The sequence below is a fragment of the Bufo bufo genome, chromosome 6 (assembly GCF_905171765.1).
Source record: "Bufo bufo chromosome 6, aBufBuf1.1, whole genome shotgun sequence".
Classification (NCBI taxonomy): Eukaryota; Metazoa; Chordata; class Amphibia; order Anura; family Bufonidae; genus Bufo; species Bufo bufo.
Genome location: NC_053394.1, coordinates 70,542,854 through 70,687,032, shown reverse-complemented (window position 1 = coordinate 70,687,032; position 144,179 = coordinate 70,542,854). Strand labels below are relative to the sequence as shown.

Here is a 144,179-nt window from a genome sequence, read left to right as displayed (position 1 = left end):
TCAGTTATAAAGTCCATCGAGATATGGGACCAGGGTCTACTGGGAATGGGTAGGGGTCGTAGGTTACCAGCAGGGCGAGTCCTAGGTGTCTTGGACCTGGCACAAACCTCACAGGCTGACACATAGGACTTGACATCCCTAGTTAGAGTGGGCCACCAATAAGATCTAGAAACCAGATCCTTAGTGCCCTCAACACCCGGATGTCCACAAAAGGCAGAATTGTGACACTCACCCAACAGCTGGAGACGAAATTGTACGGGAACAAACAACTTATCTGTTGGGGTGGATACCGGTGCCAGATGTTGTTCCGACCTAATGCGAGCCGAGATATCCTGGGTAAGAGCTGCTAAGAAGATTTTTGCTGGTAGGATGGATTCAGGTGGTACCTCAGTAGGTTGAAAAGCCTGGAAGCTCCGAGATAATGCGTCCGCCTTCACATTTTTACTTCCCGGCCTAAACGTGATGGAAAAATCAAAACGAGTAAAAAACAGAGCCCATCTGGCTTGACGGGGATTCAACCTCTTAGCAGACTCGAGAAACATAAGGTTTTTATGGTCAGTGACAACAGTTACACAATGCCTTGCCCCCTCCAGAAAATGCCTCCACTCCTGAAATGCCCATTTAATGGCCAGCAGCTCCCTATTCCCTATGTCGTAGTTTCTCTCCGTGGGAGAGAATTTCCTGGAGAAGAAGGCACATGGTCTCAGATTAGTGAGGCTGGCAGGACCTTGTGAAAGGACTGCTCCTGCGCCGTCCTCGGACGCATCCACCTCCACAATAAAAGGTTTCTCCTGATCAGGCTGGATTAGAATGGGAGCGCTACTGAATGCCTTTTTTAATTTTTCAAATGAAGAAATGGCCTCAGTAGACCAATTCTCCAAATCCGCCCCTTTCTTAGTAAGGTCGGTCAACGGTTTAGCAATTACGGAAAAATTCATAATAAATTTACGATAGTAATTGGCGAAACCTAAGAACCGTTGTAAGGCCTTTAAGGATGAAGGTCTTACCCATTCCTTAATTGCTAGTACCTTACCAGGATCCATCTTGAAGGCGTGAGGAGTCAGAACATGCCCTAGAAACAGAATCTCCTGCACACCAAAGACACATTTCTCTTGTTTAGCGGATAGCTGATTCTCCCTCAACACCTCTAATACTTGTCTAACATGAGACACATGGGATTCGAAGTCAGGAGAGAATATCAAAATGTCGTCAAGATAGACAATAACAAATTTACCTAAGAATTCCCTAAGAATGTCATTCATGAAATTTTGGAACACAGCTGGGGCATTGCTGAGTCCAAAAGGCATCACCTGATATTCAAAGTGTCCTACCGGAGTATTGAACGCCGTCTTCCATTCGTCTCCCTCCTTTATTCGGATTAGATTGTATGCCCCTTTCAGGTCAATTTTGGAAAACCAGGTTGCCCCCAGGACCTGGTTAAATAAATCCGGAATCAATGGGAGGGAGTATCTATTCTGGACAGTGATTTTATTTAATCTCCGGTAATCGATACATGGCCTAAGACCACCATCTTTTTTCTTAACGAAGAAAAACCCCGCCCCCATAGGAGAGACAGAAGGTCTAATATGCCCTTTACCAAGGCTCTCCTTAATATAATCTTCCATGGCCTTGCGTTCGGGCATAGAAAGATTATAAATTCGTCCTTTAGGAAACTTGGCCCCCTCTACTAGCTCTATGGTACAATCATAAGGTCTATGGGGGGGGTAGAACCTCTGGGGTTGGTGATGAGAATACATCAGAATATTCTCTAACAACAGAGGGTAAAGTATCAGACTTTACTGAGACCCCAGCCTGTACCACGGACAGGCACGAGTCACACTTAGGCCCCCATCTCACCAACTCCCCATTGGACCAATCTATAGTGGGGTTATGTAGTCGGAGCCAAGGCAACCCTAGTACCACCTCAGCAGGTAGGTTCTCCAGGACTAGAAGCGAACATCTCTCTGAGTGGCACACACCCACGGTTAGAGAAATCTCCGAGGTACATAAGCTCACCGTACCACCAATAAGAGGAGTAGCATCAATAGCCATGACATGGATAGGAGTTGGTAAGGCAAACATAGGAATACCCAATCTAACAGCATATGGGTACCGAAAGCTTACATTTAGAAAATTCAGGGTGTACCTGGTCTTTAGGTTGCCTTGCCTTAGGAGACTTGACAGAGAGGACCTTCTTAGGACACTGGTTGATCCAATGGTCAGAATCTCCACAGTAAAAGCATTCTCCACGTCTGCGGCGAAGATTCCCTCGGGTCATGCCAACCTGCATGGGTTCCTCGGTGGTGACCTCAGCATTGTCTCTGGGATAGGCCTCTGGCTGGACCACCATCTGGGAAGAGAACTGTTGTTCCTGTCGTCTCTCTCTAACCCGTCGGTCAAGTCGGACAACAAGGGTCATCATCTCCTCTAAGGTCTCTGGAAGTTGATAACTGACCAGAAGATCCTTTAATTTATCAGACAGACCTGACCTGAACTGACTCTTCAGGGCTGGTTCGTTCCATCCTGAGGGGACACACCACCTTCTGAATTGGGTGCAATAATCCTCCGCTGGTAAATTGCCCTGAACCAGTGCCTTTAGAGCCGTCTCGGCTACTAGAGCCCTGTCTGGTTCATCATAGAGGGTACCTAGGGCCTGAAAGAACCCCTCCACAGAATATAAACAACTGGCGCCAGCAGGTAAAGAGAACGCCCAGTCCTGGGGATCACCCTGTAATCGGGAAATGATAATGCCCACGCGTTGACTCTCGGGGCCAGAGGACACGGGGCGCAAACGGAAGTAAAGTTTGCAACTCTCCTTAAAAGAGAGAAACTTCTTCCGGTCTCCAGAAAAGGTTTCTGGGAGCTTAATCTGGGGCTCAAAATGCGGACTGGAGGCCTGAGGAGTGGAAGAGCCTTGCCCTAACTCAAAAGAGCTGAGTTTTTCCCATAACTCCTGCACCATCTGCGTCAGATTAGAGACATAGTCAGTCAGGGTCACCAGAGGATTCATAATACAGTGGTTATTGGGCCTGTTAATCTGTAACGGTTGCGTACACACACACACAGGGGGGAGGGAAGTGACCACTGCGCTCCACCCTTACCCCTGGCCCTGCCTACTTGCCTCGCGAGTCCTAATGACAGGGGACAACTGGACGGCAATCCCTAACTTGGAGTAAGTGCAGGGATGACAGACAGACAAACAACAGGACGTGAACGGACCGAGTCAATACCAGGAAAGCTGCAAAGTACAAATGGAGCAAGCAGAGAATTGTCAGGAGAAGCCGGGGTCATAAATACCAGGAGAGCAGAGAAGTACAAGAGGAGTCCTAAGAGAGTAGTCAGGTGGGAGCCGAGGTCACAATACCAGGACGGATGCGCAGTACAGGAGGATCAGGTAAGTATTCAGCAGTCCAACAAATACCAGGAACCTAGAAATTAACAGGCAACCTGTAGCCAGCAGGCTGCCTGTATTTATAGTGGGGAGTGAGGGTCATGTGACGTGGCCAGCGTCACATGACCGACAGACCAACCAGTCGAGCACCGAGTGATCAGCTCGGCGCTCAAGGCACACTTAGGAGCAAGGAGCCACCCAGCTAGTAAAGCCGCCCTGGGAATGAGGTCAAACACAGAACCTCATTCCAAAAGCTAAGCAACAGTTCTGCGGGCAATGGGGGACCGAGTGCACCTTCGGAACCCCGTGACACCCCCTTTTGCCTTCAGAACTGCCTTAATTCTACGTGGCATTGATTCCACAAGGTGCTGATAGCATTCTTTAGAAATGTTGGCCCATATTGATAGGATAGCATCTTGCAGTTGATGGAGATTTGAGGGATGCACATCCAGGGCACGAAGCTCCCGTTCCACCACATCCCAAAGATGCTCTATTGGGTTGAGATCTGGTGACTGTGGGGGCCATTTTAGTACAGTGAACTCATTGTCATGTCCAATTTGAAATGATTCGAGCTTTGTGACATGGTGCATTATCCTGCTGGAAGTAGCCATCAAAGGATGGGTACATGGTGGTCATGAAGGGATGGACATGGTCAGAAACAATGCTCAGGTAGCCCGTGGCATTTAAACAATGCCCAATTGGCACTAAGGGGCCTAAAGTGTGCCCTGAAAACATCCCCCACACCATTACACCACCACCACCAGCCTGCACAGTGGTAACAAGGCATGATGGATACATGTTCTCATTCTGTTTACGCCAAATTCGGACTCTACCATTTGAATGTCTCAACAGAAATCGAGACTCATTAGACCAGGCAACATTTTTCCAGTCTTCAACAGTCCAATTTTGGTGAGCTTGTGCAAATTGTAGCCTCTTTTTCCTATTTGTAGTGGAGATGAGTGGTACCCGGTGGGGTCTTCTGCTGTTGTAGCCCATCCGCCTCAAGGTTGTGCGTGTTGTGGCTTCACAAATGCTTTGCTGCATACCTCGGTTGTAACGAGTGGTTATTTCAGTCAACGTTGCTCTTCTATCAGCTTGAATCAGTCGGCCCATTCTCCTCTGACCTCTAGCATCAACAAGGCATTTTTGCCCACAGGACTGCCGCATACTGGATGTTGTTCCTTTTTCACACCATTCTTTGTAAACCCTAGAAATGGTTGTGCGTGAAAATCCCAGTAACTGAGCAGATTGTGAAATACTCAGACCGGCCCGTCTGGCACCAACAACCATGCCACGCTCAAAATTGCTTAAATCACCTTTCTTTCCCATTCTGACATTCAGTTTGGAGTTCAGGAGATTGTCTTGACCAGGACCACCCCCCTAAATGCATTGAAGCAACTGCCATGTGATTGGTTGACCAGATAATTGCATTAATGAGAAATAGAACAGGTGTTCCTAATAATTCTTTAGGTGAGTGTATATTTAGAATATATAATATATTATAATATATGTAAATACATTATGGCTAAAAACATCAGTAGTTCCCACATATTATGCATTCATATATATCAGAAATATGATTTTATATATATATATATACACTGCGTGCAGAATTATTAGGCAAATGAGTATTTTGACCACATCATCCTCTTTATGCATGTTGTCTTACTCCAAGCTGTATAGGCTCGAAAGCCTACTACCAATTAAGCATATTAGGTGATGTGCATCTCTGTAATGAGAAGGGGTGTGGTCTAATGACATCAACACCCTATATCAGGTGTGCATAATTATTAGGCAACTTCCTTTCCTTTGGCAAAATGGGTCAAAAGAAGGACTTGACAGGCTCAGAAAAGTCAAAAATAGTGAGATATCTTGCAGAGGGATGCAGCACTCTTAAAATTGCAAAGCTTCTGAAGCGTGATCATCGAACAATCAAGCGTTTCATTCAAAATAGTCAACAGGGTCGCAAGAAGCGTGTGGAAAAACCAAGGCGCAAAATAACTGCCCATGAACTGAGAAAAGTCAAGCGTGCAGCTGCCAAGATGCCACTTGCCACCAGTTTGGCCATATTTCAGAGCTGCAACATCACTGGAGTGCCCAAAAGCACAAGGTGGGCAATACTCAGAGACATGGCCAAGGTAAGAAAGGCTGAAAGACGACCACCACTGAACAAGACACACAAGCTGAAACGTCAAGACTGGGCCAAGAAATATCTCAAGACTGATTTTTCTAAGGTTTTTTTGGACTGATGAAATGAGAGTGAGTCTTGATGGGTCAGATGGATGGGCCCGTGGCTGGATTGGTAAAGGGCAGAGAGCTCCAGTCCGACTCAGACGCCAGCAAGGTGGAGGTGGAGTACTGGTTTGGGCTGGTATCATCAAAGATGAGCTTGTGGGGCCTTTTCGGGTTGAGGATGGAGTCAAGCTCAACTCCCAGTCCTACTGCCAGTTTCTGGAAGACACCTTCTTCAAGCAGTGGTACAGGAAGAAGTCTGCATCCTTCAAGAAAAACATGATTTTCATGCAGGACAATGCTCCATCACACGCGTCCAAGTACTCCACAGCGTGGCTGGCAAGAAAGGGTATAAAAGAAGAAAATCTAATGACATGGCCTCCTTGTTCACCTGATCTGAACCCCATTGAGAACCTGTGGTCCATCATCAAATGTGAGATTTACAAGGAGGGAAAACAGTACACCTCTCTGAACAGTGTCTGGGAGGCTGTGGTTGCTGCTGCACGCAATGTTGATGATGAACAGATCAAAACACTGACAGAATCCATGGATGGCAGGCTTTTGAGTGTCCTTGCAAAGAAAGGTGGCCATATTGGTCACTGATTTGTTTTTGTTTTGTTTTTGAATGTCAGAAATGTATATTTGTGAATGTTGAGATGTTATATTGGTTTCACTGGTAAAAATAAATAATTGAAATGGGTATATATTTGTTTTTTGTTAAGTTGCCTAATAATTATGCACAGTAATAGTCACCTGCACACACAGATATCCCCCTAAAATAGCTAAAACTAAAAACAAACTAAAAACTACTTCCAAAAATATTCAGCTTTGATATTAATGAGTTTTTTGGGTTCATTGAGAACATGGTTGTTGTTCAATAATAAAATTAATCCTCAAAAATACAACTTGCCTAATAATTCTGCACTCCCTGTATATATATATACAGTCCTGATCAAAAGTTTAAGACCACTTGAAAAATGGCAAAAAATCATATTTAGCATGGCTGGATCTTAACAAGGTTCCAAGTAGAGCTTCAACATGCAACAAGAAGAAATGGGAGTGAGACAAAACATTTTTTGAGCATTCAATTTAATGAAAACAACGAATAAACTGAAACAGGCTGTTTTTCAGCTGATCAAAAGTTTAGGACCACATGCCTTTAAAAGGCCAAATCTGTGCAAAGATGTGGATTCATTGTAATTTTCTGTCAGGTAGTCACACGTTGTGATGGCAAAGGCAAAAAAAACTCTCCCTTTTTGAACGTGGTCGGGTTGTTGAACTGCATAAGCAGGGTCTCTAACAGCGCGCCATCGCTGATGAGGTGGGACGCAGTAAGACAGTCAGTCATTTGGAATTTCTTAAATGATCCTGAGGGTTATGGAACAAAAAAGTCAAGTGGAAGACCCAAAAAAATGTCCTCAGCACTGAGCCAGAGGATCCAATTGGCTGTCCGTCAAGACACTGGACGATCCTCGACCCAAATTAAGGCCGTTACTGGTGCTGACTGCAGCCCCATAACCATCATACGGCATCTGAGACTGGAGGGCTTCAAAAACAAAAAACGTCTTCAAAGACATCGTCTCCTTGAACGCCACAGAACTGCTCGTTTGGACTTTGCAAGAGAGCACCAAATATGGGACATTCAAAGGTGGAAGAAAGTTTTATTCTCTGATGAGAAAAAATTTAACCTTTATGGTCTTGATGGTTTCCAACGTTACTGGCATGACAAGCAGATCCCACCTAAGATGTTTTCTACGTGCCACAGTGGAGGGGGCGCCATAATGGTCTGGGGTGCTTTTTCCTTCAGTGGAACAATGGAGCTTCAGGAAGTGCAGGGGCGTCAAACGGCCGCTGGCTATGTCCAGATGTTGCAGAGAGCATTCCTCATGACCCGAGGGCCCTTGACTGTGTGGTAACGACTGGGTTTTTCAACAGGACAACACTACAGTACACAATGCCCGCAGGACAAGGGACTTCTTCCAGGAGAATAGCATCACTCTTTTGGCCCATCCTGGGTGTTCCCCTGATCCAAATCCAATTGAGAACCTTTGGGGATGGATGGCAAGGGAAGTTTACAAAAATCGACAACAGGGGGGGCGGAGCTAGCGCCGGACTGTGATGGCTGCATAGTCAGGAGCTCTCCGTACTAAATCCTACACAGCACCAGCTAACGCAAGCAGACAGATGTGACAATGGTCAAGATTGGTCACCCCAGGGCCGGAGATAACCCTAGTGCCATCAAACCTCCAAATAGCAGTGGAGATATGGACAAATTCATAAAAAAAGCTGTCGCCACTGTTGCGGCCAGAGAAACTAAGATGGCGCCGACTCCATCTCATAAGGTGAGCGAACGCTCCACTGAAGTCTCCGAGGGAGAGAGTGATACAGAGGACTCTCATTGCAAAACGGCTCTCCCGATTACTCGCCGCTTCCTAAAGCAATAGCTCAGCAAGGCTATGGAGCCGATTTTGAGCGAATTAACAGCCCTTCGCCACGATGTTCATCAGATAGGAGACAGGGTTGTAGCCCTGGAAACTCGCCAAGCTGCGGTCCTGGATTACCAGTCAGCAACCGCTACCTTCTTACAGAAATGTCGCACCTACCTGAACGATCTCCATAATGCTTTGGAGGATCAGGAGAATAGAGGGCGCAGAAACAACTTGCGCTTTAGGGGAATACCAGAATCTGTCTTGGCATAGGACATCCCTGCGGTTGTAACGGCGATCTGCAGCTCCGTTCTGGGCCCAGAACAACAGACGGAAATAATCGTGGAACGGGCACACAGGGCTTTGAGACCTAAGACCAAACCGTTAGAGCCGTCTAGAGATATCATCTGTAGGTTCCTCAATTATCAGGTCAAGACAGCAGTGCTGGAGGCCGCAAGAAACCTTACAGATCTGACGTATGAACAGGCCCCTATATCCATCTACCAAGACCTGGCTCCCTCTACCTTAAAGAAACGAAGGAATCTGAAGCCCTTGACCGACTGGCTCAGAGCTAGGAAGACACCATACCGATGGACTTTCCCATTTGGAATCTCCTTCTTCTATGAGGCGCGCCATCTCACCATTACTTCGTTCGCCGATTTAAACTGAGTGTACGATCATCTCCAGATAGCTCCGTTGGAGATTGAAAATTGGGAACTATACCAGGACTTGACGGATCTACCTGAAGTACCGAAGATCTCACCCTTTGAGCCACCGCGCACTCCGAAGTCTCAGAGGTTCAAGCGGAGGACCGCACAGATGACGCCGTAGAACCTGGTTTTAATGCTGTAACCTGAGCGTCAGAAATGATCTGACAATGAAAAAATGTAATAAAAATAATTTTACAAGAAAAAAATGCAAAAATTTAATAAAAAGAATTTTACAAGAAATGATCTGACAACTTACGAACTCCCCTCCTTATCTTTTCTGCGTCTTTCCTTTCTCCCACTATTCATCTAAACCATCTGTACTCCATCGATTCTTCATAGATGGTTGCTACCCACCCTCGCTCACCTTACCCTGTTATTCCTCATATACCCCTCCTTCCATTAATAATTTTCTATCACTCTGTCGATATGCCTCACTGTTGAGGCTTCCTCTAGTGCTGTGAGGGTCACAATAGGGTTGATAAACCATTTCCCCCCTTGCGATCCTTACTTTAACTTTCAGAATGACCCATGTTAATGGGTTTCAAAAGTTTATTTTTACAAGTTTTTTTTGTTTGCTTTATGTTTAAGGTACTGGTCTTCTCCATTCCTATGCAAATGACAACACTAAGAACACCCCTGGCTCCTACCTCGTTACGGATGATCTATCATTTGCGTCTTACAATGTTAAGGGATTTAACTCCCCTTTTAAGAGGAGCCAGGTCTTCACATTGCTACGCAAATCTGGAGCCAGTGTCCTTCTCCTCCAGGAAACACACTTCAAATTTAATCACTATCCTAACTTATCCTTCTCCAACTACCCCCAGTGGTATCATTGTGGAGGTGATTCTGCTGGATCTGGGGGGGTGAGCATTGGATTCCAGAGGAAGGTTCCTTTTAAGTACATCTCCCACCTACAAGATTCAGAAGGGAAATACCTATTAGTCAAAGGTTCTATTGGCCCTCAAACTTATACAATAATTAACTTATACGCTCCTAATATAAGACAACATGTATGGTTTTCAAAAATCTTTCCCATCATAGAATCTTTTGCTGAAGGCTTGAAAGTTGTAGGAGGTGACCTGAATGCCACTTTAAACCCTCAGCTTGACTCATCAACCCGTAAATCAGCTTTAACCCACAGAAATTTACGTCTCATAAGAGAAGGTTTTTGGAACTTGCACCTTATTGACATATGGCGCACATTAAACCCTGACACGATTGACTACACGTTCTACTCCCACCCCCACAAAACATATCATCGCTTGGATTAACTTTTTGTGTCCAAGGAGCATCTCCAGCTATGTCACGGGTCAAAAATAGAATCCATCCTCTTATCAGACCATACCCCTATCTTCCTCTCGATCTCTGCACCCGTCCCCAGCCCAAATACATTTAAATGGCGCTTAAATGAGTCCCTGTTAGACAACTAAAATATCAAAGAAAAGATTTCGGAGCTCCTCAAGGAATATTTCTCCCTAAATAAACAGCCAGAGATATCAGATCAATCCCTTTGGGATGCCCATAAACCCTACATCAGAGGACACTTCATAAGCCTCGGAGCCATTTAAAAAAAAGAAAGGAACAAAAAGATCAACTCCTTAAGCAGTAGGATATACTCTTTAGAATCCTCACATAAACACTCTCTTTCAGAGTTACAGTTTATGGAATTATCAAACCTTAAAGCAGAACTGAAGTCCCTTTTGCAACACTCTACAGCCAAATACAGGTCCTTCTAAAAAAATTAGCATATTGTGATAAAGTTCATTATTTTCTGTAATGTACTGATAAACATTAGACTTTCATATATTTTAGATTCATTACACACAACTGAAGTAGTTCAAGCCTTTTCTTGTTTTAATATTGATGATTTTGGCATACAGGTCATAAAAAAACCAAAATTCCTATCTAAAAAAAAAGCATATTTCATCCGACCAATAAAAGAAAAGTGTTTTTAATACAAAAAAAGTCAACCTTCAAATAATTAAGTTCAGTTATGCACTCAATACTTGGTCGGGAATCCTTTTGCAGAAATGACTGCTTCAATGCGGCGTGGCATGGAGGCAATCAGCCTGTGGCACTGCTGAGGTGTTATGGAGGCCCAGGATGCTTCGATAGCGGCCTTAAGCTCATCCAGAGTGTTGGGTCTTGCGTCTCTCAACTTTCTCTTCCCAATATCCCACAGATTCTCTATGGGGTTCAGGTCAGGAGAGTTGGCAGGCCAATTGAGCACAGTAATACCATGGTCAGTAAACCATTTACCAGTGGTTTTGGCACTGTGAGCCGGTGCCACGTCGTGCTGAAAAATGAAATCTTCATCTCCATAAAGCTTTTCAGCAGATGGAAGCATGAAGTGCTCCAAAATCTCCTGATAGCTAGCTGCATTGACCCTGCCCTTGATAAAACACTGTGGACAATCACTGACTGTGGGTACTTGACACTGGACTTCAGGCATTTCGGCATTTCCCTCTCCCCAGTCTTCCTCCAGACTCTGGCACCTTGATTTCCGAATGACATGCAAAATTTGCTTTCATCCGAAAAAAGTACTTTGGACCACTGAGCAACAGTCCAGTGCTGCTTCTCTGTAGCCCAGGTCAGGCGCTTCTGCCGCTGTTTCTGGTTCAAAAGTGGCTTGACCTGGGGAATGCGGCACCTGTAGCCCATTTCCTGCACACGCCTGTACACGGTGGCTCTGGATGTTTCTACTCCAGACTCAGTCCACTGCTTCCGCAGGTCCCCCAAGGTCTGGAATCGGTCCTTCTCCACAATCTTCCTCAGGGTTCGGTCACCTCTTCTCGTTGTGCAGCGTTTTCTGCCACACTTTTTCCTTCCCACAGACTTCCCACTAGGTGGCTTGATACAGCACTCTGGGAACAGCCTATTCGTTCAGAAATTTCTTTCTGTGTCTTACCCTCTTGCTTGAGGGTGTCAATGATGGCCTTCTGGACAGCAGTCAGGTCGGCAGTCTTACCCATGATTGCGGTTTTGAGTAATGAACCAGGCTGGGAGTTTTTAAAAGCCTCAGGAATCTTTTGCAGGGGTTTAGAGTTAATCGGGAATCCTTTTGCAGAAATGACTGCTTCAATGCGGCGTGGCATGGAGGCAATCAGCCTGTGGCACTGCTGAGGTGTTATGGAGGCCCAGGATGCTTCGATAGCGGCCTTAAGCTCATCCAGAGTGTTGGGTCTTGCGTCTCTCAACTTTCTCTTCCCAATATCCCACAGATTCTCTATGGGGTTCAGGTCAGGAGAGTTGGCAGGCCAATTGAGCACAGTAATACCATGGTCAGTAAACCATTTACCAGTGGTTTTGGCACTGTGAGCCGGTGCCACGTCGTGCTGAAAAATGAAATCTTCATCTCCATAAAGCTTTTCAGCAGATGGAAGCATGAAGTGCTCCAAAATCTCCTGATAGCTAGCTGCATTGACCCTGCCCTTGATAAAACACTGTGGACAATCACTGACTGTGGGTACTTGACACTGGACTTCAGGCATTTCGGCATTTCCCTCTCCCCAGTCTTCCTCCAGACTCTGGCACCTTGATTTCCGAATGACATGCAAAATTTGCTTTCATCCGAAAAAAGTACTTTGGACCACTGAGCAACAGTCCAGTGCTGCTTCTCTGTAGCCCAGGTCAGGCGCTTCTGCCGCTGTTTCTGGTTCAAAAGTGGCTTGACCTGGGGAATGCGGCACCTGTAGCCCATTTCCTGCACACGCCTGTACACGGTGGCTCTGGATGTTTCTACTCCAGACTCAGTCCACTGCTTCCGCAGGTCCCCCAAGGTCTGGAATCGGTCCTTCTCCACAATCTTCCTCAGGGTTCGGTCACCTCTTCTCGTTGTGCAGCGTTTTCTGCCACACTTTTTCCTTCCCACAGACTTCCCACTAGGTGGCTTGATACAGCACTCTGGGAACAGCCTATTCGTTCAGAAATTTCTTTCTGTGTCTTACCCTCTTGCTTGAGGGTGTCAATGATGGCCTTCTGGACAGCAGTCAGGTCGGCAGTCTTACCCATGATTGCGGTTTTGAGTAATGAACCAGGCTGGGAGTTTTTAAAAGCCTCAGGAATCTTTTGCAGGGGTTTAGAGTTAATTAGTTGATTCAGATGATTAGGTTAATAGCTCGTTTAGAGAACCTTTTCATGATATGCTAATTTTTTGAGATAGGAATTTGGGGTTTTCATGAGCTGTATGCCAAAATCATCAATATTAAAACAAGAAAAGGCTTGAACTACTTCAGTTGTGTGTAATGAATCTAAAATATATGAAAGTCTAATGTTTATCAGTACATTACAGAAAATAATGAACTTTATCACAATATGCTAATTTTTTTAGAAGGACCTGTATTTCCTGAATTCGCAACACAAATTCTTTGCGCACGGAGACAAAGCGTCTAAGTTTGTGATGCGTAGGGTTAGGAACAGAAGATCAACAAATTATATTCATCAATTAGATTCCCCCCAGGGTAACCCCCTTTATTCCTCAAAACTAATAGGTACTCAATTCCGTACATTCTATGAATCATTATACAACCTTCCACCAACACTAAACCCAGAAGCCCACTCATCTCTCCTAGCGTCATTCCTGGATTCAATTACATTACCAAATATCTCACCCAGCCAAAAACTTAAACTGGCATCCCAGTTTACGCTAGAAGAATTGACTACGGCCTTAAAACAATCCCCTCATGGCAAAAGTCCAGGTCCGGATGGACTACCAGTATACTATTATAAAACCTACCAACAAATTGTCCTACCTCATCTGCTCTCAGTTTGTAACCTGGCTTTACAGGGGAAGTAACTTTCCAGAGATATGACGATGGCTCACATAACCCTGATTCCCAAGGAAGGGAAAAATCCCAAACAATGTGCAAGTTATAGGCCCATCTCACTCCTTAACATAGACCTCAAATTATTAGCAAAAATGCTAGCGAACCGCCTTGCAGCCCTTCTCCCCTCGCTGGTGCATGGGGATCAGGTAGGCTTTGTCAGAGGAAGAGAAGGCAGGGACAATACGTCCAGGGTCCTAAACGTAATATACCATTCTAACTTCCGCTCTAAACCATTGCTCCTTTTGAGTACAGATGCGGAAAAAGCATTCGATAGAATCAATTGGACATACCTGAAGCAAATCCTATTTGGGTTTGGCCTGCCTGATCCCTATGTACAGGCCACCTTCGCAATGTACGCTCAAGCATCAGCCTCAGTATTAATCAATGGGGACCTATCTGATACATTTCGCATACAGAATGGCACCCGTCAGGGATGTCCCCTTTCCCCCCTGCTATTCGTCCTAGCTCTGGAATCTCTTCTTATCAAGCTGAGAGCAGATCCGGAAATCCAGAGAGTGGTGCTGGGAGGTCACGACCACAAGATTGCAGCTTTTGCTGATGATATTATGATCATGACCTCTAATCCGAAGAATTCACTTCCTATAATTCAAAAGTATATTGATACCTATGGCCTTCTATCCAATTTTAAAATTAATAAACAAAAATCCCTAGTTATATGTATAAAGATATCTCAGCATACCCAACAAAGCCTTAAGAAAAACTCTCCATTTGATTGGTCATCTCCTTATTTAACCTATTTAGGAATCAAAATAAGCCCCAACCCATCTGAACTTTTTGCACTTAACTACTCACCCTTATTGCAATCCATCACAGCTGACATAAATAGACTGGACATTCCTACCATATCTTGGTTTGGACGCAAAAACCTATTAATGTCACTGATATTACCTCGCCTTATTTACCTTCAACAAGTCTTGCCTATCAATATCCCTAAATCTTATTATGACTCCCTCAAGAAACTATTCAGATCGTTCATTTGGAACCAAAAGAAACCAAGATTATCTTACTCCTTACTCTCACACCCTAAACACACAGGAGGAATAGCCTTACCAGACCCTGAGCTATACGGTAGGGCAGTTCTGTTATCCAGAGCAGTTGAATGGCTTAGAACCCATAACCCCAAATCCTGGGTGGCGATGGAACAGGAACTAGTAAACAGACCTCTTCGCTCACTGTTATTAGGGAATGCTAGTATAACTAACATCCCTTCATCTCCCTTTCCAATTATCCAAGCCACCCTCAACGCATGGAAAGGACTTCAGTCCACTCATTGTGCAATACCCTTCCCCTCACCAATTCTCTCAGTGAGAGATATTCTGGGAACAGCTCTCCCTGTAATAAGCGATTGCACTCCGCGTGACGTAAGGGAATCGACCATATCTATCTTCTCACTTTTTAAACCTGAAGGTTCTATACTATCCATTAAAGAGATCCAGACAATACTCACCCCACACAAACAGTTCCTACCTGCCATATCCTACATACACTCATATATCTCGCAATATATATCTAGTAGTGATTGGTCTCGACCATTAGTTTGATTTGAATCACTTATAACTAACCCTAACCCCCCAAAAAGGCTAATCTCACAATTTTATAAAAAACTGAACAATCCCTCTATGCTCATTAGACATTGGGAAAAAGATCTAGGCCGAGACTTTCCATTATATACTTTACCAGATATACTCTTATCTCCTCATAGGTCATCCCGCTGTTTACGTATACAGGAGAACGGTTACAAAATCTTAACTAGGTGGTACAAAACGCCAGATGTAACCTCTCTGTATGCGGATACAGCTACAGATAAATGTTGGAGATGCTTGAAAGATAAAGGAACGTTCCTTCATATATGGTGGATGTGCCCTATAATCAATAAATAGTGGAAAGAAATCTTTGATGTAAGCAACCAAATTTGTCACACTAAAGTACAGTTGTCCCCTCTGATGGCATTACTTAATCTAGATGGCCATATAGAGCCACCCTCTCCTCCCTTCCTTTTCAAACAGCTACTGATAGCAGCCCGCCTCCTAGTGCCAAAATATTGGTTATCAACTTCACCCCCCCCCCCCCCCCCCCCTTGAACAATGGAAATAAAAAATTGACCAATTGTACAGATTTGAAGAACTTTCCTCCTGGGAAGCCCGCAACCATAACAAATTCCAAAAGCAATGGCGTTTATGGCACGAATTTAGACACCCTGATTAATATATAGAGAAACTCACATCACCTCTGATAGCTGGGATGACCTATAAATTTACTCTGTTGCATTTTACAATGTCGGATGTATAAACAACGCGTAACCAGGAACACAATTATATTGAACCACTGTATATGCCTTCTTATGTCATTAGTGTTTATTTTAGTATGGAATGAATCATATAATGTACAACTTCAACGTCATGCTTCACGTTCAAGATACCAATGTATGTACCTTGTTACGTTAAAAATTTCGAATAAAAAAAAAAAAAAAAAAAAAAAATGGACAACAGTTCCAGACAGTAGATGGCCTTCGTGCAGCCGTCTTCACCACTTGGATAAATGTTCCCACTCACCTCATGGAAACGCTTGCATCAAGCATGCCGAAACAAATTTTTGAAGTGATAAACAATAACGGCGGAGCTACTTATTACTGAGTTCATGTTTGGAAGTTGGATTTCTGTTTTGGGGAGGTCTAGTTTTTTTTTGGAGGTGTGGTCCTAAACTTTTGATCAGCTGAAAAACAGCCTGTTTCAGTTTACTCGTTGTTTTCATTAAATTGAATGCTCAAAAAATGTTTTGTCTCACTTCCATTTCTTCTTGTTGCATGTTGAAGCTCTACTTGGAACCGTGTTAAGATCCAGCCATGCTAAATATGATTTTTTGCCATTTTTCAAGTGGTCTTAAACTGGGTAATTACTGGGTAATTCAAGTTTTTTTCTTCTTTTACTTTTTGGAGTGCTGCCCTTTTTGTTACTTATATATATATATATATATACACTGCTCAAACAAATAAAGGGAACACTTAAACAACACAATGTAACTCCAAGTCAATCACACTTCTGTGAAATCAAACTGTCCACTTAGAAAGCAACACTGAGTGACAATCAATTTCACATGCTGTTGTGCAAATAGGATAGACAACAGGTGGAAATTATAGGCAATTAGCAAGACACCCCCAATAAAGGAGTGGGTCTGCAGGTGGTGACCACAGACCACTTTTCAGTTCCTATGCTTCTTGGCTGATGTTTTGGTCACTTTTGAATGCTGGCAGTGCTTTCACTCTAGTGGTAGCATGAGACGGAGTCTACAACCCACACAAGTGGCTCAGGTAGTGCAGCTTATCCATGATGGCACATCAATGCGAGCTATGGCAATAAGGTTTGCTGTGTCTGTCCGCGTAGTGTCCAGAGCATGGAGGCGCTACCAGGAGACAGGCTAGTACATCAGGAGACGTGGAGGAGGCCGTAGGAGGGCAACAACCCAGCAGCAGGACCGCTACCTCCGCCTTTGTGCAAGGAGGAACAGGAGGAGCACTGCCAGAGCCCTGCAAATTGACCTCCAGCAGGCCACAAATGTGCATGTGTCTGCTCAAACAGTCAGTAACAGACTCCATGAGGGTGATATGAGGGCCCGACGTCCACAGGTGGGGGTTGTGCTTACAGCCCAACACCGTGCAGGACGTTTGGCATTGGCCAGAGAACACCAAGATTGGCAAATTCGCCACTGGCACCCTGTGCTCTTCACAGATGAAAGCAGGTTCACACTGAGCACATGTAACAGACGTGACAGAGTCTTGAGATGCCGTGGAGAACGTTCTGCTGCCTGCAACATCCTCCAGCATGACCGGTTTGGCATTGGGTCATTAATGGTGTGGGGTGGCATTCCTTTGGAGGGCCGCACAGCCCTCCATGTGCTCGCTAGAGGTAGCCTGACTGCCATTAGGTACCGAGATAAGATCCTCAGACCCCTTGTCAGACCATATGCTGGTGCGGTTGGCCCTGGGTTCCTCCTAATGCAAGACAATGCTAGACCTCATGTGGCTGTAGTGTGTCAGCAGTTCCTGCAAGATGAAGGCATTGATGCTATGGACTGGCCCGCCCGTTCCCCAGACTTGAATCCAATTGAGCACATCTGGGACATCATGTCTCGCTCTATCCACCAACGTCACGTTGCACCATAGACTGTCCAGGAGTTGGCAGATGCTTTAGTCCAGGTCTGGGAGAAGATCTCTCAGGAGACCGTCCGCCACCTCATCAGGAGCATGCACAGGCGTTGTAGGGAGGTCATACAGGCACGTGGAGGCCACACACACTACTGAGCCTCATTTTGACTTGTTTTAAGGACATTACATCAAAGTTGGATCAGCCTGTAGTGTGTTTTTCCACTTTAATTTTGAGTATGATTCCAAATCCAGACCTCCATGGGTTGAAAAATTAGATTTCCATTTTTTTATTTTTGTGTGATTTTGTTGTCAGCACATTCAACTACCGTATATACTCGAGTATAAGCCGACCCGAATATAAGCCGAGGCCCCTAATTTTACCCCAAAAAAATGGGCAAAATTATTGACTCGAGTATAAGACTAGGGTGGGAAATGCAGCTATAATGCAGAGTGTATGTGTATATAATGCACACACTCTACATTATATACACACATCTGCAAGAGGGTGACTCAGATTGATGGGAGTCTGACTCTGACTCCCTGTATTTAATGCAGAGTGTGTGCATTATATACACACACACACTCTGCATTAAATACAGGGAGTCAGACTCCCATCAACTGGGCATTTATTTATTTTAATTTTTTTATATTTATCAGTTGTTTTTTTTTTGTTTTTTTTGTTCCCCCCCTCCCTACTTCATACTTGGCCAGGGAGGGGGGGGGCTGTCCAGGGGGAGGGGGGGGGATGTCCAGGGGGAGGGGGGCTGTCCAGGGGGAGGGGAGGCTGTGCAGGGGCCGGTACTTACTGCCGGTGTAAATCTCGCGGTCTGCTCCCAGTGTAAATCTCGCGGCCCGCGTGTCTCGCGAGATTTACACTGGGAGCTTAACAGAGGTGCCGCGCGGACGTGCTGGGAGCTGACCGGAGCAGCTGTAAAGGTAAGTAACAGCTTCTCCGGCCCCCAACATGTCATGGTCTGTATTATGGCAATAATACAGACCTAGACTCGAGTATAAGACGAGGGGGCTTTTTGAGCACAAAAATATGTGCCAAAAAACTTGTCTTATACTCGAGTATATACGGTATGTAAAGAACAAAGTATTTCAGAAGAATATTTAATTAACTCAGATCTAGGATGTGTTATTTTTGTGTTCCCTTTATTTTTTTTAGCAGTGTATATATATATATATATATATATATACATACAGTACAGACCAAAAGTTTGGACACACCTTCTCATTCAAAGAGTTTTCTTTATTTTCATGACTATGAAGGCATCAAAACTATTAATTAACACATGTGGAATTATAAACATAACAAACAAGTGTGAAACAACTGAAAATATGTCATATTCTAGGTTCTTCAAAGTAGCCACCTTTTGCTTTGATTACTGCTTTGCACACTCTTGGCATTCTCTTGATGAGCTTCAAGAGGTAGTCCTCTGAAATGGTCTTCCAACAGTCTTGAAGGAGTTCCCAGAGATGCTTAGCACTTGTTGGCCCTTTTGCCTTCACTCTGCGGTCCAGCTCACCCCAAACCATCTCGATTGGGTTCAGGTCCGGTGACTGTGGAGGCCAGGTCGTCTGGCGCAGCACCCTATAACTCTCCTTCATAGTCAAATAGCCCTTACTTTCAAAGTTTTCCCAATTTTTCAGCTGACTAACTGACCTTCATTTCTTAAAGTAATAATGGCCACTCATTTTTCTTTACTTAGCTGCTTTTTTCTTGCCATAATACAAATTCTAACAGTCTATTCAGTAGGACTATCAGCTGTGTATCCACCTGACTTCTCCTCAACGCCACTGATGGTCCCAACCCCATTTATAAGGCAAGAAATCCCACTTATTAAACCTGACAGGGCACACCTGTGAAGTGAAAACCATTTCAGGGGTCTACCTTTTGAAGCTCATCAAGAGAATGCCAAGAGTGTGCAAAGCAGTAATCAAAGCAAAAGGTGGCTACTTTGAAGAACCTAGAATATGACATATTTTCAGTTGTTTCACACTTGTTTGTTATGTATATAATTCCACATGTGTTAATTCATAGTTTTGATGCCTTCATAGTCATGAAAATAAAGAAAACTCTTTGAATGAGAAGGTGTGTCCAAACTTTTGGTCTGTACTGTATATATATAAAAGAGAAGGGAAAACAAACAGCAGCACTCTATAGGTATGCCAGGTGCAAATTCCACAATAGTTCCCGGACCAAGAACAGTAAGCTAGAAATGATGAAAAGAGGGCAGCACTCCGGCACTTTGGTGCTCGATCAACACTAGTTGGCATATATTTACAGTGGGCAATATGATTTACTTATTTTCAGGGGGTATAATGCTAGCACTTATGCTCAAGGGGTGCTATATGTAGCAGTATTGTTTTGGGGAGCCTAGTATGTGGCAGCATTACATTAAGGGGCACACTGTGTGGCCCTATGGGAAGTTTATCTTTGTATAGAAGGTCAGAATGTGCAAAATGAGGAGCTAAAAACATCTAGGTAGCAAAATCTTAGATATAAGTTGTGGATTGGAGAAGTCATCACAGCGGTCTGGGCCAAATGGAGAGGAACTAGAAGGATAATAACTAATATGAGAAGGTGCTAACTGTGAATCGCTGGATTTATGTTTTTCATTCTGCTTCTGACTGTGTCTGATCAGTGCTGCATCTGCTCATAAGGTCTACACCGCAGTAATGGGTGGTACAATTTTTACAACGCTACAATATACCCTAGCATTTTTCAGGTCATACTGGGAAGTGTAATTTAACATGGTTAGAACTTAGATCGTAAAGGCAGGTTTAGACGGGCCAATAGAGTGGCCGATTGTCGGGAAGGAAGCGTTCCTTCGTGACAGTCGGCTGCTCGCTCAGTGAAGGAGAAAGCTATATTTACATGCAGTGAGCTCCTTCACAGTATGAGGATGAGGGATCACTGTAGAGATCCCTTGTCCTCATACAGAATCATTGTTTCTGGGCAGCAGATCGCTCTTTAGACAGCAGGATCTGCTGCTCAGAAACTATGACTGGTGGTGTTACATCAGGAGAGCAAGTGCCATGGTTGTGTGTCATGAACTGTGCAGAATTCCTATCATCTCTTCCCCTATGCAGAATGAGGGCTGTAACTGTGTCCACCATCCCCTGCGGAGACTCTGCCCAACAACAGGTTAACAGCTGTTTACCTGTAAAGCCTTATAAGCGCAATGGAATGTGATAATGTCATGTGACCTGCCATGAGAGAGGGGGGACTTGAAACTGTTGTTATCCCTCACATCTTGGGGAAGGGGATATGAAAACTGTTGTTTTACCTCAATAAATCAGTTTATGTTCTGAGTTCACATGAACCAGAGGTGTGTGGTGTCTTCTCTGAGGGAAAGGGGACATTAGGATCGCATGGTTCTGGATGTTCGAATGGCATGATCTTGGGACAGTACGGAGCTACTCATTTGGGTTATAAGGGCCCCGTTACAGGTGGTGCCTGCACGAACGACAGGATCGCCTGATGAACGACCGTTTTGCTCGTTCATCAGATGATCAGTGGCACATTTAGATGGGCAGATTATCGAGAACGAGCGTTCCCAGGAACAGTCGTTCTGGATAATCTGGACTATTATTGGTTTGTCTAAATCCACAGTTATGTCACAGTTATGTATATATCTGTGTGATTGCTCATTTGTATATGTATTTGTGTACTATGCAAGTGCGTCCATGTTCATTGCCATGACCCTCCCCCATTGTAAGCAATTATATTAATGCAGTCTGTACAGTTGATATATAGTTAACCTGGTTTGTGCTTTCTGAGTATTTCATGGGTTGGGCTATTTGATATATATGTTATTAGGTTAAGAATTTTTTTTGTGAAGTTTTCTCTTTTTTGGCTTTCTAGTTTTCTCTAACAACCTTACACCTTGCCCTGTGGGTGGGTGCCGCGCCTTATTGCTGCATGTGATGAAAGGAAAATATTTGTATTCCTCGTTCTTCAACTTTCAGCTTACATATAGTGGCTTTGTCTCAGGCACCCTTAGTACATTCTCTATGCCAAACTGTATCGAAAAAAAGATTGATTTCACACTTTGTATACATTTTATTCATTTATTTTATGCACTTATATAGCGCTACAAAATTTCGCAGAGCTTTACAGACATTAGCTTTTTGATCACAATGCCTCTTTCTAGTGGGTCCCTATGCAATCTTGCTGCAGCACCACTCAACGACCATCGCTGCCACAATAAAGCATCTGCGGCCCAACAGCACCCCTACTGTCAGGCTAAGCCCCCTTGGCACTGGGCCCTATCACCCCATTGGCACTGCACCATAGCAACAACACCCACCATGCAGCACGGCACCATTTCAACAGATCTCAAAAGCTCACCTTTTCATATGGTCTCAGAAACCAGACTGAGACCAAGTAGTTATAAGCCCTTGTGAGGTCTCCTGCTAAATAATAACACCTGCATCGATTACGAGGATTTCTGATACCAAAAAAAAGGAAGGAGGGCCCTGCTTTTCTGGAGTATAATAATATTACAATTTTTAGATTACTGGAGATAGGTCGTTGATCCAGGAACATATTCTAATTGCCAAATCTGGAACTGGAAATATTTTTTTTTCCCTAAGATAAGGAAAATTGACTTCAACCTCTTGAGGGTTTTTTCCTTCCTCTGGATCAACAAACCAGGTTAATAGGCTGAACTGGTGGACATACGTCTTTTCTCGGCCCTAAAAACTACATGAGGGCAAAAATTCTATATCTCAAACTGATGAGAGAAGCACATGGATCTTTTGACTGAAAGGGGTTGTCCGCTTTTTTAATATTGATGACCTATCCTCAGGATAGGTCATCATGATCAGATTGGCGGAACCCACTCCAACCAGCTGTATGAGGAGCCGGCTGCCCTCGTGCGAGCGCTGCCTTCCCTTAATTGTTTACCTGCTCACTGTTGACATTGCAGTGGGGAGCAGGTGTAATTACACCTAAGCCATCCCATTCACTTCAGTGGGACGGCTCCTTTCTATTCAAGTGTACAGGAAGGAGCCGTCCCACAGAAGTTAATAGGACGGCTAAGGTGTAATTGCCTGAGAATAGGTCATCAATATTTTAGTGGACAACCCCTTTCATAATTTCTCCCCAAAATTGCGATACACTACCTAAAATTAAATCAGTTATGCTAGCTATTTTGGCAGCTGTATCTATGGAACTCCTTAATTGTTTATTAAAAGGGTTGTCCCATGATAAATATTCTACAGTTTTCAAACTAGCACCTTTTAGGGTCCATTCACACATCCGTGTGTGTTTTGCGGATCCACAAAACACGGACAGCGGCAATGTGCGTTCCGCATTTTGCGGACCGCACCTTGCCGACACTAATAGAATATGCCTTTTCTTGTCCGCAACTGCAGACAAGAATAGGACATGTTCTATTTTTTTCAGGAACGGAATTGCGGACCCATAGAATTAAATGGGTCCACAATTCCGTTCCGCAAAATGCGGACCAAAATTGCGGACGTGTGAATAGACCCTAATCTGAATTGCTTTGCAATTGCATGTCATTAAAAATTTAGCAAAGCCACTGAGTTATTCAATATAATGTATCTGTTTAGCGCCACCTGCTGTTTGTTCTTTTTCTTATTTATATGACCTGCTCACTGAGATGGCCGCACATGCTCAGTTTTATCCTTCACCTGCCTCCTGAGCTGTGATAGGGAGAGCATGGACACACCCCCTTAGCTGTGATAGGGAGAGCATGGACACGCTCCCTCAGCTGCAGCAGAAAAGACACTCCCCTTGAGCTGTCAGCTTGATATAAATCTAGCAGAGCAATGAATGGGGAGATCTCTGGATCCATGTGAGGTACAGGGCTGGTTCTAGCTGTGTTAGAAAGAGATTGTCATGTACTATATGGTGTCTGATTTTCATTTTTTACATTAGTCATGGGATAAGCCCTTTAATGACCAAGAGGATAGTACACTGTATAACCTCTTATAGCCCCACTGAACATAATCCCCAAAAACAAGAATATAAAACAACAAACAAAACCTTACATAACATCCTAATTTTTCAGTGGTATTATATATGGGCTCTGATCCTAAATATATTATATCTTTTAGTAGATAAGAAACTAAATCAGCAGCACTCCAAAAATCTGGTAAAAATGAAGCTTTTTTTTTTTTTATTCAACCATATGCAACAGTTCTCAAGCCTAAAGATATATATATATATATATATATATATATATATATATATATATATGTATATAATATAAATAAGCTTTATTTTCACCTGATTTTTTTCCTTATTTGCCTTTAGGGGTCTAAGCCATACCCCATGAATAGGCACTTTATTTTCTGGGATTCTGTGCTGCTTTCTTTTTTCATTTTTTTATTTTTTTAGGCTAGGGTCTAGGTAGGAATGAAATAGATTTTCTTGTTATTCAAGTTGATCAGCCGGATGTCTGTACGTTACCTTCCTTGGTGAAGCCATATGCTTTTATTTGCCTTAAAAATATTTACATATGGAAAGACTGTGGGAAACACCCATTCGCACTCTTTCATGTTCACATATATGTTGACCAAAACCCACGTCCTGGAGAGACAATATTTGACATAAAAATTATCCTTTAACATTATGCAGTAGGCTCAGGCCTACGCTCACTAGAGGTCAAATGTGATGAAGGATATAGTATGAAAGAAAAAGAATCATATTTAATAGTATCATAACTTGTACTCCACAGAGAATGTCAGAGATGGCAGTGTGGAGAGAACACCATATACAGTAGGCCTACATTGACTTAAGAGGTTGGCGTAGCCTGGCCATCAATACATAATTTCTAACAAAATACAGCTTGGAAGAGAGGATAAGGAGATCATTCAAAGACAGCATATGTGAGATTTTCAGCTAGGGCTCCATGGGTTAATATTTAATCCAAAATTCAATAAAGTGGAGCTATTCCATTCTTTTGCATTCCCATAATTTATGCACCAGGCATCATTAACCATACACCAGGCATCATTCAACACAGACTTCTGCAAATATATGTCTATTGATGGGTTGAACATCAAAAAAAAAAAAGATTTTTCAAATATGGCCAGTGATGGCACACGATATAAAACTGAAAAACACATCTGATGACAAATGCTGTTCATGTCACAAAAAAGGCCCTTACCAACTTAGGTGGTAATAGATTCCTATACATAGAAGAGGATTCTTTACGGTAAGAGCAATGAGACAATGGAACTCTCTGCCTGAGGAGGTGGTGATGGTGAATTCACTAAAAGAGTTCAAGAGGGGCCTGGATGTATTTCTGGAGGGTAATATTATTACAGGCTATAGCTACTAGAGAGGGGTTGTTGATCCAGGGAGTTTATCATGTCTGGTAAGGCAGGTACCAGACGTGCGGCGCAGAGGGAAGGGAGACTGGGTGCCCTAACACAAGGCATAGGGAGTGACCCCTAACTCACCTAGCACTGGCACCTGGCTACCCTGACCTCCCTAGATGGGTTGCTCACCCATACCCTGAAATAAGCCCTAGGTAGTGAATAGGGCGCTGAGTACAATAATCCTCACCACTGACACGTAGGGTAACAACAGGGAGTGGACAAACAATACAAACCCCACATATAATCCCAGAAGGGAGACGACAAACAGTAGGAAACAAACTGGAGAAAACCGGAGATCCAACCGCACTGGTTCCAACAGCTCCAGCAGGTTCCACAGCAACTCCACCTGAGGTCAGAATAGATAACCTGAAAGGAAGGTCTATATCTGGCAACAAGGGAAGTAGGAAGAGAGAATATATAGTGGCTGGGAGTGGCAGACAAAGAACAGCTGAAAGGAAAACTACTAATACCTAGTTAGGACAAAAAGGATCGCAAACCAAAACAGGAAAACCTGGACCGGAATCCATTCCCACAACTAGGTCATGGAGCGATGCCTTGAAATCGGGCAAGTAGCCACCCGCTGCAACCTTTTGACCCCAGACACCACAGGGTCAGCGATAGGTCGTGACACCCTCGTGACACAGTTATTCTGATTGCCTGATTGGAGTCAAGAAGGATTTTTTTCCCCCCTAAAATGAGGGAAATTGTCTTCTACTTCAAGTTTTTTTTGCCTTCCTCTGGATCAACTTGCAGAATAACAGGATGAACTGGATGGACGTGTGTCTTTATGTTACCATGTTATGTTACTATGTTATGTTACTATGTATACATGTTTGACTTAACGTGGAGCTGTGCCGAAACAACTGAGTGTTATGACTAGGGTAAAATGTAAGTCATGTGGAAGCCCCAGTTTTGATGAGCAGCCCAAAAAACTGTAAATAAAGCTTATTTTCTTTAAACGGATTTTAATACCGTTGCTTCAAAAGCTGGGAAGATAAAAGTATATAAAGCACTCCAGCTCCCACGTGACAGTCTTTTTGATTTATCTTGGCTAAGATGTTGCTATAGATTTGTTATATTAATACTGTATGAAGATGCAGAATGCAAAATATTGTTCTACTGCATATTGTACAGCCACTGAGTCACTGTGAACCTGAATCTATTCAGATAACAGGATGGATAATTTGACATTATATAATGACCAAAATACAAAAATAACAATGAGCAAAGGTCAAAAAGTACAGACAGAAAAAAATTAAAAAAAAAGAAGAATGACTACGTCTATTGAAGAAGGAATGGGGGAGATGAAGGAAAGGCCAGGAAATGATAAGAGAATGGCAGAACATTAGCTTATTTAATGTGGCCTCATCTTGGTCTGTGGACAGTTCATCTTTGTAGCCAAATATAATTCCATTAAATGCAACATGTATCCTGTCTTTTCTGAGACTAGGAATCTCAGATGTCAGTGATAGATGGAACCACTAAGAGGATAGAACTGTAAGGATACTAATTAAACAATAACGATATACAAAGAGATGCTATATATATTTACGATGCCAAAAGGTCATGATGTCAATAACCAAGGAACTCACCTTGATAAATTCTGCATGAATGGTATCATACATACATTACACCTGAGATCTAACTGATCTTCTTCCCCATTCCTGATGCCTTGTTGACAAAATCACCATCCCCCTTCTACCCTTTATCTTCTGACCTCTATCTGTTCTCCTGTTTCAAAGAAATGAAAGTTCTTTTTTTCTTTTCTTTTTTTTTTAAAGAAAACCATTGAGATAAGACAGAAACCAACAGTATTTTTTGCCACAAAAAATTCACAACAATATACATTGTACATCTAAAGATTAACAGCAATTGTCTCATGTCTATGGTCAGCTGTCCTTTGATAAAATGGCCTTGGCAACATTACAAGTACATTTGTGAAGATATCATAAGCACGTTTTGTAATGATACATTAATCATACTATTATCTCTACATTACTAGAGAAGGCTATAAAGAAGAACCAAGAAACACAGCGTACATCTAGAAGATGGTGACCACTCACCAATATTGTAGCAAAAAGACCGGCACTTCGCAGAATTTCAATCAGGAATTCGGTTTATTGGTCACATATTATTTTTCATAGTGACGTGTTTCAGCACCAGTGTGCTTTCTTCAGACTTCAGACTATTCACCAATATTATCAAGAAGTTTAATACCATGGCTGCAGCTAAGGCTACTTTCACACCTGCGTTCGGGTGTCCGCTTGTGAGTTCCGTTTGAAGGGTCTCACAAGCGGCCCGAACGCATCCGTCCAACCCTAATGCATTCTGAGTGGACGCGGATCCGCTCAGAATGCATCAGTCTGGCGGCGTTCAGCCTCCGCTCCGCTCAGCAAGCGGACCCCTGAACACTGCTTGCAGCGTTCGGGTGTCCGCCTGGCCGTGCGGAGGCAAGCGGATCCGTCCAGACTTACCATGTAAGTCAATGGGGACGGATCCATTTGAAGATGACACAATATGGCTCAATATTCAAACGGATCCGTCCCCCATTGACTTTCAATGTAAAGTCTGGACGGATCCATTCAGGCTACTTTCACACTTAGAATTTTTTCTAAGTTATAATGCAGACGGATCCGTTCTGAACGGATACAAACGTCTGCATTATAGGAGCGGATCCGTCTGAGCAGACATCAGACGGACCCGCTCTGAACGGCAGTGTGAAAGTAGCCTAACATTCATGTACATGGTCACAAGAAGAAAACTGACCCAAGACTGAGTAGTTTTTTAGATTAAAGCTGACTATCAAGATGAAGCAAATGTAAGTTGCATCACTCTTCTGAATTGAAATAAGTTCCATTGTTGAAGACTGAAGAAGACCTCTCTAAACCTATCTGGAATTTGCAAAAAAATGCATGTAGAAAACTTACAGTCCTTTTTTGGAGAGAGTGGTTTGGGCAAATGAAATTAAATGCAAGCTTTTTTACTTTTTCTTTTTTTTTTCTAAACCATACAAACTATACATGCACAAAAATACTTTCTAAGGAAAAAAAACTTTTCCTACCATGAAATGTGGCAGAGGCTTCTGAGTTTTGGGGTTGCATTACTGTCTGTGGCATTGATCAACTAGAGAAAATTTGGAAGACTTTCAGGGCATTTTGGAGAGAAATCTAGCACGGTATGTAACACGCAAGTCCTCCAGCAGAATACTGACCCAAAACATACCATAACATACACCCAGGAATGAATGAAAAGACACCATTGGATCTTTTTAGACTAGACCTTTATAAGTCAACCCCGCTGGAAATCCATGGATATAGCCAGTGGCGTACCTACCATATAGGCAGACCAAGCAGCTCCTATGGGGCCCGTGAGGAAGGGGGGCCCGAAGTGGAGGAGAGGCCCCACCCCCTAATTCCTCCTGTCTATCTTTCTAAAGCTAAAGGACCTTTGATGATGTTATCACTGGTCCTGTAAGGGAACTGCACAGTGTAAAGTGTAGTTCCCAGGTTAAAACAGTGCATCTGCCAGGACCTGTGATGACATCATCTTCAACATCACAGGTCCTGCAGAATATAGCGAAGGAACTGCACCAAAAATGGTGTAGTTCCTAGGTTTGAAAGGTACATCTACCAGGACCTGTGATGACATCATCACAGGTCCTTCAACTCCTAACAGCAAGTATTAGAAGTTCACAATCAGCTCTGCATTGATCCATACAGACTGGAATGGTAAGAGGAGGTCCTCCACTTCTGATCATTTAACCCCCCCCCCCCCCTCGATGCCCTGTTTTTACTCATTGCTCACTTATGTATAATACTTCAGACAGTTACAGTGACCACTAACTCATGTACCTCTCACACACAGTGACCATAATATATAACTGACCACATATTTCTGTAAACACTGCATCTACAGTATTATACCTGTTATGTCTCACATCAATATATACATACACCGCATATATTACACAGTATTATAGATGCAGTATGTACAGATATGTAGTATATACAACAGTGTACTGATATGTGAGGTACGAGCTGTCAATACACTGCTGTATTTACTATATACTTGTACACACTGCATCTATTATACCTCGTACCTCACATGTCAGTACAGGCTGTATATACAATATATCTGTACAAATTGCATCCATTATACCTTGTACCTCACATATTACACTACTGTATATACTATATATAAAATAGTGGACAGAGCACTCAAAAGAAAGCCGTGACCATGTGGTTTGAACAAATAATGCACATTTATTTAATTGTGTTTAAAAATCATCAGTTAATAAATCAATAAGACAAGTGGAATGTGATAGCTCTAGACTGCTACCATACCAACATAACAAAATAGCAACCATCCATAGAATAACAAATTTAGGATATGAATGAATACTGACAATATTCAATAGTACAGGATATTCGACAGTCCAACCAGTATAATAATCGGCCCAATGTTCATATGCAATAAAAGGCCCTGAAAAAAGTCAATGAGTATCGATCCAATTAACTCCACTAAATATCGAGACCAATGTCCGTATACTGAGTATCCCACACCTGAAAGCAGCGGAGTCCCACTGGAGCAGGGTGGGTAGCGGCATCCCGCTACTAAACAAACTTGCAAGTAAGTTTTTACCTTTCAATCGACTAGACCTCCGACCAGACCTCAAGGTGTTGTCGCTCCCCAAATGTGCCTCTATTGGTGCAGCACTATCTTTATCGGGGGCTACTTGCTGATGACGGCTGTACTGGTGGATTTTCCATCACCACCTGGGTCAGTGATTGCCGGCCTCCTGTTGGTTAGTCCGCAATTATGTTGTATTGGTGACTTTCGTCGATTTGAACAGCTCACCTCTAGTCAATTGGCAGTCGATGGTTGGTAGTAGGTCTTTCAGCACAAAAATGGGGGATGTAGCACCAGACGCGTTTCGGGGTCCTAAAGTTCCCCCCTTCCTCAGTGGTATACCTGTACACACTGCATATATTATACCCCGTACCTCACTTATCAGTACACTGCTGTATATACTATATACCTGTACACACTGCATATATTATACCCTGTACCTCACATATCAGTACACTACGGAATATACTATATGCCTGTACACACTGCATGTATTATACCTCGTACCTCACATAACTGTACACTGCTGTATATAATAAACATCTGCATCTATTATACCTCTTTTGTGTGCCAGGGCTGCTTTGTAATCCCACACCGGCCCTGATGGCATAAATTATAAAACGCAGAAGCAAGAATAGTTCATGGAACAAAGGGAGAGGCCTGGAATGGGTAGTGGGAGGGGCTATAAAAGGGGAATGGGGGCCCAATTTAGATTCTTGCTATGGGGCCCAGTGATCTCTATGTACGCCCCTGGATATAGCTAAAACCCAAATTTTGAATAGCCCATCAAACCAAACGGAATATGATTTTGCTCAAGAAGCATGGGCCAAACTATCAGTTAAGAAGCATAGAAACTTCATTAAGAACTAAAAAAGATTTATCTCCAAGAATTGAATTACAAAATATTTAGGTAATGTAAATATGTAGGCCAAGCTATTTTACTAGAAATGCCCAGCCCACCTAAATAAAAACTGCCTTTCTTTAGTCAGTTTGTGCCTCCCTTGTTGAAATATTATGCTTTTATTCAATCTTCAAATTAGTTGTCAGTTGCACCAAGAGTGTGCCTGCTGCTTTAGTGCATCCAAACTCCTTTGCGCAATTTGATTTAACATCAGCAGAGGCACAGTACAACCCTATGCCTCTGCCAGGTCTAATACAAGTGTAGTGTGCATGCGCCAATGTTATATCAAGAATACAGGGCCATCCGAGAGGACATGCCAAATGCCCGGCCCTGTCATTCAAAGGTCTAAAGGGAGGGGCCGGGTAGAAAAAGGAGTTGGTTAATTGAGGGCAGCAGGTATGCCCTCTGTGCACTTAACACCTAATTTGCATAATTATGAAATGTCACATTTCTCTGCAACTGAGCTACAGATTTTCTAACGAAATGCAGCGTTTTATTCAGGTGAGCAAATCCTACTTGGCAGTGGGTTGGGTGGTATAGGTATGTTCCCGCTGACAAACTCCATTTAAAGGGGTTATCCAAGTTATTTTTTTGTTCTTTCTATGTTCCTAACTAAGCAAATGTAACAGCTTTCCAATTAACTCACTTTATCTCCAGTGGCTGGTTTCTCAGATTTCACTGAGGGTCACATGACCTGTGATGTCAGCTTCTCTCCCTGCTCTGATAAAGGTCATTTACAAGGATTAGGATTCTTAACCCCTTCAGCTGCACACACTGGGTAGTTCTGCAGGCAGTGAGGAGACAATTCTGGGCACTGAAGCTGACATACTAAAGAGAGCATTGCACAAGAAGGTAGGGGGAAGATCCTGTGTGTATTAGCAGTGTCAGTATACAGCTGGGACTTGTAGTCCTACACATACAACATGCTGCAGAGTCTCCCAGCAGGCAGACATGTCACTCAGGGCAGCTCTTGTATCCACTCCCTTAGCAGAGCAGGGGGAGGGGCAGAGGTTGTTTTTATTGCATGTAAACAAAGGGCCAGAAAAGAACCAGGGAAATTAGGAAATATATTTTTTTTTTTTGCATAAAACTTGCTTAGCTCAGTTATATATCAGATTTTCAGTGCTATATATTATTTTTTCATAACTCGGACAACCCCTTTAAGTCTAAAAGAAGAAAAATTACAAGTACAACAAAAACATGGATTGAATACCAAATATTGTACTTTAAAGTGTGACATGTGCAGTGGAATATGATACTATTCATTTCATTGGTGTTGAAAAACCAGATACAGAAGGTAAGATTTAATGGTATGGCTACATTTATTATAATGAAATAATAACTAATAATAAGGCTTCCAGTATTTTGTGCTGGGCTGTGGTATTTGGTTCTGCTGGAGCAGTATTTTGTGCCGCACTGTGGTGTTCCTGCCTCTGCCTATTTTGGTTGTCCCTGCCTACTTATGTTTGCCCTGCCTTCTGTCTATTATCTACAACATAGGGACATTTTAAGTTCTCAGTCCGCAACAGGGAGGGATACACTCCTGGAAGTGAAGGTGGTAAATTTTGGTACACATATACCCTAAAAAGTAAGGGGAATCTCTGCCCAGGGGGAATAGTGGATTTCTAAATAATAAAGTAAAAAAAAAAGGCCCTTGCATCCATAAATTATACACTAAACTATTGCTGCTATATTGAGACTGCCTAAGAATTAAAGGGGTTGTTCATTGCAAACATATTGATGACTTACCCTCAGGTGCCAAGAGTCAGACCCCCAATGATTCGATATTGATGACCTATCCTCAGGTGCTAAGAGGCAGACCCCCAATGATTTGATACTGATGACCTACCCTCAGGTTCCAAGAGTCAGAATACCCAACAATTTTATATTGATGACCTATCCTCAGGTGCCAGGAGTCAGATCACCAGCGATTTGATATTGATGACCTGTCCTCATGATAGGTCATCAATATCTTTGCACTGCACAACCCCTTTAATACCTACTTGTTCTCTGTTTTCTGACACCACATTGAAAGGTGAGCTCTTGTGATCTATTGACAAGGTGCAGAACTGCATGGTGGCTGTTATTGTTGTGGTGCTGTGCCTATGGAGTAGTGTGAGCTAGAGCCAAGGGCTCAATCTGGCAGCAGGGGTGCTGTGGGGCTGCTGGGTCACCCCCATCCCGGTGTGCTGTGCTGCAGAGTCTGCCGTGTAGTGATGTGCCAAAGTACTATAGAGACCCACTTTAAAGAGGTGCTCTGTAATTGGATCAAAATAGATAGAAAGATCCTCATGTTCATACATTTTGTTTAGCAGTAATAGATAAATAAATAGCACATGGGTCTGTGATCCATGTATTTTTCTCTACAGTTGTTGGAATTTTAACTAATGGTAGAAGAGGGAAGATGAATTACAATAATATGATTAGGTTATTTACTCCAAAATATTAGTGCTCATCACCCATAAAGTGACCTCCCATCAATCACTCTTGAGTTTATTGACATTTTGTTTCTCCATTTGCCCCATTATGTTTATCATGCCCCCCCCATCTTTCAGCAAGCCAATTTGGCTTAGATCATTGTCACAGACGTCATCCATATTATTTAAAGTCAATTGTCCAAGGAGAAAGGGAGAAGGTAAACATTTTTCAAAATGCAGCAAAGTAATGGACATGCCAATGTGAGACACACCTAAGGCAAACAGGGCATTGTGTCCCGCTTGTCAGATCGTCAGAGTATGATTTGTTTACTATGTCATAAGTTAGTTTGCCGCCATGTAATAGTATATTGTTATGCACCCCTCTTAGCTAGCTCTCCACATACACTACCACAGTTAGGGATATTTGGCTTTCGGGTGAAATTTATGGAAAATGTAAAAAGTTCACTCTACAGTGATATTATATCATGAAAGTCGGGCATTTAAGTAGAAGCATGCAATGGTGATTTCCTCATTTCAGACAATTTATTGAAACAAAAGCCAACAACAGTGGTTGGTATACCCCCACAAAAGATGTCAATATCTCAATAACTTGTCATGTGGCCTTGAGCATCAATTACAGCTTGACAACAATGTCTCATTGTGTTCACAAGTCGACTTATTGTCTGCTGAGGCATGGCATCCCACTCTTCTTGAAGTGCGGCCCTCAGGTCATTGAGGTTCTGGCAGTGTTGAACTGGGGTGCCTAGGGCCCACCAGTAAAATTAATTTTGGGGTCCCACCGTACGGATACATTCAAGTATCACTGACTCACACAGCAGCAAGATGCTACCAGATGATAGAATATGAGGGTCCCTGCAGTAACTTTGAGAAGGTAGGTCCTGGGGAAAAGTGGACACTGGCAGCACACTGTAACACCACCTCCACCAAAGCCTCGTCTGCTGACAACAGTGGCTGATGCAAAGCGCTCTCCTTGACGTCTCCAACATCGTTCGTGGCCATAATTTTTGCTCAGCGTGATTCGGCTTTCATCAGTGAACAGCACTGAGGCCCACTGATCCCTCGTCCAGTGTAGATGCTCCCTGGCCCATGAAAAAAGCTGACTCCTGTGCCTGGTGGTGTGGTCAGGTATCCTTGCAGGTCGTCTAGCATGTAGATCACGCTGATGTAAACGGTTTTGAATGGTCTGACGTGATGCTTGGGTGCTTCTCACCTCCCTTAAATGTTCCTGGAGTTGTGTGGCATTGATCATCCGGTTCCGCAGGCCATTGTTCACAATGAAGCCGTCATCAGTGTGGGATGTGGCCAAAGGACGTCCACTTCTATGCCTTTCTGTGACTCTTCCAGTCTCTCTGTATCTCTGTTACAACCTGCTGATGACACTGTGTAACACTATAAGCTCAGTGGCCACTTCTGTCTGAGAACATCCTGCTTGAAGCCTTGCAATGGCAAGGTACTGTTGATCAATTGTTAGGTGTTGTCTTCGTTTCATGATGTCAAAATGTGAACAGCAAACAAAAAATGTAAGGCAGCACACCATTACACATGCAAACAACAGAACTAAGGTTTATGGATTATTCTGGATTAAAGTGGTACAATACCTACTATACATGAAAAATAAAGCTCTTGGCACACATTTTTGATCAAACGTGTGTTGGACCCATCTACCGGCGTCAAGGTGGCTTCTACAGATGGGTACCTAACACTAACAGAACTGCCACTCCTGGGCCTAACCTAAGCCTACAATGTTCAGGGCAGTGTAGGAACCAGCTATATTTATACTCTGCTCAGAAGCCCTGGGCAGATGGGCAGGGAGTGTTCAATCTAAAGGGGGGAGCTACCCTCCAAACATACTACAAGAAAATTTAGACTAGCACATCAGAAGTCACAGGTGCACATCCATAAAGCCAGCATGCAGACAGCAAACAGAAAACGTATGGCAGCACACCATTACACATGCAAACAACAGAACTAAGGATTAGGGGTTATTCTGGATTAAAGTGGTGCTATACCTACTATACATGAAAAATGGCCTCTCTCTCAGAAGAGGCAGTTCTGTTAGTGTCAGGTACCCATCTGTGGAAGCCACCTTGACGCCGGTAGATGGGCCCGACACACGTTTGATCAAAAATGTGAGCAAAGAGCTTCCATTTTTCATGTATAGTAGGTATAGTACTACTTTAATCCTGAATAGTCCCTAATCCTTAGTTCTGTTGTTTGCATGTGTAATGTTGTGCTGGCATACATTTTTGTTTGCTGTCTGCATGGGCGATTCATGGAGCAAACACCTGTTGGGAATTTTGCTATTATTCTCCTTGTTAGAGAACAGCAAGTTGTGTAAAAAGTACTGAAACATTGAATAGTTGGACATATGCATTCAAAAGTTTAGAGAAGATCACATTAAGTTCACCTGTAAAGGTTGTAGTGCATTTTAGGTTCATCCTGAAATTTCACCCACAAGCGAAATATCCCAAACTTTTTGTGAGATTTTATATGTAATTATTGAAGTGTTTTCAGAGGGGGTTGTTCAGTTAAGCTTTTCTTCTCATCTGAGTTGCTATTTCTGCTCAAAGAGGGGTTATGCCACAATTAATGTAAAAGATTCAAATCAGGCACCATACAGTACATGACAATTTCTATCAAAGCTAGAACCAGCCCTGTACCTCACATAGATCCATAGATCTCCCCATGCATTGCTCCAATTACTCTGCTAGATTAATTTCCGGCGGGCAGGTCAGGGGGTGTGTCCTTTTTCAGGAGACATGTCCTTTCTTTGCAGATCTCTCCCTTTAACTGTCACAGCTTCAACAGTAGATAAGGCTGGTGGCAGTTAAATGATGGAACTGAGCATGTGCGACCACCTTAAAAATGTTACTGAGGTGGACGGAGAAACAAGGATAAGTACAAACTGAATGTGGTACTATACAAAAACATTTTATTGAATAACATGTGTATTATACATACTAATGCTGATACATTAGGACAATGGTTTTCTATGTGTAATTTGTTGTAGTCAGTGGTCTCAGGGAGTGGGGACTCTTAGTGGCCAGAGATCATATCTGTAATACTCAGACCCGAGGTAGCTTAGTGGCTACCTGATCATATCTGAAATACTCGGACTCGAGCCAGCTATGTGCAGTAGCGGACCCCCACACATTTGTTTATAATGGCCCGGAGAGGTATTGTGCCCTGAGCGCCTGAGGTATTGTGCCTTTGTTATACCTTTCTTTTCTTTCTTTAATGCCCTACACATGGTACGTGTCTTCTTTTTTATGTATCACTACCAATCAGGTAGAGATGGCCTATCCTAAAGATAGGCCATCACTTGTAAAATAGTGGAATACCCCTTTAAGATGCAACACTGTGAGACAAGGGCGGAAATTCATTATCCCCCTATGCCTGTTTTTGTCATAGGGAAGCTGCAAATCCACTGTCTTTGCAATTTTTCAATGCCATTGCGACTTTTCAATGGCATTTTGCAAAAAGTGGGTGTGGGTGGAGTTGTGGACAAGATCATCACAGCTATTTAAGGTGTCTATACAGCTATTAAAGGTGTATAGATACCTTAAGGACTTTTTCTGGTAGTGAGCCTATCCTCAGGATAGGTCATCAATATCAGATCAGTGGGGATCCATCAAATGGCACCCCCATTGATTGCTATTTCAGGCAGCCGTCAGCTCCAGAAACTATACAAAGGATGGAGTCAGAAGTATTGATGAGCGGCAGGGGCAATATTCAAATTTGCAATATTTTGCGAATAATTGGGTGAATATTCGCCATATATTCAGGAATTCGGGAATCCGCGACTATTTTCTTGATTGCGAAAATCGGCAATTTAATATGCGCGTATTGTGCGCGCAATACAGGCGTAGGTCACTGTTGCTACATTTTTCAAGTTGCTAGAAGTTTCCTGAGACTGGAGAAAATGGTTGGCACGGCAGAACATTACAATAGCTTTATATGCAGATAGAGTGCTCCAATATATTCGCGATTGCGCAAATCGGCAATTAATGATGCGCAATACGTGCAAATTCACATTTTAGCAGGTCTGACTACATATTACTGATTGGTACACTAAGTATTGTCACACTATAGCTACACTATATCCCGATCTAACCTACACTGACTATCTCCCACTAACTATCTGTAATATATATAAATGAGCTAACTAACTATCTAATGTAATTAAACAGTAAAGCACAGAGCACAGCAATGTCACTGCTCTCTCTCAGAACTCCATAAAACTGTAGAAAATGGCTGCTGGGGAGGTTCTTATATAGTAAGGGGTAGGCAACTTTCCTATTGGTTGCTAGGGATGTTGCTAAGCTCAGACAAAGACATTGCAGCCTTCTCATTGGCTGACAAGCAAGAAAGGAGGTTATTGATGAAAAAAAAATCTAGAATATTCGAGAATACGAATATATAGCACTAGGGATCGACCGATTATCGGTTTGGCCGATATTATCGGCCGATATTGAGGATTTTGAACGTTATCGGTATCGGCATCAATTTTGCCGATATACCGATAACATATGGGGAACACAGAACGCGCTGCTGACAGCGTTCTCTGTGTTCCCTCCGCAGCACAGGGGAGAAGGAAGCAGTGTCTCCTCCCCCTGTGCTGCTGCTGCCGCTGCCGCCAATGAGGGGATAGAACATAAGAGGAGGGGAGGGGCTGTGGCGGCTGCGCCACCAATGAAGATAAGCCTTTCATTCATTCATATACAGGAGGCGGGAGCTGGCTGCAGAATCACATAGCCGGCTCCCGACCTCTATGAGCAATAGCTGCGGTCCGCGGTAGTTAACTCCTCAGGTGCCGCGGATCGCAGCTACCGCTGATAGAGGTCGGGAGCCGGCTATGTGATTCTGCAGCCAGCTCCCGCCTCCTGTATATGAATGATCGATAGACTTATCTTCATTGGTGGCGCAGTGCGCCCCCCCAAGCCCCCCAGTATTAATCATTGGTGGCGCAGTGCGCCCCCCACCCCCATCCCAATCCCGGCCAATAGTAAAAACATTGGTGGCGCAGTGCGCCCCCCCCCCCCCCCACCCCCACCCAGTATTAATCATTGGTGGCAGTGGCCACAGGATCCCCTCTCCCCTGCTCCTCCGATCGGAGCCCCAGCTGTGTAAGCCTGGGGCTCCGATCGGTTACCATGGCAGCCAGGACGCTATTGAAGGCCTGGCTGCCATGTTCAGCTCCATGCTGCTGTGTGCACTATGCACAGAGCAGCAGGGACAGTGTGAGATCCTATTCACCCTGATAGAGATCTATCAGGGTGAATAGGACAAAGGTTCTAGTCCCTAAGGGGGTTAAAAGTTAGTAAAAAAAAAACACAAAAATATTAAGTATAAATGAAAAAGATTTATAAAAAAAAAATACACATTAACAATAAACAAAAAAAATACACATTAACAATAAACATTAATTTTCAGCAGATTTGTGTAGGAATTTTTTTTTTTCTCAAAAATGAAAATTCCCAGAATATCGGTATAAATTATCGGCTATCGGCCTGAAAGTTCACAAATTATCGGTATCGGTATCGGCCCTAAAAAATCAATATCGGTCGATCCCTATATAGCACTATATTCTAAATCTTTGCGGATTCTCGAAGTGCCGATATTTGCGATTAAAATTCGCTATTCGAATATTCGCGCCCAACACTAGTCAGAAGCACAAGACTCTGTCTACTTTGTAGTGATCGTGCCAGGGCACTGCAGCTCAGCTCCCAGCTCTGGCGTAAATAATGATGAATAAGCCAGTAGTGATGACCTTGTCCACAAGTCCACCCTCACCACACCCACTTAGGATAGGCCATCTCTACCTGATTGGCAGTGGTACATGAAAAAGAGGACATGTACAATATGTGGAGCATTAAAGAAAGAAAAGAAAGGTATAACAAAGGCTTCTCACCTTCTGGTATTGCGCTTAGGGCACAACACCTCTCCGGGCCATTAAAAACAAATGTGTGGGGTCCGCTACTGCACATAGCTGCCTCGGGTCCGAGTATTACAGATATGATCAGGTAGCAAATGCGCTGCATGCAAGAAATTCAACACAGAAATTCATTAATATTGTTTAATTTTACCAGAATAGATCTACACGTTTTGGGATGGAAAAGCTCATTCATCAGGTTTAGTGGACATCCCAGATTTGGCATCCCTGCCGATCAGATGTTTCAGGCAGCTGCCGACATCGGTAAACTAGACAGTGGTTGGAAGGCTCTGTCCACTCTGTGGTTTCCGGCAGCAGTGCACTGTAGCTTAGTAGCAACACTATCGTAACCAGCGCAGTCCACTACCCAGTGGATGGAGCTGTGTAGTTCCATTGCTTAAGCTACTGCAAAACAACTGATCAGTAGGGTGCAGGGTGTTGGATCCCTGACGATCAGATAATGATGACACTTGTAAAATCCTGGAATACCCCTTTAAGGGACACTCCTTTCCCATGTCTTTCTTTAGCTAAGCTATACCCCCTTGTGTTTGCTTAAATCTGTATGTTAGTCTGTGAAAAACACTATGGCATTCTCTATTTTATAATAAATAGCACATATACTGTATACTACTGGATGGGCCGAGTAAAAATCCATAGAAACACTACACCATACATTTGTAAGGAGCTTTCAGGTCATGTTGAGATTAGTAGTTATTTGCCAGCTTGAAAGGACCAGAAATTGCCTAAGTCAAACCTAAAACAAAACATTTAGCAACTATCTCAAGAGTGGGTGTCAGGCAAGTAGCTTTGTGCCAGCAGGAAATTGCACGTCCACACTTCACTATATTCTGATGCAATCTGGGTCATGAAAACATTTTATGTTCCTATGACAGCTGAAACTGGTGACTGTCTGCTGATGAGACCAGAAAAGGAAAAAATAGGGGAAAAAATGTTCAGTTGCCTAAATGTATGTTCTTCTTCTTACGACCCCCCTCCCCCCTTCCCCACCACCAAGTGTTACTAAAAGTCCTTTTACATGGACGATAACTGGTTTCGTTCCCATTTACTGACCTCTGTAAACATCATTTATTATTGATCGCATCTTGCATATGAACATTAAAATCTTTTCTTGGCAGCACAATACCTATAAAGTGTGCCAAGATGCACTTGACAGGATCTTTCGATGGCGTGGAATAAGGTAGGTGGAGGAATGCACATTTGTGAAGCAACAAGAACTTTATTCCAACAATATTCTGCTCTTAATGGTTGTGGTTAAACATTTTTACATGGTCCTTAAAGGGGTTATCTCACTTGAGAAAATGATATTTATCACTTACATATTGGTAATATAATACCAGTATAACTACCGCTGTTTAGTGAAGGCTTCAGAGGTTTGTTAGTGAACTTTAGTGATCTAACAGCCTAGGCAATGAGAGCACTAATTTGAGAAGCAGCCAAGAGGGCCATTGTCACTCGGGAGGAGCTGCAGAGATCCACAGCTCAGGTGGGAGAATCTGTCCACAGGACAACTATTAGTCGTGTACTCCACAAATATGGCCTTTATGGAAGAGTGGCAAGAAGTTGTTTGAAAGCAAGCCATAAGAAGCCATGTAGGGAACACAGCAAACATGTGGAAGAAGGTGATCTGGTCAGATGAGACCAAAATGAAACTTTTTGACCTAAATGCTAAATGCTCTGTGTGATGGAAAACTAACGCTGCACATCACCTTGAACACACCATCCCCACCATGAAACATGCTGGTGGCAGCATCATGCTTTGAGGACACAAGGAAGCTGGTCAGAGTTGATGGGAAAATGGATGGAGCTAAATACAGGGCAATTCTGGGGGAAAACCTTTTAGAGGCTGCAAAAGACTCGAGACTGGGGCAGAGGTTCACCTTCCAGCAGGACAAGCCTAAACATACATCCAGAGCTACAATGGAAGGGTTTAGAATCAAAGCATGTGTTAGAATGGCCCAGTCAGGCCCGGTGCTATAATAAGGCAGACCAAGCGGCCGCCTTAGGGCGCTGAGAAGGGGGGGCGGAAAAATCACTTGCATGCCGCCGGCCTCCTGAGGCTGTTCTCCTCTGTGTGGTGGTCCTCATATCTTCTCTCTGGGCTCCCGAGTCCTGACAAGTTGTTTGAGGACCTTTCCAACTCTACCAATCAGTGGCTGCAGCTGTGTCACGTGTCAGGGCAGTGATTTCCTGCTGAGCCAATCACTGGTCTGACACATGACACAGCTGCAGCCACTGATTGGCTGAGTGGAAAAGGTCCTCAAAGTCTTGTCGGGAGCACAGAGAGAAGATACCAGGACCACACAGAGGAGAAGGGGAGCTGCTGCAGACGACCAGGGCCAGGTGAGGAGCATGATGTTTATTTTTACACAACATTAATAGAGGGGGGGGGGGATGTGACATGGAGGGGGTTGGAATTTGACATGGGGGGGAGAAATGTGACACAAAGGAGGTGATGTAAAAAGCAGGGGGGGATGTGACATGGAGGCGGAGAAATGTCAGATTTCTCCACCTCCATATCACATCACCCCCCTATGTCACATTTCTCATCCCCCTCCATGTCACATTTCTCATCCCCCTCCATGTCACATCACGCCCTCCTTTTTACATCACCCCCACCGGGGGGGGGGGCGACAAAATGTAGCTTCGCTTGTGTGTGCAAAAATCCTTGCACCGGCCCTGGGCCCAGTCAAAGTCCAGACCTAAATCTCATTGAGAATCTGTGGCAAGACTTGTAAATTGCTGTTAACAGGCGCTGTTCATACAGTCTGACTGAGGTTGAGCTATTTTGCAAAGAATTACGGGCAAAAATTTCAGCCTGTAAATGTGCAAACTGTTAGAGACATACCCCCAAATTCTTGCAGCTGTAATTGCAGTGAAAGTATTGACTCATGGGGGTTGAATACATATGCATGCCGCACTTTTCAGATTTTTATTTATAACATTTTTTGAAAACCAGGTATCTTTTTCTTTTCACGTCACACACAGTGACGGATTATAATTGGGGTGTTTGGGTCTGTGGCACCGGGCCCGGCATCGCTGGGGGGCCCAACGCCGACCCAAACGCCCACAAACTACGGCGGGACACGGGAGCGCATAGTTCCCTGCCCCGCCGCCGTCCGCCGATCACCGCCATAGGCTTCAGGCCTAGTAGGCCTGAAGCCAATGCGATAGTAAAATCCTGACGCAGACGGGCGTGATGATGTTATTGCGCCTATGCGCCTGACGTGTGTGCTCAACGCACCTGGCGCCTGCACCATCTACGAGTGAGCGCCGACTGGGACACAGGTAAGTATTTTTTATTTATTTTTTTGTGTGCCAACTTTGGGAGACATTACTGAAGGGACAGTGGGGGGCAAACTACTACATGGGGGCAAACTACTAGTGTGGGGGACAATTAATAATGTGGGGGCAAATTACTACCATGGGGGGAATTAATACTGTGAGGGCAGTGTTGATAAATTAATACTGTGGGGGCAGTGTGGAGAAATCAATACTGTGGGGGCAGTGTGGGAGAAATTACTATATGGGGCAGTGTGGGGGAAATTACTGTGAGGGGGCAGTGTGGGGGAAATTACTATATGGGGATAGTGTGGGTGGAAATTACTATATGGGGCAGTGTGGGGGAAATTACTATATGGGGCTGTGTGGGGGAAATTACTACATAGGATCAGTGTGGGGGAAATTACTGTATGGGGACAGTGTGGTGGAAATTACTATATGGGGCAGTGTTTAATTTGTCACCTGCAGTCCTATGTAACAGCCCAGATAACAGTGATAACCTTCTGTGTACAGATAATGTAGTAGATGTTCCATGCAGTCCTATGTAACACCCCACATAACACAATAGTTCACTGTGTTATGTGGGGTGTTACATAGGACTGCAGGTAACATCTATCAAATCTGTACTCATAGAGTTATGAGATGGTGGAGGTCCGACTCCTGGCACCCCCACCAATCAGCTGTTTGAGGAGACCGCGATGTCCCAGTGAGCGCCGCAGCCTCTTTGCTCCTTACCAAGCACAGCGCTGTCCATTTGATAGCACTGTGCTTAGTATTGCAGCTCAGCCCCAATCACTCAGATGGGACGGAGCTGCACCTAGACCATGTGAACGATGTCATATGGCCTAGGAAGAGACTTTGGCGCTTACGAAGCACCGCAGCCTCTTCATACATAAAAAAATAAAAATAAAATGGAGGGGTGGCCCGAGTTGGGTAGACAGCCCCGGGCCTATCATGCACTTAATCCGCCCCTGTTTATGGCCCAGAATTTGGCCATGTAAAAGGACTCTTAGCTTTACTGAATGTGACGATCCCAGCAGTTGGACCCTACTTATCAGACTTTTATGACCTACAGTAAAACCCCTAAAATTGCTGTGACAACTAGAAAACCCCATGTAATTTCTTATCTGAAAGCATAATGTCTGAATCTGTTGCATTATACAGTAAGATAAAAGGTTGGAAGTTGCATGTCCCACTGAATGAGAACAGGCCATGCATTGGTCAGGTGAGTACTGTAGATCTCCATGATCCTGTGTGATCGGACGTTGTCACCGATCTTCCAGACCAATTACAGTCCTCTGTAGGTTACCCTCCACCTCATCCCTCTAATCTCTGGCTCGGCACTTAGCAATAAATAAGCACCAAGAAATAACTAGTGTGATTTCTGCAAGCAAGTTGTAGTTAAGAACACATGCTCAGAAAGCTGGTTGTTAAAGGGTTTTTCTGAGATTTTGATATCTGATCGGTGGAGATCCGACACCCGGGAGCCCTGCCGATCAGCTGTTTGAGAAGGCAGTGGAGCGCCGCCTCTTTCTCCGTGCTTATCAAGCACAGCGCCGTACATTGTATAATGGTGAAGACGGCCGCACGAAGGCCATCTACTGTCTGGAACTGTTGTCCATTTTTGTAAACTTCCCTTCCCATCCATCCCCAAAGGTTCTCAATTGGATTTAGATCAGGGGAACCCAGGATGGGCCAAAAGAGTGATGTTATTCTCCTGGAAGAAGTCCCTTGTCCTGCAGGCATTGTGTACTGTAGCGTTGTCCTGTTGAAAAACCCAGTCATTACCACACAGAAGAGGGCCCTCAGTCATAAGGAATGCTCTCTGTAACATCTGGACATAGCCAGCGGCCGTTTGACGCCCCTGCACTTCCTGAAGCTCCATTGTTCCACTGAAGGAAAAAGCACTCCAGACCATTATGGCGCCCCCTCCACTGTGGCGTGTAGAAAACATCTCAGGTGGGATCTGCTTGTCATGCCAGTAACGTTGGAAACCTTCAGGACCATCAAGGTTAGATTTTTTCTCATCAGAGAATAAAACTTTCTTCCACCTTTGAATGTCCCATGTTTGGTGCTCTCTTGCAAAGTCCAAACGAGCAGTTCTGTGGCGTTCAAGGAGACGAGGTCTTTGAAGACGTTTTTCGTTTTTGAAGCCCTTCAGTCTCAGATGCCGACTGATGGTTATGGGGCTGCAGTCAGCACCAGTATAGGCCTTAACTTGGGTCGAGGATCGTCCAGTGTCTTGACGGACAGCCAATTGGATCCTCCGGCTCAGTGCTGATGAATTTTTTTGGGTCTTCCACTTGACTTTTTTGTTCCATAACCCTCAGGATCATTTAAGAAATTCCAAATGATTGTCTTACTGCTTCCCACCTCAGCAGCGATGGCGCGCTGTGAGAGACCCTGCTTATGCAGTTGAACAACCCGACCACGTTCAAAAAGGGAGAGTTTTTTTGCCTTTGCCATCACAACGTGTGACTACCTGACAGAAAATGACAATGAATACACATCTTTGCACAGATTTGGCCTTTTAAAGGCATGTGGTCCTAAACTTTTGATCAGCTGAAAAACAGCCTGTTTCAGTTTAATAGTTATTTTCAATTAATTGAATGCTCAAAAAATGTTTTGTCTCACTCTCATTTCTTCTTGTTGCATGTTAAAGCTCTACTTGGAACCTTGTTAAGATCCAATGTAAAATATGATTTTTTGCCATTTTTCAAGTGGTCTTAAACTTTTGATCAGCACTGTATCACAGTATGTTCTTCCGAGCTCCAAAGCTCTAATGTATTCCATTACGGTATATACAGTGAGGAACAGAAGTATTCGAACACCCTGCGATTGTGCAAGTTCTCCCACTTAGAAATCATGGAGGGATCTGAAATTCACATTGTAGGTGCATTCCCACTCTGAGAGACAAAATTTAAAAAAAAAAATTCAGATTTTTTTAAAATTATTTTTAAAGTATTTATTTGTCTTGCTTAACATAAGTATTTGAACACCATAGAAACAGCAAGAATTCTGCCTCTCAAAGACCTGTTACTGTGCCTTTAAAAGGTCCACCTCTACTCAACTCATTAATCTAACTTAATAGCACCTGTCTGAGCTCTTTAAAGACCCCTGTCCATCCCACAGCCAGTCAGGCGCCAACTATTACCATGGGCAAGACCAAAGAGCTGTTAAAAGAGACACTAGAGACAAAATTGGCTGGAAAGGGCTACGGGGCAATTGCCAAGCAGCTTGGTGAAAATAGATCAACTATTGGAACAATTGTTAGAAAATGGAAGAGGCTAAAGATGACTGTCAGTCTGCCTTGGACTGGGGCTCCATGCAAGATCTCACCTCGTGGGCTATCACTGATAATAAGAAAGGTGAGGAATCAGCCCAGAACTACAAGGGAGGAGCTGGTCAATGACATGAAGAGAGAAGGGACCACAGTTTCAAAGGTCACTGTCGGTAGAACACTACGCTGTCATGGTTTCAAATCATGCATTGCACGGAAGTTCCCCTGATCAAGTCATCACATGTCCAGGCCCGTCTGAAGTTTGCCAATGAAAATCTGGATGATCCAGAGGAGGCATGGGAGAAAGTCATATGGTCAGATGAGACCAAAGTAAAACTTTTTGGTCTAAACTTCACTCGTCGTGTTTGGAGGAAAAAAAAGGATGAGTTGCATCCCAAGAACACCATCCCTACTGTGAAGCATGGGTGTGGTAACATCATGTTTTGAGGGTGCTCTTCTGCAAAGGGGACAGGACGACTGCACTGTATTAAGGAGAGGATGAATGTTTTATTTATTGTGAGAATTTGAGCAACAACCTCCTTCGCTCAGTCAGAGCATTGAAGTGAGGCCGGACTAGGACTTTAGTAAGGGGAGGCCGACATGATGGGTTTTGGGGCGAAGGGCCAGCCAGCAAAGGGTTAAAGTAGCAGTTACAGAGGGTGGGTCGCCAGCATGGCGGAGGCTGGGATGCAGTTAGCCAACAGTGTGACGTCGTCCAGAAGTAATGCATCTATGGGGTCCAGTAATGAGCGGCAGGAATCAGGACCATCGTCTGCGGGGTTCACATGGCCCAGGTAGCCAGGTGAGACAGCATTGGGGTCACTCATTTCGCTAGTTAACTGCCCAGGGGTGGCGGGTTTGGGGGGCAGCAAAAATAATTAATTGGGGGTTAGGGGCAATTATTGTGTGGGTTGGCGGGTTGGGGTTCTGGGTTAGGGGTGTCAGGTGCAACTCCGCTACAGGCATTGGGTGTTGGAGCAGTGAGGCGGCAGGGTGTTCGGCACCTAGCGCTGGGGGTTCGGTATCAGTACAGACTCAGGCAGGCGGCGAGGACGACAGGCCTAGGGTGGACGATGCGGCGAGAAGGGAAGTGTACGTCTGCTTTGAAGGCCCATTAGGGGCGCATTTGAAGCAGGAAGTGCGGGAGCGGATTTGGAAAGGGGAATATGTAGATATTTTTTCTCTTCTCCTCTTAGAGCGTTTTAATTTAGATAGGAGTAAGAAGGATGAGGGTAAAAAGGAGGATGAGGAAAAGCGCCGGTATTGTTTGATCCCACGCACTTTCGCAAATTGGTTGCAGGCATTCGCCATTTTAACAAGTGTGATTGGGGAAAAGTCGCCGGAATATTGTTCCGCACTTTTCTGCTATTTGGATGCGATAGGGAAGGCTTACAGGGTCTATGGGCGTTCGGATTGGCTCAGGAATGACAAGCAATTTACACAAAGGAAGGCGGTACGCCCTAGCATTCGGTGGGACCACAAGGACATTTGGTTGTGGATGAGGGTAACGGCGCTGGTGAGACCTGGGCAGTCCTTTTGGGGGGAACTGGGAGGGTCGGGTGTGTCCAGTTTTGCAACAGCATCTGCCAAGGGCTTGTGCTTCCTGTTTAATGAAGGGAGCTGCAAGTTCGGGGCTAAATGCAAATTCAAGCATGAGTGTTCGTCATGCGGAGGAAGTCATGGGGCCAGCCGCTGCTTCAAAGGTGGCAGACAAAAAGGGGGTGAGGCCGCTGCAAAAGGGACTGCCTCCAGTTCGGGTGGAAGGGATGTAGCGGTATCTAAGTAGATACCCTGATCAGCAAGCGGCGGACTTCTTAAAGAGGGGTTTCATGTGGGGGTTTAGTATCCCGTCGACCCCGTTGCTGTTAGAAAAAATCTGCACTCGGTGTTAGAGCACCCGGAGGGGGTGTTTGATAAATTGGCCAAGGAAGTTTCATTGGGGTGGATGGATGGGCCTTTTTCGGATCCACTGTTGGGTAACTTACAGGGGGGGTGGGTGCAAGCGATCAATGGTTTGACCGCTTCATCACCTCCAGTGGTTCGGTTATTACAACATTTGGTTTTACTTTGTATATCGCTCAATGCTTGGATTGTGGCGGTTCATGTGCCTGGGGTTTCTAATAGCATTGCGGATGCATTTTCTCATTCGCAGTGGGAGAGATTCGGCAACTGGCCCCAGAAGAGGATACAGAGGGTTTGGTGTGTCCGGAGTCCCTGTGGGAGCTCTTGGAGGTACGGTAGAGGGTCTTTTGCGGGAATCGTTAAGTGCGGGTACATGGGCAGCTTATGTTAAGGCGTGGCGCAATTGGGAACAGTGGTGTGAGGAATTGGGAGTTAGGGTGGATGAAGGGGAAGTCCCGTTGTTACTATTCTTGGGGAATGCCAGAGAACAAGGTTGGTCGGTAGCGCAGCTGAATAGTAGTATGGCGGGTTTGGCTTTTGGTTTTAAATTACGGGGTTTGACGGTTTTTCCTGGTTCGGCAAGTATTGAGGGGTTGGAGAAGGGGGAAGTGGGCGGAGGATAGAAGGAGGCGTGTGTCATGTGCACTGTTGTTACGGATTGGTTTTCAGGTGGGTTCTGTGTGCAGGTCTGTAAGCGAAGAGCAGTTGTTTCAGTTAGCGTTTTCACTGGCGTTCTTCGGGGCGTTTCGATTGGGTGAGTTAGTGTGCAAAAATGTTCGGTGTGTGGGTGGTTTGTATGGAGAGGATGTAGACCTTTATCATGACAGGGTCATGGTACGGATTTGAGTATCTAAAACAGATATGGAGGGTAGAGGTTGCAGTGTTAGTTTATTTGCGGTTCCTGGGTGCTTGTTATGTCCGTTTAGGTGTTTGCAGGAATACAGAAGGGGCACAAGTTTCGTGGGTGGCCCCCTGCTTAGGCATGAAGATGGGTCGTTCTTGTCGCGCTTCCAGTTCGTGGCGGTTTTTAAGAAGTGCTTGCGAGCTTTGGAAATGGATTCCATGGATTTCACGGGTCATTCCTTCAGGATCGGTGCAGCAATGGAAGCAGCTAGGCTAGGTATGATAAAGTGATTAAATGGATTGGTATATGGGAATCGGCCTGTTTTAAGTCATATGTTAGGTTAGGGGAATGGTAATTGTAAAGTGGTGTTGTTTAATCTGGTTCTACTTTTGTCTTTGTGTTTCAGGGGGTCCCGCAGCGCTGGTTTGGATTCTAGGGCACTCGTTCATTTTTTGGGGGGCTCTGAGGGTGGATGTGCGGCCAAACGGGCGCCAATTGGGCTTTGAGAGGGATGTTGCGGTATTAAGGTTGCTCGGGTCTAGAGGTATGTTATGGGGTAGTGTCTTGCAGGAAGTGCATTGTTTTGCACATTTGGATCAGCCCCCTGACAACTTAGTGTTACATGTCGGGGGAAATGACTTGGGAGTGCGGCTGTGTAGGGAGCTGATCAGGGATTTATTGCGTTTGTGGTCCCTTTTCCCGGCTCTGGTAACAGTGTGGTCGGATATAGTGCCTCGTAAGAGGCGCGATCGGTGGAACGTATTAATAAGGCGAGGATAAAGGTAAACAGGGCAATTGGGAGGTTCATGGCCAGGAACGGGGCTGTGGCGGTCAGGCATTCCAAGTTGGAGTCAGGTAGTGGTGGATTTTTGAGAGCTGATGGAGTGCACCTCAACGCAGTGGGTATCGTCCTGTGGTTACTGGGTCTGCAGGGAGGTATTGAGAGGGTGTTAAGGTTGTGGAGGAACGCGCAAGCTTTAGGGTAGTAGGGTTCAAGCTGAGCGTTGTTGGCGGTGGGAGGTATTTATTATTATTATTATTATTATTATTATTAATAAAAAAGGCTGCTGTGGCCGATTTAATCGGACTGGTGGCTCTGCGTGTGTTTTCCTTCTGGTGAGGTGGGAACATGGTGAAGTTAAGGGGATTATAGAGGCCCTGAGAAAATAACCAATAACCTAATCAAGATGGGTCGTGGCTGGGTCTTCCAACATGACAACGACCCGAAGCACACAGCCAGGATAACCAAGGAGTGGCTCCGTAAGAAGCATATCAAGGTTCTGGAGTGGCCTAGCCAGTCTCCAGACCTAAATCTAATAGAACATATTTGGAGGGAGCTGAAACTCCGTATTGCTCAGTGACAGCCCCGAAACCTGACAGATCTAGAGGAGATCTGTGTGGAGGAGTGGGCCAAAATCCCTGTTGCAGTGTATGCAAACCTGGTCAAGAACTATAGGAAACGTTTGACCTCTGTAATTGCAAACAAAGGCTTCTGTACTAAATATTAACACTGATTTTCTCAGGTGTATTAACAATGTGATTTCCTGATTTTTTTTATATTTATTCTGTCTCTGCACCTACAATGTGAATTTCAGACCCCTCCATGATTTCTAAGTGGGAGAACTTGCAAAACCGCAGGATGTTCAAATATTTCTGTTCCTCACCGTATAAAAAAAGTGGCAATGCAGAGAAAATAAATAGAATTTGAAATGTTAATCATGGATGCATATTCTTTAAGAGAATGTAAGAGAAATGGATAGAAATACCCAGTTGCCTTGACGACTGACTTTAATGTTCTCTCTATTTGAATGAAAAGTAAAATGTATGTTGTCCTATAGAGGAACTAAAAGTGAAATTAGATTTTACAACAAAATGTGAAAGCTTTACCTGGTTTTCTTTTCACTCATTTGGGATGTCCAGCCGGAATACTTTTTTTTTTTTGGGTGATTGCCGCCTATTCGTTCTACCTCTACAATCAAACATTTTTTTTTTTCTATATGGGGCAGAATGGGTTACAAAAAAAAAGAAAAGAAATTAGAAGTATTACTCACCTCATGGCTCCTCTGCTACTGCGCCAAGCTGGGATCGGAAAGATGAGAACAGTGGGGATCCATTAAGCATCAGAACGCCAACAGAGAGGGATCGGTGAGTAACACTTAATTTTTTATTTTTTTACCCATTCTGCCCATATATAAAAATGTTAATCCTGCCAGGCAACACCTTAATAATGTTTTATGGAGATGATCCGGCAGCTTGATCAGGCATAAATGCCGGCTGCGGGCGGACAAAAAACACTGCATGCATTCATATAGTCAATAGGGATCTGGCAGTGATCGCCATCAGGGCGGCGGACATGTGACTATTGAAAACTGAGGTCACAACTGTCTGAAAACTAGTAACAGATTCTGAAGCCCTCAAATATTAAAAATATTAAAATTTAATAAGTTTAGGCAAATGGCGAATTCAGATAAAGCTAATTAATACTGTATGTATGAAAGTCAGAAAAGTTTCTATGTTGAGGACAGGATCTTCATTAGGGTCAAGGTCAGGATATAGTATATACATTGGGGCAGAAAAACTAAATGGAACCAGCCTTACCGTACAGTACCATACTGTACAGAGGCACTATTAGGCAACCAATCAGCACATGTAGATGAATAGTACAGGTCTTTTACAAGTGAAATGACTGGCTGGAAATGGCTGGAACTTCCTGTCACAGGAGGCACTGATCCAGACTGTTTGTGGCATTGCATATGTGGAGACTGCTGTAACTTGAGGGACCACTATAAGGCATCCATTTTAATCAGTGTAGAACCAAAAGTACAAAGCTTTTTACAGACTTTTACGTACATAAATTTTTTTCAAAGTTCCCTCTACTGGAATGTATGAATTGGGTCGACTTGCCACCTTTGGCTTGTTACTAGGAGTTTGAATTTTAGTATACAGTAGTATCCCTGGAATCTAGGGTACTGAATAGGGTCAATACCAATGTCACTGGTGGTTTAGGACAGTGGAGGGATAAATGTAAGCACTCCTTGTGGCCCTAGGCAGGGAATGTCATCATTGCATAATGTCAGCAGTATCCCTGCTGGTCTTGGGAATTAAGGTGTCAATATCAGAATCCCTGGTGGTCTAGTGTGGTGAAGAAGTCAAAGGGGTTGTCTTACTTCAGCAAATGGCATTTATCATATAGAGAAAGTTAATAGAAGGCACTTACTAATGTATTGTGATTGGCCATATTGCCTCCTTTGATGGCTTGATTCATTTTTCATTGCATTATACACTGCTCGTTTCCAGGGGTTACGACCACCCTGCAATCCAGGAGCGGTAGCCGTGCTGGGCCTGGGTTGGTGAGTAACCCACTAGATGTCAAGTCTGTTTAAAGGGGTTGTCTCACTTCAGCAAATATGCGCAGTGAAGGGATGGAGACCGCCAGGAAGATGGGCAATCTATCTTCCTTCCCTTTACTGTGCATTTACAGAATGCAATTCCATGAGACTTCAGGGACTGCCTGGCCGATACATCAGAGACGTGGAGGCGCGGCATGGGAGATGGGAGCCTTTGGTCGCAACGGCACCGCCCTTGTTGCACCTGGGGGGTAATTTACATATTATAAAAAAGTCTTGACGATGGGACTTGGTCTTACACGTGCAGAGGGACAGCTGCCGACGATTCACATAGTGTCCTGTGGTGACATATGCCGTTTAAGAATAGAGGGAGTTCAATGACAAGGACAGGGTTCACTCTGCGTTGGGGCAGATCAAAGCGCTCTGCCCAATGATAGTAAGAGATCTCTCTGAGCGTTGACAGACATACATTCTTACCAGCAATTATTATTCCTACTGTAAATGGTGGTACCGACATCCCTGTATCAATTATCGGGCACTGAGTTCACTTACCTGCCGGGTCGCCACCCTGAGTTATATTAGTGTTTAAGGGGGCAGTGGACTTCCAGTAAGTAATCTCTTAATATTATTGTCATCCTCTTGCCATTCTGAAATGGCGGTTTACAGGGAACCTTCAACTGCGCGACAAATGCTTAGAAGATGGGCGTTCGTTCTGGATCCATTTCTATTAGTTTTGAGCACAAGGGTTAATGTAACGTGACTCTGAACATTACCCGGAAGACCATAGGCGCATTCATTTGCCCATCCATGTTTTCTGGATGCCTGCTATGTAAATGCACTTTCTGAATATCATTGACTTGCAAGTATGATTACACCTTTAGGATAAGGGGTTTATGATTTCAGGAAGTGAGCAAGTCTCACTGCCACAAACAGCTAAGTAACCCGTCTAGACATTCATAATTACTGGAATTTTTATTGCAAACACTGGCATGCTCATTTTATGTAATCACGCTCACATTACCAGAGGCTAATATTTCACATTTTAATTCACTATAAAGAGTTAACCCTTTGGTATTATTGGAGTTACGCTGCATTGGAATATCTAAAAGGAATGGAATTATGTGGCCATATGGTGAGTAATATGCATCCAGCACATCACAAACTGCCCTGTGCAAACGAGGTCTAACGCTCCATTTCCAGCTTACAATTTAGTCCAAGAGCGTTCTATATCATAGAGAGGGCAAAGTCAAGGTTGGTCACCTTCTCTTCGCTATTAGGGCTCATGCACACAATCCGCAAAAAATACGGATGACGTCCGTGCGCATTCCGTATTTTGTGGATAGGAACAGCTGGCCCCTAATAGAACACTCCTATCCTTGTCCGTAATGCGGACAATAATAGGACATGTTCTATTTACTTGCGGAACGGACATACGGAATGCACACAGAGTAATTTCCATTTTTTTTTGCGGACCCATTGAAATTAATGGTTCCACATATGGTAAACAAACAAAACGGAATGGACACGGAAATAAAATACATTCGTGCGCATGAGCCCTTAGGTACTGAAATTCCTTCCTCCATTGGCTCGGCAATTTTAGCAACACAAGGGTCGTGGCTGCCACTACACAGTATTAGACCGTCTGCACACAAGTGCAGGTGAATGCACAAAGGATCCAGTGCATGAATTTCCGTGCATTTCTATAGCATATCCGCAATTTCTAACAGCGGTTTATGGCGCGGATTAGATGCAGTTTTGCCGGCAGATCTCACCCATCATTGTATAAGGTTGAAATCCGCAAAACATAATTGACATGCTGAGGATATGGAAATCCACACAGCAGGTCCATTTCCGACTAGAAAAAATTTGAAAGAGGACATAGTTTTAAATTAAAGGGGCAAAGGTTTAAAAGTAATATCAGGAAGTATTACTTTTCTGAGAGAGTAGTGGATGCATGGAATAGCCTCCCTGCAGAAGTGGTAGCTGCAAATACAGTGAAGGAGTTTAAGCATGCATGGGATAGGCATAAGGCCATCCTTCATATAAGATAGGGCCAGGGGCTATCCATAGTATTCAGATATATTGGGCAGACTAGATGGGCCAAATGGTTCTTATCTGCCGACACAGTCTATGTTTACACTTTGCTAGTACTGTACTACACAGGCGTTTTTCTGCACGGAAAAACAGCACGTATTCCGCAACGTGTGCAGGTGGCCTTAATGTTCTGTTACATAAGAAAACTGGTATGTTTCAGAAGAAAAAAAAATCAAACCAGGGGAACCCATGCTTATATGCTCTGCCCACTTCTCCAGTTCCCTTTCACACAGAAACAAAGATCATGGGGGTCATTTACGACGGGCACTATGGCAGTTTTTGGTGTAAAAAGGAGCAAGACCCTAAATGAATTTTTTTTTTACACCCATGTCACAATATTTTGTCACAAGGGCATTTTTTGCGCCATGCTCGCCACTTGGGAGTGGCAGGAGCTGGGACATTGGGCCCCAAACATTTACTATGTTTTATGTGCGCAAACAGGCATAAAAGCGGAGCCTCATCATAGATTAGGCACTTTCTCCGCCAGCCCAGGGATAAACAAAGACCGTAAAACGCTGTTCTTTGTAAATTACTCAGTTGAAATAGCCTTTGTGTCTGTGTGTATCTAGTGGAGACATGGACTAATGTGAGTGGTTACCATACATGTACCATGCTACTGAATATGCTGCTGCTAGATAAATATCAATACATAATTATATAGGACCTATATTACCTTTAAAGCCGCTTTCACAAGTCCGTGAATGTGATGAAATCCGTGACTGTGAACAATCCATGTTTGGTCCGTTTTTTTGTCCTCCGTGTGTCAACCGTTTTGCACGGAAATGGCTAGGCTGATAATTGGCTTGCAGAGCATCTCTTAGCGATGATCCGTGAAGACCATGGGCCTATCATTGATGGCTTCTGTGTTTTGTTCGTGGTTTTCACGGACGCATAGATTATAACGTGCGTGAGGGATCCATAAACACAGACAAAAATAGGGCATGCTTCCATGGCCTGTTGAAAACCAATGATGTATGAATACATACGTCAAAGTCAATGGATGCGTGAGCAGTCCATAGAGACCACGGACAGCACATGTCCACGTGTCACTGAGGTGTGAAAGAGGCCTTACTCAACGGAAACCAGTTGCTAATTATACTTACACAGGTAGTTAGTAGTGAGGCTAGAACATGGAATATCCATTAGATTTGCAAAACACGCACACCCAGCCTACCTGAATGTGTCAGCAACCCATGCGCACAGTAATGCGTAAAAAAAAATATGCCCAGGGCACAGACCAGTGAAGTAAACATTGTTTAATACAAGTTGGCACTAAAGCGCCATATGAAATTTATAGGTGATGACAGATTCCCGCCTACTGCTGCTTCACAAAACACGAGGGCTTTGTCAAGGTATCAAGTATGAAATCAGCACAGAGCCCTGCTCCCTAAATAGCACTGACGTATAGAACACCCACCGCATATGAAAATTAAAAGCAAGTACATGGACACACACGACTCGACTCTACTCTACGCAGAATTATCGGAGACGTGGGCTGCAGGTTTGGGTTTTTCTTGTTTAGGAGATTCAGTTTCTAATCTGGATTCCAAAAACAACTTGGTTTTAATGAGAAACAACTGGGGTGGATGAACCCACTACAAAGCAGCCTGCACATGGCGGAAGGGGAGAATGAGAACAAAAAGGTGCTCCAACCCTAATCAAATACAAAGCGAGTCACCAGCTTTCTACAATGAACCTAACGTCTGTTCTTAATCACAGATCAGACATAAAAGGCGTTTAAAAATTTTACACCCGCTGTTTACACAATAGTTCCTTAATGCATGTGTCATACTGGCGGGCATATTTTCTACAGGCTTGCATGCTACTGCATATGATAATCAAAGCCTAATGGGCTGCATAGAGTGGCTTAGGCTGTGACCCAACATGACCATGTACTACATGGCCACCTCTTTATTCGAAAGACACTGTATATGAACTACTATGCAGATTCCACTAATTACTTACCCAAATGAGTTGGCTTTATTCATTGAGTTGGGACAATCCCTAAATATCTACATTTTAAGGACCAAACTTAATTGATCCACTGTGATCTGGTGATCCATTGTCGTCTGGCGAGCCCTTCCTATAGCCACTACTCCACTCAGATCCCAGGTAGATGTTGTCATAAACCACTCAAGAACATACATGTACTGAAAATACAGTGGGTGTGCACAGTTACTTCTTGTACGGGTTCCTTGGAGCATGCTTACAACCATTCACCAGTATTTCAGCAAGGTAGATGGAGGCAGGAATGGCATCAGATCGCAAGTTTGGAGGTAGACTGGCTGGCTTTTATGGGGGTCTGATCTGAGGATGTTATTTTTCGCCTCTAAACCCTGGGGTGCAACTTATCATCAGGTGCGTTTTACAAAGCGAAAAATCTGATAAATAATCTCAGTGCAAAATGTGTATAATCTTGAATGGATCAACAGTCTAGAAAGAACCGAACAGTGAAAAGAGGTTAGGACTTTTTCAAAGAGGTTGTACAGGGTTACAAAAACCTCTGCCAAACACTTCATCAATTGTGTGAGGTATTGCATATCAGCCCATTTAAAAAAAAAAAAAAGACATCACCTATGGACATCTATGACGTTGTGTTTTTGTAATTCTGCTCAAAAATCTAAGCCATTTTGGAGGCTGGGTGATTTTTCATTGCTTTCTATGCATGCAACAATAGGATGACAAAAATACAACATATAGTTTATAAAAAGATTTTTTTATTCCATTTTTGTTTTGACCAAGTAAGCGGGACTGCTGCTTTAAGAGGAGCGTGGTATTAGCCTACCACCAGATCCAACACTGACATAGATAAAGGCAAGAAAACACAGGAGCATACCGCACATCAGTTGGTTGTCATGCAGTACTTGTTATATCCATTGCTCTGTTGTCCACATTGGTGCCCATTGTTCAAGTGCCTTCACAAACAAACCTTCTGCCATTATAGTCCCTTAGCAACATACAGTACAAAGTCTTATTGCTGTAATATTACAATATGGCATTAAATGATTCATTAATTAATGCTGCAGAAAAAAAAAAAGAGAGGAAAAAAAGTGCTTGGACCGTATACTGTACATACATACATTTTGTATTTTTTTTGTTGTTCTTTTTTTAGAATTACGTTTGTGGCACTCCAGAAACGATTTTGTCTGTAAAGCAAAATGTTCTATTTTGTTTTTTTTAAGTGAAAAATGTTGAATTGCACTTTTTAATGTGTATTTGGAATGTTAACAAAAAAAAAAAATTTTAAGCTAAAAGACCATTTACCATGTTGGGCCTTACATATCCATGTATATATCATCTACAACAATAGCCTTGGTCCATGGAAACTGTATATGGAGCAAAGATTATTCTTTCAAACTTTTATGATTTAGCGGTATTACATAGGATCAAAGTTTTGGGAAAAAAATTACCCTGTATTTCTTCTTACTTTATATACAAAATTTAACATTTCCCCCGTCCCTGCAATTTTATTTTTTTTGATCTCCAACATAATAAAAATATAGAAATAGCCTTATCTGATAGGTTTAGACTTCAAGTAAAAGTGCAGAAGAGAGAAATGTCATGTTCTGTTAATGCATTGGTGTTCTAGATTAGAATGCTTCACTCGGAGCTCCGCTCTAGGGCAACGTCCGTCTCTTTACTGCATGATATAAGACATTTGTGGGAGTTGCCCGATTCCCTCCCTGCAAACATAACTTTATCGTTCCCTTTTTTTTTTTTGTGTACTTTGCACTTTTCAGATAATTGTGTATTTACACGTTTCTAAAACATACAATAAAAAAAAACAGTGTCTCTATGATAAGTGGCCTTTTAACTTAAAACTCCTACCACGAGAAATGGTTATTTCTAAAGCAACATAGTCATCTAAACTGATACGAAACAAAGGGGAAAAAAACGCACACAAAAGAAAACCTTAACAATTGTTTGTATCAAAGAGGAAACGCCAGCGAAAGCTTCAAAGCACTGAAAAACAAAAATATAACTAAAAAAACGGAAATAACTAATTGGTTGTTATTCTAGATAGGGGGAAAAGGCATACGCCATTGTCCAGAATTATCAGAATTAAAGCAAAAGTATAAAAACAATCCTGTGTTAACCGTATTCAGAAGTGAAAAGGTTGTCCACCACTAAACAAGGTTAAGGTTGTTCTGTTCCGAGTGTTGGGGGTTTCTTTTACTGTATGCATATTTAACAAGGCTAGCTTGCTGTAAAAGTTAACTGGTGACGTAGTGCTTTGTGGCGGGCTGCCCATAGACCCTATAGAAATCTTGACGGCCATGTTGCTGGGTAGCATCAATCCATTCTCTGACAGCGAGTCCTGGAAGAGACTGTGTTACGGAAGGGGTGGGTGGAAGAGGATGAGAGTATTCTTGGGAAGAGACTGTCCATGGAAAGTGGCCAGATCTTGGATATGGTTGGTGGCCACTGTGGTTAGACACTGAAGAGCAATAACAGTTGTCCACAGAGCACACCAGGATCTTGCGCCCCCCATACTGGGAGAGGACAGATTGCTGAGATGACGAACTGTTTGGGTAATGGGAAGGATTGAAGACAGAATTGGAGTGGACAGGCTGTGGGCCGCTAGGAAGTCCTACAATATGCTGGGTAGAGCTGCAAGGCACCATGGGTTGTGCCGACTGACCCTCACCAGTGGAAGAACCCTGGCTTATGTACTGGCCGCTAACAGTTCCAGGGGTTGAATCAAGGAAACTGCTTTCAGGAAATGCAGCTGAATGTTTGCGCTTCTCTCCCGCTGAACTGCTTACATTGCAGGAATACATAGGAATGCTCTGCAGGAATGGCACAGGGGTGCTGAACGGGCCTACAGCAACAGAGAGAAGAAATAAATTAGGTTGGAATAACAAAAAAATTAAGCATGATGCAAAAACATGTACAATAATACAAGTGCAGAATATGCTATAATAAAGCACAGTAATACCATAATACTATTTAACAGGGCTGAAGGACCTGAGCTACAGTTTAATATAGCGCCTTTTTTTATATTTTGCTCAGTGGCCTTAAAGGTGTTTTCTGTTATGGTTTTTAACAGATATACTCATGTAGTTGATTAACTCATGTACCTCTTGCCGATGCTTTTTTTTCAACTTGGATTCTCCTAACCCATTTTCACCATGTAAACCAATCGCTCTGGTTTGTTTCCCTCCTGTATGTAGCACTTCCTGTTCCTGTATCCAACCAAACCCATGATGCACTTCTCCTTTCTCTACCACAGCTCCAGCACTGCCCCTAACACCTTAAAGGGAACCTGTCATGTGGATATTTGATTATAATCTAACTAATTATATACAATCATTAAACTACTAAAAAGTGCCTTAGATGTATTCACTTACTGGTGTGACAGATGGTTACCTCATAATATACACACAAAGATGCCGCATGCCACATGCTAATGAGCTGATTTGAGTCCAGAGTGATGTCATTGAGGCCAGCGTTTATTTAATTAACAGCTATAGCCACTCCCCTGCCCACCTGCTGCTGATTCATATGGAAAAAAAACTGTCAATCAGCAGCAGGTAGGCGGGGAGAGTCAGGAGCTAATAAATATTCATGACTCATCATTATCAGCTGGAGCTTTTCAATATAAGATGTTGGCAGATTGACTGGGTCAATTAAAGAAAGTGACCTAGCATTTTGCTAAGAGAATCAGTCACTTATTTATGTTGCCCTTAGTTAGGACACCATAAAACTGGTGACAGGTTCCCTTTAAGTAGTTTATAGCTCCTCCCACCAGCTAGTTCCATAGACACTCCACTATCACTGACCCTTACCGCGCCCAGCTAGTTTATAGCTCCTCCCACCCACCTATTTACATAGACACTCCCCTATCACTGACACGCTCACAGGAAATAAGAAAGAACTCCATGGTCATGTGACCACAGCCCAGAACGGGAGATAGGAGCAATAAAGGTAAAATAAATACATTACAAAGTTACAGCTACCTTCATAAATGATTATTTTAAAGGATGTTCATACAAACTAGAAAACCCCTTTACGGAACGTTTTAATGAACTTAGACAACCCATTTATGGACGTTACCTTCCAGCATTTTCCTCAGCTGTTTCTCCTTCTTCGTAATCTCTGTCAGGAAGAGTTTGGAGTTCAGATGTCCTATTTTCGGTGGTGGAAGGTTTCCTCCAGTGCAGGTCTGAGTCCTGTTACACAGAAAACAGTGTTTCCGTTATATAGATATTTCACAATATATTTAAAGCCCCCTTTCTACATTTACTGCTGTCTAAATTAAATAAATGGACACATCTCATCTGCCGTCTTGCCTCAGTAGATAGAACAGATTACTTCATGCTGGTACAAAGTGTCGCCCTGTGGAGATCATTTTTAAAGAGCCATAATAATAATGATGACTGGACGCTACGGGCAACATCATTGATTTTCTTTGCATTACTGTCCCTAACTCCCAAAACCAAGACAAGACTAATATGATGGAGGTCAAGGCAGACTCTTAGGTAATTCAAGATCTGCAGCTGACTTATAATAACAAAGCAAACTCCTCAACTAATGTATATTAGAAAATGTTTCCTTTGTCACCGGACCACAATAAAAGGTAAGCTTATTAATGAGTACATGTTTCCTGTAGGTCTTTTTTTTAAAACAGAATGGATCTTTTGTTGCAAAGAACCTGTTTTTCTTCATGCTTAAGGCTTCATTCACACCTTCGTATGAATGGCCTGTGTGACAACACCTTAGAAGAAAGCAGGGAGATCTTCCCTTTGAGGAATTTTCCTTCTTTTCCTCTGACTGCATCCAATTATGACAATTCACTTGATGGTGTGAATGAAACCTTAAAGGTTTTCATGACCTGTGTGATTGGCTGGTTGATAGAAACTTTGGTTGGTGGTTTGTCCATAAGGTCACGAGTCTTTGGTTGTGGATGTGGCCAGTGTGAAAATCACAAAGATATGGCTATTATCCTTGTGAAATGGCTGTAAAAAAAAAAAAAAAGCAAAGAGCGAAATTGCTCTGGATTCTTGGTGTTCTTAAAGTGCTCATCTACCCGAGAGGACTGACATGCCCCATGTTGCAGAAGGCCATTGGTAGGCCAGATATTCTCCTATTATGGGCGCTGTAATAATCTTTCCAATTGTACAAAGAAATTATACAGGTATACAGTCCATCAACCAATCATTCTGATTGCAACTGTACCTAGCACAAGTCTTTATCCACGATTACATAAACCCAGACATTCCCAATGAAAGTCAATCTCCAGTCCTCTAACCCTCCCTTCTCTGTACTTAATCTCCCAGACTAAACAAACCACTTTACCTAGGAGTCTACCCGTAAACAACATATGTGGCATAAAACGGCGCTGCCTGAAATTTTAATCTTACCTGTCCATCAGGATTTTCACAGACTTTGTATTCTAGGAAGAAAACAAAAATCAGGTTAGTGAGCTGATAGTTCAGGTATTTTGTGCCCTGACACAACTGTCTCTAGCTGTATCAGTCCTAAAACAGTAACGAATCGATGGACACACGCATTTCAATAAATTTAGTCTACTGCGCATGAGATATGGGGCATATGTTTTACCAAAACTGAAAGGTGCCCCGTCTAAATGTTGACATAGGTTGGGCACTGCTATAGGCGTTCGTGTAGATTAGGTTAGGGTAGAACAATCATCGCTGACCAAAATTTATGGTTGTATATCTGTAGAATCTGCATGTCCGTAGGGACATATTCTGCCGTCTAGTATTAGCAGGGGTAAGCCTAGTTATTATGTAATTTGGGCTCTGAAGGGTTACTTGAACTTTATGTGGTTGTCTCATCTCATCCTAGTGATATGCCACCAATGTATCTCTCAGGGTGGACTAACCCAATGTGAAGGAGAGGACATCGCTCAAGTGCGGCCACACTCAATTCATCGCTATGGGAGTTCTGAAAATAGCTGAATGCTAGTCGGCAGTCCCGTAGTAGTGGTGAATGGAGAAGTGGCCTTGCATGCGCTGTGCGCTCCCCATGCTCACCAAATAGGTTAGCATGATGGTTCACCTATTTTTGGAATTCCCAAATGAATGGAGTGCGTGCTTGCAGGAGCGGTGCACTCTCCTTCACTTTGGAGGTCCCCTTCTGGAGGTAGGAGTGGGTCCCAGAGGTGACATTGGTGGCATATCCTAGTGATATACCACCAATGTCTGAGATAACACAACCCCTTTTAAACTTGTTCACCCAGGTGCATGCGAGATCCAATACCCCTTCCAGGAGATAGAAGCGCACCTTTCTCCTTCTGAGATCCATTACAATATTTGCAACAAAAAAAATTATAAAAAAGTAAGCATGAACACAGATTTCAAATACAGTAAATGGACCCCTAAGGAAGAATGTACGCTTTTTCAGTTTAGAGTTACCGCTTGTGATACCTATTTTACTAATACTCAATGATAATAACAGATAATTACAAATTTTTTAGTGCACTCATTATTCCTGATTAAAAAAAACACTTCAAATGAAAATATTGCTTTCTACATAAAAATGCATTTCGGCATTATGGTCAAAATTAATAAAAATGTTAATCATACATTAAGTAACTTTTTTTTAAATGACTGTTAATAAAAAGGTATTATTACTGTTATTACATTCTCAGGAAAAAGTAGCAGTTATGGTTTTACATTAATGAGTGCTTTTCTAAGTCATTAGTGGGCATTAAGGAGCCTTTTGGCATGTACAAGGTGTTCTTGTAATATTGCTTCTGAACAACAAATATTGGACTGGGTTCAGCTGCCAGGACAGCGAACACCGAAAGCAAGGGCTGTCAGGCAAAGACCTATTTAAATGCCCCACTAAACGGTTAAAAGGGGTATTCCAATCTTATGTAAATATAGTTAAAGGGGTTACCCCATGATTAATGTAGAAAATGATATTCTGAAATATAGCACATGCCAGCCTCTTCAGGACAAACTTAGAAGCAGCCCTGTACCTCACATGAATCTAGAGATCTCCCCATTGCACCAATTCTGTTAGAATTATTTCAAGCTGTCAGCTTAGGGGGCGTGTCCTTTCCACTGCAGCAGGTGGCAGTTGAAGGATGGAACTGAGCATGTGCTTCCGTCTCGGTGAGGACAGAGGAATTAGAAAAAGAGCAAACAGCAGGTGGCGCTGTACAGATAGATTTCAGTGAATAACTGCATGCAATTACAAAAGTATTTAGATGCAGGTGCTGGTTTGAAAAATTTTGAATATTTTCCATAGTACAATCCCTTTAATAACTGTATAAGTCTGATACATATCAGTGTCAAGTGACAGCTATTAGCATAGGATCCACAAGATAAGGCTACTTACACACTAGCGTTCGGGGCTCCGCTTGTGAGTTCCGTTTGAAGGGGCTCACAAGCGGCCCCGAACGGATCCGTCCAGCCCTAATGCATTCTGAATGGATGCGGATCCGCTCAGAATGCATCAGTCTGGCTCCGTTTGTCCTCCGCTCCGCTCAGCAGGCGGACACCTGAACGCAGCTTGCAGCGTTCAGGTGTCCGCCTGGCCGTGCGGAGGCAAACGGATCCGTCCAGACTTACAATGTAAGGGTATTTTCACACTTGCGGCAGGACGGATCCGACAGGCTGTTCACCATGTCGGATCCATCCTGCGGCTGTTTCGCCGTGCCCCCGGGCCGCCGCTCCGTCCCCATTGACTATAATGGGGATGGGGGCGGAGCTCCGGCGGAGCTCCGGCGAAGCACGGCGGTGCACGGCTTAAGGCCGCCGGACTAAAATTACTGCATGTCAGGTTTTTTAGTCCGGCGGCTTTCTCCGTGCACCGCCGTGCTGCGCCGGAGCTCCGCCCCCATCCCCATTATAGTCAATGGGGACGGAGCGGGGGCACGGCGAACAGCCACAGGACGGATCCAACATGCTAAACAGCATGTCGGATCCGTCCTGCCGCAAGTGTGAAACTAGCCTAAGTCAATGGGGACGGATCCGTTTGAAGTTGACACAGTATGGCTCAATTTTCAAACGGATCCGTCCCCATTGACTTTCAATGTAAAGTCAAAACGGATCCGTTTGCATTATCATGAACAAAAAAAAAAAAAAAATATATATATATTTTTTTTTTTTTTTTTGTTCATGGTAATGCAAACGGATCCGTTCTGAACGGATCTAAACGTTTGCATTATAGGTGCGGATCCGTCTGGTCACATACCAGACGGATCCGACCTAAACGCAGGTGTGAAAGTAGCCTAAGACGCCGAAATGCGCCTACATTTTAAGCCGCTGAACCAAGGACGGGTTATTAACAGATAAATATATAAATTATACGTTTTGTAACTTTTCCTTATACAGGTGAAACTCTAAAAATTAGAATATTGTGCAAAACTTCATTTATTTCAGTAATGCAACTTAAAAGGAATTGCATTAATGGAACTTAAAATTAGAATATTGTGAAAAGGTTGAATATTCTAGGCTCAAAGTGTCACCCTCTAGTCAGCTAATTAATCCATATCCCCTGAGCAAAGGGGACCTGAGATTGTGACTTTGGGGTTTTATAAGCTGTAAGCCATAATCATCCAAATTATACCAAATAAAGGCGTTAAATATCTCGCTTTGCCTGTAATGAGTCTCATATGTTACTTTCACCTTTTAAGTTGCATTACTGAAATAAATGAACTTTGCACGATATTCAAATTTTTCGAGTTTCACCTGTGCAATGATTAAACCTTATTTAAACAAGACTGATTGAATATCCCATGCATGTCCTTAAAGGGGTTTTCCCATTACAACAACCTGAAGTCTGACCGTCACAGGTCCAACTGCTGGGGCCCTCGCTGATCACAAGAACATGGGCCCGTGCTCCACGTTTGAATGAGCGTCCGCCACTCCATTCCACTCTATGGGACTGCCGGAGATGGCCGAGCACTTGTACACCGCTGTCTCTGACAGCCCCATAGAGCTGAATGGAGCGGCAGTACACATATGTGACCGCCTCTCCATTTTAATAGGGGAGCACGGGTCCCCATTCCTGTGATCAGTGGGAACCCCAGCGGTCACGTTCCTGTAATGGGACAACTGCTTTAGGCTACATGCACACGAACGTGAGGGCTCGGTGCCCGTACTGCGGAACGCAAATTGCGGTCCGCAATGCACGGGCACAGACCGCGGGGCAGCCGCATGTGGATTGCGGACCCATTCACTTGAATGGGGCCCGCACTGCAAAAAAGTAGTGCATGCGCCAGAAACACCATGGAAGCACTCCGTAGTGCTTCCGTAGGGTTCCGATCCGTGCCTCCGTTCCACGTGTCCATGATTGTGGACCCATTCAAGTGATATGGCCATAAGGGGGCACACGGTCGTGTGCATATAGCCTTAAAGGGATAACTCCAATGTAGATCTGCAGATTGTGGATAGTGGGGTCTCGCTGCTGAAAGCAACCCAGAATATCCCAGGATAGGAAACCACCCCCTTCTCTCCAAATGCTAAGAATGCCCTTATAGGTCATGCAAACAGGAGGAAAATTTATATAATAATGAAGCATCCTTAACCTTCACTTTTGCTCTCGCAGCGGCTAGAAGCCAGTGTCCAAAGATGGATGTAAATTTACTACGACCAACTACCTATGTACTGTAAGTCATTGGCTTTACTGCATCCACACACTAGACTATGCAAGGTCATGGAACCATCATACAAAATCTTATAATCTTCAGCATATAGCACAGCTTAACGAACCAGATCTGAATCTGTGGACTCCAGTAGCACGTACAGCATTCCAAAATAAAGTTCCCCACCATGACAGACCCTCTTTGACTATCTCTATATGTGAGGTCCACCTTACCTTCATGAAGTTAATGTCCTCTGTTTTGTCGAACATGACCTGCACAGAGCTCAGGAGCTTTTTGGCTTCTTGCATACGTTCGTTCAGGTGCAGAACCTGGGCTGCATTCTCGTTACAGAACTTGGCCTGAGCCTTATCCAAAATATCCATCGTTTTTCTCATGTCTTCATCCAAAATTTGGTGCAGTCTCTCGTACTGTTGCCGGACCTCATCTTTCAGCTGGTTAACTTTTTCCTGAGCGGAGGAAAGACCAAAAGCAACAGTGATTTACCTGTCTGTGCAGAGTCATTCTAAGAACACTGGCAGAGTACTCAGTAGTAGGAAACGCCATGTTTTATTATATTAGGCTACAGGTAGATATTGACTGCTGCACTAGATGGTGATGTTATTGTCAGGCTAAATTAAAACTATAGGTAGGTTATCCTGGCCACAAGGCAGACTCAGGGAACAGCAGCCTCCGATGCAAGACGAAGCTCTTGAATGGAAGATTGATCACAGCGCTGTTCAAAGTGTAGTGGCCATACTGGGTTACTGCAGCTCAGCTCCCGATAAAGTGAATGAGAGCTTAGCTGCAGTAACCTGGCATGGCCACTACACTTTGAACAGTGCTGTGTTTCCTACACCATTTAAAGTGCTAGTTCTGGAGGCTGCAGGAAACAGCTGATCATGGGGGTACGAGGTGTCGGACCTTCACAGATCAGATATTAATGACTTTTCCTGAGGATAGGTCATCAATATCAAGACCCTTGAAAACCCCTTTAAGGGCTCTTTCACACTTGCGTTGTTCTTTTCCAGCATAGAGTTCCGTCGTCGGGGCTCTATGCCGGAAGAATCCTGATCAGGATTATCCCCATGCATTCTGAATGGAGAGAAATCCGTTCAGGATGCATCAGGATGTCTTCAGTTCCGGAACGGAACGTTTTTTGGCAGGAGAAAATACTGCAGCATGCTGCGCTTTTTTCTCCAGTCAAAAATCCTGAACACTTTCCGCAAGGCCGGATCCGGAATTAATGCCCATTGAAAGGCATTAATCCGGATCCGGCCTTAAGCTAAACGTCGTTTCGGCGCATTATCGGATCCGACGTTTAGCTTTTTCTGAATGGTTACCATGGCTCCCAGGACACTTAAGTCCTGTTTGCCATGGTAAAGTGTAGTGGGGAGCGGGGGAGCAGTGTACTTACCGTCCGTGCGGCTCCCCGGGCGCTTCAGAGTGACGTCAGGGCGCCCCACGCGCATGGGTGACGTGATCACATCATCCATGCGCATGGGGCGCCCTGACGTCACTCTGGAGAGCCCCAGGAGCCACACGGACGGTAAGTATACTGCTCCCCCGCTCCCCGCTCCTACTATGGCAACCAGGACTTTAATAGCGTCCTGGCTGCCATAGTAACACTGAACGCATTTTGAAGACGGATCCGTCTTCAAATGCTTTCAGTTCACTTGCGTTGTTACGGATCCGGCGGGCACCTCCGGCAAATGGAGTGCACGACGGATCAGGACAACGCAAGTGTGAAAGAGGCCTAAGTAAAGTAAGTGCAAAAACGGAATCCTAGGCCCGCCAGCTCAGCAATGACTTCACTTTCCACCTCCGTAAAAAAAAAAGTCAAAGGAGCTATATGCCTTATATTATATATAGCTGAATGCACACAGTAATACTTAGTATTTTAATATTTCTAATGCTGCTATCTCACTGTTTGCTCAAGCTGCTTCATATCGCTCTTACCTCATCACCTTATTTGCATAGGGATGCAGATGGGACAATCTGCTGGGAATAAACTTCGTCATAGATGTAGTCATCCCGATAAATGCCCTGCCCTGTAGATAGTCAGTCCCGGTGCAGTAGGGGTCTGTCAAGCCATATGTGAATGTGGAAGGGGGCTGGGTGATCAACACAGACACGCCAGAGAGACACCTGTTATATACTAATAACCTGTGCGAAATGAAATGGCCATATACATTTCAGGATATCCGGACAAACGTTATCAGGCATAGGCATGGCTGACTGGTTATCTGACAAGGCCTAATCAATAGGGCAGTCACTTTTTGACTTTGTTATTCACCAGTTGTAAAGTGGATGCCCAGATCACTGTGCTTAGTCTTCAGTGTGTTCGCTGCTCCTCCTGCCACTGCCAGGAGGAGCAGCAGGGTGATCTGAGCCCTGAGCTGCTGGAGATCCGGAGGAGCCAGCTTCTAATAAGACAAGGGTGACGCTGCTACGATGTGTTTCTATACTATATAGTGTGCCTTTTATCACTTCATAGGCAGCTCACAGCGTCTGCAGGATCACGGTGCTACCATCCTAAACACCGATGGAGGGTTCTGTGACCGGACATGTCCAGCCTCCTCCATAGGAAAAAGACTGCGCATGGGAATCCTATGGAGCAGGCTGATAGATGTGTCTGGTCACATCAGCCTAAGGGCTCATGCACACGACCATATGTATTTTGAGGTCCGCAAAAAATACGCATGACGTCCGTGTGCATTTCGTATTTAGCGGAACGGAAGAGCTGGCCCCTAATAGAACAGTCCTATCCTTGTCAGTAATGCAGACAATAATGGGACACGTTCTATTTTTTTACGGAATGGACATACAGAAACGGAATGCACACAGTCATTTCCATTTTTTGCGACCCCATTGAAGTGAATGGTTCCGCATACGGGCCGCAAAAAAAACCCCAAAAAACGGAATGGACACGGTAACAAAAAATTTCATGTGCATGAGCCCTAAATCAGAGGCCATGTCCAGTATGGGTGCCCCATGCAGTCCGTGGAGAAGGCTGTGCTAACGGGGCAGCAATTCACAAAGGGAGAAATCAGCGCTGATCTTCTAATAACTACATATCAGTAAATGGGTTTCCAACACATTTGTTAAAATAAATATATATCGGTCAACACTCTTAAGGGGTTATGTCATGATTGATGTAAAAAATGAAAATAATACATCATCTAGTACATGACAATCTTTTACTAATAAAGCTAGAACCAGCCCTGTACCTCACATGGATCCAGAGGGAAGGAGTCCTTTTTCTGGTGCATTTCCTTTCTGCCATAGCTCTTTCCCTGTAACTGCCACAGTTCCCTTTATTTCTATACTGTATATTGTGTGTTTTATTGCTTCATAGGCAGCTCACGGCGTCTGCAGGATCATACATGTATTTTAACTGAGAGCGTGCGACCACCTCAGTGAGGTGGACGGAGAAATCAGAAAAAGAACAAACAGCAGGTGGAGTTATTCAGACACATTTTATTGATTAATACGGATACAATTTACTGACTAAGGCTACATGCACACGACCGTATGTGTTTTGCAGTCTGCAAATTGCGTATCCAAAAAAAAAAGATGACATCCGTTTTTTTTTGCGGATCCATTGTAACAATACCTAAAACGGACAAGAATAGGACATGTTCTATTTTTTTTTGCGGGGCTACGAAACGGACATACGGATGCGGATAGCACACGGTGTGCTGTCCGCGTTTTTTGCGGACCCATTGAATCAAATGGGTCCGCATCCTATTCGCAAAAAAAAACTGAACGTAAACAAGATACGTTTGTGTGCATGAGGCCTATCTCTGTGGCTGTACAAAATTTTTAATTACAGGCAATTACAAAAGTATTCAGATCCAGGAGCTGGTTTGAAAACTGTGGAATATTTTTCGTGGGACAACCCCTTTAATAGTTTAGATATTGTAGTGCATTTATAAGTAAACAGCTTTGTCTTACAGCCTTTCACACCTTCCACCCCCCATTCAGAAGCCACTCTGAATGTGTAAATCACAAAGTGTGAGCTTCCCATATGTTCATACAGTACCATGTCACCCTGTTTCCACATTAGAACCCCATTTAATGCAGCGTATGGTCTGTGAAGGGACCTCTGCGCCCCCGGTGGTCGGATTTGCAGGGTAAGGCCTCATGCACACGACCGTTGTTTTATTTCGTGTCCGTTGTGCCGTTTTTCGTGATTTTCTGCGGACCCATTGACTTTCAATGGGTCCGTTGAAAACTCTGCTAATGCACCGTTTGTCATCCGCGTCCGTGATCCGTGGTTCCAGTTAGTCAAAAAAATATAACCTGTCCTATTATTTTCGCGGAAAACGGTTAGCGGACCCATTCAAGTCAATGGGACCGCTAAAAAACACGGAGGCACACAAGATGGTCATCCGCGTCTTTTTTTTTTTACTATCATTTGCATGGCAAACCTGTCTTAGATTTTTTTTTACTTTCCTTCATGTCTGGTGATCCTCCAAAAATAAAGGAAGACACACGGAAACAAAAACGGAAACTGATCACGGAGCAACGGAACCCCATTTTGCGGAACGGAACACAACGGTCGCGTGCATGAGGCCTAACCCAGAAGTTTCATTTTCTTCGGCTATAACTTCAGCTTCTCTACCGAGGCTGCAAACACTTTCCGGTGTTAACGCCAGCCATTCCAATCACCTCATTGAGCCAGTGACAGCTTAAATTAATTGCTTTTCTCCAATACGCATTCATTTAAATAGCAAATTTGCTGATGCCCCATTTCTGTTCCTTGAGATAATAGTCTGCCGCTCTAAACTGCTGTCAAATTACAGACGATAATGAAGGATGATGATCTAAACAATGGAAATAATAAGGGTATTGCTCAAAGGAAAGGATAATACATGTAGGATTTGAACTTGTATGTGAATATAGGGGTGGTGGTAGAGGTCAGGACATATAAAAGTCTGGTCAGGCAAACAGCAACATCTAGGTATAGTGAACCAAATCTGGATTTGTAATGTACCGGTATACAGTAATAAAAATAAGTCGTCATGGCACCATAAAAGAATGCCTCATATGAGATTTACTGTAAGGAAAGTCTTCTGCATGCACTAGACAGACCGAGAGGTAAGGATGAGATTACAGGACAATGGGCAGATCTGATCCGTGGAAGCATTCATGATCCTACATGGAGATTTCCAACATATTGGAATATAATCCATGCAATAAATGAATGCAATCAATCACCTTTGTCTTGGAAGAGGAATGTTATTATCACCGCACCCTGGCAAGGTAGAGGAGACTGGCTTCTAAAGCAGTGATTATATGGGATTATATTAATGGAACAAATGGCAGCTCCCCAAAATTATTTATTTCCCAATTTTATAATACTAAAGGATCAGTGTTCATTATTGTTACTGACCAGTTTACAATTCTCATCAACCAAAATCATCATACCGCAGTCGGAGGCTCCATTCTGAGCATCCATCGGCAGTTCTAGAACAGAATGTATGACGCTATTTTTGTACCAAAACTTAAAGGGGTTGTCCTGTCTGGAACATTTATGGCACAATGCTAGGTAGTGCCAGAAATGTCAGAGAGGTGCAGGTCCCATCTCTGGGATCCACTCATATCTCCAGAATGGAGACCACCCAAAAAAAAGAGAGCACAAATGTGATGTATCCTCTCCATTCGCTACTATGGGACTTCCAAAATTAGCTGAGCAAGCATGCTCAATTATTTTTGGAACTCCCATGGCAATCACTAGAGGGAGGCTGTGTAGGCTTGCTCTCCCATCACTTCAAGGCCCCATTCCGGATATAGGACCAGGTCCCTGAAGTGGGAATAGCACCTATATGAGGTTTATGGCATATCCTGGCAATATGCCATTAATGTCCAAGATGGCACAACCCCTTTAACACCTATTTACTGGCTAGAAGATAAGCATTTGATTGATGGGGGTCTGACTCCACTGATCATGAACAGATGACCCAATTATTTCAAATGAATAAAGTGGAGGTTGGGTACAGTGCACTGCTATCTCTGGCAATCCTATATAAGAATGTACCGAGTAAGGATTACTGTGAAAGGTGGTGGAACTGCAGATGGAACCTCAGAACAAGGCCTCCAACCCCAGTGTGAACAGAGCCTCTGGGTGTATGCTAATCAGTAAGGCGTCATTAGGAGCAGCTGTACAACAAATCTGGCAGATCCTAAGGTGATCATCGATGCCAAACTGCCCCAAAATCCAGAGGCCATTTTGAACAGAAAACAGCCATTTTAACAGCAACCACTGTTTTTCAAAATGGCCATCTCCACCACCGCATGTTTCCGTTATCTCCAAGGCTCACTGTAGACTTACACTCACCTCCACTAATCTCTTGTCAGATTCCAGTTTGTACAGCTGATCCTCTATATCTTGTTCCCGCTCCTCCAAGCGATCTTGCTGTTTCATAAGCATTTTCTGTAAATCAAAAAGGTACAAACATTAGAAGAAAAAGGGACAAGGCTTGCATCAGATATTCGAGTGCAAAGCAAAGAATTAACAGGCAATACTATACAACAGTTTTATCTAATAAAAGTATGAACAGATTATTTGTCATGCTTTCTACAGTTGTGGCTTACATAAAACTAAAGCCCCACCTACTGAGTCACAACGTGGCAGGTTAAATATGGAGGCCAACCTGAGAAGTCGTTAAGCCACAAGATGACTGAAAATATAGTCCCCCCACTATGGAAAGGTTCAGTGCATGATAAGTGGGCGTTACTTCCTTCATTATTACCAGAAAGGACCCTGTCGCTGCTTACCCAACTTGTAGCAAAGCTGGAAGACAAACCTAAAACAATGACCTCTTCTTCATTTGAAAGCGGTATCCAGAAAGTAGCTAAGTTATAGCAGCAACTATGGAGCCACCATTTTGTCACACAGTCACCCAGGCTTTACATAAATGCACAGTCCCTGCTCTCTTCTTCCCTCTGTGGCTCCTCCTGATAGAATTTACACCGAATTCAATGCTATGCCTGATCTAAGAGGCTGACCTACCAGAATATCCCCTTCACATGTACCCTATTAGGGCTTAAGACAACACTCTGAGCTACAATGGAAAGCTGCTGCAACAAGTAGATCCTTTTCTGGCAGATTCAGAGCACCCAATCGTTCAGGGTTAAAAAAAAAAAAGAAGCTGAACATGTGGTGATCAGCTAACTGGTGCCGTGGCTTCAATTTAAGGCAATAGGAAGATCCCATCACAGGATCTAATGAAGGAAGACATCTGCTCTTTATCCATATATGTGGTAATGGTCTCCATGAAGTGAAGCTATAGGCATAGCAGCGCCTGTCACCAAAGAATGTATGAATTCTAATAATACAACAAAACAACAACAAAAACTCAGAAATGCAGTAAAGTTTGCAATTTCCTGAATACATGGATCCTGCTCATATTGAGATTAAGTTTTAGCAGAGGGCAAGTTTTTCAAACAAGTTTAGGACATAACTTAACATCTTTATTTCCATTAGAACTTGAAGGCATAGCCCTTTAATTTATTTTACGGCTCTTCACAATAGAGTGTAAGCCTCAGTCATGGATCGGGATCAGCTCCAGCTGGAGCCAAAGTCTTTCACGGCACAGCACCCCATTGCTGATTCTGCAGAGCCCTGTGAAAACATTTCAGGGCACTCCAACCTACACTGAATGTTACTCCCTTGGAGGCACAGCAATGCCTGAATAACATCAATAGTGAGAATAGGGGGGAGGAATGGAAGAAGGGAAAATGTGCCAAAAAATACCAGCTTTGAGAACTTCACTAAGGACAGTAAATGATCCAAGCTCAGGAAAAACTTCCATGATTAAAACTGAGTTTTTGGCACCAAATTCAAAGCTGTCCTAAACGTTATTGGTAATGTGATTGGTAATGCAAAAAATTAGGAATCTGGAAAACATTTCAAAGGGGAACCTCCTAACTATGGTTCCTGAGAGCTGAACGTGGGGGTCTGCAATATTTTATTTTATTTTTTTGCTTATAGGGGCTATTCTTCCAAAAACTGGGCCATACCTCGGGCTGAGCTGCAACAGCATACACATTCTGAGGATAGGTTCAAAGCTGTATTAGGATGTGGGCAGCAATGTTTTTTAATTCTTGTCAGCCCTTTTTATATCTTATCCATACCATAGGCATCTCTACTGTTCTGTTCATTTGGTCTCTAATACATTCCTGGAAAATTCAAGATAACTTGTGGAAAGTGTCTGTGAAGGTTCTCATTAATCCAGGTCATGGTAAATCTGTAAAGAATAAATCAAGGCAACTGGACTTACTGTAGATTTCTTGAAAACGTTTCACTCGTTCTTCCAACAAGCTTTCTCAATTCCCCTGAGAAAGCTCGTTGGAAGAACAAGTGAAACGTTTTCAAGAAATCTACAGTAAGTCGTTGATCCAGGGAGTTATTCTGATTGCCTGATTGGAGTCGGGAAGGAATTTTTTATTCCCCTAAAGTGAGGAAAATTGGCTTCTACCTCACAGGGTTTTTTTGCCTTCCTCTGGATCAACTTGCAGGATAACAGGCCGAACTGGATGGACAAATGTCTTTTTTCGGCCCTATGTACTATGTTACTATGTTACTAAGTCTAGTTGCCTTGATTTATTCTTTACAGCTATAACTTGTGGAAAGCTAAATCTTTCGACCAACACCTTGACATGCAGTAAGAGTTTCTGATTCATATAGTGGGGCATAGTGTTACAACATCATGTCAAATACTCAATAATTGTGGAAAAAGAAATGTAAAAAATTTGCATCAAATCAATAATAATCAAAACATAGACCTGTAACAGCTACTATCTGTAAGGCCTCTGATGGTTTTGTATGAAACCAAAATCAGTGTTGTCTGGGCATTTGCAAAAGGAACGTGTCCAGATGGAAAAGTTGCTTGTGTGAAATTGGCCTAAGAGAAGTTCAAAGTGATTATAATAAACCATTTCTGATATCACCACTGCAGTATTCAAGGAAATCACGTGTAAAGTAATTAACTGAAATGTGGTAAATACTGATAACTTGGGAGCATACATCCTCTATGCTAAAGCTACCTATCTCATAAAATCTTCTGACTCCTAAAATAAGAACGGAGGATCAGCTCTCAGGAACCAAATTTGTGTGTTTCAATGTTAAAAACTTTTTGGGTGAAGTTTCACACTGCAGCTTTTACACATATTTGGAGCCACTCAGAAAAATCAAATGCCTTAAAAGTTGATGAGTTTGAAAACACTATAACCATCTAGTGAAAGCAATTCCATTCCAAGCAAATACAGCGGTAAAACAATGGTAAAAAACACATACGGGTTTTCCGGCGGCACAAAAAAAAATGTCTAAAAACTCCGCCTTGAAAACGCACTGAAAAAAATCAGATCAGAATTTGTGCTGATTTTCTGTGCGGTTTTGATGCGTGTTTTTTTTTTTTTCAGCTTCCCTTTCACTTCAAGGGGAGGATTAGCCCGGATCCTGCTCCAAGTTTTTGGCACAGCTGCTGCCAGTGCCAAAAATACCACGGTATGTTATTTCCAGCTTAAGGGTGGGGGTGCTCAGTGTAAGACCCCCACTAATCTTATAATGATTACCTATCCTATGAAGATAGAGACTTAAGGCGGGTTTACATGTCCAAATGTAACAGCTGATTGTCGGGAAGGAAGTGTTCCTTCCTGACAGTCGGTTGCTTGTCCAGTGAAGGAGAAAGCTGCATGTACATTCAGTGATCTCCTCCACAGTATGAGGATGAGGAATTGCGATCACTCATCCCCATACAGAATCATTGTTTCTGGGCAGGTCAATCTGCTGCCCAGAAATGATAATTAGTGTGGCTGCACGAATAACAGGTTCACCCAATAAATGAGCGTTTCACTTGTTCATCACATGACTGGCGGCACATTAAGACAGGCAGATTGTCGGGAACGAGTGTTCGCAGGAACGTTTGTTCCCGATAATCTGCCCGAATATTGGGCCGTGTAAATCCAACTCAAGAACTAGACAAAATGACATACAATTCAGAAGCTGTTCAGCCCAGTCTACTAGCCAGTATGACCTACTATCAACCCAGGAAATATGTGATCCCATTAACAGAAAATTATTTAGAATAATTAGGGGCCAGGAGTATGGTTTCGGGCTTCTGAGATTTCATCAACCCTGGGTAACTTAATACTTCTGTAAACTTAATTATTCTTCAGCATATTAGAAAAGAGTGCAGAATAAGTAATGAGACGCTATGAGGAATTCCATGTCTTAGAAGAGGTAGTGATAGGGTTATTGGAAAAAGAAACCTCAAGACATTAGCGTAACTATATTATTCTCAATATAACTGACTAATAACATCCACCCACAAGATGGCCAGCATCATGCAACATGAGTACTGTGTGTAGGAGGGGGATCACCAGAAATCAAATGCTCTCCCCATCACTAAATAAGTAATATTCTGAGTAGGTGGGTGCATTGTGGCATTTAAAATCTGCCTAAAATAACTGTGTCAATATGTTAGTACCCTGAAACAAAACCAGCGGTGAATAAATATTGAGCACTGTATGTACTGCATATATATCGGTATGTATTATAACTGATGAAAATAAATAATACTGACTTGCAAAAGGTAAAAGACCTACATTGAGAAACCCTATAACTTTATATTTTAACTAAAAAAAAATAAAAAATCCCAAAAATGGTTTTCCCTGCTCAGTATTTTGCTTCCCGTCTTCTAGAATTCCACATTATAGTCAGTGCTGGAAACAAGTGCCACATAATCAGACCTGTTCTGGGTTATTAGAAGAAAGATTAAAAAAGTTTTGCTGAATATATCATATATATCATACAGATAAAGATGGCCATATACATTAGAGCAGGGGTAGGAAACCTCCAGCTGCTGTTGTGAAACTACAACTCCCAGCATACATACTTTCCCTGCTCTTCTCAGAACGCCCATAGAAGTCAACGGAGCCTGATGGGAACTGTAGGTTCACAACAGCTGGAAAGCTGAAGGTTGCTGACCCCTGCATTAGAGGAACGTGTGCCAAACATCGGTCATTCAGGACCGGGTGACTATCTAATGTGAATGCGGGTGTCCTGATAAAGAAAAATGACACTGACAGCAGCTTATTCCCCTTAGGCCTCATGCGCACGGCCGGTATTGCGGCCTGCAAACAGGGGGTCCCCAATGCACGGAACGGCCGAACAACGGTCGTGTGCAAAAGGCCTTAACCAATGCTGATCAAATACATGCTCGGTCGAGCCCAGTGTGAGTATGGAAGGGGGTGCTGAGGGAATGGCGGTCGGCAGAACGAGCATTTGTATGAACAGCTTTAGGCTATAAATCTGTTTCTTCTCAATCTCAAATATCTCCCCAAACCTTCAGTATACAGCCATATGCAATACCAGCTAAAATCTCTCTCATTTGTGCTAATTTTTCTCTTTTTCTTGCATGTTTTTCATGTTTTTTTCCCCATTATATCCTTTACAGTAATGTCTTCCGGGAGCCTGTTCAGTAACAATACAGCAATATGTATTATCTCTATTGCTCAGCCCAGGACATCTGCTATAACTAGAGACTTGCATAGAGGCGGCTACTCTGGGTCAAGCAGATTGTAAAGATGAGCTGCATTAAGTAGCTCAACCAGATATAAGAAGCTGAACAGTTGCCGTTACATTTATTACTGCGCAAAAAAATATTATTTTCTGCATTATTTGTGGCACTGTTTGGCGGTATTATAATACCCTGCTAAACGCTAGTTATTCTATATTAAAACACCATACAGCAAATACACATTACAACTAATATTCTCCTATCTTTATCAAAATCTGTTCATTAGGCAACATCCTCATCTCAGTGCAACGTCATTGAAATAGGAATTTTTCATAAGGAACCCCCCACGTTATTTTATTAAATTAATAGACTGGAAAGATGGTTGTCATAGCAACATATCCCTTATTAAACATGCCTTTCTATGTGTAGCTGGAAGATACAAGTACTGGCGTCATTAAAAGCCAAGTACAGGTAAGAGATTTCATTTCCTGGACCCGTTATCTAGTATGTTATAAAAAACGAGGAATAGAGAGTCACTAAGGAGTCAGTTATGACTGATGCCTAATCATTTCATCAAGTGTTTATGCAGCATTCGTGATGAGCAAGGCTGGAGAATTTAATGAGGACTGCAGTAAAGTAGCAGGAGGCATTTATCAGATAAGCAGGCCTCGTTTTCCCTAGCAACCAATCAAAGCTCAGCTTTCATTTCCTAAAGTGCTCTGAAAACATGAACTCTGCCCTGTGATTGGTTGCTATGGGCAACAAGTCCAGTTTTCACTGTACCCCTGTATGAATCTGAGTAAGGCCAAGGCTACACAGCGACATTTGTCACGCGACAAAAGGGGTACAACTACATAGCCAAATGTGTTGCGTGACATTTATTGTAATGATAGTTATGTTGTCGCACTGCGACATGTTGCGCTGTGACGCGATGGTCGCACAAAAATGCAACTTGGATGGATTCTTTGCGACTGTCGCGTCGCAGTGCGACACCACAGACTATCACTACAATAAATGTTGCGCAACATTGGTGCGACACAAAAAAACAACTGTCAAGCTCCATGATATTATAAATTACATTCATCTGACTAATAAACTAAAATAACACATGCATGACCACACACAGGCACTGAACGGCAGATAATTGGCCACAGTCATCTTTATTAATCTGTCCAGATCATTACCCATTATTAGACAGACACCAAATATTTTCTGGGCAATCCGGGTCACATGGGTCTAATCCAGACTCTCCAGAATCACTGACCCTTAGGCCTCTTTCACACTACAGTATGTCCATTTCAGTGTTTTGCGTTCCGTTTTTCACGGATCCGTTGTCCCGTTTTTGGGTTCCGTTGTGTCTCCGTTTCTGTTCCGTTTTTCCGTTCCGTTTTTCCGTATGCCATATACAGTATACAGTAATTACATAGAGAAAATTGGGCGGGGCATAACATTTTCAATAGATGGTTCAGCAAAAAACGGAACGGAAACGGAAGACATACGGATGCATTTCTGTATGTGTTCAGTTTTTTTTGCGGACCCATTGACTTGCATTGAGCCACGGACCGTGATTTGCGGACAAACATAGGACATGTTCTATCTTTTCACGGCACGGAAAAACGGAAATACGGAAACGGAATGCATACGGAACACATTCCGTTTTTTTGCGGACCCATTGAAATGAATGGTTCCGTATACGGACCGTATACGGACCGCAAAAAACGGACCGCAAAACGGAAAAAAAAAAACGGTAGTGTGAAAGAGGCCTTAAAGGGGGTGTTCAGATTATTATTTTTTATTTGCCCCCAAGCCAGCCTTGTGAAGAAATCCATACCCACCTGCTCCCTGTCACTCCATTCAGGTTCATGGGCTCTAATCAATGGACTTCTGATCCTCTGCACAGGCAGGGTTATGTGCCCTTGCAGCCTCAGCAGAGATACGTCACCGCAGAGGCCAGTCAATGGCTGCAGTTGTGCATGTGACCCTGTCCATAGAGAAGTTGGCAGACAAGAACCGGATATCCAGTGAAAAAAGCCCAGTATCCAGAATGGAGTGGGATCTGGTGTGGATGGATTACTCTACAGATACCGCTGGTAGAGGCACAAATTCTTTTGTGGACATCCCCTTTAACTTGCCCAAAATAGGCAGGAAAAATCCCAACATTTTGAGCGCACTGTGTCTCAATGGAGGAGGATTGATAACAATTTTGGTCACATGCTCCTCCTCCTGCAGCCATTTCATGGACAGAAGTGCTAAATGAGTGGGACAGTAGGTTAGCCGAGCAGGGTGGGCATGACTTCAATCATCTAGGAACTTGCCCCAAACATGAAATATATATATAGCCATATTATGAACATCACTATTCACATGTATAAATTGGAAATAAAGTGTCCAGCCCCTTTAAAATACCCCCCTCCAGGGACCCCTTCACAAGCTCTGGATTTGCCAAGGATTTCTGCACAGATTCTGCACCGTAATCCTCATTAAATACACTCACAAGCCGCCTCCAATGCAATGAATGGGAATCTATTCACATGCATCAGAAGACATCTGCGTGGATTTTAGTCTACGCCATGGAAAAAAAATCGGCCACACCCAAAAATAGCACGTTCGTTCCTCTTGTTAGACTCGGATTTCTGACGCAAACCCTTTGCAAAGACGCGTCAGATTTGTCATAGGCAAATGCGTAATGTGCGAACACACCCTTAATGTTGGGTGTGCTTCCATTAGATCCCTATTACAGAGGAATCTTCTCTCGGGGAGAATATCATCCTAACACACCACCATACTGTGGTACCATACTTGCACCTCTGTGTATGAGGCCTTCAGCCATGGAGAATATCATCCTAACACACCACCATACAGACATACCATACTTGCACCTCTGTGTATGAGGCCTTCAGCTAAAAGGTCAGCGGGGCAGCCATGGAGAATTTGACATTTCCCCGGCAAGTTATTACTGGAATGTTCCTGCAGTAGGACCCCAGTCCATTATTTAGCGTGGCTCCAAGGTGGAGCGTCTGTGTTTGCCCGAAAGCCATTTTAGGATTTCATGCTTCACAGTATGCCTACAATTACCTGAAGGCACAGAACACTGTCTGATATCTGGAGACAAATACTCCTTACAGAATGAGAGATTTTCCTAGAGAAATTCTAATTTCTCCAAACTAGACAAAGCAAAAAGGGCCTCCTGTCACAGAAACGGGCAATATCTGCTCACCGATTCATCAAATACTTTGTAACAGCTCAGTATTTCAATAAATAATTCAGCAGAATATCTTTGCATTAATATTCAATTGCATATTTAAGACACTATAGAATATTTAATAGAATCAATCATACACACGGAATGGGCAATATTCTCATAATAGAAAGTGACGCTTTATTACTTTTTGTCTAATAAAATATGAATCGATGTGTTGGAGGGATGAGTAATGGAATATTAGACACCTCAGATAACAAGCAGTGTAATGTGGATGAACCCAGCCAGCCGTACATGCTTGTGCAGTAAAATACCCCGTTTTATGATTTTCTCCGTCTTACTAATGGGATACACACAGATTAAAGGGGTTGTCCGAATGTTTAATACTGATGAGCTATCCTCATGATAGGTTATCAGTATCTGATTGGTGTGGTCCGACTCCTGGCACCCCCACCAAATCAGCTGTTTGAAGAGACTGTGGGCACAGCAGCCTCCTCGCAGCTTACTAAGCACAGCGCCATACATTGTATAGTGGCTGTGCTTAGTACTGCAGCTCTGCCCCATTCATTTGAATGGGCCTGAGCTGCGCTTAGACCATGTGACCGATAAACATGAGGTCACATGGCCTAGGAACTCTTCAAAAAGTCAGACCCCACTGATGACCTATGCCGAGGATAGGTAATCAGTATTGAACAACTTGGATAACCCCTTTAATTAACGGCCCAAATCTAGGTTAATTTCACGCAGCTACCTATTAGTTTATTCTGTCTGGTGTCTGAGTTCAAGTTGTCAAGCAACTACTGACCTTACTTCCGGGTGACTACCATTTTAGTACACGTAGCTACATGTATTAAACTGGGAACAAGTTCCATCAAGGTCAGCAGGGGTCCGTGGCTGATTTTTCGGTGTGAAAAATTTGCATGGTGAGCATGGCCTGACAAGTACACGGTATAAACTTACATATCTACACAGTTTTTTAAAGAAGGGATTCCAACAAAAATATTTTCATTTTTAGTCATGAGTAGAGATGAGCGAACTTCTGTTTTAAGTTCGGCGTCTAAAGTTCGGCTTCCGGTTAGCGGAGGATCCCGATATGGATTCCGAATTCCGTTGTGGTCTGTGGTAGCGGAATCAATAATCGGCCATTATTGATTCCACTACCACGGACCACAACGGAATTCGGAATCCATATCGGGATCCTCCGCTAACCGGAAGCCGAACTTTAGACGCCGAACTTAAAACAGAAGTTCGCTCATCTCTAGTCATGAGGCAACCAGGTCATCATAAATTGTGTCTCAGCTCAGGCCATTCAAAAGCAAAGGGTTGATTGAATTGGACATTAGTAACATTAGAGATGGGGGCACTATTGTGTTGCAGTCAATATGAAGTATTTGCCTCTGACAGTGGTGAACAGTGGTATAACTGATAGAAATTACTATGCAGTATTATATGAGCAGAAATCCAGCTCTTATTTTTTTATTTAACTTTCTTTTATTTAGTATTTAATTATTTATTTACATAACAATGAAAAAATGCATTCGTTGATGGTATAAGTCAGGGATGCTCAACTTGCGGCCCTCCAGCTGTTGCAAAACTACAACTCCCAGCATGCTGCAGGCTGTCCAGTTGTAGTTTTGAAACAGCTGGAGGACTGCAGGTTGGGCATCCCTGGTATAAACTATTTCCTATTTGGTACCAATACAATGAATGTGTGTGTACATATACATAAGCACGTATTATTACAACATTACAGTGGTCCCTCAGGTTACAATATTGATTGGTTCCAGGACGACCATTGTTGAAACCATTGTAAGTTGAGTAATTGGTTCCAAAGCCCCAAAATGTCATCCAAGATCAGAGAATATGAGAAGATTTAGGAAAAATAAGCAGATATTTAAGACAGATAAGTCTACTTTCACACTCGCGTTTTTGCTTTCCGTTTGTGAGATCCGCAAAAGTTTGCATTCTAATGCATTCTAAATGGAAAAGGATCCGCTCAGAATACATCAGTTTGCATCAGTTCAGTCTCCATTCCGCTTTGGAGACTGACACCAAAACACTGAATGCAGCGTTTTGGTGTCCGTCTGATGAAACTGAGCCAAACAGATCCGTCCTGGCACACAATGTAAGTCAATGGGGATGGATCTGTTTTCACTGACACAATAGAAAACGGATCAGTCCTCTATTGAGTTTCATTGGTGTTCAAGACGTCTTGGCTATGTTAAAGATAATACAAACGGATCCGTCCATGAAGGATCCACACAAAACGCAAGTGTGAAAGTAGACCATGGTGATGGATCATGTGATGGACCATGTGATGTGCGCAGTGACGTCACCAAAGGTCCTTTTACCCGAGGTCATCAAAGAAGAAAGAAAGAAGGCGAGCCGGGCTGCGCGAACAAGTAGATAAGGTGAGTTTAATTATTTTCTATTATTTTTTAACCCCTCCATCTCTAATTTACTTAGCATTCTGTATTAAGAATGCTATTATTTTCCCTTATAACCATTTTATAAGGGAAAATAATAAAATTTACACAACACCGATCCCAAACCCGAACTTCTGTGAAGAAGTCCGGGTTTGGGTCTGGGTACCAAACATGCCGATTTTTCTCACGCCTGTGCAAAACGCATTAAAAAGTTTTGCACTCGTGTGGAAAAATCACGCATTTTCCAGCAACGCACCCGCATCCTATCCGGCCCTCACACGCGATGCCCGTGTGAAAGAGGCCTTAGTCTGAACTTTAATTAAACAAGAAGATCTTCCCGACATATAAGAGAAAGATGGAAGATGTCATACAAGGTGTGATGCATGCCCTTTAAATAGCAATATACATTTTTGATAATCTAACGCCATTATAAAATAGCCCATCCAAGTTATATAAAGCTCCGCTATTGTAAGCATCTGCTATTTTTCTATCTCTCACTAGACTGTGCTGCAGAACAGAACGAACATACGGCTCATAGTCTGCCACAAGCATTCTGACCAAGAAGAGGAAGAGAACAGTACAGGAAATGGGCCAAACAATCCTCCACCCTGTTGTTATGAGATTCTGAACTCCCCTCGCACAAGGAATGAGATGCCAAATAAAAACAGGCCCTAAATCACGTCTGAAGAGTAAAGAATGTCTGCCATGGCCTGCAATAAATGGTTAAGATAAGAGCCTGTTGTTGAACGGGGTAAGATATGAAACTTCAGGCGCTGCCAAGAGCGGGCACCGTCTTATCCCTCTGCTGCTCTCCTATCATGTAGCTAAATATGAAAAACAATTTCTAAGCTTCAAAAGGATCCGTCATCTCCTGACATATCTGTCAAGTAAGGCTACTTGCACACATGTGGCACAGCAATCTCTGCCGGAACAGCCTGCCAGAGTTTTCTGGGTCCAGCATAGCCAGATAGTGCCATGTGCCCTCCGGACCCCATTGATAATAATGAGAACCAGTGGAGATCTGGCCGCTCCCCGGCATAATTGCTGGGTTTTCAGCTGGTCAAAAATTTCTGCACGGAACAGTTTTTTCTCCGTCTGAATCCTGGCATTTATGCCGGGAAGCGGCCGGATCCCCACCGGTTCCAGCTATAGTCAATGGGCACGTGGCACAATCTGGCTAGAGAACTCCGGCAGAGATTTCTGTGCCGCATATGTGAAACTGGTCTAACTATTATGATATAACAATTCTGGAATATGGATGTTCCCCTGTAATTCCTTCTAGAAATATATGGATACATTGACAATTGGGTGTTATAAGGGAGAAGGGGTGCCCCTGCACAGCCCGTCGCTGCCCAATCACAGCCGACAGTGTGTAGGGACACAACCCTTGACAAGCAGAGTGGCAACACCCAATTATCAATGTATTTATACATTTCAAGGTGGAATCCCAGTTGTGTTATGGGGAATACAAATAGTATTTACTCATATCCTCATACTCACACAGGCTGAAAAATCTTTTATTTGGCACCATTACATGAAGCTCCTGTCCTTCTGCTGGTCAGACAGGTCAATAGAATAGGTCAAAATATACTTTCTACAGATTCAATGGTTGATAAATACCATCCCTTTACCCAGCCGGTAGTGCGGCAGACGAGACATTACACACTTTTGGCCTCATTTTAGGAAAATGTTACACGTATTACAAAATTTAACGGCACCACAAAATACCCTCCCAAAAACAGTACTTTATTCCTCCCAAATTATCACAGCAAGTGTTCGATATAACTTTTGCACACCAAAAGCCGTATAGAAAGCATCACCTCAGGGAGGCATCAAGGTTAAAAACCAGAGGAAACTGACCGGAAGCTTCATGGGATCTGAAGCACAGTAGGGGCTCATGCACACAAACATATTTTTTGTCCATGTCCGTTGCGTTTGTTTCGCCGCCCTTATGTGGAACCATTTATTTCAATGGGGCAGCAAATAAAGAAGGAAATGACTCCTTCTGCATTCCTTATCCGTATGTCTGCAAGTCCGTTCCGCAAAAAAACAGGACAGGTCCTATTCTTGTCCGTTTTGTGGACAAGGACAGGCATTGTTACAATTTAACAAAAATGGATGCAATACGCACGTCACACAATGTCACTCGTTGTTTTTTGCTGATCTGTGGTTTGCAGACCCCAAAATAGATACGGTCATGTGCATGAGCCCTAGATCAGAAGTTTATTTTCCTAAGACCTTATTCACAGGTTCATGTCTAATAAAACCCGTGATAAGATGGTCAGTCATTCATCCGTGTGTCGTCCGTGTTCAACTGAAATTGCACAACTGCAAATTAATTTTCAGAGCATCTGCTATAAATGGTCCATGAAACATGAACGAAACCATGGATGGTGTTTGTGTCGGGTCTCTTTTTTTATGGACCCATAGACTATAATGAGCGTGATGGATCCATAAAACACGGACAAAAATAGAGCACGCTTCCATGTTAAAACCATGGACCAGTCTAAAACACGGATGAGTGAATACTTACTTTAAAATGAAAGGATGGAGAACATGGACAGCACATGTCCGTGAATCACAGACGTGTGAATAATGCCTCACAGAAGTACTGTCATTTTTTTAATTTCAGTTGTGGCTTCCATTTTGCAGAAAACAGCAACAGGATGCTGGTTGTCACTTTGCATCTCAAATGAAGAAAAAGAAACTGTAGAATAATCTAAAACGTAACTGACAAACTTTCTAAAGCCACCAGTCTAAGGGCCGGCCTTTGGGGTACATGACCAGTGCGGCCATGCATGGTGCAATCAGTTAACCCTGGTGTTTTAGGCACCACAAAAGTCCTTGTATAGTATGCACTGTTACTAGATTACGTTACGTTTGTGACTGTTTTTTAAACCCTGTGTGTTGGCATTAATTGAGCAGTATATGGCGGTATTCACTTAGGCACTGTGTAGCATTATTACATAGACAATGAACGGCACGTTATTTTTGCATAGCCCTTAGTTACCTCCTAGACAACTGAATGAAAGTAAGTGTAATTTGGTCACCATGAATATGGACTGCACAACACATTGGGTACTGCAAACAGCACCATCCAATGTGAGGGTAGGTTCACAAACAGTTTGTATGCTGTGGATTTTGGTGAAAATTCCACACAAAGAATGCATATAAATCATTCCTATTGATATCAATGGGGAGTCCGCATATTAATTCTTACTGAGCTCTTTTTTCTGGGGAAAAAAAACCCATCCAAACCGAGCAGAACCCTGAAGCAGATTCTGCATCAGTTATTTTTTCAGCCTGATCGCTGCTCTGATTTACAAAAAATTTTCGGTGTAAATGCTAGTATGACATTTCGGGTTCTTCTGAAATTACACTACATATTCAGATCAATTCTTCAGGTCTTTGTTTCTACAACCAAGTAACAGAAAATCAATCAAATGTATTTTCAATTCACAAATCTTTTTTTTGACTTTCCGTCCTCGGCTTACAGGCTAAGCACTGTACAAGGTGAGTTTTCTGTTCTGGCCTGGGAAGATAATATTACAATAATGCAACTACAAAGAACACCAATGTACTGTACATGACTGCGTAGGCTGCCGGAGAAGAAAGCACAGCGTGTATGCTAACAGTTTAAGCGCAATCATCAGTGGGTTCCCAAACGATCATCCTTCCTTCCTGCACAAAGAGGCAAGGCCTGGGAGTGCCAGAGCCGCAGCTCATGTCACTGCTTTGACGGGTTCCCTTTCAACTTGCCAAAAGAGCACATCTGACTTTCTAATCAGCCCCAGAATTGTCTTGCAGACACCTCAGCTGGCCTCTCATCTGAAGCCTGTCTCTTCTGCTATTCCGCTAGAGAAATATTCCTCGGTGGGGAGGGTGATAGGGCCAGACCCCATGAGCCAGGCTTCTCCCATACACAGAATTCTTACGTTCAAAGTCATTTCGGCTCAGATCAAAGCGGTCGACTCACAAAGCAGGTGAAAATCATTCTATATACCAAGTACTGCTAGAATAATGAGAGAAATGTTACTTTCTCTATAGATGCAATATCTTATAGTAAAAATAAAATATTTTCACAATAACCACAAGCAAAATTATTACTAGCAAGGGTTAACGGGGTTGTCACAGTTTAAATTTTTTTTTGTAAAGTGCCAAGAGCCATGTAAAACGATTTTTTTTAAAAAGTACCACTTTTCCCAAGCGGATTCCACGCCACGAATCTGTCATCTTCTGCAACTGTACCCAGCAACCTTCTGTATACCACTGCAGCCAAATCACTGGCCTCAGAAGTGTATGCACGAGAGCATTGAGGCCAGTGATTGGCTGCAGCCGTTTACAGAACGTCACTGCTGCAGCCATACAATAGGTCACTGGCTGCGGCTCGGGGAAGAGGACAAAGTGGCAGCGCTGGATAGGACCTTCTGGCATTTTAGTAAAATAAATAAAAAATAAATAAAAAAAACTTTGACAACCCCTTTAATTCGTAAAAGGAGGTATATGTCAGACAGATTTGATGTCACATACCTCCAATGAATGACTGTGACAGTCCACAGATTGAAGAGCCTAAATATCAGGACCCTCTGATTCTATAGAATCCAACTCTGACCACCAAGGTGGCAACTTGATGAACTTTTGTCTTTTTCCAACGTGTAACTTCAGCACAGTGGAAATGTGGCGCTACTATATGGATATTAAAACACTTTTGTGTTGCAGGCGTTGCCTTCATGGTCAATCAAGGCATGTAAATAAAGAACGTAGGAAGATACACAGATAATACCGTAAATCACGGATAATAAATCCGGATAATAAATCTCGTGACTGGAGAACGAGGGATATTAGCTTCCTTATTTCAAAATACACACTTGTACGGGGAGGAGACAATAATGGGGTACCTTTCCTTATTAGGTCACTATTTTACCCCACCCGGTTGATGGTGAACCTGTATTATACGTCAGTGATGACAGCTGCTGGTAAGTCATAATTCCCGGAATCCTAGAACAGCTGTTGTCTGAGTCAGGATCCCGAGTATTTCTGCACAGCAACATGCTATCAGCACTAGTTATGCAAATCTGATGTCAAGGTTCTCTTGGACTCGAGTTACTAGATTTGGTAGGTTTCTTACTCGGCTTGATACCATTGTTCAACGTCCAAGCAATACCCTAGTGAGCGATAAATATTAGTTTTAGCGGCCCCATAAATAGCTTACCTCCAGGCACTTATGAGTCAGAGCACCAGGGCTAATCCCATATGAGAGTGACGGATTATCATCATCATTTAAAAATGTTTCTTCTACAACCGTTCCCCTCAAAAAATAATGTATTGCTGAGATGCATCACAGTAACGCATTATTAGGGCAAAATTTCATACAGAGGTGCTACGTTCAATTGCATTCTGCTCATGTACAAGGTGCATTTCAGCCCGGTGTGCATCTGTACAGATATATTCTTCCCTAGAAGCAAAACATACAGCATCTGATGGACCATGCGATAATTTGAGTATGTTAAATTTGTGCAGCATCTGACAAAAAAACTTCCTTAGTTCATATGCATCTGTGTTGTACAGTGGAAACATACAACAGAACAAAGAGTGCGAATCTAGAAGAAATAGGCGGCACTCACCAATTCGGGCTAAAAACGTCTTCACCTTTATTTCGACAACATAATGTGTGTGAGATTGCTGTCCGCCCCACAACCTTCTGTTTTTACAGCAAGTTTGTCGAAATAAAGGTGAAGACGTTTTTAGCCCGAATGGGTGAGTGCCAACTATTTCTTCTATATTCGCACTATCTCAAGGACTTTATTAGGCTGAGCACAACCGAAGTTTGGATTGCTTGTCTGGGATGGAAGGTATCTATATGAGACACATATATAATAAGTAGGATGTAAGCAGTGCCATCCCACTATCTACTCCCCCTCGTTTGGACCAGAACAAAGAGTGCCAATGGTTCCACAGTCCAAAGCCACAGGGTACAGGTACAAGCTGAATCCTCAAGGCTCTGCAATAAGCAAGGATCCTAATATTCAAAAGAGGAAGAACATTGTAACGGGTAGTGGGAATGGACCCACTAACTGGTTTGGCTTTGGGCTAAACCTAAGGGCGTTGTCCTGGTGATCTCACCCTTAATCCCCTATACAGGAATCTGGACTTCACTACAGATCCCTGTATAGGTTTTGCTTTGGGCTAAACCAAAGGGCGTTGTCCTGGCAGTCTCACCCTTTAACCCCTATGCATGCACTACTTTTTTGCGGTGTGGAGGGACGGCCAGAAACACCACGGAAGCACTCCGTAGTGCTTCCGTGGGGTTCCGATAGGTGCTTCTGCAGCGCATCTCCGGGTTTGCGGACCCATTCAAGTGATGCGGGGTGCACAAGGCCGGTGCCCCATGTATTGCGGACCCGCCGTATGCGGGCCACAATACGGCCATGGCGGGGCAACGGCTCTGTGCATGAGCCCTTAGAAGGCAGATTACACGACAGCCAGCTTAGCAGTTTCCATGATTTAGGGCAGTCTATACTAACCAATGTTTCTAATAACAATTCGAATGCCACGTGATCTTGGAACAGTTGCAATACAGACAAATGATGGGCTGTGACTAAATATCCGCAATCATGCAGAAACCCCTATTCAAAAATAGACAATACAATATAATAAATATTACTCAGAAATGAACTTTAATGCAAGGCAGAGTATATAAATCATATTTTCAAACCTTCTGTAGTAAGGCACATAACCTTGGGGTCTCCAAAGTACAATGGCTTATTAAGAAAATTTGTAAAATTTGTAAAAAAATTCTGCCCCATTGCCTATTGAGCTGACCTTAAAATGGTGCAGATTGGCCAAAGCTGATGAGATATTTTTCCATTGGGAAACTCATGGGGCACAGACAAATAACTGCCATGATTCAGTTCTCTGCATGGAAAAAAAATTTATGCCCAAAAATAACATGTAAGTGTTCCAAACCATGAACAGTTGTGGTTCTCTTAAAAAGGCTTGTTTCACACTAGCGCTGAGCATCCAGCAGGCTGTCCCGGCAGGTAAAGCATGCTGCATCTCTCCAGAAGCTAAAACGTCGGAGATCCGGCCTCAACTCGGCAAATATGCAGAGAATCGTCCATTGAATCGTCCATTTACGGCTCGCCATATCTGCTGTTAATGGGGCTGGACGATGCCGTTTTAGCGTCCGGCAATGCTGGAATGCAGAGAGATCCGGTAGGCTGTTCGCTGCTGAAAAGCCTGCTGGATACTAAGCGCTAGTGAGAAATTAGCCTAACATGCACATAATAGTATTGATTGATCATCTTTTAGTTGTATTGCTATGTGCTATTAAAAGAGACCCCCACTGCCACGATCAGTACAGCTCCTACAGGAAACAGAATGGCTGATTAGCAAAACATGCACATGAACATGTAAATGAAGATAAGGGTTTAGCGTCTCTTTAAAGCCACAGTAAAAAGGTAATAATACAACTACACTTCCTATTATCGGAAAGTCACCACTTCCACAAAGAAGGACGAGTGCTGGAAGTGCACAGTGACACATGTCACCCCATGTGCTTCCTCCTTCAATCTATGGGAAGGGTGTGGGGTCTGACATTAGATACAGGTACTTCCATTTCTTCCCCTTGGCTTCCTTTGGATCCTGCCACTGAAATAGATACCAATGCGAAGGGTATAGCCAGGAAGTCACTGAATGTAGACACAATGCTTTAAAGAGGACATTTCACCTGGAAAAACATTGTGAACTAAGTATGCTGCCATGTAGAGCGGCGCCCGGGGATCTCACTGCACTAACTATTATCCCCGGGCGCCGCTCCGTTCTCCCGTTATAAGCTCCGGTACCTTTGCTTCTTAAGTTATAGTAGGCGGGTCTTCCCTTGTCCTGTGGGCGTCTCCTTCTCCTAGGCTGTAGCGCTGGCCAATCGCAGCGCACAGCTCACAGCCTGGGAGTTTTTTTTCTCCCAGGCTGTGAGCTGTGCGCTGCAATTGGCCAGCGCTACAGCCTAGGAGAAGGAGACGCCCACAGGACAAGGGCAGACACCGCCTACTATAACTTACAGAGCAAAGATACCGGAGGGCATAATGGGAGAACGGAGCGGCACCCGGGGATAATAGTAAGTGCAGTGAGATCCCCGGGCGCCGCTCTACATGGCAGCATACTTAGTTCACATAGTTTTTACAAGTGAAAGGTCCTCTTTAAACGGTCATGGTACAGGGCAGGGAACAGAAAGCAAATGCAGTGCAATCCGATATATCCCAAACATCTCAGGCCCAGCAGGACAGTCCTACATATCGGCTCTGTCCCACGGTTTGGGGATCACTGAGGACTGTCCCAATTTCAACTGTATCCTGTTGGACACAATGGTGAAGCAGGATGCCGTGCCCCATTCCCCGGCAGCAGGCATGATGTGATAATGGCATCTTGTCTGCAAAGCTGTGGAGAGCGGGCATCATGTGCTTCGTTCATCGGGGGAACAGGGCCAGGTGAGCATCACTTTTTTATTTCGTTAACACTAAGGGGCTTCACTACTACTGTAAGGGAGGCAAAACTATTGTGCGAGAGTACTAAAGGGGCAACATTATTGTAAGGGGACATGGGGACAGAACTACTGTATGGGGGGAATAACTTCTGTTTGAAGGCACTGAGTGGGGGAACAAACAAGGCATTCTTTCTGTAAGGGGAAACTGAGGGGACATAACTACTGTGTGGGGGGACTGGGTTGGATTGGACAGAGCTGGGCATTGGGCAGTCAGAGGTTGCGAGGTATCTACTCCTAGTACACAAGAATTAAACCACCCATACCATGTAGCAAACTTACTGAATATTTACTCAAAACGTGCACAACACAATCTGTTTGACAAAAGAAGAACTCCTCCGTCTGTGGCTGAACAGCCATATGTAAAATTGAGTCCTAGCATTGCTCAGTCCTAGTTTCTTCTTTCCATTTGTGCCTGCAGGCACACGCTGGTAGAAGAGACAGTCTATCTGCTAATGCAGGTTTCCCCACTACAGGAGCCTGCCAAGTTTGCTATTAATCTTGCTGCATCTGTTGGCTTGGCAGTTCACAGCTCTCTGTCTATCCCAATCCAGCCGAAGACGCATTTCACAAATGCCAAGCTCAATCAAACTCTCTGTCCACCAGTGTCGTGGGTAGATGCGGTCGGCGACAGGAAGGCAAGGTTTTCATTTTTGGTCATATAGCAAAGAAACACGAGCTTATGCACAAGTGTCACGGAGGCAATGGGGCGCTGAGCATCTGAAGGAGACAACTGGTGTGCGTGGCAACTTTAATATTTGTGCGATGGACTGATTAAATCCAAACTGATCCAGGAAAAAGATTTTCAAATCCTATTTATCGGTGAAGCAAGAGAGAAGCGGCTTATATTGCGAAGGTGGAGCAAATGTCAGAGCCAATCACGTTTTATATGAAAGAAGTCTGGCAATGCACGGTGGATAATGAAATACAATGCCTTTGGTTTGAAATGAGACAAAAAAAAAAAAAAACGGAACACAGAACGTAAAAATTGGATGTGCACTACAGATTTGCCCAGTTTTGGAACAACAGCACACAAAACATGTAGGTCACTGGAGTTAATAGAATTTTTTCATAAAACAGGTGGTTAGTTCCTTAGGTTCACATTACAAAGGCATATATTAAAAGGGGTTGCCATGAATTACATAAATATCACCACTTTCTTCTAAAAAAAAAACAGTGCCAAATCTGCCACCATTTGTGTGGCATTGCAGTTCAGCCCCATCACGTCACAGAAGCTGAGCTGCAATACCAGACACAACCCATGAACAGGAGTGGCACCATTTCTGGGAAAAAGCAGCCAGGGTTTTCTGCAAGCCATCAAAACCTATATTTTTTAGGCTACATTCACACAAACCTATTTTGTTTCCATGTCAGTCCCGGTTTTTTGGAAGTTAGGATGCGGACCCTTTCATTTCAATGGGTCCGCAAAAAAATGCGGACAGCACACCGTGTGCTATCGGCATCCATATGTCTGTTCCGTAGCCCCGCAAAAAAGATAGAACATGTCCTATTCCTGTCCGTTTTGCTGACAAGGATAGGCATTGTTACAATGGATCCGCAAAACACATACGGTCGTGTGAATGTAGCCTAAGACAGTCTCCATGCTCCAGTGCAATAAACATTTTTCTTCTGCACTGTACAATGCAGAGATGTTTACAGAACTAAGACATCAGGGACCTCCATGTGGTCAATGTATATATCCCATTGAAATTCTAAAACATGACCACAAGGTACATGGATCCATGCTCGGATGCTGAATGTAGATCTCTTGGGGGTGGCTAAATATAACAATGGATCTATTACCAGATTTTAAAGCAATAATACACTAGTACCATCATCTTTACTAATTATATCATTATCATGATCCTTATCATAACATACTTCAAGGGGTTGCCCAGGATTTTACTATTGATTGCACATGCTTAGATCGGCGGGAGACATCCTGCCCCAATCATCTGTCTAAAGGTAGCTCCTCCAGAAATACACAGCTCTGTCCACTGTGCAGTGGACGGAGCTGGTTACTACAGTGCTGTTCCCACTCGCTTTAAACGGGAGCACTGCCGAGGGTTGGCCATCAATAGTAAAACCCTGGAGAACTCCTTTAACCATCAGTTTGGCTGGTCTTGTCTACCATGACACCGAGACCCTCCACAGTTCTACTAAACCAACCGTTAGATTAGCAAAAAATTTTACGGTGAGATCAGTTGAGTAGGACCACAGAGGAAGTCTGGGCGCTGCTGCTACATTACAGCATGTGAAACCGGCCCTAACCTCAAAGAACTATCTGTGAAGTTACCACCAGATCTACCGTAGGTTTTCTCTAGGTATAATTTAAGCACAGAATTACCAGTTAACGCTTTTGGAGCCCATGCTTTGCATAAAACAGTGTGAACTGCTCAATGTCGCCTACTATGAACTTTGAAACCTACATCAAAGTTGCCTCCTACAAGACAAGCTATGCAAATGATAGGCATGTTAACCTGCAGTTCATGTAGAAAGTAGAAAACGCGGACACACAAAGTATTGTGGCGTTATTGGCAATGAAAGAAGGATGAGTTTTCCGTTTTTTCCCCCCTCTTTTCTGTAAGTGATTTCAGCTGGCACCTAAAACTGCTTGGATGAAGCGATTTCATTTTCTCATTTTAGTTTGATTGGTTGTTGAGAATTCCAAAAGGAGTACATTGTAATCTTCATGAATCCCATCGTTAAAGGAGCCTGAAGAGAGTTTTCAATGTAGCAGCTGTTCGGTAACATTGCCAACTGCATCTGTCTACAGTAAGCAAAACGGAGTGTTGGACGTGGGAGCCAGTGTGACACATGGGGGAATTTTGTGTTCGTTATAAAGCTAAACGTAAAAAGAAACTGCAACAAAGGATTCAAACCCAATCATGCTAAAACATCAAATTCATCTTCTCCCATTTGCTTCTTTTTCCCGTAGTTATGTTTACTAATGGGGTTGCTTGGTTTGGACAACCCCTTCTCTTTGTCCCATGACTAGCTAGTCTTGTGAGGTCCAGCTGCAGGTACTCTACAGCAGAACTCCATTTACTTCGATTTATATTGATAGATGCATGGGGTACTCCAGACAAAAAAACTCTTTTGTACTGTCTCTCCCCACACATGTGTCTAAAGTGTATCAAAATGGATGATTTCAACCAAAACGATGGTTCGTCAGGTGAGATTTAACAAAGAACGATGATAGACTGACCAATGATAGACCATTGCAGATTAAAATGAAATCGGTCGTGTTCAATATCAGACGAAAGAACCTTTTTTCAAAGAAAGCTCGTTTGTGGACGAATAATCTTCCTTTGAAAGAACGTTACCAGAAAGATCTTTCATCCGTCACCTGGTTTAATTGAACAAAAATGTGTATGGATGTGTCTGCGAACAGATCGTTCACCAGATGATGGTTCAACTTATGTTCAACCATTAACCAACTTCCATCTAATGTGTATGGCCATCTGAAGGGTCAAGCACAGATCGACAATATAGTTTGTTGATCTGCGGCCCTTTACTTTACTTTTCACTGAGCAATTAGCGGTCGCGGCCGGGCCCAGTGGGGGAGGGGGCCCACTGCCCTCATATGTAATGGGAGCGCTCTACCGGGGCACGGCATGAAGTACAGTGACAATGCCGGGCCCCGTCAGAGCGTTCTTCATAATATGCACACCTCGGGCAAAAGGAGAGGGTGCAGAGGCAGGGGGGGCACACGCTTCGCTGAAGAACCTTGGTCACGTGACTGTGATGTCACCAAAGGTCCTGTAGCCTCTTGCTATAAACACTCACAGATTTCTGCCTACAACTGTATGGGCTTCTAAGAGAATGCAGCCCCGCCCCACTCTGGAAGAGAGCTGAAGGAGGAGGAACAGAGGACTCGGCTGACACAGAGGAGAGGGTAAGGACAGGCCTGTGTGTGTACTGCAGACTGCAGAGCCCCCCTGAGCGGGCTGTGAACCCAGCAGCTGCCCATGTGCTGTGGTGCCCCTTCATAGCAGGGGAATAATGCACAGGTCGCACACCCCCATGGCCGGCCTTGGCTCCCATCTACTCCATTTCCTGCTGTCCCCACCCTTCCCCACTACAGACCAGTCCTTACCATTGGTAAATGTGGGCCAGTATGTCTCCCCATCAGATCATAATTTTGCAGTTTTCTGGTTCATCAAGAGGAGCTCCACTTACAGGTCAAACCAGTCCCCTGTCCGGTCACCAAGGCAGATGCTTTCAGCTGCTAAGTGCACATGCAACAGGTCAGCCGGTTTCATAGATACAAATCTGCTGACAGATGTCCTTTAACATAACGAAATTGTAGGAGATTAACAAAAAACATGGCTGCTTCTATCCACAAAATCCACCACCAGCTCAGTCCCACTCAAGTGAACAGGGCAGAGCTGCAGTACCAGACAATCTACGGACCAGAGTGCCACTGGTTTTCTATTCTAGTGGTGTTTTTCTATTCTCATACATCCCCTTAAAAATATTATATAGACTACAAGACAGATCCCTGATAAAGGTTTTACATGCTGCTAAACTTGACAACCTCAGAACAACAAAGTCCATATATTTCTGTTACAGTCTCTAGAACAGAGTGCTAACATCATATAGTTCATGTCAAAGCTAGGCTGTAATTTGTCCTTCAATTTACCCTTACAACAAAATTAGAGGCCAGCCTAGTCAGCGATAAAAAAAAGCAGAGACTAGTCATTCATGCACAGCATAGAAAAACATAAACATCGTCATGTCCTTCATACAGGCTTTTATTATTAACCTTGAGAATGTTGTGTAAGAAAACAAGGAACGTCTTACAGAGTCAGCACTCACTACAATGCAATCATTCCACGCCTTTGTAAAGTATATATATATGGATAGAAGGACTTAAGGGGGTTGTCCTATTCTTCATGGATTATCTGAAAATCATCAGAAAGGCCTCAAAGTGGGATTAAAAAGGGGGTACCCTCACCGATCCCTGTCAATCCCATTCTAATGCTTGCCGGGTCCCCATTGGTCTGTACTTCCTGGTTCTGTCTGAACATACAGGAAATGCCTGGATATCCCTGCTCAGCCAATCAAGGCAGGTCACCACTGTGCAAAGTGATTGGCTAAACGGACACCTACAGGCATTTCCTGTGTGTCAAGACGGGACCAGGAAGTAGATGCCAGCAGGGACCTAGTAAGCCACCAAACGAGAGAGTGATGGGGGAACTGCTGTGTTGAGGGTATCTCATTTTGAGTGCTTTGTAAAGAACTATCCTCACCCTACCTGGACAACCCCGAATACACAGCATGTTCTTCAGCTCACTTCTGTAGATGTCAAATTTCTAACGGACCATTTCATAATTTTCTTTTTTGAAAAAAGTTGGGTTAAAACTAGACCACTATTACAGTTTGCACAGGGGTTGTCAGCCAGCATTGGGGTCCTAGGTTCGAATCCAACCAGGGACAGCATCAGCGCAGGTTTGTATGTTCTTCCTATTTTCCATGGACTTCTTTTGACTTCCTCCAAAATACATATTGATAGGCTATTTGGCATCGTATAAATAGGATAGAGTGTTTGTACAGCGCTGTGGAATATGTTGGTGCTATATAAGCAACGAGATATAAAAAGCACCTCTAGACTCATGGACTGCTGCATGAAAAAAGGAAGACTGGCTGTTCAGGTACCTGGAAAAGGTGCGTAAAGACCCCTCTGGAAGCTTAGATGAAGACCAAGAAACAGAAACAAATAGAAGATAGCTGTAGGGAATTTTCAGACAAAACATTCTGGAAGGTGAATGCTCTTTAGTGCACATTGGCCTCCCCCCCCCCCCCCCCCCCCCCGAGTAAAACTAATAGGCACCAACGAAGCATGTCACCCTACCAACTGCTTACTTCTAGCAACTGGTAGGGGTCTCAGTGCCAAGATTCCCGGAGCATCAGCCAGCTACGGTTTTTCTGAATATTCTGTAAACCAGGCTGGAAGTTGAGTTATTAGAAGGATAGAAATAGGTTCCGTTTTCTTCTTTCTGTCTCCTGGCTGTGTTAACATACATGTTAATACATTGACCGTACTAATAGCTCGGCGCTCCTGAAATGAACAATGACATCCTGTCCCCCGTGACTGAGCTTTCAGGAAACAGCAGTTCTTTTATGATGTCACAAGGAATTACTCTGCCGCTCAGACACTTCCTGATATTCTGCTTCTACATGTTGGACTGTAACCATGGCAACGACAGTGTGGCCTAATGTCTACTGCCAGATGCGGAAATATCAATGCAAAGCAGGAAGGTCGGTCTTCTGAAGGATCTATTTTTTAAGAAAGGGCTGGGTGTTAATAAATACATTTACTAAAAAAATTTATTAACAGCTCTCTGAAGCAGGCACTTAGCTGTGGCTAAACCACCATGGGGGTTCTCCTGGCTGATGCTAGATCATGGCAGCTATTGTGCATATGTATTCTATATATCATCACAGAGTGCACAAGAAAATACAGAGGACGAGGAGGACTGCAGTAATACTTTGCAAAAAACATTGAGCTTGTGATCAAGAAGGATCAAGAAAGAAGAGCAAAAAAACTAAAATGTTCAGGCTGCTAGAATTTAAGTGGTCCCAATACTCAAAATACTGGTGTTAACTTAGTACCACAGCTGGAAGCCATGAACTGCATATCAATCATGGTTTCCATATCTCAAATGTACAAGGATATCACCAGAAACTGCCATGGTTTGCTTAGAGGGGTTTTCAAAGATCTTTTTTTTAACTGATGACCTATCCTCAGGGTAAGTCATCGGTATCTGATCATTGGGTGTCCAACACCTAGGTCCTTCACTGATCAGCTGTTTGAGAAGGCACCAAAGCTCGCAGTAGCGCCGTGGCCTTCTTGCAGCTAAGACCAGGCCAAGTGACGACATGTTCATCGGTCACACGGCCTAGGGGCAGCTCAGCCCCATTGAAGTGAACGGGACTGAGCTGAGATACCAAGCACAGTTGCTATACAATGTACGGTGCTGTGCTTGGTGAGCAGACAGAAGGACGCAGTGCTACTGCGAGCGCCAATACCTTCTCAAACAGCTGGTCGGAACGGGTCCCAATAAGATACTAATGACCAGAGGATAGGTGATCAGTAAAAAGATCCCAGAAAACCCTTTTAAAGATGAGCACCAAAGACACCACTGGCTGCGGCATAACTCCTAGGAAGACAGAAGGATCGGTGCTGAAATCCAATACGCCTGATTCTTCTCTTCCCCAGTATCGTCTTTTAAAGGGGAGTTCCGAGTTCCTCATACATGTTAGATGTCGGCTGCCCCTGCCAAAAATGGCGAATTCTGCTGACAATAGTCGAATGTGGGCCTCTAGACAGAGAGGCCAAATAATAGGAGTGAAGTAAAAATAAAATATCAAGGTCAAACAGAAGGCATGAGCAGGGGTGCACAACCTTTCCTGGTTAGGGGCCACATTGTCAGCCTGAACCAATTCCAATGGCCGAAAATAAAACCTAAAGAGGTATTACCAACTAAAATATTGTACTTATGGCATATTGAACATACTAAATCTGAACATCATAAATGTCTAGTTACACTTTTAGTACTCCCATCAAATAGGATAACACATGAAAGATGTGAGCAACAAGACATAGTCAACATGTCTGTTACCAGTTGGATGGGGGACGCACAGAATGATATCAAGGGACACATGTGGCCCCTGGGCTGCAGGTTGTGCATCCCTGGTTTAGAAGTACCTGAAATAACAGACGGTGCCCTTCCCTACTAGAGGAATCCCTAACACCTGGAAGGGATAACAAATTCTGAGCAAACTAGGATGTTTTATTTCTTTCAATTTATTAATTGTTGGCCAACTAGCTTAGGAGGGAGAGGATTCTGGCAGAGACAAATATACCCAGCCCTTGATGTTCTCACTGTTTAGCCTTCAGAGTTTTCCAGTGTTATCTGAACCTGAAATTGGTTTCTCCATGTTTAAAATGAAGGTGTAAAACACCTTCTTTTGGGGGGGTTCTCATGAGTAATGTAAAAAATTAAAATCAGACTTGATATAGGACATGACAATCTCTTCCTAACAAAGCTAGAACCAGCCCTGGACCTCACATGGGTCCAGAGATCTCCCCATTAATTGCTCTGCTAGATTTATATCAGGCTGACAGCTTAAGGGGAGTGTCTTTTCTGCTGCAGCTGAGGGGACGTGTCCATGCTCTCCCTATCACAACTCAGGGGGCGTGTCTATGCTCGCCCTATCACAGCTCAGGGGGCGTGTCTATGCTCTCCCTATCACAGCTCAGGGGCGTGTCCATGCTCTCCCTATCACAGCTCAAGAGGAGTGTCTTTTCTGCTGCAGCTCAGGGGACGTGTCCATGCTCTGCCTATCACAGCTTAGGGGGCGTGTCTATGCTCGCCCTATCACAGCTCAGGGGGCGTGTCTATGCTCGCCCTATCACAGCTCAGGGGGCGTGTCTATGCTCGCCCTATCACAGCTCAGGGGGCGTGTCTATGCTCGCCCTATCACAGCTCAGGGGACGTGTCCATGCTCTCCCTATCACAGCTCAGGGGGCGTGTCCATGGAAGGATGTGCAGTCAACTCAGTGAGCTGGACAAAGAAATAAGGAAAAGAACAAACAGCAGGTGGCGCCATACAGATACATTTCATTGAATGACTAGATTTGTATTTACAGAGAATTACTAAATAATTCAGATCCAGGTGCTGGTTTGAAAACTGTAGAATATTTTTAGGGGGACAAACCCTTTAATATGGGATCCAATGGACTACATTACAAGATAGCACTCAGCGGCTTACATACACAAGGTTGGTCGGTATAATATTTCTTGTATAGCAGTTGCACACATGGGTAAAAAAAAAAAAATATTCACAAAAAAAGCTAACAAAATAGTCTCTGTCCTACAGCCTCCTGAGCTGCAGCAGAATAGACACTCCCCTTGAGCTGTCTGCTTGATATAAATCTAGCAGAGCAATCAATGGGGAGATCTCTGGATCCATGTGAGGTGCAGGGCTGGTTCTAGCTTTGTTAGAAAGAGATTGTCATGTACTGTATGATGTCTGTTAGTGGGAAGTGGCAGATCTAGCAATACTGTTACTGTAAGAACTGGATGAGGCATTGATCCTCTAAAATACAGGAGGCTTTGGATATCAAACAGTTGCCCGATCTTCTAGCTATGCCAATAAGTCAACAACATTCAAGATACCCCAAAAAGCTATTTTGGGACTACCACAGATTGCACCCAGATGCACATGGAATTCACTGTGAGTGACCAGGACTTATAACTAAATTTACATTGTGACCTCTCTGCATCCGTAACAGGGTCAAGTCTCCCTTTAAGAACTGCACAGGAAGTCACGGCATAATCTGGACCAAGTACTGATCAGCAGCTCAGTTGCATCCAACCAATCAGCTACTTGTAAATAAAACCATCATCCCCTCCGGAGCACAGCAGAAGCCCATCAATGGTTTCCCGCCGGCACACTTCACTACAAAGTAAAAAATAAAAATAAAATTGCGAGTCTGACTGATGGGAGGCGGGGCTCCAAATAAGAACGCGTCCTTCTTGGTGGCCTGGCTTAATTCCTGTCTGATGTATCCGAATGTCGTATTTAATCATCTCGCTGTTTATAATTCCTCTAAGAAAACATTTTGACTCACGCATCGAAGTCCAAACCTTCTAACCAGCCAGCCATGAATTTTTCATTAGTGGATTATAAGGTCTTTTCTTCAATTTTACCTTTCTGTGAACCTGGGAGGAGTGGGTTGTTGGCATAATCAGTTTTACTAACACATCATACAAAACAGAAATGAACTGTCCTGGCAAAAAGCTAATGACTTGGGAATAATGCATATATAAAGACAGGACACGGTCAACAAATCAAATTATAAAGAGAAACCAGAAATCTTCCCAAAGAATCTAATGCTAACACAAAGGTTGGATACGTTGCCCCATATTTAAAATGCAATCAAAAATAGCAATTACTCAATAAGTTAAAAGGGGTTTCCAGTTTACAGAAATAATTTTCAAACTAGGTATTAGAGAATTTATTAGCCAGAGCTGAATGGCTACAAAAACCACTCCTTAGAGGGGGAGGCGTCTGAAGCACTCAACGAAACGTACAGGCCAATGGTTTCAACAGGCAACGTGGAATGCCTCATTTGTCCTGTAGTAGCGCTGCAGGGAAACTAAACACTAGATGCTGGATTCTTATGCAGATCACTGGGGGTCCCAACAGCAGGACAACCTGTAATTGCCTTTTCACGACATGTTTGTAAGTAAAAAAAGATAGCTAAAAGCAAAGTCCCCGTTAATTTTATATTTAATATTGTTAAAGGGGTTCTCCGGAAATTAAGAAAATGAAAATACTTAAATATTGCTTTATTATAAATATATTCCTAAATACCTTTCATTAGTTATAATGGCTTGTTTTGTCTGGGGAGCAATCATCAAGGGAAAATAAAATGTCCGCCGCCCTATTCGTACACACAAAACCTGTCCTATCACACAGGAGGACAAGAGCTGCCTCACCGGTAACAATCATTAGGAGAAATAAAAAGGCCGCCGTCCATACACACAAAACCTCTGTGGGAATGGAGATCATGAGGAGACACGAAGTACAGAGAGGACGGACAGGACAGACTATAGTGGTGGTAATGGAGACTACATACAAGAGCTGCTGCTCAGCCAACCCCTCCTCTCTGTACTTCATGTCTCTTCATGAACTCAATTCCCACAGAGATTCAGCTGAAGATCTTATCATCTGTATTCAGGATCACAATCCCTGACAAGTAGAGCAGAGAGGAGGATGAAGCCGCTCTATAGCTCCTGTGTGATTAGGACACGTTTTGTGTGTTACTAATAGGACGGCGGCCATTTTATTTCTCATAATGGTGGTTCCAGAGACAAAACAAATTATTATAAGCATATTCCCAAATATCTGTCATTAATTATAATGAAGTAATATTTAAGTATTCTAATTTTCTTCATTTCCGGAGAACCCCTTTAAGGGTATTTTCACATTAGCGGCAGGGGAGTCTGGCAGGCTGTTCCGGCAGGCGAACAGCCTGTCGGATCCGTCCTGCCACTAGTTCACATGTTCCCCCGGACTGCCGCTCCGTCCCCATTGAGTATAATGGGAGCAGGGGCGGAGTTCTGGCGGCAGCACGGCAGCGCACAGCGAGAGGCAGCCGGACAAAATGTACGACATGCAGTACTTTTAGTCCGGCTGCCTCTCGCAATGCGCTGCCGTTGGAACTCTGCCCCCGCCCCCATTATAATGGGGACGGAGCAGCAGTCCGGGGGCACACGTGAACTAGCGGCAGGACAGATCCGACAGGCTGTTTGTTCACCCGCTGGAACAGCCTGCTGGACTCCCCTGCAGCTAGTGTAAAACTAGCCTAATGCTAAAAATGTGCAGGACTGTAGGAGATTAATTCCCTGATACTGCCCAACAGCTAATAAAAAATAAAAAAAAACACCTAAATCAGGTAATTGCCATTTAGGCTCCATTCACACGTCCGCAAAATGGGTCCGCATCCTTTCTGCAATTTTGCGGAATGGGTGCGGACCCATTCATTCTCTATGGGGACGGAATGGATGCGGACAACACACAGTGTGCTGTCTGCAGCCACAATTGCGAAGCGCGGCCCCGATTTTGGGTCCGCAGCTCCGCAAAAAGATAGAGCATGTCCTATTCTTGTCCGCAGCTTGCGGACAAGAATAGGCATTTCTATGGGGGTGCCGGGCGGGTCCGCAACACACCACGGACGTGTGAATGCAGCCTTAAGCATGCGTTCATGGAGAGAAAACCCACATTTACTGTATACGCCTGCATTAAAGGGGTTTTTCAGGACTTGATCGGTCATCAGAATCTGATCACTGTGGGTCCATCTCCAAGCACGCAGCCAATTGCTTCAGTCTATTTGCAATCCATATATGGCCCAGATTATATGTACCAGAATCCGCTGCTAATGTTAATGAATAGAGCTATTCACATGGGCGTATAATTTCCGTCAGTATTTGAAATCCGTAGCGCATTTGTTTCCAAATGCACACATTGCAGTCTATGGTAGTGCATCAAAAATACAGGGAGGAAAGAATAGGCAAGTAAATCCTGAAGCAATACTGATGACATATCATTAGGAATCTGTGCAGAATTCAGAGCCAGAACACTGACAGATTTCAATACGCTCCTGTGAAAGAGGCCAATCTGCTGGTTTTCAGCAGCTCTGGAAAGAGGCACTGGATGGACCTGTGAAGTTCCAGTGCCTATTGCATAGCTAGCCACAGCTAATTTTCCACACAGTGTTCAAAACTGGAGAGCGGTGTAAAAAAAATAAAAAAGTTACACATTTTTGCGCAAATAATGCCAAAGAGTTGCAAAAGCCCCAGACTTTTTGCAGTCAGAATTCTGGATTGCGGGGCTTGATACATTCCCCCTTTGTGTTTTCTTGCTTCTGATAAGATAAAGATATCTGTTCTTCCTTTCAGAAACCCTTTTGGTGGGAGTTTAACACATTTTTAACCCCCTCCACACCAGTTTTAAAGCATAAAAAGTTGCAAACCTCATGTGTGTGAGACTCTTTAAAGGGATTCTGTCATCAGATTTGAGGCCTATAACCTAAACATATGGCCAGGTCCCTACTAATACCCTGAATCCGAAACTGACCTTATTAAATGTGCCTGTGGCTCTATTATCATATCAAACAGGTTTTTATAACCTGTCACTCACGTACCAAATGTGTCCCAGGGGACGTCTCCTCATGCAGGGTGCCCGGCTGCAGCCGCCTTCCGACTAGAAATCGCTGCCCTCCCTTTCAATAGAGCCGCCTACCTCACCTCATCGCCGCCTCCCTCACCTCAGCGCCGCCTCCGAAATCGTCTGCTCTCCTCAGCCAGATCCCGCGCGTGCGCACTAGGTATAACCTGATGCGCCTGTGCGGACTCCTGGCAGCGGCCTCGTTGAGCGAAGTGCGCATGCGCCGGCCGGCGCACTTCGCTCAAACCTGCCTTGACCGCTCTATTGCAGCCATCTAACCTCTTACAGCCGGGTGCAAAGCTGTTCGGAGGTTCGGAGCGCAGAGGCTGCTTTTCTACAGAGGCTCCCTTTTGATCTATTTCTAGTTATACCTAGTGTGCACGCGCAGGATCTGGCTGAGGAGAGCAAACAATTTCAGAGGCGGCGATGAGGTGAGGTAGGCGGCTCTATTGAAAGGGAGGGCGGCGATTTCTAGTCGGAAGGCGGCTGCAGCCGGGCACCCTGCATGATGAGACGTCCCCTTGGGCACCTTAGGTAGGTGAATGACAGGTTATAAAAACCTGTTTTATATGCTAATAGAGCCACAGGCACATTTAATAAGGTCAGTTTCGGATTCAGGGTATTAGTAGGGACCTGACCATATGTTTAGGTTATAGGCCTCAAATCTCATGACAGAATCGCTTTAAACGCCACTGCACCTAAATCTAGGCCGCAAGTAAGCCTTCTCCGGCAGCGCAGGGGATATCATAGACTGGCATAAAATGCTGATCTATGTGAATTCTCCCTTTTGTGTCCAGCATACCCTTTCTACTATCCTCCCCATACTGTGCTGCTCCGTTCTCTCGCTCCCGCCACAAGAGAATATCCACATTGCTATTATTCACCTTCTTCTAAGATAACAAGTCAACTATACAGTTCAGAAGTACAAAGTGGAGATAACGTTCAATCACACTTTATTACGTCAGTGAGTCATCTCACCCAAGTGTCATTAGAATGGGGAAATCTGCAAGAACGATGCCTCCAGGGTATCATGAGCACAGAACGTCATTTATTTGCATAGGCGTTTAACACAATGAACCTTTTGCGGAAGTGGCACTGATCTGGATTCCCCTATTCAGAAGCTCAAGAAACAAAAATATAACCAAATACAAAGCAAATATCAAAACATTCCCAAAAGTTATATCCAGTGCAATGTGGTAGATTGGACTGGTAAACAGGGAATACCATATGGAATGGTTCGGGGTAGTAATTGAGCACATTTAGCATGCTTCCCTCCCCGGATCAGAGCGATTTAAGGCCCCATTCACACGAATGTAAGGCGCCTGCTGTGCCCGTATTGCGGACCGCAAAAGGCGGGTCTGCCATACATGGGCACCAGTCGCGTGTACTCCGTCCTGTGAATGCGGACCTATTGACTTGTATGAGTCCGTGATCCGCAACATATCGCAAGAGATAGGACATGTCCTATCTTTCGCGGAGAGGAGGCACGGATCGGAAGCCCATGGAAACACTCAGAAACGCATTCATGGGCTTTCGGGTCAGTGCCTCCACATTGCAAAAGATAAGACACGTCCTAGCTTTTGCCGTATTTTGCAGATCGCAGACCCATTCAAGTCAATGGGTCCGCGCCACAATAAGGAGTGCACACGGCTGGTGCCCATGCATTGCGGACGACTATTTGCGATCCACAGCACCCGCATGGACGCCTTACGTTTGTGTGAATGGGGCCCAAGACCAAATTTTTTTTTTAATATGTGGATGGGGAAAATTCAAACTATGTAAATGTATGAGGGGGGGGAAGGGAAGCAGACCCATACATTTCTACAGAAACATGTCCTATTCTTGGCCGCAAAATAAAATAAAATAAATAAATTGATGCAACACGGACGTCATCCATATTTTGCAGACTACAAAATACATACGGTCGTGAGCATGAGGCCTTACCAGGTGCAATTATCAGGAACAAGTGCTCATATGAACATCTGTTTCCAGTAATTGTCCATCTAATCTGCCAGCATATTATATAGATTTTTTCCATTAAAGGGCAGGATGATAATATGAACCCATTCGCCACATTTACTGTGAACTGTAAAATGACAATAAGAATGGTCTTTACGAGCACTTGCAGCTACAATATAATCACGGACGCATCAATTTCTTTTATTAGAGTCTCTGGGCAGAGGTTTACCGTTTTTTTTGGGCTGCGTGTGAATTTGCAAAAGGTTGGACGACTCTGCCCACCACTTTCACCCCAAGCTTCATCAACTATTGTTGGGTTGGGATGGAAAAATGAACGAAACTTCAAACAAGTTTTCTATTGTTCTCTGCATTATATGGGCAGAGCTGTGCTGTCGACCCTGGGGCTGGAAGTCAGAGAACAGCTCAATCATAGCATATAATGGGGGTACGAACCTGGGGGGCAACTCTTATGAAAAGGACGGAGATGGATGCATACACAGGCATGAATGGACACTAGGGCAAAAGCTTTCTTACAAACTGCGCACAGCACCACCCCCGAATTAGGAGTCACTTACCATTATGCAGCGTAATGCAACTGGCATCAAATATGTTTAGATGCCATGAAGACTCAGTAATAGATTCTGTACACAGGTAAATCTAGGGCAGAGCCTCCATAGCAAAACCGGTAATAACCATCTTCCGCTATAACTCCCTTCAATGGTAAGTTCAGAAGATGGAAATCTTATGATAGTTTGCAGCCATCTAAGGCTACTTTCACACTTGCGGCAGAGTGATCCGGCAAGACGTATGCCAACTGATGGCAGTAGTAAGACTGATCAGGATCATGATCAGTCTTAAAAATGCCTGATCAGTCCAAAAAAAATGCATTGAAATGCCGGATCCGTCTTTCCGGTGTCATCCGGCAAAACGGATCCGGCATTTACGTTTTTCACCTTTTTTTTTGGATCAGCACATGCGCAGACCGAAAGGACGGATCCGGCATTCCGGTATTTTGAATGCCAGATCCGGCACTAATACATTCCTATGGGTAAAAAGGCATTCAGGCAAGTCTTCAGTTTTTTTCGCCGGAGATAAAACCGTAGCATGCTACGGTTTTCTCTTTTGCCTGATCAGTCAAAATGACTGAACTGAAGACATCCTGATGCATCCTGAACGGATTACTCTCCATTCAGAATGCATGGGGATATGCCTGATCAGTTCTTTTCCGGTATAGAGCCCCTGTGACGGAACTCTATGCCGGAAAAGAAAAACGCTAGTGTGAAAGTAGCCTAATGCACATGAATAAGGTAGGCAGTGATGTCATGGTACAGGGATAATGCATGCAGTGATGTCATGGTACTGGGATAATGCATGCAGTGATGTCACAATACAGGGATAATGTGCACAGTGATGTCACAGTACAAGTGATGTACATAATGATGTCACAGTCCAGGGATAAGGAACACCATGATATCATAGCACAGGAATAACTAGCTGCGCCTTATGTCTGAGTGGACAAGGACCCCTGAGATGTTGGGCCCCTTAGCAGCTGCTATGCCCGCAGCTGTGGGAATTACGCCCATGCACCTGGTTTATGCAAGTGCTGCAACTAGAGAAGAGCGAATTTCCGCTTATGAAATTCGTTCACACTTAGTTTGGTGGTAAAAGCAGAATTGCGTTATGGATTCCGTTACCACGGACCATAACGCAATTCTATGACGGAATGCCTTTAGAGGCGGTCCGTTATTCATTCCGTCATAATAGAAGTCTATGGGATACAAAACGGATCCGTCCCGTTTCCGTTAGGCCTATTGCACACGACCGTATGGCTTTTTCAGTGTTTTGCGATCCGTTTTTCACGGATCCGTTGTTCCGTTTTTTGTTTCCGTTGTGTTTCCGTTTCTGTTCCGTTTTTCCGTTCCGTTTTTCCGTATGGCATATACAGTATACAGTAATTACATAGATAAAATTGGGCTGGGCATAACATTTTCAATAGATGGTTCAGCAAAAAACGGAAACGGAAGACATACGGATGCATTTCCGTATGTGTTCCGTTTTTTTGCGGACCCATTGACTTGAATGGAGCCACGGACTGTGATTTGCGGGCAATAATAGAACATGTTCTATGTTAAAACGGAACGGAAAAACGGAAATACGGAAACGGAATGCATACGGAGTACATTCCGTTTTTTTTGCGGAACCATTGAAATGAATGGTTCCGTATACGGACCGTATACGGAACGCAAAAAACGTCCAGTAAACGGGAAAAAAAAACGTCCGTGTGCAATAGGCCTTATGCAGGAGAGGACTCGGGATCAGGAGAGGACTCCCCTGCATAACGGAAACGGGACGGATCCGTTTTGCAGCCCATAGACTTCTATTATGACGGAATGAATAACGGAATGCCTCCAAAGGCATTCCGTCATAGAATTGCGTTATAGTCCGTGGTAGAATCCATAACGCAATTCACCTTTTGCCACCAAACGAAGTGTGAACGAATTTCAAAATATGAAATTCGCTCATCTCTAGCTGCAACCTATCAGCCTTCATGTACCAAGACTCTGACACACATGTGCCGATTACTACAATGCGACACATGACAGGGGCTTCGATGCAAAAAGCTAAAAAGAGAAAAAAAATCACATTTCAATTCTCCACACATGAAATCATTCATTCCCAATTCCCGCAGCTTAAACGCCTAAAACATTCACTGTTTTTTAATTCCAGGCAGCTACAAATAATGTGAAAACCTCTGATTATTAACTAGGAAAAAACAGGTTTGTTTTTCAGACGTCCATCAAACCGTCTTTTGTTTGGTATTTAAGCCACCGAAATGCGGAAAATAAAAGTTCTAATGAAATCGTCTGTAGAAAAGCAATGATGGTTTCAAAGCAGAGCTAAATTAACTTTCCTCCATCAAAACCCTGTGCTGGCAACGGAGAACAAAGGGATATGAACAGAGAAAGAAACCCTTTGTCTGAATTTCACAGCATTTGGCTGTTCCAGCGGATCATCGAAACATTTATATATATTTTTTTTTAAATTGTACACCTCTCGTTCCACGAATTCATCTGCGCTGTGCATGATCTCAGGAATGCATACATGGCCGAATAATGAAGTGAAGAGGTCACCGAGAGACCACGGCTGAAAGAGTTTAATATTTTATGTCAGAGGAGGTTCACAGTGTGCCCGCGTCCCTCTTCAAGATACAAAGGTCACCGGTTGCTGCTCGGGAACAGGCATCACTCTAGAGGCCAAATTAAGGGTAATTTCAAATTCTCCCATCTGCAAAATAATGGCCAAGGCAGGGAAATGAAAGGATTAGGGGCTATTCAGCTTACTTGCAAACATATTATAGGCTTTTAACCTCCAAGAGGAAGAGGGGTGAGCAAACAAAACAAAAAAAAGCACCGCACAAATGATATTCATGAAAAAAGACCATTAGAGGTGACATAAATCAGCAGATAAGGGCTCGGTATAGGAGATGGAACATTCTTGAATCGGTGATCCTGGCAGTGCAGGGAAGCAATGGCCTCCTATAGAGAACATTGCTGCACAAAGAATTTGGGGTAAGATGTTTTCCTGGGCTGGATCCTGCAAAACGTGGTGTAATTTTCATCTGTGTGCTATCCGCATTTTTTGGGTCACATTGACCCATACATTTCTAGGGGGCCATGCAGACATCTGTAATTTCTGCAGATCCGTGTGACGGTTCGGCAAACGATAGAACATGTCCTATTCTTGTCCGTACGGCGCATGAGAAGATCTCTTTCTTTTGATGGGAGCGAGAAAAATACGGAACGCACACCGAAGGTATCAGTATTTTGCGGATCTGTGGTTTGCGCAGCGAAATAGAGAAACGGTCCTCTGCATGTGACCTAATCCTGCATATTTAGAAAAGACAGACATCAAATTTTCAAATATTCAATGTTTTTTTAAAACATTTTCAGCAATTTCTCTGTGTCAACAGAAATTTGGATTTTTTTTCTGCCACTTAAAACTAGATAGTGACACATAACCTGTTTTTAATTTTTTTTATTCTATTTTCCTGAATCTGATTATACGGGCGGCCATCTTGCCTCAGCTGTTCTTAACAGCATTTAGAGAGAGGCTTTACAGCAGCCACCACTGGCTATAGACACAATGGACGGGAGGGGACCTCATTGACTTCTATGGGAGAGTTTGGCTGTGATATCATCTATTTTGAATGGTGGATCTGGAGTTATCTATACACAGAGATGATATCTGCCATTGTAATCCTGCCTGTAATAATAAGCAGATGACTACAGTAAGGTGATAAGTGACGCCTATTATGAGGCTTAGTGGCCAGTGCGAAAACTGCAGGATTTTATGGCTTTCGTTTAAATATACTGACATGGAAAATGAAAAATAACATCACCAAAAACTCTTTAAAAATATGTCTAACATAAAACATAATTTAAACAATAGGTGATTTTCTGATGACAAATTCCCTTTAAAGATATTACGTCACGACATCATTTATAGCCTTTCCACAGGTTATGTGATAAATACATGATCACAGGGGGACAAATCACTGGGACCCCCAGGAGATCTTGAGGACAGGGTAAGGCCCCCTGCACACGAACGTGTGCTTCCCGTTGGCGTATTGCGGACCGCATTTGCAATACACGGGCGCCGTTCCGTGGGCATTCCGCATCACGGATGCGGCCCCCTTTTACTTCAATGGGTCCGCAAATCCGGAGATGCGGAATGGTATGGAACGGAAGCACGGAACGGAACTCTACGGAAGCACTACAGAGTGCTTCCGTGGGGTTTCGTCCCGTACTTCCGTTCCGCAAAAAGATAGAACATGTCCTATTATTTTGCGGAACGGCCGGATCGCGGACCCATTCAAGTGAATGGGTCAGCGATCCGCTGTGGCTGTCCCACGGACTGTGTTTGTGCATTGCGGCCCACAGCACGACCACGGGGCGCACACGTTCATGTGCAGGGGGCCTAAGGGTACTTTCACACCAGCGTTTTTGCTGGATCCGTCATGGGGCCTGACTACAGAAAGGAGTGGAGCTTGGGTGCAATAAGAGCAACGGTGACAACTTCATTGCACCAAAAGGCCTAATTTGCATTTTAAGAAAAAGTATCATAACTCGTCAACGGAGCCTCGGATCAACAAAAGAGAGACAGCGTTTTAATCAGGTGAATCACAGCTAAGCGTCTATGCAAACAGCTGAAAAGGGAGGTGGCTGGTAATAGATTCCCTTTAAATTATCTTCTAGCATGTGAGCTACAGCATTTAACCTTTTTGATTCCAAAGCACATCCTACAAAGAGGCATGGAAAGTGATGGTTATCCTGATAAAGGGCCAAGTTGAAGATTGTGAGTTACAGCTGGTCAATCGGCACTCATGTCTATGGAGCAGCCATGGAGGATAGCGGAGAGCCAACATATATCAAGAGTGTATGGCTAGCTTTACAAAAAGCTTTAGAGATGAGGAAATTTGGAAGCCTTGAGTGCCATATCTTCCCTGTGCTGACAACTGGTGTGTTGCCACCTTACCAATCTCCACAGATATCTCAATGAGGTGTCAAAAGATGACAAATATTTCGACTAATTTGAAAACAAACAGTTTGAAGCAAAAACTGGAATTCCCTTTTACATCTCATGTAATTTATAAAGCTCAGGGTGCAAGAAGAGGCTTCCCCCTATACAAAGACATTGCAATTTGTCTTCTTTGCAGCTCCTGATGACCTCAACATTCCTCACTACAGATCAAAAAATACAAAAACTTATGGCTTTGTCTAGTATGAATCAGGCCTCCATTTTCATCCACAGAAATGAATGACATAGGAGGGAAAGGGAACTTACGTCATTGGAAAATCTGTAAAAATGTTTCCAAAAATGACTGCTAATGACCTCCTGACAATAGGAATCAGATACAGGTACCGGTATGTGGAAGGAAGCAATCCCATACAAACAGAGGATGATTAATATTCAAATGTCTAATAAATGGATTTCTCCCCATACTGTGTATATAACCCTTGGGTTCACCACACACATTGGCTAGCTCTCAGTCGAACACTACGTGCATATGTTCTCAATATTTGGGGGATACTATATCTCCTTATGGAGAGTGCCTAATCGGCGTGAGGTGTCTTATAGGTGAGGCAACGCTCCTCTGGAAAAATGGGAAGAGGGTATATAAAGCAGCTCTTAACAAGCTCTGCCTCTAATGCCACCAGATGTAAGGCAGCAATCCTATAAGTCAATGTTTGAACTTTTAAACAGACCTTGAGACATAACTTGGATAATAATTAAGCCAGCATCTCATCTGCAGACAGCTGTTTGGGGGTGATTACCCCTCATCAGTGCAGAGCAGAGAACTGGCTTAACTGGGTGAGAGGCCTCGGGCAGGATTCCTGGGATACTATATATCCAAATAGTAAGAGGGGAGTAAACCACTGCCTGACACCTCAGCTTATCACCCCTGAGAACATAAAATTCTAACATGCTGAAATCCGACTACCCGATCCTTCTTTCTCCAAGATCCATAGTCATGAATGAGGGGAGTCAGGACACCCACATTAGATGGTCAGTCGGTCCCACTGAAATAGTCGGGTTCATCCAATGTGTCTAGCCACTATGCTTAGTCAATTTCTACTGTATCTGTTGCTATATGCACTTCGGTCAATTCAGAAAAATGTGGGCCATAAAATCTAAAATTATTATTTATAAATTAAAGTGCAGGTTCATCTTTTACATTCAATAATAAAAAAATAAAAAAAGTGTTCTACTTTATCTATTTATCTTTGCCTAATGCCTTGCATTGCACCCTGTAGTATTCAAAACACCCCTCCCCCACTATGTTTGTGCAATGGTCCGTTCTATGCAGTCAGCTGCTCTATGTGCTGTGGAACAGACCACTGCACACAGAGAATGGGGGAGGGGGCTTCAATGACACTTAGAAACAGTAATGTCCTTTTTACCCCTAGTTCAGGACGGAAACAACAATAAAATGATAAAATGATAAAACCTTCCTTTTTTGCATAATTACACAATGATGTGCAAAATGGGAGCCTTCAAAACACTGTACACTGTAAGAGGAGGGATGAGCAATATGAAATAAAGAAATAGGTGCTGCCTGTTACCTATATATATGTGTGCACCTTCTCTAGTGCGAGTGCTAAATCTGTATGTGACTGCGCCAGAGAGCCTGTGGCAACAGCAGATGCAGAGTGCCTAAATTACAGCAGAACTAAATATACTGTTCTACTATTAAGCATCCCCCCTCCCGGCTCACGCCTACTCAGGTCTTTGTGTACAGTCACATGGCAAGAAACGCTCATGGGAGACTTCAGATTCTTGTTTTCGTGGGCTATGAAGTGCACAGGCCTCCAATGTAATTGGGTCATATATAAACCACTTAAAAGGGAACCTGTCACCACCAAAATGCCCCCTAAACCGCCCGCAGCAGTACCTCGCAGCGGAAATCATCTGGCTTCTAATAATGTCCTTGGCTAATTTAAATGATGGGTAAGGCTACTTTCACACTTGCGTCGTTGTTTTCCGGTATTAGGATCTCAATACCGAAAAAAAAAAAAATCTGTTTAGTCATCATGCATTCTGAGAGATCCGTTCAGGATGCTCCGGCAGCATTCCGTTTTGTGACCGGACACAAAACCGCTACAAGCTGCGGTTTTGTGTCCGGTCATAAAAGCGGAAAAAACGGATCCTGCACTGAAAATTTAAGTCAACGTTGACGGATCAGTTTTTTAGCCTAAAAACCAGATTGTTCACCCATTGACTTTCAATGTATTTATTGACGGATCCGTGTTTTTTTTTCCATTTTGATTTTACACAACTGCAAATGGATGCGTCCTGATGTGCAAAATTAAAACAGATCTGTTTAATTCTGGTATTGAGATCCTCTGCCTAAGGCTACTTTCACATCTGCGTTTCCCTTTCCGGTTTTGAGATCCGTCAGAGGATCGGAAAACGCTTCCGTTTTTTCCCCATTCACTGTCAATGGGGACAAAACGGAACAAAACGGAATGGAGTGTACCGGAATCCATTCCGTTCCATTTTGTTGCGTTCCCATGCCGGACAGAAAACCGCTGCAAGCAGAGTTTGTGTGTGGGTCATGGGATCCTGATCAAGACGGCATGAAACACAATGTAAGTCAATGGTGCCGGATCCATTTTTTCGGACACGGAAAAAAAACGTATCCGGTGCCCATTGACTTACAATGGTTTTAGTGCCGGATTAGTCTTGTTCATTTTAGAGATAATACAGTCGAATCCGTCCTGAACGGATGCAGCCGGTGGCATTATAAAAAAGGGTGCGTTTTTACTAATCCCTGCCAGATTCAGCAAAAATGCAAATGTGAAAGTAGCCTAAGATGGCAGGAAAACTACTGTTATTCTGACGCGCGCTGTATACAAATGAAGTCAAGCTTGCCGCACCCCTTCCTGTCTGTTAGTGTTTGATCGACGGTCTTGGTATTTTTTTCTTCTTTATGCACGATTCTCTGGGAGATCGCGTGCCTGAGCCATATGATCTTGTTTCCTGTGCATTGAGCTCCACGGTAGTGTACTTGGCTTAGCTTGCGCCCGTGAGTCGGCCCCTGCGCAGTGAGCCTCTGAAGCTAGGGGTGTCATAGGAAAACTAACATTTTTAGTTTTAGTTTTCCTATGACACACATTTTGCAACTTTTGATAAATTTGGCGCACCTTTTGCCAAGTATGAAGGTACATGCAAACAACGGAAGCATAGTCCATGAAGCTTTTCCACGTGGATTTTCGTTGCGTTTCGGCACCCAAGTCCGCATGTGTTACTTGAGGATTTTGTTGCCGATTATGACACCAGATAGGTTGGTCCCAGACTTGCAAAGGGTGAAATATGCACTGAAAAGCTGCTGAGGTTTTTAACATTTTTGCACAGTGGACATGGGACTGTGTAAATCTACTAAACGGGCACTGTATTATGCCATGAATTTTCTGCAAAAAAATCTGCGCATAATACGCACCCTACTCATACACCCTAAGTGAAATCAAACCGGACTTCAAAAAGTTGTATCTCGATATTCCCCTTGTGGGGTGTATCATCTGTACCTACTGCAAAATCTGCACTTACTCACCATGCAGCCTGTGTGGCGTCAAAATGCAAGCAAAAAACTAGATTTCAGCATTTAAAAAGGCACAAAAAGATTTCGAAATTCTGTAGCAACGTGTTCACGATACTGCACGACAGGAAGAGAGTCGTTTAGAACGAGGCTGTGAGGTGGAGGAGTTCGAATACAATTCTTTGAAGAAAACAGCTCTAGAGGTGCAGTTGTTCTGCAGTCTTTTTATGCATATGAGAACAAAAGTTAAAAACAAAAAAAAATTAAAAACTTTGCTCCCATGTATAAATTAATTCTAATGGATAGCTATAAATCAGCTCAATATTAGTATTAATAAATAAGAATCTGTCCATCGCCCATATGTTGTTTGCTGCACACATAAAATGCTAAATATGACAGTCTGCCCAGTTCCTGGTTTTCAGAATTGTGTTCCTATAAACCAAGCTATCTCCATAGAGAAAGTAAATGGAAGACAGACTTATGGGTTGCCTCTATCCCCGTCCGAAATATAGCCTTTTATTCTTTACCGAAATCACAAAGCTAAAGCAGAACTGAAATGACATGAAAATTCAATTAAGGCCATAAATTATTCTTATTACAGTTTAATATTAGACTGGGGACAGCAGAAATATTACTAATTGAAAACATAACTCAAAACTACAGCAAATAACATTGACTGGGAAGAGAGCCACAGGGGCTAAGCTTGTGTAACATGGGAGGGTCCGTCACTGTTCCTCCTATAGCCCGCGAGTTGGAATTTATCACACGGGATCGCTGGTCGTGACCTATTCTGTTTCTACAGCTGGATACAGATGAACGTAAGAAAATATGTTCCGTCTGCCCGATACCATGGGTGACAGGAGTGTGTGCCGTCAAACAGTGCATCAACACCTGCTGAACGCTAGAGCCAGACAGGATTTAGGCCTGGTTCAAACTCAAAATAGGATGAAGGAACCCCTAAAAGTTTTTATATCTCCCACAGAACCCCTATTGCCGGTTAAAGGATTCTATCTTTCTTGCCCAGCATATTCTGGCCCAGAATTTTCATTACTATTGATTTCGGCAGGACCAGCCGAACATACATGCAACCTTTCCCTTATGGCAGATGTCGGGGGAAAGTAGGATCAGGATGTATTTCAACATGCCCAAAGGGTGTCTAGCTGTGACCTACTCCCCATTCAGAAGACATGCACACTCAACCGATCCCAATGAGCATGTAGGGGTTGAGAGGAACATCTGTCAGCTCCCAGCTATATTAAGATAGAGAAACTGGTCAGAGCTAGGCCAACAATTATGTCCCCTGACCCCCCAACACACATGCACACTTGGCTATGCCTGCACGAGTTCTGAATGGAATGGGGAGAGGGGAGAAAGCTACTGTCAGAAACCTCTGTTGATGGGCTTATCTCTTCGGGAACAAAAGGCATGGGCTTGTTGAAATCCAACTAGGCTAACCCTTCTCTCCCCCAACATCTGCTGTAAATGGAGAATCGAAGGCCCCTATACACATTAGATGAACGTTTGATCCCACAGAAATTGTTGGGTTGGCCAACCTGCGGCTGTCCAGCTGTTGTAAAACTACAATTCCCACCATACCCTGCTGTAGACAGTCTAGGCATGCTGGGAGTTATAGTTTTGTAACAGCTGGAGAGCCGCAGGTTGGCCATCCCTGATCCAATGTGTATGGCCATCTTACATGCGACAGGTCTTCCTGCTGCTGTCTTCTGGGGAAGCCATGAACAAGTTCCAGCAAACTCTGGTTGGGAAACGCTGGTCTACGGCCTAGAATCTCAACTGTGGTAGATGTACCACTGGAGAGACACAGTCTGTGCTAATACTGTGATTTTAACAGGCAGTAAGGCGTATAGATCATAGCTATATGGGGAAATCTAACGCAATGTTTTTAGAATAGGGGGCTTAGGAACATGGAGAAACACTGGTCCATAAGATGCAGGTAACAGTGTTGAGACCAGACCTATGCCACATTGAGATGGCACAATATGCACATGGTGCAACTCATTTCTTGGAGGTATATAGGCATGTTATTTGACAATGTTCTAAAATCGGTATCATCATAAAATATCGGTAATATGGCAAGTCTTACATCCAAACAAGTACAACAGAGCTAATCTGGAGCTTGCAGCACAAAACATTAGTGATGGCTGCAGAAAACATTCAGACAAAGAATGGATTGTTGGTGGGTGCTTTCCACCGATAAGACACTGACACAACCCTGACCATATCCTTTGTTTAGACAGGGTTAACTGAAACGCAGCTGTACAGTGTAGGTTGTTTTGCTCAGAGAGAAGAATTTCCATTGCTTGATCTGCAAAGGCCCTGTCTAAGCACTGCTTCAGCTTCCTTCCATCTCACAAATGAAATTTCCTGTGTTAAAATTCCTACATTTAAGTCAGCCTCCATGCAGTAAAATCTGCAGGCCTGCCGTGTTCATGGGCTGAAGAAGGTCAAGTGAATGGCAGAAACAGGATTTCATTAAACTGTAAATCCAGGTGACAAAACGGATGACAGAGTCATTCAATCACATGACTAGGTAATGCTATTCAAAGCAAACAGAAGGACGCTCACATACAAAATAATACAACCCAGGTAGACATTTGGCTGGTTTAAGGGCTCATTCAGACGGCCGTATGAATGAGTCTGCATCTGTTCCGCAATTTTGCGGAACAGGTGCGGACTTATTCATTTCAATGGGGCTGCAAAAGCCGTTTGTGTAAATGCGCCCTAAGAGTCTGTCATTTTTGGGCTGGGTTAAACTGCATTCGTTCCTATCAAGCATGGCTGCACCAACCACTTAAAGGGGCATTCTGGTTTATATTTATTTGTTTATATAATAGAAAATAATAAAATGTTCTTAAAATTCTTCATGCATATCTATCTTATGTCAGGTGGTTGACCCCTATATGCAGAAGAATGGTATACTCCATGGATCAGCCCTATGTAATGCATCCATGGTCTAAACGTGGCATCTGTCATGTGGCACCCTTTACACCCCGATATTTAGTAAGCAACAGTGTTTCATAACGTTCATGTGGTGGGTCAGCACACAGGACACATTTATGTTTTAAGGAAATAGGGCTAGTGGTGGAATCATAATTTTTATTGTGGTTATTACAGTAACTGCATCAGTTTGTGCCTGCCTCTTAAAATGGCTGCCTGTCTCTAGGTGATGTTCTGTATGAATACATTTTAGAGATCTGCTTCTACACAGACAATGACAGACATGATGAGATGCTGCATGGAGTAATACTGTATATAATATATTTATTCTCCTCCCTATGGATGCATTCTACAGGACCAAAACAGGCCATACCACTTTTTTGCTTTAGAGAGAGGATACTACGAGGGTATAATAAGGGTCTGCAAGCAAAATTTTAAATAGATATATATTAGAAAATGATTTGACATCCTATTACCTTAACAAATAAATGTAATCCCTAAAACTGGAATACCTTTTTAACAGTTCAGTAAATTCCAACAGAGGGAACATCACAATCATAAAACTGGCAATTTTACTAGAGTGGAAGTATGGGGAGATAGCTGGAGATAATTCCTAGGCCTTATGTGCACCTGTGGTTTTTATATAGCAAATGTTGAATTATTAACTAAGATGAAAAGTTGTTCCTGTAATCTACATCTGTTAGTGGAGGCAAAAAGTCAGAGGAGACAGATAAGAAATCTATCAAAGTCACAGCACTGTAGCGCGCATCACATGAATGTTTAGTCAACTGCATTCCCATGACGTTTATCCCGTCACAGGAGCAGAAAAACAAGTAAAACGGAGCGCTGGACTCCTCCTATGATGGACAGCAATGCCGCCCCAACAGACCCCACTCACTTAAAATTGACTAGTTGAGTATCTGTCATGACTCCTTATATGAGTCTCCGGTGGAAATGTGGAAAGACCCTTCTTATATGGAAGAATCATTTTGTAACATGAGCAGTAGACACATGGAATTCTCCATGGAACTTTTTGTTCAGGCCTCATGCACACAATCCTGTCTGTAATGCAGTCCCCAAACCATAGATATGCAAAATAAGGATACCTTCCGTGTGCACAATATGGAACAAAAATTGTGGAACAGACTTATGGATGCGGACAGTATGGCAACCACTGGGTACTAGTATCCTGGTCCTTGACAAACGTTGCTAATAATCTTTATTTATTTGATCTAATTTATGTCCCACTATGCGTAGGAGAGGTGATATATAAAAGCAGGGCTTCTGAAAATAATGCATTGTACTAAACTATTCAAGACTAATTAGCAGGAAATCAAAACCAACCCTACGTGTAAATGATGGTATTTGTCACCCATTAGAGGTAGCATAAATGGACCGTATATTTTAGACAACTGGCAACTGAATATGGGTTTAGAACTGAGTTCTTTCTCCTGACCTTGCTCTCTTACGTGAGAGATGGGAAGCAAGCAGCTGCCAGACACCTCTGGTGGCAGGTTATGTCCCCAAGAACAAAAGGACTGGGTATGTCAAAATCCAACTCCTAGGGGGAGGTAGGAGGCCTCCATACACACTGGATGGTCCCGCTGAAATCGGTGGGTTCAGCAAACAATAATCTAATATGTATTTTGAGCTTAAAGAGGCTATCCACTACTTTACTATTGATGGCGTATCAGCTGTTTCAGTGTAGCTCCATTAATTGTACAGTGGACAGAGCAGGTAAGTTCAGCTCTGCTCCCATTGAAGTAAATTATGGGAGTAGCACTGGAGTCACAAGTCCTGGATCGAGCTATGACATTTTGGTGCCAATCGGTACTCTGAAATAGCTGATTGCAGGGGTGCGGGGTGTCAGACCCCTGACGATCAGATATTCAAGGCCTATCCTGAGGCTGTCTCCTTGGAGTGGACATACTTTTTAAAGGGAACCTGTCATCAACCTTATGCTGACCGTAGTGAGGGCAGCATAAAATAGTGACAGAAATGCTGATTTCAGCGGTGTGTCACTCATGAGCTAATAGTAAGTGGTTGCCGAGAACCAGAATCATAATCATTACAGCCCAGGCCTTGAAAAGAGTCAAATCTACTTGAGAAGAGTCCTGGTTATTCATAATCTCCTGTACTTTCACCCATCTGCTGCTGATTGGCTGTCAGTCATCAGCAGGTGGGCGAGGAGAGCAGGAATTTATGAATGACCAGGACTCTTCTCTGGTGGCCGTGACTCTTTTCCAGGCCCAGTCTGCAACAATTGTGATGTTGGTTCTCGGCGACCACTTACTTTTAACTAACCTCTTAAATTAACTCACCTGTCTCTACTTTATGCTGCCGTTAGTATGGGCAGCACAAAGTTGATGACAGGTTCCCTTTAAGGTTAAAAGTAGTGCTGATGAATATGGATAAATACAGCCCAGCTTCTTGAGTTTTTACTAGTTTAAGAAAAAATATTTCATAACCAACATGTAAATTGCAGAGCGTGTTTGTTAGTTTTCTTTCACGTATGATACTCTTCACACAATGTCAGCTGTACTGAGAATGCTAATGGCAATCTCCAATCAAATATCTCCACAGGGTACAAAGCTCTCCTGGTTTCTAGAAAATAAAGAAACAGACAGCATGCTAAAAAGTCTCTCCTTAGAAATCCAAGAACCTAACCGTATACTCCATCACAAAGAAGCTGAAGCCTATGGCTTCAAAGTGAAGTTCAATCAACACAATGAAGGTAGAGGTGGCCAGGAAATGTCCATCTTAAGATTTTATTCCAACCTTCATAATTGGACACTGACAGAATATCAATGGGCAAAGTCTGTTCACACAGCAGGATATAAAATACACAAAGATGTAATCTGGCTATATTGGAGTGCTCGGCAAAAATGGGCTCTAATGTCATTATGGCCTCATTCTTTCCCACCCAAGACCTAGCACCACACTAGGTAAGTATTTAACAATTCCTTACTTAACTGGATGTTAAAAAAATATATAATAAAATAGATCCAAGGGCATTGATGGATTTTCATGGGTTCTGACAGCCACATTATTCCCATTTCCCTCTTTTGATTGAGCTTATTCTAAGGCTTCCGAAACACAATGGGGAACCTTTAGAAAAAGTGTTTTGGTTCCATTGTTCCCTGGACAAATTTGAGTGATATTGGCTATATTCTTGGTAAAAGCATACTAGATTAAAGGATATCTCGGAGGTATGGCTACCACAGAACATCACTGTGGCTGAAATGTCACTATGGCCAGTAGATGTCACCTAACATTATATCACTACAGGCACAAGGTCACTTCGGCTTAGGCATCATTCGGACACCAGTGGTAATTGACAGGATAGGACTTCCATAACTAAGGCTATAAAGCCCTTTTCATACCTATGGGTGTCTGCATTAAGATGGATGCAATGTTCACGACCATACGTTGGTTAGCCCATTCACTAAAAGTACCCTCAAAGCTGGGACACTGCTTTGCAACCAAAGGAGTGTGTCATGCAAACATTGCACATATGATGAGCCTTTGTTAAAAAAAAAAAAACACCATAACTCAATGTACTCACCACAGAAACGTATAAGTAGAATTACATCACTGAAGAAATAAGTATAGTGAGTTTGTGGTAATGGGTAGGACAGGGCCAGCCTGGGATTAAAAGATCGACTTGACAGGCAAATTGCCCCAGCCCACATATATAAGTATAGGTGATTTTCCTTGTACAGATAACATACACCCTTTGTGAGAAGTTATATATGGGATACTGTACCCTCTATTGCAATTTATAGACCGTTAGAAATCATTTAGTAGTTCTGTGGACTTATAAAAAAAGCACACAAGAGCAGCAGCAGCTCTCTTTTTTAAGAGTAAGGGGGAAAATTGTGTTCCTCATTGAGTACCTTCTTAAGACAGAAGGTCTGCAGCACTTGAGATGTGTGGTGGCACAGAAAAATTCCGCAACAGCAGTCGGTGACAGACTAGTTCTGCAGGAAGATATCGTCTACGTATCCCCACTTATCTCTGTAGGATCATCAGGTTATGACATCATGCTTTTCCCCACTGAAGTCAATGGTAGCCTGTTGTGGTTTAGAAAAAAAAAGGCACCAGGTCCTAAAAAGTTCACGTTTTTTTTTTTTATCAAATCGTTTTTATTGAACCAATAAATGTAGGATATTACAAAACAATACATTGTCCTTTCTTTCTTTATCCACCTTGTGGAATCAGTGTACAGCAGTATCCGGTGAAAAACCATCACACATTAACATCATGTATCTGTACAAAGCATGTATACATGTAGGAACAAATATTAAGACAAAGAATTGCATAAGTCCTAACAGTCTCAGACCCCCCCCCCCCCCACCCTTCCCCACCTCCTCCCCACCCTGTTAACTAGTCATGAACCTTACCGAGCCTATATAACCACGTGAGTATGAGATAACCAATCACTCCACAATTTTTCAAACTTCTGAGGACACCAAAAAAAAAGTTCACGGTTTTAAACTACACTTTATCATTTCATGGCCGCCACATGTGAATACAGAATTTCAATGACTGGCTTGGAGTAGGGTCATATATTCTAGCTCTAAGCTAACATGTCTAAACAACTGAAAGAAACTGGATTCCCACTGGTAACTGCCTTCCATCTAGGCCCCAATGTTGGTTGTTAGGTGAGAAAGTCCATTATATGCCTACTAACACCACCTCGTAAACAGACAAGACCTTACCAAAAAGAAAAAGAGATACAAAGACCTTATAGTTAAAAAAATGTCTCAGAGAAACTGTCCACATTGCCAATGCAACCAAGAGTTCAGTTTTCATTTTCTGTACTGGAAAAATGGGATATGATAGTTGCTACAAGCAGCAGGGACTCTTTTCTTCATAGATGTTTTTTAATACTTAAGGAAAGGTGGAAATTGACCAGTTTAAAAAACTCATTTCCTTTACAATATTATGGAATTATGAGGTTAAACATCATTATTTCTTGGCATCTCAGTCTGGAAGACCTTACCACCCATTAGTTTGAACTAGCAATGTGTAGGACTTAATTTCCCCAGTGATAGCACTGCAGAGAACTTAAACACTTTATTACAAAGTTCTCTCACAGCAGATTGCTGAGGTTCCCAGTAAGGAGACATTTTGTGGTCAGCCTGTTTTCAATGCACCTTTCTAACAAGTAGGGATTATCAAAAGAAAAGACCCCCTTTCAAATGAAATAGTCTTATGAAGTCAAGCCCTATGAATAGTCATCCGGGTAATGCGGAAACAGGCTAGGTATACCAGCATGGGAGACGCCTAAACCGTGTCTCTAGACTCTGACTCATAGGGATCCATATGCCCTTAAAGGGAACCTGTCACTGGGATTTTGGGTATAGAGCTGAGGACATGGGTTGCTAGATGGCCACTAGCACATCCGCAATACCCAGTCCCCATAGCTCTGTGTGCTTTTATTGTGTAATAAAACCGATTTGATACATATGCAAATTAACCTGAGATGAGTCAGAGACAGGATTTACACAATAAAAGCACACAGAGCTATGGGGACTGGGTATTGCGGATATACTAGCGGCCATCTAGCAACCCATGTCCTCAGCTCTATACACAAAATCCCGGTGACAGGTTCCCTGACATGAATGGCCAATAATTGAGAACGAGTGTTCATATGAATGTTTGTTCCCAATCGCTGTCCGTTCATGAGCATGCAGTGATCATCCGGCCTATATGGGGAGGAATGATCGTTACAATGATAGTTTGTTCCCATACGATTTTATGGTTTGTCAAAAGGACATTCCTGTTCACACAGGGTGACATGCTGCCGACAAACAATTAGTTTTTTTTTTGGTCTGCATGAAAGATTGGATCACCTGATGAAGAAGAAGCTTGTTGCTGGGTGATCATCAGCACATTTACATGGGCCAATTATCAGAAACGAGCATTAGTGATGGACAAACATAGGCCGGGACGGTTCGCAAATGCTCAAATGTTAGCGAACCGTGCGTTCGTGGCAGGCCCCATTGACTTTAATGGCAGGCGAACCTGAAATTTGTAGCCACCAAATACTTACTAGAAGTGCGCAAATAGTCCCACAACATGGACAGTGACATACCAGAGGGGGATCATTGGCAAAAATTCCCACCAAAAATATGTATTTTAATCAGGGGCCATTTTTATGCGTCTTAAAGGGAACTCTGAAAAATGTGCCCTGCTGGAGCCTAGAAAAATATATTATTTTAGGCCACGGAGTACAGGCCCCAAAAATTAGGCATTCACCTGACTGAAAAGAACTTGTGATTATGTGGCTGGAGTTACATTAGGCGGTCACTGGATAAAAATGTAACTGTAGGCCACTGGAGTAGAGGCCCCAAAAATGAAGCATTCACCTGACGGAAAATACCTTTTATGCCGCTGTATATACATAAGACAAGGACCATTCTTTGTTCTCGGTGGTGGCGCATATGTGTGGGTTGGCATGAGGAAATTCAATTACACGTGGTCGTCACAGATGTTGAATTCCTCTGAGATCCATGCCTAATTTATTTTTAGAAATGTGAGGTAGTCCACACTGTCGTGAGCTAGGCGAGTGCGCTTATCGGTCACGATCCCCCCCGCTGCGCTGAACGTCCTTTCGGACAAGGGGCAAGCCAAGAGTTTCATGGCAAATTGTGCTGGCTCTGGCCACAAGTCAAGCCTGCATACCCAGTAGTCCAGGGGTTCCTCGCTTCTCAGAGCATCCACATCAGTCGATAACCCGATGTAGTCGGACACCTGTCGGTCTAGAAGTTCCCTGAGGCTGGATCCGGAGGGCGGCAGTCGATGGGTTGGATGCAAGAATGATCTCATATTCTAAGTGAACAAAACATCTTCAAACCGCCCTCTTCTTGCAGGCGCAGTAGGATTGGTACCCGCTTGGTATCTCGCAGCAAGACCAGGAAATGCTGCATTCTGCCAGCCCTCTGTGATGCAGGTAACATGTCCTCCATTTTGTGTTTGTATAGGGGGTTTAAGTACGTTGCCACCCAGTACTGGTCCTTGCCCTTTATGTTTTTTATACGGGGGTCCCTCTTCAAAACACTGGAGCATGAAGGCCCCCCATTTACACTAAATTGGAAGCGGTGGAGCGCTCTGGCTCCTGCTCATCGCCCAGGAGAATGTCGTCCTCGGTATCCTCCCCCCAGCCACGGACAACACCAGGGATCCCCGAAAAGTTTAAAGTCCCCCTCAAAGCCTGCTCTTCTTGCTCCTCCTCCCCCCAGGCACCATCCTCCTCTGACTCCTCTTCAGACTCCTGCTGACTTGTCTCAGATGGAGTAGCCCCCCCTAAGAATTCATTCAGCATTGCGACTTCCTCATCTACCAGCTCCTGCTCCTCAACGGCTTGATCAATGACACGATGCAATGCACGCTCCAGAAAGAAGGCGTAAGGTACGATGTCACTGAGGGCACCCTGGCTACGACTAACCAGTTTGGTGATCTCATCAAATGGCCGAAGTCTACATGCGTCGCGCATCAGCAGCCACTGGCGCAGTGAAAAAAAAAACAAGCTCCCCAGAACCTGTCCTGCTGCAGAGATTGTACAGGTAGTTGTTAACGGCACGTTGCTGCTGGAGCAGCCTATCAAGCATATACAAGGTGGAGTTCCAGCGCGTCGGGCTGTCACAAATCAGACGTCTGACGGGCAGGTGCCGCCGCCGCTGAACGCCACCAAGGCGAGCCATGGCAGTGTGAGATTTTCTAAAATGGCCAGAGATTTTCCTGACCTGCCGCACCGTTGTGATTGGCACCGTTGTCACATTTCACCTGGCACGTCGAAGAGGTTCAGCGGATAGGCGGTAGCAGTGGAAAAGGAGGAGTCAGCCGAGGAGGAGACAGAGGATGGAGTAGGAGGAGGTGAAGAGGCAGACCTGCATGCAATCCGTGGCGGTAACACCAAATCCACACGGGATGGGTTACATGCTTAACGACCATCAGAAGGTTCACCCAGTGGGCAGTAAAAGTTATGTACCTTCCCTGCCCGTGTTTGCTAGACCAGGTGTCTGTTGTCAGATGTATCTTCGCACCGACACTGTGTGCCAGAGATATATTCACTTGCCACTGGACGTTGCCATATAGCTGTGGGATGCCCTTCTGGGAGAAATATTTTCTTCCGGGGACCTTCCATTGCGGTGTGCCAATGGCCAAAAATTTTGGCCGGAGTTGGCGGGCTAGCAGTTCGACAAGCCAGCGGTCAGCCGTTGGGCAAGAGGGTTATCCGGCGTCATTAACTTTTTACGCTCAAAACATTTGGACCACGGAAGCCTGCCTTCTGCCAGATGAACACGACGACAGCACGGTGGAAGGTGGAGTTGAGGACAAATGGGAGGAGAAAGGGGAAGGAGAAGAGGCAGGACGTGGAGTGCCGGGAGTGTGGCTTTATGGGTTCTGACGGCGTTGCTCCCCCTGGGCTCGGTGATGGGAGGCCAGGTGCCTTCTTAAAGGGTTTCTATCACTTCGTATGACATAATTAGCTGTCAGACACTAGCGATCTGCTAGTGTCTGCTCTGGCCAACCATCCTAATATAACAGCTTTTGGGGCAGCCGTTTTGCTAAAAAAAGAACTTTTATAAATATGCTAATGAGCCTCTAGGTGCTATGTGGGCGTCATTAGCACCTAGAGGCTCCGTCTACCTTCATAAATAGCCACCGCCCAGCGCGTCCCTCCAGCCCGCCCATCTCCTGCTGAATGCGATCTGCCGTGTGACGCAGCGGACGAATTCTCGCGCATGTGCCGTGCGCGGCTGTATTCGGCGCATGCGCAGTGAATGTCTGACCGCTTCCCTGCTCAGACATCTCCACTGCGCCTGTTCCTTGGAGCACTATGACGTCATCGGCGCAGGCGCAGTGGAGATGTCTGAGCAGGGAAGCGGTCAGACATTCACTGCGCATGCGCCGAATACAGCCGCGCACGGCGCATGCGCGAGAATTCGTCCGCTGCGTCACACGGAGGATCGCATTCAGCAGGAGATGGGCGGGCTGGAGGGACGCGCTGGGCGGTCGCTATTTATGAAGGTAGACGGAGCCTCTAGGTGCTAATGACGCCCACATAGCACCTAGAGGCTCATTAGCATATTTATAAAAGTTCTTTTTTTAGCAAAACGGCTGCTCCAAAAGCTGTTATATTAGGATGGTTGGCCAGAGCAGACACTAGCGGATCGCTAGTGTCTGACAGCTAATTATGTCATACGAAGTGATAGAAACCCTTTAAGACGGTCATCCCTAGGTGAGTGTTGGGCTTAGCGCAACTTATGCGTTGACAGCACAGGCTGCAGATTGCAACACTATTGTCAGCAGCTGACACATTAAAAAAAAGCCCACACTTTGGAGCCATGTGCCAGCGTCCTGGGAGCACCAGAAGTAACTGTGCATGGTAGATGGCTCGCTCCAGATACATTTGCAGTCTGCTTTTTGCCTCCTATGCCCTGCGAGCTCTGCCTGCTTCTCCTCCCTCTCTGCTGCTCCGTCTCTCCCTCGGAATTCCCCTCCTCTTCCTCTCTTGTCCATCGACACTTCATCATCGTCACCTTCACCACCACTGACATTTGAGATCTTGGAGTAGGCAGCAACAGCAGGGACCTCCCTCCTTGGGCCGATCTAGGTACTGTCGTCGGACCGCTGGGAGGTGACCGTTGCTACCTCCTCTTCCTCATCCGATCTCAAGAATGGCTGCACATCTGTAAGGTCTGGGAATAGATAGGAAAATAATTCCTCTGACTCGAGTGGGGGGGCTATAGTGGTGGTGGTGTTTTTGGGGGTGCACACAGCAGAGAGTGAGGAGGGTGCAGAGACAGAGGATGAGGAGGGTGCAGAAGCGGAAGGGTGAGTGAGCCACTTAACCAACTCTGGTGCGCCCTTTGAAGTAATCGCATGCGCCTTCTCCAACTTCCCACTTAGGCTCCGGCCTGGTGCACCTGCCCAACCACTAGCACGACTGCGGAACGGCCTGCCTCTTCCTTTGCCTGTCATTTTCAAAATGACCCTAAGCCTAAGTCCCTAGAGAAGAGCAGTATTTGTGGAAGCAGGCCTAAATCAATATTTGGTGGAAACAGGTATACTGAACCCCTTAATCAGTATTTTGTGGAAGCAGGTATCTCGCAGGCCTCAAATAATATTTGGTGAAAGCAGGTATATCGGAGCCCTCAATCAGTATTTTGTGGAAGCAGGTATATCTCAGCCCTCAATCAGTATTTTGTGGAAGCAGGTATATCTCAGCCCTCAATCAGTATTTTGTGGAAGCAGGTATATCACACCCGTTACAATTAGTTGTTCCAATAGCGTTTGTCCCTCTATATAGCTGCAGTATCGCAGCAGAACCGCACACAACTGCTGCACAATACAAATGCATTATAATATACTTTCTAACATAGAACGTATATTATAAGTACAGTATATCACACCCCTTAGTATATCACACTTATCGATAGCACACCCATACCAGTCCTTAAAAGGACTTTTGTGGTCCTATTAGCTAGCGTTTGGTGTCCCTAACAGTCTGTCCCTGCTCCACAAAGCAACCTCTCCCTACACTGGCAAAACACTGAATGTAAAATGGCTGCCAGATCGGGTTCTTTGATAGGGTGGGGGTGTGTCCATCTGCTGAAACATCTCAATTGGATGTCCTGTCCCACCTGATGGATGTGTCATGGGTCAAAGTTCGGCGCAATGCAAAAGAATATGGCGCCGGCGGACATCACCATATGTTCACATATTCGAAACGAGCATTCACATGAACGTTCGCTCCCGATAATCAGCTAGATAACGTGCTCTTGTAAATGGGCATTTGGGCAGGGATTGTCTTCAGAGGTGGCCCTTTAACATTCACTACACAATGAAGAGTAGTGCGTGCTATGACAATACAACACAATGAAAAAACAACTGCGCTATCTACAATAAAGAAAATTCCAGTTCCTAATTGATAAAACAGAGTAGTCTATTGTTCATTCTGCAGCGAGAATAACAGCTGTGTGGGAATAGAGAAAAATCCAAAAGAGAAATGTCTTCCAACACTTAAAATCGCAGGCCGTTCATCCAGTGTTGTATACAGGATCGAGCCAAATTCCCATCTGAAATAAAACACTAACTAAGAGAAGAAGAAGAAAAAAGAATAATTTTTCTAAGTGAAAAGAACCATATTCCTGGAACTGGAATCTCCCTTCTGGAAAAGGATAGCTGGGAGACTTCACAGAATGAATCAAGGTATGGGAAAACATATTTCTTTCCTTAGTCCGTGGAATTTATAAGCAAACAGAAATGCATCATTCATGTTACTGAGATAAACCTGAGAAATCGCTAGGGTTCTCAGCAGAGTCACCACCCCAGCCAAGAGAGTCAACACCACATTTCCATAGTCAAATACCCTGAAAGACTTGTGTAACCGCCAGTGTTATCCATTACTAATATGGTAGACAGCCATTCTTCAGGGCCGCCATGTTATTAATTCTCTTTTATGTACAACGCAGAAGGCAGACATGCTCCATAGTAAATAAAGGAGGATTGATCCAGAACACGCAAGCGCTAAAGTAACTGAAAATAAAAGGTTGTGTGGAAACGGAGGTATTATTTAATGTCACTTTTAGGAGGGAATATCTGGAAAAGTTGAATCTTGCACTGCACTAACATAGTTGATGTTTTTCTTATTTAGCTTCAATATTACTTAAACTAAAAAATATTTGAGTTAACGATAAAAGTGAGGTGCGGGGTATAAGGAATCATCGTGGTCTTCACCAGGGAACAACCTCCCACCAAAGAGTTGGTCTATCCTTGAAGCACCTTTACACAGGCCAATGATGGGTCAGTGATAAGGAAGGTGCATAAGGAACGGGCCTTTCAGATAGGCAGACAATATCGGGGTCTGATTCCAGATCAGCCGTTTAAAAAATAAGGACAGGCTATCCATTTTCAAAGCTTGGATGATCCCTTTAACCGGTCAGATCTACAGGTCACTGTCCACTGAACAGTCACCGATTTGCAGCAAAACATGCGATGAGGAACAGTCAGGTGGTAGTCATGGGTCAGAACTGGATGAGATCCAAAGGGCAAAGCTGAGTAAGAAGTCCATGCCAATGGTAAACTAGAGAGACAGATGACAACAAATCCAATGCACATAAACCATAGGGTCTAACACAGGCAGACTTAAGAATATAGTTACGTGCTAGAGAGGCAGCAGTCAGGCATGGCTATTGATACTGAAGGTAAGGGGCAGGAAGCCCTTGCTTTTTTTAAACAGGCTGATCGACTAGCCTCCAGCTACCAGGCAAACAGACGCTGATGGAGTCAACACCAAGCATCAGTTGCAGTGCCATTACGGTGTACTCTATGGAATTTAAAGGGGCAGCACCGGAGCAGGGAGAGGTATGCAACAGTAGTAGAGTTTTACGTGTCTAGACTCTACTTACTCCCTGTTTTCTGGATCTAGCTATCACAACAGAGCTGATAAAATACCCTTAAAGCGCTCCATGTGACACGGCGATTGTAAATAAAATGTTATCTGATTGACAGGGTTTCCACTTGGTCACATTCCCTTTGGAAGCCGATAAAGTCTGCATTTTTGTAAGTGGATACCAACAATTTTGGTGGGATCCTCCAGTACTCGCAAGTCTATGGCCCCATGTCTTGCCATTATTAAAATTGGCAAACTGAACTTTAACCTGTTTACCCTATCGTTTCCCAGAACACATGGTATGGAGTCGGGAGAGAGAGCTGTTAGTTAGGCCTATTTCACATGATTCGTGTCCATGAGGACATGTGTGGTTCATCCTTGAAGATATCTGTGTCCATTTTTTTCCCCCCGTATCCACCTATACTGCTAGGCTGAAAATGTATTTCCAGAGGCTATCCTAACAATGATCCATGCAAACCATGGACCAAACACTGATGGCCTTCGTGTTGTGTCCTTGGTTTTTATGGACCCATTGACTATAATGTGCAGAAGGGATCCATAATCACAGGCAAAAATCTTGAATGCTTCTGTGGTGTCACCATGGAACAACAAACACCCTGCAACCACAGATGGAAAAACACATTTGTTATGGTCTGAGGAATGTTTTTGTGGCACTCTCTTGACCCCACTTATCCACGTGGAAGGCGCTCTCAATCTATCTGGATATGAATCCATCCTTGCAGATCACATATACCCATACATGCTTATTGCCTTCCCTGGGGTGGATGGGATCGTCCAGCAAGACAATGCAGCATGTCACATGGCTAGAAATGTCTAACATTGGTTGGAAGAGCATGACCACGACTTCCAAGTACTACCCTGGTCCCCAATTCCCCAGACTTTAACCCAATTAAGCATCAGTGGGACCACCTTGATGGTCGTGTTCGCCCATGGATCCTCCCCCACGCTCCCTTCAGCAGCTGTGGTATGCTCTGCAGTCAGCATGGCTCCAGATACCTGGGACAAGCTACCAGGACCTTACTGAGTTTCCCTCAGCCCGTCTAGCTGCTGTCCATGCTGGACATGGAGTTTACTCTGGATAGTAGCTGGTGGTCATAATAATGTGACTCGACTGTGTAGTTCTGCTATGTGTATAAGGCCTTATACACTTAATGCTATGATACTTAATGCTATGACTATGGGCCACAGTAGGTCTAAAACACATAAGCAATGTGCGTCTTTATTACATGATACATTTTACGGAACTCTTTAATAAAATACGCAAATTGGACAGTTCGAACCACTGGATGCTGGGCTAAATTGATATAGTATTGTGCCGTGTGGCAATGCAATGCTTTATTACCTAGTTACCCTGAAGTCATTACTCTAAGGGGGAAAATTCAGTGTCTCACGGAGGAATCATATGGTGGCACGATAACAGCTAAAAGCATCGTAATATGAACCTGCAGGGGTTACCGGGTTTATCCACATCAATTTCTATTGGCCTACACATAACGTCAATAAAGGAATCTGATTACATTAAAAGTCAAAACTGGTAAAACCAAGATAGTTCCCTGTTCGAGATTTTCTAAGCTAAGACTGCTGTATTAGGAATGGTGGAGTCCTATACAGCAAACTCAGGAAACCGGAGCCTGACCCTACTTCCCAGAATGCTCCAGGACTTACAGCAACAAAAGGCAGCAGAGCCATGGTTTATCTACCGGTAATTACAAAAAGGAAATCTCATTTTTTCATAGAAGTAGAATAAAGCAAAAATGTATGGTATGCAAATCACTGACGGATGCAATCATCTAATTATGTTGGAATTTTTTTTTGAAAACACACAAAAATGAGAGTGGCGGTAAATAACATTCCTAAAGGCATTCGTAGGTTACCTCTAGCTTGTGTTCAAGGCTACTTGGCAGCCATACAAGCCAGTATTTGTACTGTCAAACATGCACTTCCTAAATGTTCTTCATGATGCACTATGCAACATTTCTTGATCCAATGCTGTTAATCAAAGGGATGAAGAACTGACAGGAACCAAACTGTATAATTTTATAATTTTAAGCAATAAGGTTGACCTATAGGATAAGAGGTGGCTTCCATTTTGAAACCAGGGACTAAAAGTCCCAATCACATGGCCTGTCCATTTGAGTCAAGCAAGGGAGATGTTACTGGACTGGAGTCAAGCCAAGTGTTGGGCTATGGATATGGTCAACTCTAGAACATGACCACTGAATATACCTGCCATTCGTAAAGCCTTGCTAGGTTCTACCTTGCATAACTTACACATGACTTAAAAACGCAATAAAAACATAAGAAAATGTCGACTAAATCATGAAGGTACTTACTCTGATCTCATTTCTACGTATCTCCACATCGCATACTGAATGTCCTTGGTGGGCACCGGTATAGTAGCAGCAGAACTGGCAGACTGCCACCTGCTCCGCTTCACAGTGGTACAGTCGGTAAGCATTGTGTTGTGGACAACTCCAGGCTCTGACGTCTTCGGCTTCTACCAGGAGGTGCCCACGAGCAGTAGAGGGTTGCTGTAGGTGAGTCTGGACATGGGACTGGCAGCACGGCGCTTCACATCTCAAGCAGATCTTCTGGGCAGGCAGCGGTGGACCCCTTCTACAGAATACACAGTGCAGGATAGACGGTGGCTTGTCCACGTTAAGAGAATTAAATTTTTCCACAATGTTGGTGAGCTTAAGGTTCTTTTCGAGGTTAGGCTTTTGATTATAGGCCTGGTTGCACTCAGGGCACCTCACCAGGCCTGTCTCTTTCGCCCAGGCCTCACTTATACAACCTCGGCAAAAATTGTGCTTACACGGAAGCTGAACGGGTTCAACAAACACATGCAGACATATAGGACATATCAGCTCTTCTTCGAAACAGTTTTTCCAATTTTCCGCCATCTCCAGTTTGGCAGAGTAACGCGTCTCGCGTTCGGTTTCTTTTTTTTCTTTTTTACAAAATCGAAACGGACGATCAAATCTGCTTTCCTTTGAAAAATATCTTGAAAACTAAAATAGATCTCCTTTAATCACAGCTCATGAAGAAAAAGAGGGAAAACAAATACCTAGGAAATCTGTTCATGTGCGAATGTCTTCATAGGGCATATTCCGTACTATGGGAACAGACACATAGGGGCAGAAGAAGAAAAAATAGAAGGGGATTTCATACAGACTGCTGAAAATCTAGGAAGCCACCCTTGAAATTCTTGAGGTTGTTTCCATAGAGAGTGATCCTGGATGGGGCTCTGAAAGAGACAGTTCAGTCTCACAGCTCAAATTCCAGCCTAGAGCGAGAAAATCCCTCCCACCTCTTCCTTGTTTCGCAAATAAGAGGAGAAAAAAAAAAAGAGCTTTGAAAAATTGCCTTTTTTCACGATCTACCCCGAATGCAAAGAAAATATATGTCTACCCTGACCATAAACTGAGCCTGTGGACCTGATATTTCATAGCTCGCCTGGAGAAAAAAAAACTAAAACCTAAAAAACACAAACAAAAAGCAAAAATAAAAAGAATTGGGTGTCGATCAGTGGATTAGGCTTTGCATGCCTTGATCAAACTGAAAAGGAATTTCTCAGCAGCTAATCACGGCCCTCCCCCTTCCGTCTCCCTCCTCCTGACATGAAAGCTATTTCTGATTTTACATCCAATCTGCAAGGGCAGTGACAGTGGGGCCGAGAGGGGAGAACAGTCACAGAAAATTAACACATTTCCTTCTTAAAGAATGTCACTCTTACCATGAATATTCAAGTGCTCTTGTTTTCGAAACTTGTAGAACCCACCACGGGGAAAAAAAAATATAATAATGGAAAAAGGGGGAGGGTGGGGGGGAAACACTACGTATCTAAATGAATACCTAAATCCAGGCGCCCCCCTGACTATGCCCCCTTTATTTGTAGATTAATTCTGCTCGAAACTTCAAGCCGATCTTCCAGCTGCTGGACCTTTTTGCATTTTCACTAGATCAAAAAAAAAAAAAAAACACACAGTTACCATCAGCCATCTTGTTTCTTAATCCCTTTAATAAGATCTCTTTTCCCCCTATTCCCAATTATGTAAAAAGTATCTTTTTATCTGGGATTTATATCCTCCCCACACCCCCCTCTAGTCTTTTAATTTAAGCAACAACAACAAAAAGATAATAAGCCTATTCAATGGGGAAGCGAGGAGCCTGACAAAACGTCAGAGACGGTACAAAAAAGGGGCCAGATCATAAATAAAAATATATTTCATATAAAATATTTACATTGGGTCGAGCATGCCAGCATTAAAGGAATAATGCACTACGCCCTTCCTGATTCATGATCAGTAGTGGGTCATTATATTTTGGTAGATCCCTTCTTTTCAGCAGGTAGGAAAGGGGGGGGTTTACGATTTTAGGGAAATCTGAAATGTATAAAATAAAATGTTGGCAAATAATAATAATAATAATAATTCCCAGTCTTTAAGGTCCTTGTAATGTCAATAGGGCAGAGCAAAGATGCATCTGTATTATTTCTGCCTCAAAAAGGATGAGCTATACAGTCATCAGTCCTAGTTATTGTCAGCCCCTTGTTGGATCCTGAAAGGGAATCCACATCTGCTTCCTCGCTATTTAAATGCCCCCAGTCCGGTTCCACAGAGCCCCCCTCCAGCCAGTACTGTACATGAAGGCACCTCTTCTGTGTCCAGGGGGGGAAAGATCGCAGCTTCCTTGTAAGAATCGGTGATTTCTGCACAACCCTCTGAGACGGCCAGGGAATTCTCGATGAAGCCCCCCAGGCCAGGGGCAAACAAGATCCAGAGGAGGGGATCGAACCCGTGTCACCGCCTCAGCCTGTCTGATGAGAGTGGCGAGCAGCAGACTGCTTCCCCCCCGAGCTCCGCCCACCTCTGCTCTGCCTGCGTCACGGCTCTCTTTCTCTGCTGAGCGCAGGCTGTGCGGCTCTGGAGCGCCCTCTGTCTTTACTTTCAGTTCTAACGAAGCGTTTTTTATATATATATATATATATATATATATATATATATATATATATATATATATATATATATATATATATATATATATATATAATTTAAAGGCGCAGCCGGGTTTATTTAGTCTGCAGCGATTTCCTGTCGAAAATACTTCAACAAACAAAACTGAACTTTAATCCAGAAAGAATCCAAAAATAGAAAAAGTCTAGTTTTAATCAGCATGACCCGGTTTTCCTGAAGATACACAAATAAGGAAGTGAGATTTATAAGGACAAAGGGGGAGCAGGAGGCAATACAGTAGACGAAACAATCCGATTCTGGAAAAGCTGGGTGACACCTTTATGTCCTGCTTGAGCCACTGTAGTGGTCTGGTAGGCATTCATCTCAACTTAAAAAAAAAACACAGAGGGCAATTCATTTCGTACTAGGCCACGCCTCTAACTCCGCCCAAAACATAACTAAAAACACCCAGTCCCTTTAATGCTCCCACATAGTAATTATTCCCCCTTTGTGCCCCCTCACAGTGGTTATACCAGATATGTGCTCCTCACTGTAGCTATGCCCTGATATGTGCCCCCTAACAGTAGTTATGGCCATATATGTGCCCCCTCACAGTAGTTATGGCCAGATATGTGCTCCTCACAGTAGCAATGCCCAGATATGTGCCCCCTCACAGTAGTGGTGCCCAGATATGTGCCCCTCACAATAGTTATGCCCAGATACGTTTCCCCTCACAGTTGTTATGGCCAGATATGTGCCCCGTCCCAGTAGTTATGCCCAGATATATGCCCCTTCACAGTAGTTATGGCCAGATATGTGCCCCCTCACAGTAGTGATGACCAGATATGTGCCCCCCTCACAGTAGTTATGGCCAGCTATGTGCCCCATCACAGTAGTTATGGCCAGATATGTGCCCCTCACAGTAGCAATGCCCAGATATGTGCCCCATCACAGTAGATATGCCCAGATATGTGCCCCCTCACAGTAGTTATGGCCAGATATGTGCCCCCCTTACGGTAGCAATGCCAAGATATGTACCCCCTCACAGTAGTTATGGCCAGATATGTGCCCCCTCACAGTAGTTATGGCCATATATGTGCACCCTCACAGTAGCTATGGCCAGATATGTGCCCCTCACAGTAGCAATGCCCAGATATGTGCCCCCTCACAGTAGATATGCCCAGATATGTGCCCCCTCACAGTAGTTATGGCCAGATATGTGCCCCCCTCACAGTAGCAATGCCAAGATATGTACCCCCTCACAGTAGTTATGTCCAGATATGTGTCCCCTCACAGTAGTTATGCCCAGATTTGTGCCCCCCTCACGGTAGCAATGCCAAGATATGTACACCCTCACAGTAGTTATGGCCAGATATGTGCACCCTCACAGTAGCTATGGCCAGATATGTGCCCCTCACAGTAGCAATGCCCAGATATGTGCCCCCTCACAGTAGATATGCCCAGATATGTGCCCCCTCACAGTAGTTATGGCCAGATATGTACCCCCTCACAGTAGTTATGTCCAGATATGTGTCCCCTCACAGTAGTTATGCCCAGATATGTGCCCCCTTACAGTAATGTCCAGATATGTGTCCTCCTCACAGTAATTATGCCAGATATGTGCCCCTCACAGTAGTTATGGCCAGATATTTGCCCCTCACAGTAGTTATGCCAGATATGTGCCCCCTTCATAGTAGTTATGGCTAGATATGTGCCCCCTCACAGTAGTTATGGCCAGATATGTGCCCCCTCACAGTAGCAATGCCCAGATATGTGCCCTTCACAGTAGTTATGTCCAGATATGTGTCCCCTCACAGTAGTTATGCCAGATATGTTCCTCCTCACAGTAATTATGCCAGATATGTGCCCCTCACAGTAGTTATGGCCAGATATTTGCCCCTCACAGCAGTTATGCCAGATATGTGCCCCCCTCATAGTAGTTATGGCTAGATATGTGCCCCCTCACAGTAGTTATGGCCAGATATGTGCCCCCTCACAGTAGTTATGGCCAGATATGTGCCCCTCACAGTAGCAATGCCCAGCTATGTGTCCCCTCACAGTAGTTATGGCCAGATATGTGCCCCCTCACGTAGCAATGCCCAGATATGTGCCCCCCACAGTAGTTATGCCCAGATATGTGCTCCCCTCACAGTAGTTATGCCCAGATATGTGCCCCTCACAGTAGCAATGCCCAGATATGTGCCCCCTCACAGTTGTTATGGCCAGATATGGGCCCCCTCACAGTTGTTATGGCCAGATATGTGCCCCTCACAGTAGCAATTCCCAGATATGTGTCCCCTCACAGTAGTTATGGCCAGATATGTGCCCCGTCACAGTAGTTATGGCCAGATATGTGCCCCTCACAGTAGCAATGCCCAGATATGTGGCCTCTCACAGTAGATATGCCCAGATATGTGCCCCCCTCATAGTAGTTATGGCCAGATATGTGCCCCCCTCACAGTAATGTCTAGATATGTGTCCTCCTCACAGTAATTGTGCCAGATATGTGCCCCTCACAGTAGTTATGGCCAGATATTTGCCCCTCACAGTAGTTATGCCAGATATGTGCCCCCTTCATAGTTGTTATGGCTAGATATGTGCCCCCTCACAGTATTTATGCCAGATATGTTCCTCCTCACAGTAATTATGCCAGATATGTGCCCCTCACAGTAGTTATGGCCAGATATTTGCCCCTCACAGTAGTTATGCCAGATGTGTGCCCCCATCATAGTAGTTATGGCTAGATATGTGCCCCCTCACAGTAGTTATGGCCAGATATATGCCCCCTCACAGTATTTATGGCCAGATATGCGCCCCTCCCGGTAGGTATGCCCATATATGTGCTCCCTCACAGTAGTTATCCCCAGATATGTGCCCACTCACAGTAGTTATGCCCAGATATGTGCCCCCTCACAGTAGTTATGGCCAGATATGTGCCCCTCACAGTAGCAATGCCCAGCTATGTGTCCACTCACAGTAGTTATGCCCAGATATGTGCCCCTCACAGTAGTTATGGCCAGATATTTGCCCCTCACAGTAGTTATGCCAGATATGTGCCCCCGTCATAGTAGTTATGGCTAGATATGTGCCCCCTCACAGTAGTTATGGCCAGATATGTGCCCCCTCACAGTATTTATGGCCAGATATGCGCCCCCTCCTGGTAGGTATGCCCATATATGTGCTCCCTCACAGTAGTTATCCCCAGATATGTGCCCACTCACAGTAGTTATGCCCAGATATGTGCCCCCTCACAGTAGTTATGGCCAGATATGTGCCCCTCACAGTAGCAATGCCCAGCTATGTGTCCACTCACAGTAGTTATGGCCAGATATGTGCCCCCTCACAGTAGCAATGCCCAGATATGTGCCCCCCACAGTAGTTATGCCCAGATATGTGCCCCCTCACAGTAGTTATGGCCAGATATGTGCCCCTCACAGTAGCAATGCCCAGATCTGTGCCCCCTCACAATTGTTATGGCCAGATATGGGCCCCCTCACAGTAGTTATGGCCAGATATGTGCCCCTCACAGTAGCAATTCCCAGATATGTGCCCCCTCACAGTAGTTATGGCCATATATGTGCCCCCTCACAGTAGTTATGGCCATATATGTGCCCCCTCACAGTAGTTATGGCCAGATATGTGCCCCTCACAGTAGCAATGCCCAGATATGTGCCCCCTCACAGTAGATATGCCCAGATATGTGCTCTCTCACAGTAGTTATGGTCAGATATGTGCCCCTCACAGTAGCAATGCCAAGATATGTGCCCCCTCACAGTAGTTATGCCCAGATATGTGCCCCCTTACAGTAATGTCCAGATATGTGTCCTCCTCACAGTAGTTATGCCAGATATGTGCCCCCTTCATAGTAGTTATGGCTAGATATGTGCCCCCTCACAGTAGTTATGGCCAGATATGTGCCCCCTCACAGTAGTTATGGCCAGATATGTGCCCCCTCCCGGTAGGTATGCCCATATATGTGCTCCCTCACAGTAGTTATCCCCAGATATGTGCCCACTCACAGTAGTTATGCCCAGATATGTGCCCCCTCACAGTAGTTATGGCCAGATATGTGCCCCTCACAGTCTTCTGAAATAATGACCCCTAAATGACCCCTAAATCCCTTTCCTCAGATACTGAGGTTAGGACTATATCACAGATTTTATATTCTGCTCTTGGGTTTTTACGCCCCAGGTGCATTATCTTGCACTTATCAACATTAAATTTTAGTTGCCAGATTTTTGACCATTCCTCTAGCTTTCCTAAATCCTTTTCCATTTGGTGTATCCCTCTAGGAACATCAACCCTGTTACAAATCTCTGTGTGATCAGCAAAAAGACACACCTTACCATCGAGGCCTTCTGCAATTTTGCTGATAAAGATATTAAACAATATGGGTCCCAGAACAGATCCCTCAGGTACCCCACTGGTAGCAAGACCATGGTCTGAATATACTCCATTGACTACAACACTCTGTTGTCTATCCCTCAGCCACTGCCTAATCCATTCAACAATATGGGAGTCCAAGCAGAAAGATTGCAATTTATTGATAAGCCTTCTATGTGGGACAGTATCCCTTACTAAAGTATCCCTTACTTTAGTAGCCTTACTAAAGTCTAGATAAGCGATTTCTACTGCACCACATCTATTATTTTAGTCACCCAATCAAAAAAAACAATAAGATTAGTTTGACATGATCTCCCTGAAGTAAACCCATGCTGTTTTTCATCTTTCAATCCATGGGATTTTAGATGTTCCACAATCTTCTCCTTAAGTATGGTTTCCATAAATTTCCCCACTATTGATGTCAGGCTTACTGGCCTATAGTTGCCAGATTCCTCCCTACTACCTTTCTTGTGAATGGGCACAACATTTGCTAATTTCCAATCTTCTGGGACGACTCCTGTTGCCAGTGATTGGTTAAATAAATCTGTTAATGGTTTTGTTAGTTCGCCGCTGAGCTCTTTTAATAGCTTTGGGTGTATCCCATCAGGCCCCTGTGACTTATTTGTATTAATTTTAGACAGCTGACTTAGAACCTCTTCCTCTGTAAAGACACATGCATCAAAAGATTCATTAGTCTTCCTCCCTAACTGAGGTCCTTTTCCTTCATTTTCCTTTGTAAAAACTGAACAGAAGTATTCTTTGCTAAATAATAAATCAATGTTTTTTTCACAGGTATAATTTTTTTTAGGCAAAGAAGATCCTGCCTTCACAGGCAGGTATGGTTCTGTTGTCTAGTGGTAAACCTGCTGCCTACCCCATAGAAGGTCTGGGGTTCAATTCTCAACACAGACCTGTAAAATAATGTATTTAGTTGTGGGATAAAATGGAGCTTTTACTTTCTAACTTTTCTTTTATGGTAAAAGAAAAGATGGAAAATTAAAATTATATTTTTTTGCACAGTTAATGTTTCTGTTGAACTGGTCTCCTTTTCTCTGCAGGCACACGTGCCATGCTACTCAACCAGGCTCTGACCCTCTGTCCCACGGCTGACCTGCTCCTCCTTCTGGTCAGCCTTCTTGAGTGTCGGCTGCAGGCTATGGCCTGCTCTCTCCTGTTAAGCATTCTGGTATCTCCCTTAGGGAACATGCTCGCTCTCTGCCATTTAAAAGGACAAAGCATGCACATCCAAATTCTGCCTCAACTTATGTCTGGCTGTCCCTGGGAGAGTGTCTAAGCTTTAAGTTCCTGGTCTCTTGTTGACTAAGTGAAGGTGCTATTATCTGTCTGACTACCAGTGTACCGAAACTTCTGACTGACTACTGAGTCTGTTCCACGCCACCTGTTCTGACCCTAGCATATTTACCCAATTGCCCTATTGCTGCCTGCCTCAACCTCAGGCTTTTTCCATGGACATTCACAACCCACTCCAGCCGAACCACAGCCTGTTTATGACTAAAAGTACTGCATGATCCTTTGGTGCTACAAACCGGTGCCTCGGATGCCTGTGGGTCAGCTGCCAACTACACTGGGACTACTCCAGGATGTAGCGGCCTGGTTGGTTCCCTACAGTGAAGTCCAGATCCTTGTACAGAGTTTAAAAGGGTGAATAGCAGAGGACCAGCAGGACAACGGCCTTAGGATTAGCTCAAAGTCGAACTGCTTAGTTGGCACTGTCCGTAACAGTAAGCTCAGGCCATGGACCCTGCTGGCCCACCTCGCATGGGTCTGCCGGAGGTTTTCCAAAAACGAGCTCAGCAGCAAGACTGCAAGGAGCAAATACTGGCCTACCTGCATAATGTACTTACCTGCTTGAATACACTACTCCCACTAAAACAAAATAATGACACAAGAACCATGACAATAATTGTTTTTGTAACATACTATTAAATACAAAGCAGTATTTGGTATCCTTGTAATCATCATAACTCGATTATTGGAGATCAGTTAACAGCGTAACTAAACATTCGTCAATTATTTCTTTTTGTTTAACCCAAAATAAAAGTTGATATAAATTGAATGGGTTGTGCCAATTCTGTAAGTTATCCCCTTATAGACAGGAAAGGGTATAACTTTACGGTTAAAGGAATTGTAGATCGATCACAAACTTACTGACCGAATTGTAAAGAATTGCTTCCACGGGAAGTGGTCGGGCTGAAAGTGTGGATAGCTTTAAGAAGAGAATGTGGATCCAGGCATCTGTCTTATTGCAAACCAGGGCCAGAAAGGATTTTTTTTTCCCACTTTACAGCAAATTTGGTCTCTGCAATCTATAGTGGGTCTGGATAACTTGGATCAACTTTGGTTTGTAAGTATTAAATGGTTGAAGTTGATGGTCTTTTTTCAACCAAATATGTTACTATAAATATGTGCGTATCTTTTTGCCTATGGCTACTATTGAATTCACCCCTTAAATGGACTGTCATGGGACTTAATAGTGTAACTGTTGTTTTTGTTTAAAGAATTTTCTTAGCTAAGCTCTAACTGAGCATTGCTAAGAAGACTCAGTCTTCAGCAATTTACTGAGCGTTAAAGAGGCCGGTGTGTAACAGGTCAGATAGGCTGGAAGATGGGCAGTGATAGTTAGGGCACATGTACAGTTGCAAGAAAAAGTATGTGAACCCTTTGGAATGATATGGATTTCTGCACAAATTGGTCATAAAATGTGATCTGATCTTCATCTAAGTCACAACAATAGACAATCGCAGTCTGCCTAAACTAATAACACACAAAGAATTAAATGTTACCATGTTTTTATTGAACACACCATGTAAACATTCACAGTGCAGGTGGAAAAAGTATGTGAACCCTTGGATTTAATAACTAGTTGAACCTCCTTTGACAGCAATAACTTCAACCAAATGTTTCCTGTAGTTGCAGATCAGACGTGCACAACGGTCAGGAGTAATTCTTGACCATTCCTCTTTACAGAACTGTTTCAGTTCAGCAATATTCTTGGGATGTCTGTTGTGAATCGCTTTCTTGAGGTCCTGCCGCAGCATCTTAATCGGGTTGAGGTCAGGACTCTGACTGGACCACTCCAGAAGGCGTATTTTCTTCTGTTTAACCCATTCTGTTGTTGATTTACTTCTTTGCTTTGGGTCGTTGTCCTGTTGCAACACCCATCTTCTGTTGAGCTTCAGCTGGTGGACAGATGGCCTTAAGTTCTCCTGCAAAATGTCTTGATAAACTTGGGAATTCATTTTTCCTTCGATGATAGCAATCCGTCCAGGCCCTGACGCAGCAAAGCAGCCCCAAACCATGATGCCCCCACCACCATACTTCACAGTTGGGATGAGGTTTTGATGTTGGTGTGCTGTGCCTCTTTTTCTCCACACATAGTGTTGTGTGTTTCTTCCAAACAACTCAACTTTGGTTTCATCTGTCCACAGAATATTTTGCCAGTACTGCTGTGGAACATCCAGGTGCTCTTGTGCAAACTGTAAACGTGCATCAATTTTTTTTTTTGGACAGCAGTGGCTTCCTCTGTGGTATCCTCCCATGAAATCCATTCTTGTTTAGTGTTTTACGTATCGTAGATTCGCTAACAGGGATGTTAGCATATGCCAGAGACTTTTGTAAGTCTTTAGCTGACACTCTAGGATTCTTCTTCACCTCATTGAGCAGTCTGCGCTGTGCTCTTGCAGTCATCTTTACAGGACGGCCACTCCTAGGGAGAATAGCAGCAGTGCTGAACTTTCTCCATTTATAGACAATTTGTCTTACCGTGGACTGATGAACAGCAAGGCTTTTGGAGATACTTTTATAACCCTTTTCAGCTTTATGCAAGTCAACAATTCTTAATCGTAGGTCTTTTGAGAGCTCTTTTGTGCGAGGCATCATTCACATCAGGCAATGCTTCTTGTGAAAAGCAAAACCAGAACTGGTGTGTGTTTTTTATAGGGCAGGGCAGCTGTAACCAACACCTCCAATCTCATCTCATTGATTGGACTCCAGTTGGCTGACACCTCACTCCAATTAGCTCTTGGAGATGTCATTAGTCTAGGGGTTCACATACTTTTTCCACCTGCACTGTGAATGTTTACATGGTGTGTTCAATAAAAACATGGTAACATTTAATTCTTTGTGTGTTATTAGTTTAAGCAGACTGTGATTGTCTATTGTTGTGACTTAAATGAAGATCAGATCACATTTTATGACCAATTTGTGCAGAAATCCATATCATTCCAAAGGGTTCACATACTTTTTCTTGCAACTGTACATAGTCAGGAGCTGGGGTAGTGACAAAAGTCAGCTGGAAGCCTCTGTATGATACACACAGGCGTCTTCAGTGCTCAGTAGAACTGAAGACAGACTCTCCTTAGCAACACTGTTAGGGAATGTTCACACGGCAGCTTTTTCCCCGGAATTGTGGCACAGACAGCTGCGCCAAAATTTCTCTGAAAACTCGCTGTCAGCTGCGTCCTTTCTGCCTCCCATACAGCTCAATTGGAAGCAGTGCTGAGGATCGCGGCGGCCGCACAGAGAGGGAACATGCCCGTTCCAAAATTCCACTGAAAAAGCCGCTGTGTGAATGCCCCCTTTGAGCTGTCCTAAGAAGACTCTTTAAAACC

The 144,179-nt window shown here is 43.8% G+C and overlaps 1 protein-coding gene across 1 annotated transcript; it reads right to left on the bottom strand.

Moving 5' to 3' along the window:
- Nucleotides 1-56,473: 56,473 nt before the first annotated feature.
- Nucleotides 56,474-135,047, bottom strand: TRIM8 (tripartite motif containing 8). Its single transcript, XM_040438837.1, has 7 exons — nucleotides 134,866-135,047; nucleotides 132,544-134,168; nucleotides 71,677-71,772; nucleotides 65,570-65,803; nucleotides 61,141-61,172; nucleotides 59,834-59,949; nucleotides 56,474-58,598 (listed from the first exon to the last, which is right to left on the bottom strand). The coding sequence occupies exons 2-7, from the start codon at nucleotides 133,111-133,113 to the stop codon at nucleotides 57,991-57,993; spliced, it is 1,656 nt and encodes a 551-aa protein (XP_040294771.1). The 5' UTR covers nucleotides 133,114-134,168; nucleotides 134,866-135,047; the 3' UTR covers nucleotides 56,474-57,990.
- Nucleotides 135,048-144,179: the final 9,132 nt, after the last annotated feature.

Coding starts and splice junctions, on each gene's coding strand:
- TRIM8 (XM_040438837.1), bottom strand. CDS start 133,113: ATGGCGGAAAATTGGAAAAACTGTTTCGAAGAAGAGCTGATATGTCCT. Junction 65,804..71,676: donor CTGACAAGAGATTAGTGGAG/GTGAGTGTAAGT, acceptor TCCTCCGCTCAG/GAAAAAGTTAACCAGCTGAA. Junction 58,599..59,833: donor GCTGAGGAAAATGCTGGAAG/GTAACGTCCATA, acceptor CTGTTGCTGTAG/GCCCGTTCAGCACCCCTGTG.